Below are 144179 nucleotides of genomic sequence, written 5' to 3' on the forward strand. Positions count from 1 at the left end.
GAATGCGTAATTATCAAAAATCCAAAAGAAGCAGCGTGAATTTTAGAACTGACTTCACATTGCAAAATAGGCTATTTGTGACAGTACAACGTTAGTTTGTGATAATGACGTCTGCTAACAAAAAGTAGTGTTAATAACTGTATAAACTGAAGATCCTGCATCCAGTGACAGACGAAGCAAACACAAATTCACAGGAAGATTTAAGGGCATATGGATCAAGCTGAATTTTACATAAAATGATGCAGAAAATGCAGTCTCTGCCTAATTTTATGTATTGTTCTTATGTATCAATAGCACAATGCAGGAGATTTCACAGAAATCTCCTGTAAACTGCTAATATTATTAATGGGGACTACGATCTGACACTTATGTACTAAACTCCAAAAAGCAAAGCTTTTCAGAGTTTAGCCATGGTAGTTTACACTATCTTCAGATGGTGTAAACTGCTTTGAGCCTATGGGGGCTCCAGGTGCAGGAGAAAGATCTTTTGATCTATCTCCCCCATAGCCCCTGGAAGCTGACACTGTGCGTATGCGCAGTGTCAGCTTCCCATGAGAAAGTCTTTCACTTCTGTGAAAGGCTTCTCCTAAATGCCAGAGATATAACTCATGGGGACAGCGGTTACCGCAACCGCTGTCCCTGTGAGTTCCCCATAGTACATAGCTGGGATATTTTTATTAAAAATTTAAATATCTCTAGCGAGTTAGGTACATAATAATCACAGCAGTACTGCGATTATTACTGCATAGACCTCACAGATATAATCCATACTCCAAGGCATGTATTCAGTTGGCTCATAAGTTACTGTGTAATTGTTAATGAAATAGGAATCTTCCCATTATATAAAAGACAATTCATTGAAAGCAGTACTATGATATAAACAGGTAAAAAAAAAAAATATATATATTTTTATCTGTAGAAGTATTTGTAACAACCCCTCAAAGAAAAATAATAAAAAAAAATCAGGAAAGCAGCAGATTCAATTAAGAGCGGAAGTCTCCTTGACAGCACAATAACTTGAGAGGGCAGATTCTCGCAGTCTACGAGGTGTGCAACGGGAGCTGCGGTATGGGGTAGATTCAAATAGTTGCGAGTTTACTCGCCCCACAAGTAAGGATGCACACAAGCTGCACTTACAGCAATCCGGAGATTGTGGATTTTCGTTTGCTGCTCCTTGGGGCTGTGTAGAAAAATCTGTGATATCGGGGCAAATTTGTTGCATAATCAATGTAAGTTAATGTGCCCATTGCTGGAGTTTCCACGCAACATCATGGAACGTCCCATTAACAAAAAAACCCACATAGTTGAAGCGCCACGAAGCAGCGTGTGCTGGGTTGCTCAGATGACAGGGTGGAGGGGGAGTGCAGAGTCGGGCCCGGGCAATTAGTGCCTGCTCTCCCCTGCATATGATTGCATCGCAGCTTCATAGAATCCTATGGGGACTTTGCTGCAGATATGCAACAGATATCTCCGATATCTGCTGTAGACCTATTGAATACATATGGGGATCCATATATATTGCCGTAACCCCGATAATTGCAGTTTTCGGAGGTTTTACAACATTTTTATTAGAGAAGATGAGCTGTTCTATTTTGCTGAAAGCTAAAAACACCCCCAACTTTGGGATTCTGAGCCGATTGAAGTCCCAGCTCGTTTCACTTTGGGGTTCTGAGCTAAACCGAGTCCCAATTCAGGTCTTCTAACCAAGTTCAGAACTCGTATCTAAAAATCAGATCTTGCATATTTTGGATTGCATTTAAGTCCCTCCTTCATGATTTAGGTGCTGTGAGGTGGTCAAATTGACTGGAACTGACTGGAAATGAATGTTATTGATGTTAATAATACTATGGGAACAAAAACAGGTGCAGGTTACTGTAGCTGTTTTTTTATCAATTCTTAAAGAATTCTGAAACCGAACAAAAACACTTGAGGGTGGTTTTACAAAAACCAAAACACGATGATGATTTAGAACCAAAACTGCGCACATCTCTAATATGTATGCATACATCCCGCCCTCAAGCTCTTGTGCTTACCTTGTTTCCTATTCGGACTGATGTATAAAAAGTGCGAAAAGATCCCGTTTCTTATCACCAGACATTGTGTATTTATCGCTATCTTTTTCCTTTTTTTAATGTGATAAACCCCCTGAATTGTGATAATTTTCACACTTTAGTTTTTGAATCAGATAATGGGAAAAACAACTGCATAGTTGATTTTTTCATTTTCCGATCAAAAAAACAACAACTGCGCATACTCTGTTTCAGTTTTGGACATGCACAGTGAATTCTAGTGGTTCTTCAAAATAAGGGATCCTTTGTTACTAGACTTCCCCTCCCCTACAGTTTCTCCTGATTTTCCCTCCCAAAAAACACTTCTCCATTTCTTCTATGGGTCACATATATACACAGGGCCGGTTCTCCCGTTACGCATGGTACGCAGCTGCGTAAGGCGCCACATAGTGAAGGGCGCCTCGCTGCGTACCATGCGCGGTGCAGACTGTGTCTCTGTGACACAGCTGCACCGCATGTGTAGCGCTGACCGGATGGAGTTCGGTCAGTTCTACACAGCACAAACACACAGCCACTGGCTCCGGCAGCTGTGTGTTTGCTTTAGCAGCTGATGAGAGTCAAACAGACTCTCATCGGCTGGTGCTCCCCACTGCCAGAGCCGGACATCTTCCGGCTCCCGCAGTGGGTAATGGGAGTGACGCGTCACTCCCATAATGCAAAGCGGCGGATGGAGGAGCTGATCTCGGCGGCAGGAGCGGGTGTCAGGTAAGTGTTTTTATTTTTATTATGTCTCTACTGCGGGGGGGCGGATTACTACTGGGGGCACTACTGCGGGGGGAGGTTAATTACTACTGGGGGCACTACTGCGGAGGGAGGTTAATTACTACTGGGGCACTACTGCGGGGGGAGGTTGATTACTACTGGGGGCACTACAATGGGGGGGGACTACTGGGAGCACTACAAGGGGGGGAATACTGGGAGAACTACAAGAGGGGGGACTACTGGGAGCACTACAAGGGGGGACTACTGGGAGCACTACAAGGGGGGGGAATACTGGGAGCACTACAAGGGGAGGACTACTGGGGGCACTACAAGGGGGGAATACTACTGGGGGGGAATACTACTGGGGACACTACAAGGGGGGAATACTACTGGGGGCACTACAAGGGGGGGGAATACTACTGGGGGCATTACAAGGGGGGCTACTACTGGTGGCACTACAAGAGGGGGGACTATTACTAGGTGCACTATATAATGGGCACTGCATAGGGGGGTACCACTACTGGGGGCACTGCATGGGGGGGGAGTACTACTGGGGCACTATATAAGGGGCTTACTACTGGGGGCACAAGGGGCACTGCACTGGTGGGACCACTACCGGGGGCACTGTAAAAGGGGCACTGCATAGGGGGGGGCACCAAAAAAATACTCGCTTACCAAAAAATTTGGGCTAGGGCCGGCCCTGTATATACATATATGTGATAAGTGTACATTATATATATATATATATTATATATACATACATACATACACACGCACACATACATAAATACATACACACACATATACATACACAAGATGCCTAATTGGCTGTCATATGACCAGAGCCCAGGTAAGACTGCTGTTGGATATCCAGCAGCCAGCCCAGGTGGGGCTGCAGTCAATATAGCTGGTCAGGTGGTCAGGATCATACCTGCAAAGATGCAGGGAGATCCCTATACCTGTGACACTGTCATTGTGAGAAGTGGCAGCCACCAAGCTGTGAAAGCTGTACTAGGCCAGGAGGCCAGTATCCAATCCAGCACCACCACTCTCAAAGACTGAGAGACTTTCATGCAGATTAGATGCTTCTATAGAGAAGGCTCAAAAAGTGAGCTAGTGCCCTTATTTTCTGTTCATTTTGATTCCTGGTTTCCATGCTGGAAGTAAAGCACCATTTTCATTTATCATTACTGGAATGCCATGTGTGGTCTCTAATTCTGCACCTAATCACTGCACCACTGACACCAATCTACCGAGCTAATTACCCTGTGTCATCACAATATGGAGAAGAATGCTGGCAAATTCGATCTATGCAGAAAAGGTGGAACAGCAGTTAATGGATGTGTACTGCGACTGCATAGTGGAATCAACAGTGCAATGCTCATCAGACTGGTGAGTGAAGAGAAGTCATTATGAAGGTTTGTTTGAAGAGAGTTATCTGCAAATTGCCTGCATACAGTTTATGGAAAACCATTATGACACATGCAAATGTTTGGAAATTGCCAACTCTGAAATATATATTGTGTCTGTGAAGAGAAAAGTGCAGTAAAAGGCAAAGCATTTGGATTTTTTTTGCAGCATTGGAAGGGTTAAAAGAAATTGTGTGATTTATTCTTCTAAGATGCTAAAGCTCGTTAAGTCAGGTGTGGCTAATCAAGTGTGGTGTGGAGCAGAGATTCCAATTGAAAGGCTGTTGAAACTGTTTGATACATGCTGGTAATTGTAGTGCCACATGAAGGAAGATTTTTTTTTTTTGCTGTGTTGAAAATACTTTTGAAGGCTGTTACAAGGAAGTGATTTAAAGTTGTTTGAAATCCTTTGTGGTGGCTCTTTTCAAAATGCTGGGGAGTAATGTCCCAGAGAAAGAGACTTTAAGTTGCCAAGGCAGAGTAAAGTTGTCAATGTGTGTAATAAAGTGCAAGGTCCACTAGGAGAGGACTATGGGCCTGATTCAGACCCACTCGCGAGCGGCTGTCCGCTCGCAAGTGGGTCGATGTTATGCACTGAGCATGCGCACGACGGAGGGAGCTCTGTCGTGCGCATGCGCCAGACGCGACGAGCGAAGGAAAGTCCTTCGCTCGTTGTGTCCGATCAAAGGGGGCGTGCTGTCAATGTTGATTGACAGCACGCCCCCTTTGGTGGGCGTGCCGGGGGCGTGCCTCCCTGACGGGGGTGTTCCCACGGGAACGCCTCCCGTCAGAAGCCGGCCCACTGACGTCACTAGTGATGTCAGTGGGAGTGATTTTGGCTCTGATAGAGCCAAAATCACTCCGGAGCTTGCGGTTGAAAACCTCAACCGCAGGCTCCGTCTCGCAATTTCGATGGTCGCGATGGTCTCGACCATCGCAGCCATCACAAAGCACTCTCGTATAGCCTGTGGGTGGTGACCCACAGCTATACGAGCGTCCAGGAGGACGCTCCATGAAAATGGAGCCCGGCCCTCATTCAGAGCGTACGCTCTGCTCAGAGCGTACGGCTCTGAATGAGGGCCTATATCAGCATAGAAAAATTTGACTCTCTGGGGCCTATTCATCAACACTAAAATAACGTTTTTAAGGACATTTTCCTTAAATAACGTTATTTTGGTATTCATGTAGCCACTTAGCACAGGAGATATTACAGATATCTCCTTGCTAAGTTCCCCTGCGTTAATTTCCACACTCCCCATACATTAGTATGGGGATGTGGAAATTGTGGTATTCATCAAATTCCGAAAATTATACATTTTCGGAATTTGATGCAGTTACTATTCGCCACTGTGAGGTGGCGAATAGTAGAATCGACTTACCTGTATCCACGTGTGCAGGTCCCCCGACGAGTCCCTCCGGCGCTCGGCTCCGTTCTCAGGCTCCGGAGGCTGGTCTGTCATGTGTGCTCCCCAGCAGAGCACAAGAAAGTTAAGAAAAAAAAAAATGTTTTTTTTTTTCTAATCTGTCATGTGGTCTGCTGGGAAACCACATGACAGACCAGCAGGACGGAGTCGGAGGCTGCTGCGCGGACAGGTAAGTCGGGGGGGTACACAAACTTAACGCATCTGTAGGCAGTGCTGCGCATGCGCTGGTTTTACAGATGTAACAGCGCATGCGCAGCACTGTTTCCAGATGCGATAAGGTAGTGTAGGCAGGGAAAAGTATCTATTTCCCGAAAAGCTGTCATCGCAAAAATGACAGCTTTTCGGAATAGATACTTATGGAGAGGTGGAATGATGAATTCCACCTATAATTAGCTAGAACTCCATGAGCGTTCTAAAGCTAATTATCTCCAGAGAATTTTTAGGTTTAATGAATAGGCCCCCTCTGTGTGAAGTTTGGCATGAAACACTTTTACACTATTGTGACCAAATAAGTGACTGTTATGATTCCTGGAGGGAATCGATGGTATAATGTAGAGCCAACTGATGACAGCCTTGAGGGCTGGAATGTATAGTACTATTCGTGGCCAAGGGTTAAGGAATTGGTTGTAGCCACTGGGCTGTCAATGCTGGTTTGTTCTGACTAGTTGTGCTGAGGGCAAGAGGTGTGATGCAGCCTGTGGGCTGTAGGAGCAGCCTTGATGGTGGGTAGTGGCCTTTATAGTCATTGCCAAGGGACTAATGGAGTGAAGCAGCCTTTAGGCTGTTGCAGCAGCCTTGAGGGCTGATAGTGACCTGGGGCCCCAGGACCGTTGTAGCCTTTGGGCTGATGAGACTCCGGTGAGGTATGCAACAATAACGTGGGGCTGCTACCAGTGCCGCCGAGATGACACTGGCGATGGTGTGCTTAATAGCGCACCTGGAACGCACAGTGGCTACCAGTGTTGCCGGGATGATGCTGGCGTTGGTGTGCTGGATTGCGCACCTGGAACGCAGAGTTGCTACAAATGCCGCTGGGATGACACTGGCGACAGTGTGCTAAGTTGCGCACCTGGAACGCAGAGGTGCTATGATTGCCGCCGTGATGACACTGGCGACGGTGTACTAGATTGCACACCTGGAACGCAGAGTAGCTACAAGTGCCGCCGGGATGACACTGACGATGGTGCGCACCTGGAATGCTAAACTGTGACTGGTGCTGTCGTGTTGACACAAGCCACCGGATGGTGACAGATGCTTCTGGGGCAGCAAGTGCTCTGTGCTGCCCAGATGGTACAAGCAGCACGTGTGGATGAGATGCAGGTGAAGCTGCCTGGATGGAATAAGTAGCACACACGAAACATAGCTAGATAGACTCAGGAAGTCGACTGACCTGCAGGAGGTAGGAACCGGAAGTACGAAAAACTTATATCACCGGCATGGAGTGAAGGACTGGCTGCAACTTAACAGATACAGGGCCAAATCAAAGCAAGCCATGCAAATCTCCCTAATGACAGACCCCTGCACCTGGCCTGTGCACCAGAGCCGGATTTACACTTCATGGAGTCCTAGGCAAGTTACTGGTCTGGGGCCCCCCTCACCCATCCCTACAAGAAAAAAATAAATAAAAATTCAACATAAAAGATGTTAATCTGCTGAAAGAACAGGTACTGTGGTGATATAAGTACCGCCATAATACCGGTGCTGTTCATATAGGGAAGCTTCACTGGCCAAATCTGCCATATTTTACTGCCAACAGGGTTTTTCGCCCAAAGAGACAGCTAGGAAGGAAGCCCCCTTAGAGAGGCAGCAAGGAAGGGAGCCCTCTAGCGATAAACAGCTAGAGAGGGAGTCCCCCCAGAGAAAGCAGGTAGAAAGGGAGCCCCCCAGATACAGGCAGCTAGGGATATTGGGCCTGATTCAGCATGGGTCACAAGTCTGCACACGCATACTCCCGATCGCTGCAAAAATATGTTAATGAATGCAGACACACCGCTGCCGTAGCACGAGATGCAGACGCCCAGCACTATATAATGCAGCCACCTTTCCTGTACTCACAGCCTGAGAAGTTAGCAAGACAGCGAAAACATTGGTAACATCGGGAACCATCGGACCCAATAGTGGTTGACCTGACTTCATTCAGGATTTGGGCCACTTTCTGTGTACAAGTAGACCTCGGGCAGCGTATGCCGCCGCACGGGTTTAATTATGTATGGCCCTGTAATAGCATCCAAATGCACAGGCACGCCTGCGTTCGGCCGACCACCCCCCTGTCACCATCCACAAATGGTCACTTTCTGTCAATCACTGTGCGTTGGGTCTGCGTATAGCCTGTGATTACTTCTCGATTTCAGCGACCGGTCCTGTATGCGCAGAGCAAAAGCATCAACCAACTGTGTGCGAATTTGCGACTGCGTTCCTTGCTGAATCACGCCCATTGACCAGTGTTGTCAATGTTTGGCCATCAATGGCAGAGTTCCAATGTTAATGCACTTTACCCATCTCTTAGCCCCACCCTCCATCTCTGATTAGCCCTCCAAGTTTAAGTTTCCACACTTGTGCCCCCACCGATGATAAACCACTCTGTCCATCCATACCTTCGAAGGAGAGTTAAGCAGGGAGTTTTGTGGATTTAGACAGCAAGGAAGTGAGCCCCTAGAGCCTCACAGAGACAAACAGCTTGGAAGAGAGTCCCCATATTAAGACAGCTAGAAAGGGATCCCCCAGGGAGAGACAGCACGGAAGGGATCCCCCAGGGAGAGACAGCACGGAAGGGATCCCCCAGGGAGAGACAGCACGGAAGGGATGCCCCAGGGAGAGACAGCAAGGAAGGGATCCCCCAGGGAGAGACAGCAAGGAAGAGAACCCCCAGGGAGAGACAGCAAGGAAGGGATCCCCCAGGGAGAGACAGCTAGGTAGGGATCCCCCAGGGAGAGACAGCTAGGAAGGGATCCCCCAGGGAGAGACAGCTAGGAAGGGATCCCCCAGGGAGAGACAGCTAGGAAGGGATCCAGCAGGGAGAGACAGCTAGGAAGGGATCCCCCAGGGAGAGACAGCTAGGAAGGGATCCCCTAGGGAGAGACAGCTAGGAATGGAACCTTTAACAGAACTGGAACAGTTAGAAAGCGAGTCCCCAGAGAGAAACAGCTACTGTAGGAAGTCAGCTCCCCTCTCTCCCATCTGGCAGCAGTGCTATCACAGCAGCCTTACACACTGCGCCAGGGAGGATAACGAACATGAATAACAGGAGAGGGGGACTGGTTCTGGCAGGGGATGGGGAGTGCCGGGGACAGCAGAGGAACAGGTCACGTACCATGAGCTGCGCTGACTCCAGAGTGATGGCAGAGCAGCACGGCACCCGCTGCTGAGCACCGCATCAGTTACAGGCAATATTACTATTATCTCAGGCAGCAGTCACAACGCCGGGGCCCGGGTTAGGGCAGAGACGGGCTGATGAGAGATCCACAGCACAGGTATCCATGCTGGGGGTGGGCATCACTGCACCCGCCCCCAACTCCTCATCATCGCTGATAACTCTGCCCACACCACTCCCCCCCCCCCCCTCCCCTGAAGGCAGCAATGACAGCTTGCTTCAGCGGGGAATTCACTCCCACAGAGCAGCGTGAGTTAGAAAACCGGCACCCGGCAGCTGTCCAATCAGTGCACTGACAGCCTGCCGGGCCCGGAAGTATATAACAAGCCCAGGGCAAGAAAAAATGCTGTCTATTTTACAGCCCTGTCAGCGGGCCCCCTGGGACCCGACGGGCCCTAGGCAACCGCTTGTGTTGCCTAGCGGTAAATCCGCCACTGCTGTGCACACAGATAAGATAATCAATTAGTGTGCAGCTGACACCTAGACACAGGCAGTAATACTGAACACATGAGATCAGCACACAAACAGACAGGAATAAATGCAGTGTCTCAATAGCAACTGAAATGACCCTGTAACCGCAGATCCTAACAGTGACTTGGAGGACAAGTCTACAAAAGAGAAGCTTTTGTATGCGCAAACTGAAAAATACGTTAGAGTGAGTTGTCATCTTTGAAAATAGCATTTGAGCAGGAGGAAATAAAGAGATTTAAAGCTATTAAAGAGGCAGACATCAATACTGGTTATGTCTGAACGCTTTGAGGAGGCTGAAGCATTAAAGTCTATGATAAAGTATGAGAATGATGTACTGCTAGCAAAGACATTGTTGAATTGCATCAAAGTCCTTCAGCAGAAAGTGGAAGAATTGAAAGAGTGTGTCCAAAGACATCAGAGTAATGCAGAGCGCACACAAGTGAATATAACGGATCTGACTCTGGTGTTAAAAGGAAAAGACTACTTGTGTCCACACAAGTAAAGCTTAAATATTGTGAATTAGAGAAAAGTTCTGTGAAGTAAAAGAGAAATATCTCCACATGCTGCAGATTCGCGCTCAGTGGGAGACACACCATGACGAAAAAATGATGGAGATGGTCCATCTTGAAGTCAACTGTAAGGAGCAAGTATAAACCACTCAACCAAATTTAGCTGCAGCTAGAGCAGTTTCAGAGGGTCTGACGGAAAGAAATGTATTTCTGGAGGAAAGACTGCATGACACAGTAAAACACAATGAAGCTTTAGAGAGAGAGAGCTTAACCAGGCACATGGCGTGGCTTGGAAATTGCAAGAAAAGAGTGAGGACCTTGAGAAGTGTCTGCTAAGTAAACGGGACCAGTTGCAAAGTTTCCAAATGGAGAGGAATAACAAAGATGCTGGAGTTGCAATGTGAATTAAATGTGGCAGAGTCTGAAGTAGCCAGACAAAAGTTGAGACTTGCTGAATTTAAAGTTATGGAAGGCAATCTATGAAGGCACCATGGGAAAGTTTGCCCAGCTGGAAGAGCAGCTGTCTGCGGCTCAGAATAAGTTCCACATGGTAGTGAGAAAATCAGAAGAGGAAAAGAAGTTGCATAACATTCTGAAGTTGGATTCTGGACCCAAAATGGTGTCGGATGTATTCGCTGAACCCAGTGTGACAGAAGTACATAAACACAAGTTGTTGTTTTTTTTTTGGGGGGGGGACCACACGAACATCAGTGATAAATAGGTGCTAATAGCTTTAGTTTAATGCTGGCCACAGAAAGGGAATTATTGCTGCTCAATTACAGTGGTGAGTACCATGATCCACAATCTATTCGGCCACATGCAGGTGTATTGTTGAGGTTGCACTGGTTTAGCAGAGATTATATTAGAAACAGGAGCAAATAAAAAAATCATCATAGAGTGGGAGCGACCTGTTGGGTTAGTGTCTGGGACAAATACACAATATATCTAGGTTTCATCCAGTGTGTTGCTGTGATGTTCATTTGTATGTCTCTTGCCCTCTTTGAGGCACATTTCTGCTCTGTTTAATGACAGCTGAATGGAATGGAGCATAGGCAGAGGGCAGTGTATGATAAAGCTGAGAGGTAATCGTATGGCTAATAAGCATTACAATACATTGGCAGCTGCATAGGGTGTGTGCACTATTCTTTCTTCAGCCTTTGTTTAGATGGTTTTGGAAGATGAGAAATTCATTGCATGTACGTCTGTGGGGTTTTCCTTACAATGTAGTGTAAGGAAAACACTACATTGTAAGGAATGTATGGGTGAAGATCAGAATTTATTTTTAACTCTCCCATTATAGTCATTCCATTAACTTACAGATTGTCCAACAGGATCAGCACCGCAGTCCACCTTTATACCTAACCACACTCATAAACTGAACTGATAAGCTTCATTGTGTCCTGCTATTGTCTGTTGTACTGCAGCCTAGTTTCAAACATACTGGTATGCAAAAGGCAGGGACCCCAGGTGTGGCCCATGGCCCTGCCCCTCCCTGTAAAGCTTCTCTGGCTAATTATTATTTTTTTCCCATGAGAACTTTGAGCATTTGACCAAGGCTGATTTGTGGGAACTATCATGGATTTAGAAATACACTGCCAAGGAGAGAGAGAGACGGTAACATTCTTCGGATGGAAATGGACATGCTCCCCCACCTGAAAAAAAAAAGCATAACTCTATTGGCTAACTGAGACTTGGCTCAGTATTGTACTTTATCCACCAGGGAATTGGCTGTATATTGTACACTGCCATATGGGAATGGGCTCTGTATCATGTGCTGACCAACATGGAATGATCTTTGCATTACCGCCAAGGTCTGGACTCGGCCACCAGGAGAAATAGTCTCTGCATTGCGTAAAGAACACCATGGAATGGTCTCTGTGTATTGTACACTCCTTGTATTTTATTCACTGCACTAGTATATACTAGTATATAGTATAAGTTTTTTTTGGCAGAACCAATATTGTTGATAGGTGTTAGCAATGTGTAATGGAGGTCAGTCCACATGACACATCACTTTACTAGGCTTATTAGTTTATTATCTGGCAGATAACAGGATGCAGGGTAACTCTTGGTTAATGCAGTTATTCACATATAACAGGTGTAAACAGATCCAGCCAAGAGCATTTGGGGTTAATGCAGGTAGTGTGTTATTTAGAGTAGCACACACCTGCATTGTACATTTGGTGATGGCTGAGGCCCTTTAAGAGTAAGTGGTGGTGACACAGTGGCACTTATGGTGTCTCTGCTGTAGGATCCAGTCTCGGTGCAGTTAGACGCTCTGGGGCACGAGAGTGAAGATAAGTTGATAGGCTATACATGCACAGTAGCGCACTGGAGTCAGAGGTTGCGCTTGTGATGTCAGTGCACCTCTATTTAGTTATGGAGTCCCGGACCCTGCAGAGACAGCGCGGAGTGCACTCCCCTCCTTACAGTTTTCTCCAGTCCTACAATGCAGTGCCACACCCAATTTGTTTTCTGTTTTCAGGGTGTAGTTCTCAGCGAGTACCACAAGGCTCAGAAATTCTTTCCAATATATTCTGAGCATCTAGAAAAAGTCTGTCCGTGACAGCGAGAAGCTGTGCTTGACAGTGAGAGGCTGTGCGTGACAGGAAAAAGTAGAGGGCTGACAGGGGTACAAGCACACAGACCTGCACACCCATTTGACAGTATGGATTTAAGCTAATTTACAAACACCCACAGCAAGACCATACTCGCCACCTTAGATTTCATATAAGCAGACACATATATACACACATATGCAGGTCTGCTGGGAATACACTGAGACAGTGAGCATGAACAAGGAGCCTTTCATCAATTGACCATAGCTAATGAGAGGCAACATACTAAACAAACAACCTAAAACTAAAGAAAAAAAGGAACCAGTTTGTATTTGGGTGCACTCAGTCCACCACTAAAGTTAACACATCGTAAAACAAAATTCTTTATTGGGTATAAGTCAATTTAATACCCTAGTATTATAATAAAATAAAAACAGCTAATTATTGCTAATAATTTGAAAGGTTGTATACAAACACACATATATATTTACTCTTAAAAAAGGTTGTTCAAAGCTGTCTCAATACTGACATCCGAATAACGGCCACGGATTTAAGATAGACGTAAAAATACTAATACCTATCTTAATCCTCACGCTGGAGCGCCGAAGGACACCAGACCAAAAATGGTAAGTCCGGGGCGCCGTTAGCTGCGTGGGTGGGGGAGGGTTAGGTTTAGTGACCATAGGGTAAGCACCACTAAGGGTGGGTTAGGGGGGCAAGAGGGGGTAGGGATAGGGTACTTACCTGCCTTGTCGGAAACTTCTCCCTTCAGGGCTGCCGCCGCCAGGACTTCATACTCATTCCAGTATAAGAATTAAAAAATAGTATAAGAAAATGAAAGGATGGAAAAGAAGAAAAATAATTGTGAGACTAAAGTATTAAAAACAGGGCTGGGCACTGCTTTTATTCATACATCTGAAATAAAATGAATTATATGTATTAATTTTGAAGCCTGTTAGAGATCATAAATAATACAGATACCGGTAGTAGCAAGTTACCCAGTCACTAATCATTTGACAGTACTGAATGATATAGCTTGTAACAATTTAACTACATGCAGCTAAATGTTTCCATAATCTGCTATAAGGTAACATTTGCCGTATGGCTGTATGATTGCTAAACTCTGTGTTCAGCAACAGAGAAAGTGCAGATATTTATATCATAACTTCACCATAGGCTCTATTAATACTGTATCCCTTGTACTTTGCAGCTAGAGTCTGAATATTGCTGTATTTATCCAGTGTGATATCTGGGCATCATGAGACTGCTATTTAAAAATAAGTTATCCAAGTAGTGCTGAATTGCATTATAATTTGTTCAATATCTGACACTGTATTTTAATCTGTCTTTTAATTGGAGGTCATCTGACTGCTTACCAGTCTGTATCTAAATAGGCAGTGTCATACATGGGTCACTGAATACTATGAAAAAGACAGAATTCTACTGTATAAATTCAGGTCTAAGATGACAAGGTATTTACTGCTGTGCAATTCATGAGTATATATCGATAGAGCTGTGTGGGGCACACAATGATCTGAATGTTAAATAATCTGACTTCTAAAGAAAGAAAGAGATTGTGATAAAATGGAATTGTATATAGGGCCTGATTCAGCAAGGATCGCTATTCTGCTTATATGCACACAACGCAGTAGCTAATATCAGCGGTGATATGCAAATAATTGCATTTGCATTGCGATCGCAGCCTAACATAAGGACGCCCACTTTCCCTTACACACCTCTGTATACTTTGGCAACATAACAAAATTAATCGGTAACATCAGACCCATACACACAGTGAGTGAGACAGGTCAGACCTCACTCAGGAACTGCCTACGTCAGCGCACACTAGGAGGCCTCAGGCTGAGTATGGTATCGCAGTGGCTAATTTATGCACGGCCCTGCAATGCTCTGGCACGCCTGCGTTCGCCTGACCACTCCCCGTTACCACCCACAAATGGCACTTACTGTCAATCACTCTGCGATGGGTCTGCACGGGCTCTGCGATTGCAGTCCCGATTGCAGCGGAGTGTTCGCACACTGTGACGTATATACAAAATGCAACAATCGGCCGATTGCGTGCGTATTTGCAACTGTGATCCTTGCTGACTCAGGCCCATAGTACACAATTGTCAGACTGCTACAGTATGCAGTTATTCTGATAATGGGAAATTGTACATAGCTTATACCAGTTCAGCTGCTATGTGATAAATGGATGAGTCACAGAAGTGAATTAGCAGCTCCAGTGTTTGATGTATACATATTTTAATCAGTGGGGTGCACCTACACGATACATAGGTGTTAAAATATACCCTATATGCAGTGACGTGCAGTGAGGTCAATGGCTGGGGAGGCACACATGTATAAAAACACAGTTTTTATATCAAAACTCTGGAGTATGACATGAAGTATGATAGGGGAGGGAGTATGACAGGGGAGGCTCTGTCTCCCCTGACTGCACATCCCAGCTTATATGGTAACAATACTTGTTATATCCTTCTTATGTGATTGCCACTTAATTGTTATTCTTGGTGTGGGATTTTCCTCCATTAACTATAAATTACTGGTACAACATTGGCACCTAGGTTAACCTAGTGGTAGCAAATAAAGCTCTTTCTGTCAAATATGCAGCTTTTGCCATTAGACTTGCAGCTCTGTCTAGCCCTTGTCATAATGCCACAAGTTTATCTAGAGATGGAGGATAGAACATATGCCACCATGACATGCAGGGAGTTAGGGATGGACTGGGGCTGTATTTCATCCCTAGCATGAAAATGGGGAGTGGGTCTACCATGCCTCATCCAGGAATGTTGCGAGTCTCAGGGGTATGGCTTTGCATCTCTCTAAATGCCAGCCACCAGAGCACTGGGAGGTGGAGTTGCTTGGCCAGGCATTCGGATTGTACTGGCCCATCAGGCCATTTGAATTTATGTGGATTTTCTGTTTAAGGGAAAAGCACAAGTTTCACCAGAGGAAGGATGTAACATGCCACCATGGACTGGACCTCATTTATAAGGGAAAGGCACAGGTTCCACCAGAGGAAGGATGTAACATGCCACCATGGCCTGGACCTCATTTATAAGGAAAAGACACAAGTTCCACCAGAGGAAAGACCTTTATACCTACTCATGTACTAATTTTACACACCAGCTGAAGTCTCTACAAGTAAATAAGTTGCACAATTCTATGTGTTTAATAGTTACCTGAAAGCATGCAGAAACATGTAGTAAAGGCCTTTTCATAGTTTATGTTCTTATTATCAGTTGAGGTTATACTCAGAAGTAAATCCCATTTTAGGTCAACATGTATATGTGCTGGATGAGGTAGGGATAGCCATTGGTGGGTTATCCATCGATTTGTTGCCCACTACTGGTCATCCCTGCTCTATTACTCACCAGGCAGTCAGAAGTGGGGAGGAGGCTTCACAGTTTGCTTCAAGAGGTGGATCTGGGCTCCAGGGCCCAGTGGAACTCTGGGCTTGTTTCAGAGACAGATACTAATGCGATCAAAACTGCGTTTCCATATGCAACACAGCTGCGACAATATACTAATGTTTGCAAGGATCACCTGAGCATAAAGACGCCCACTGCTGCCTTCTTACTGTTCCTGTTTACGACAACTCATACATATGTAAACATCAGTAACATCAAAGCACATAGGCGGCCATCTTACCTTTGCGGTAGATCTGACCTGCTGCAGCCTTGGGTGCTCCTCTGACTCGCAGAGCTGCGAATGCAATCGCAGTGGCTAATTTATGCACGCCCATGTAACAGCATTTAAACGGACAGACATGGCTGCGTTTTTGTGACCACTCCCCATTACCACCCCCAAATGCTGCCAGTCTGTCACTCACTTAACGATGGATTCCTCTGTGTGTGCATAATTGCAATCCGATTGCAGTGCACGCACAGTGCGGTGCTTGTGCAATGGCAAACAATTGCTCGACGAAATTGCATTAGCGTCCATCTCTGAATCAGGCCCTCTGTGCCATCAATGTTGGAGAACCATTGGGTCTCTGCCATCGATGGCAAAACTATCAGCCATTGATGGTTGTTAAAAATCAATGGCCTATGGGCCTAACTCAGCAAGGAACGCAGTTGCTTATACGCACTCAATCAGCCGATTGATGCATTCTGGACATGCGTATGCATCACACTGCGCGTGCCAGTCATTGCGATCGTGATTGCGATTGCAGTGACTACGCAGACCCATCGCAGAGTGATTGACAGGAAGTGCCGTTTGTGGGTGGTGATGGGTTCGGCCGAACACAGGCGTGCCAGCACATTTGAACGCCGTTGCATGGGCGTGCATAAATTAGCCACTGCGATACCCTACACAGCCTGAGGCCTCATAGCGTGCGCTAAAGTAAGTAATTCCTGAGTGTCGTCTGAGCTGCCTTAACTGTGCGTATGGGTCTTATGGTACTCGATTGTATCGATGTTTTTGCAATCTTGCAAACCATTACGGATGTGTGTGTACAGTAAAGTGGGCGACCTTATGTAGTGCTGCAGCAGCATTGCGAATGCTATGGATTAGCACACTATCACACTGAACTGCGCTCATACGCTATATTGTGAACTGTAGTGAGTCAGGCCCTATGACCATCCCTAGGATGAGGGAGGCTGGAGAAAGTTTTCTAGGAGGCGTGCAAAAATGTCAAAATGTTTTTCTTAATGTCTGAATAAATTATAAACTTTTTTTTTTGCATATTTTATTGAAAAGTCTACAAAAACATCACATAACAATAGTTTCCCATGCTTGATTAAGAAAATGTTTATATTTTGTTTTCTAGACAGAATAATTAGGACATTTTTGACTATGGAGTTCTGATTCAGAATTCGAATGTAGCTATGGTCCTGCATTGAGTTCTAGAGTTGTACAGTATAATAATATTCCAATATGTGTGTTCTGCATTGGGAAATGAAGGAAATTCTCCTACACATTGCCTAAGAGGTATCACCCCTGAGTCTGACAAAGTCACAATGCAGAGAAACGGGAAAGGTGAGTTTTGTAAATTGATGCATTGGAGGCCTGATAATTCATTTGTGACCCCATCCATCTATTGTTGGCCACATATATCATATATCTATAGCAACCTGCGAAATGTATACTGTAATACCTCCCGTTCACATGCACACATTACCTTGGATAATGAACCAATGACAGTTATGCCATAATAGCTGTTTTTGTTCTGCATGTATAGCAATATTAGATATATGGTGTACAACAAGGGTATTCAACATGCAGCCCTCCAGCTGCTGTGGAACCATACATCCCAGCATGCCCAGCATGAGTTTGGCTATTAGGGCATGCTATAATAGTGGCAGGGCATGCTGGGATGCACAACAGCTGGAGCGCTGCATTTTGAATGTACAATGTCTAATTAACCCTCTTTGGCCCTGATTCAGAGCCGGACGCTCTGACCAGAGCGCTCGCTCTGAATCAGGGCCCACCTCCATAATTATGGAGCGTCCTCCTGGACGCTCGTATAGCTGTGGGTCACCACCCACAGCCTATACGAGCGTGCAGGATGATGGTCGCGATGGTCTTGACCATCGCGACCATCGCCACTGCGAGCAGAAGCCTGCGGTTGAGTTTCTCAATCGCAAGGCCCGGAGTGATTTTGGCTCTATCAAAGCCAAAATCACTCCTACTGACATCACTAGTGATGTCAGTGGGGCCCGCTTCTGACGGTAGGCATTCCCTTGGGAACGCCCCCGTCTGGGAGGCACGCCCCTGGCACACCCACCAAAGGGCGTGCTGTCAATCAACATCGACAGCATGCCCCCATTGATCAGACACAACGAGCGAAGGAAAGTCCTTCGCTCGTCGCGTCTCGCGCATGCGCACGACGGAGCTCCCTCCGTTGTGCGCATGCGCAGTGCACACCATCGACCCACTTGCGAGTGGACAGCTGCTCGCGAGTGGGTCTGAATCAGGCCCTTTGTGCCTTATATACACCACTGGCCAGTATTGGTGGTAGATATCTGTGAATTTAGGGCCAGTAAGTAGTAGATATCACACAGGGAGATGTGGTGAATAAGGTGCTTTGGGGGAGATAAGAAGTGATCATTTATGCAATTGAACTCCCTGGCCGGAATATATACTGTGTATTGTATCGCATTTCTATATTTGAATGAAGCAGAATAGCAAGCGACCTATCCACTGATAATATTACCGATCATCTTCTCTAAGATTTAAGATACTGCACAAGACATGTAGACACTGGTGTATGGTTGGGGAGATCGCTGGGGCCGAACAGAAAACAAAATGGGGAGATGTATCAAACATTCTAAAGAGGACATTTGAAGAAGTTGCTTATGGGCCTGATTCAGAGTAGTACGTAAACCCGATGTTTGTATACTACTCCGATGTTAGAAGAACGGCGCATGTGCTGGTCTTCTACTGCCAGATCTCTTGTGCATCTTGACAAAACTATGTTGCAGGGAATGTGGGGCAGATTTAATGTGTGCCGAAAAACTAATGCTGGGTACACACTGAACCATATATCCTTCATACAGCCAACGAACATTATATCATCCCCACCATTGGCTCGTGTGTACACCCAACATAACTGTGAACCACCTTGTTCACAGATACAGATATATCGTGTTGGCCATGCAGCACGGCAGATGCAATATATCTTGCAGGTATATTGGGCACATCTGCCTATGTGTATGGGCAACTGATCGACTGACCTACCCTATGCTCATCACAGGTACCAGCAACAACTGGTTCCCATGGCCAGACATATTGGGTGTCCAATTGGTAAATGTATATGCACAAAGGGCCTGATTCAGCAAGGAATGCATACTAGCAGACGCACGCACCCAGCCGCTACGAGAATAAGCTAATCAATGCATATGCACGGAGACCGCAGCGCAAGAAGCAGACACCCAGCAAAACATAAAGCCGCCCACCTATGCCATGATTGGCAGTGTAAACATCGGGAACATTGAGTGCCATCGAAGCTGCGTGTAAGCTTAGGGTAGACCTGACCCTGCCGCAGGACTTGAGAGATCCTGCACGCAGAGAGGCACGCGGCGCCGCTGAGATTAACGGTGTGTAATGCACAGGCACGACTGCATTTGGCCGACCACTTCCCTGTTACCACCCACAAATGGCACTTCCTGTCAATCAACATCGAAGGTCTCTGCAGGCTCACTGTGTACTCAGAGAGCCCTTACCGTACTCAGCAACCTGTTCGCGCAGTCGCAATGCGATGCATATGCATGCGCAGATCGCCATGCATTCTCTCACTTGCGTTGCTTGCTGAATCAGGCCCAATATCCTTTGTGCAGAATATTTATCAAATCAGTCGGCTCAACAATGATTCAGGTGTGTACACCACATTATGGACCTCATTCAGAGTCGGTCGTTGCGGCCGCACGGTCGTAAGGTAAAAAGGGCCGGATATGCAAATGAAGCACTCGCAAGTTGCGTCGTTAGCTGGACGAGCGAGGGGAGGATGCGTCCGTAAGACTAAAAATACGCCCCATTCTCGTTCGCATTATACGTAATCTCCGGGCATATGAGGATTAATCGAGACCATCGGAGCTGCTCGTAGAGCTTAAGGTTGACCATACCCTCTCTTAAGCACTACGATCAAGTCAGTGTAAAAACCTCCCATGTCACATGTGCCATGACACTACTTTGTTAATTATGCACTCCCATAAAATGCTGTTTGCATAGTCAGGCACGCCTGCGTTCGGATCTCCACTCCCCCGATCACAAGCACCTTCCCCTGTTACCACCCACAAACGCCTCATCCTGTCACTCAAACGAACGACCTGGCCAAGTTGAAGGAGAGAGAAATTTCTGATCGTAATAGCTAGTTTGCGCACGCGCATTGCGAATTTTAGGCATGCGCAGTTTAGCGAACATCGGTGGCGTACGACTGTGCGGCCGCAATGACCGACTCTGAATGAGGTCCTATATTTGGGAAGGGCTTGTCCAAACTCAAATCTAAAATTACAGTGTAAGAAAAAAAAAAAGTTGGCCAGCATATATGGGATACATGTAAAAGCAGCAATTATTTTTTGTGCATGCAAATACAATAACCTCTCAGATTACAACATGGTTTGCCCAGGTGTACAGGGCTGATCCAGAGATGGTTGGTAATGCAGCCGCAGTGGTTCCCGCAATAGCGGTTGCAGGAATATACAAATGCAAATCTTAGTCCTCCTTAGTCCTTTTGTGTGGGATGACACAATGGAGTATATGAGCGATGAGACGCCCACTTTCAGGATGCATGGTCTGTGCATTTGCGATGGAGATTGTAAACACTCCAACATCAACTCAATATCGGACGCACCGTCAACACTTACGGTAGCCTAGGGTCTACTCTAGCTACTCTTCTCTAAACCAACTAAACATGGCCTCTGAAGCATTGTATTTGCAATTGGGGAACACAGTAGTGTTCCCAGACATGCCTGTGACACTCCCATAACACGCCCATGAAACAGATCCTTTTTGCAATCTCTTTAGGTCACATCCTAGTCTCCACCCTGACATGCCCAGGGATAGCAAAAACCTTCGCAGGTGTTAACGATTCCATACGCAATTGCAAATGGCTTCACTCTCATTGGTTTGTTCATGAGCAGTAATGGTTCGAGGCTTTTCCTGCAGTAGCAAAACATCACTACGTAAATATCGGCACTGCATCTATCCAGTGGTGGAACAAGAGAGTGGTGAGCCCGGGTGCAAGAATATGCTTTGGGCCCCCTCCTCCTTCCTGGCACCCCAACATCTGCCACAAACCCACAGAAGAAGAACGGGAGATGTTAGTACCTGGTTGCATTGTTTACTTCCTTTTCAAGCATGTGTACAGTACAATATAATATGACCACATACAACTACTGTAGCAAAAATGTAGAAATAAGCTGAAAAATTAAACATAACATTAAAATCAATAAATAGTATATTTAATTTTAGCACAGAGTCTGTTTTCCTTGTTGGCATTTCTGTTACGCGTAAATAAACACATCTGCTTCGCTTCCTACCAAATGGCAATAAGTGATAGGTATATCACAATTTCAAGAGATTTCTGAGATATACTGTAGCTATCACCTACTGATACTGTGGACCTCATTCAGAGGCGGTCGCACGGAGCGATTGGACGTAGCAAGCGATGTTTTTTTCAACTGCGCATGCGTACACATGGCAGTGCGCGTGCACAAGCCTGTCTTTCCGACCGCAATCCTCTTGCTCGCTAGTCACTACGAGGTCATAGCTGTGATTGACATTTCGTGCCGTTTGTTGGTGGTTACAGGGGAAGGTGCTTGTGAATGGGGGTGTGGTGGTGCGAACGCAGACGTGGTTGACCTTAAAAAGGGCGTTTTAAAGGCGTGCACATATTACTGAGTGAGTCATCACACACGTCATCTCGTTGCAATAACGATGCTACTGCTCACAGTGCTAAAGGTAGCCCAGGGTCTACCTTAAGCATTGCGAGTGCAGGCGATGGTTTCTGCCTCAACAGATGTCTGTAGGCAATTAACAATGTAACAGGTGTTAGTCGTGCTGATGTAGGTTGCCGCCTGCGACCGACTCTGAATTAGCCCGTAGAGATTGGAGGTGTGCTTTCATTGTTGTGGTTGTTTTCCGCGCTTACGATGTGTGTTGCAATTGAGCGCTTATTTTGCATATTTTCGATCACTTTGGGTGCGACCGATCACTCCCGAGCGGCTGCCTCTGAATAAGGTCCTGTTTCTCTCGAACTCAGAGACTAGCAGTAACACTACTACAAAAAGATTAATGTCCAATGTACCTGTATGCAAGGAATGACTCTTACAGCTTAGAGATGCCAGTATAAGAACATACAACAATTTCAAGAGGGACTCAGGTTTCTGAGGTCTTTGGAATATACCCATCACAAGGGTCGGCACCACCATTAGGCAGCTGCCTTGGGGCACGGGCCACTGGAGGGCGCGGCTCTCTCGCATCCTCAGCCAGCCATAGCCACAACTCAGTTGAGACAGTGTGCACCGGCAGTGTTGCACACGGTCTGCTCATTCCCTGCACATGCAGTGTCTGCCTGGTGTGTCCAGGCTCAGACTGCCTCAGTGTCTGTCAGCGCTGACGTGCCACCCGCAGTCAGAGCCGGATTTAGACCTTATGGGGCCCTAGGAAACATACTGGTTTAGGGCCTGTTCCTTTCCATGGGGTATCTTTACTCCACTGTTTGGAACCTGTTTTACTATCAATATTAATTTAGTTACGGTATTCCATATAGCCAAACTCTTCGCAAGTAGGCACTAATTCAGTAAAGACACAGAATCCCAGCTTGTCGGTGTGAACATTTCAACCTGATGAAAATTCATTAACATGAATTGAAACATTGATGCTGACAAGCCGGGATTCACGTCTTTATTGAATTTGTGATATATATACAGTGACACACTCCTTTCATAAATAGATTCAGTGACAGCCCAGGCTCCCTTATGAGTCACCCTAACCTCTGTTCTGAACTTGAAGGAGGCTGACCCCTTCACTGTCCTCCTCACAGCTCCACATACTGCCCCCTCAAAGAACCACATACTGCTCCCTCACAGAACCACATACTGCTCCCTCACAGAACCACATACAGCCCCCTCACAGAACCACATACTGCTCCCTCACAGAACCACATACTGCTCCCTCACAGAACCACATACTGCTCCCTCACAGAACCACATACTGCTCCCTCACAGAACCACATACAGCCCCCTCACAGAACCACATACTGCTCCCTCACAGAACCACATACAGCCCCCTCACAGAACCACATACTGCCCCCTCACAGCTCCACATACAGCCCCCTCACAGCTCCACATACAGCCCCCTCACAGCTCCACATACAGCCCCCTCACAGCTCCACATACAGCCCCCTCACAGCTCCACATACAGCCCCCTCACAGAACCACATACTGCTCCCTCACAGCTCCACATACTGCCCCCTCACAGCTCCACATACTGCCCCCTCACAGAACCACATACTGCCCCCTAACACAACCACATACTGCTCCCTCACACAACCACATACTGCTCCCTCACACAACCACATACTGCTCCCTCACAGAACCACATACTGCTCCCTCACAGAACCACATACAGCCCCCTCACAGAACCACATACTGCCCCCTCACAGAACCACATACTGTTCCCTCACAGAACCACATACAGCCCCCTCAAACAACCACATACTGCTCCCTCACAGAACCACATACTGCTCCCTCACAGCTCCACATACAGCCCCCTCACAGAACCACATACAGCCCCCTCACACAACCACATACTGCCCCCTCACACAACCACATACTGCCCCCTCACACAACCACATACTGCTCCCTCACACAACCACATACTGCTCCCTAACACAACCACATACTGCTCCCTCACAGAACCACATACTGCTCCCTCACAGCTCCACATACAGCCCCCTCACAGCTCCACATACAGCCCCCTCACAGCTCCACATACAGCCCCCTCACAGCTCCACATACAGCCCCCTCACAGCTCCACATAGAGCCCACTCACACAACCACATACAGCCCCCTCACACAACCACATACAGCCCCCTCACACAACCACATACAGCCCCCTCACACAACCACATACTGCCCCCTAACACAACCACATACTGCCCCCTCACAGCACCCCTCTTCCCACCCCTCTCCCTTCACAGCACAGACCATTCTCACAGCACAGACCCTCCACCCCTCACAGCACAGTCCCCTCACAACACATTGCCCCCTCCCCTCACAGCACAGACCCCTCACAACACATTGCCCCCTCCCCTGACAGCACAGACCCCTCACAACACTTTGCCCCCTCCCCTCACAGCAGAGACCCCTTTTCCCCTCACAGCACAGTGCCCTCTCCCCTCACAGCACAGACCCATCTATCCCCTCTCAACATAGACTCCTCACAGCATAAACCCCCTCCTCACAGCACAAATACCCTTTCCAAAATCTGACAAAAAAAGAAAACACCAAATTAAAATTGTATAACATTTTCATTTCTTATATTAAACTGTCCTACTTCTCATTGGATCTGTTGCTGTTTATTCTTCCTCCCGCCGGCTGCATTACTCAGCAGCTTCTTGTCAGTCTGAAGCAGTATTCCAACATAGGGGTAGGCAGTTTTAGAGGGGTTCAAAAAGAGCATGTATATTGTCTCATGTATATCTATCTCATATCTATCTAGCTCATATCTAGATCATATATATTTCATCCTGCAGGTAAATCCATACCAGGCATTGCTGCAACTCTATTTTGATGTTTGCAATAACCTATTGATTATTAGGTAAATCCATACCAGGCATTGCTGCCACATATCTCAATCATATCTTTTTTTTTTTATTCTGTTTTGTTTCTTGAGTTTGTAGATGTATAGATCCAGTTGTTAGCTTTGTGGTATTTCATGACTGTTTGTTTGATTCAATTTATTGCTAGCCATCCAAGTGGGAGGGGACTGGGGGATGTTTGTGATCATTGCCTTCACATGCTAGGTCTCATTACTTAAGAGCCTCTATAGGCTGTTGAGCCTGGCTGTTGTGCTAAATTAAAAGTGCAATTTAAACATAATTTTGCCATTATACTGCCGTTAAACCGAAGCAAACAAAAGGATAACACGCAAACTCCACCAGAAATCTGAACAACATTTGGACAAAGTAACATCATGAAATGGGAGCTCAAAAACTACTTATTCCATACAAGCACCGGATGTCAGCATAACCAGGACATTAATCACTGGACTCTGGGCCTGATTCAGAGGCGCTTTCAAAAACCGAGTGCTCGCTCTGAATCAGGGCGGCCGCTTGTTTTTTTAGTTGCGGCCTCCTGGCCGCTCACATAGCTGTGGGTTACCACCCATAGCTTATATGAGCGGCCAGGTGATGGTCAAGACCATCGCGACCATCAGCCTTGGGATGAGACCCTTGCGGTAGGGTCTCATTGCCACAAGCCCCAGTGGACTACCTGCTCTAATAAACTTTTGTTATTGTGCAGACACTTTTTATCCACTGTATTTTCACTTGCTTTTCTGCAAATCTCCGGCACTGTCACTTACACTCATACCTTATTCCTGCTTCCAGTTTTCCTCCCCCTAACTACCTTTGCCACACCATGACCATGTTTTCTTCCACTCCCCCCCCCCCCCCCTCTCACTCACTCATACCACTTTTCCACCAAAAACCTGGGTTATTCCTGGGTTTTTAGATATGGTTCCAGCCCAGGTCAGACACTGGGTTGCACCGTTTACACAGCACCATTACTCAGGTCCATCCTGGGTCCGACCCTGGTAGCTACAGTACCTGGGTTGGATTGCTGGGTCACTTGACCCAGGTTATTTTTCACGGACCATTTTACACTGAGCTGCGACCCGGATAGACCCAGCAATAACCCGGGTTTTTGCTCTGGTGTAAAAGGGGTATCAGTGTCTACCTAATCCTCTGCTCTGCCCCCTTCTTCCACCTTTATCCTTTTTTCCCTTGCCTCCTTCACCTTCTCCTTCCCTTATCTCCCCTCCTCTGTCTGCCTTCCTCCCTCTCCTCTCCCACTACTACACTTGCATTTTCTTCTACCCCACCATGGTCCTACTACCCCACTGCTAATCCCTCCTCCAACCCTCCTCTCCATGCCACCTCATCCCACCTCCATCCACATCTCGTTAAACTCCCTCCCTACTCACCACCTAAAGGTTCCCTTTCCAGCATTGCGGCCCGCACAATCTCTCCACTCTATGCATCTCAGTCCCCAAAATTAATCTCACATACTCATTACAGTAATCATGAAAATCTCATTCACATCTCTCCCACAAACACTGTCCCTTTATCCTGTGCCCTCTGGAATGCCAGATTGGTCTGTAATAAACTGGTTCCCACCCATGACCTTTTCATCTCCAACAACTTGCATCTCCTAGCCATTACTGAAACCTGGATTTCACCTTCTGACACCACTTCTGCTGCAGCTCTATCCTCTGGGGGCCTCACCTTCTCTCACACCCCTCTGCCTGGGGGTCGCCATGGTGGTGGTGTTGGCATCCTTCTATTCCTTGGTTACACCTACTGTACCAACTTGTACCCCCTGAACCATCCCTTACATTCTCTACATTTGAGGTTCATGCTATACATCTTTTCCAACCAGTACACCTCTCAGTACACCTGCGAGTAGCTATCATTTACCATCCCCCTGGCCCTCCCTCCAAATTCCTTGACAACTTTGCTTCCTGGCTCCCTCACTTTCTCTCCTCAGACCTTCCCTCCATTATCCTAGGTAACTTCAATATTCCAATTGATATCCCCACTGAATCCTCTGCTTCCAAACTCCTTACCCTCACATCCTCATTTGGTCTCTCCCAATGCACCTCCTCACCCTCCCATGTGAGTGGCCATTCACTTAATCTGGTCTCCACTCACCATTGTGATATTTCTGATTATTCCAATTCCCCCTTCCACCTCTCTGACCATCACCTTCTCCCTCAATCCTTCCCCTCCTCTACCTCCTAAGGCCACTATCACTAGGCGTAACATTGAGGCTATTGACACACTCTCTTTTTCTTCCCTACTTGACTCGCTTCTCGCTCCTTTGCTCTTTCTCTCCTGCCCTGAACAAGCTGCTTCCCTATACAATGCCACCCAAACTTCTGCTCTTGACTCTGTTGCTCTGGCAATCACTACTCACCCTCGCAGATCCACACTTCAACCCTGGCATTCCAAATGCACCAGATATCTGCAAAAGTGTTCACGATACGCCGAGCGACAGTGGAGAAGGTCACGCTCTAAGGCAGATTTTTTCCATTTCAAATGTATGCTCTCATCCTACAGTGCTGCCCTTTCCCTCTGTAAATAGTCATATTTCAAGCACCTCATCTCCTCCCAGTCCTCAAATCCCCAGCGTCTCTTCACCACCTCTACCAACCCCCTTGTCGCCATCTCTCCTTGCTCTCTACCCTTGACTTTGCTACCTACTTCACATCTAAAACTTACTCCATACATCAGGATATAATATCCCACCAGTCCCCCAGCACTACACCTCCTCCTTTCCCAGATCATCCCTGTATATGGAGAGGAAGTCATGGCCCTTATCCAGTCCTCTCCCCCTTCCACCTCCCCCCTTGACCCTATCCCTTGACATCTCCTCTGCTACCTCTCTCCCTGTGCCTGTTCCCATCTTGCCTGCCTCCTCAATCTCTCCCTCTCATCTGGCTCTGTCCCTTCTGCATTCAAACATGCCCTTGTTTCCCCCATTCTTAAAAAACCTCCTCTTGATCCTAACACTCTCGCCAACTACTGACCCATCTCTCTCCTCCCTTTTGCATCCAAACTCCTTTACAACTGCCTCACCACCTTTCTTTCCTCCCACTCCCTCCTTGACCATTTCAGTCTGGCTTCCGTTCTCTCCACTCCACAGAAACTGCCCTCACTAAAGTCAGCAACAACCTCCTAGCTGCCAAATCCAAAGGCCACTACTCTCTGCTCATTCTCCTTGACCTTTCTGCTACTTCTGACACTGTGGACCACCCTCTCCTGCTGCAAATCCTTCACTCCCTTGGTCTACGTGACACTGCCCTCTCCTGGCTATCCTCCTACCTCTCTGATCGATCTTTCTCTGTCTCCTCGTATGGCTTATCTCCCCCCCCCACATCTTCTCACAGTAGGCGTTCCACAAGGTTCTGTTCTTTGACCACTCCTTTTCTCCCTCTATATGTCATCTAGGTGAACTCATCAGCTCTTTTGACCTCAATTATCATCTCTATTCTGATGACACTCAGATCTACCTTTCCTCCCCTGACATCTCTCCCTCTCTCCTCACTCGTATCTCCCAACTGTCTTTCTGCTATATCTTCCTGGATGTCCCAGCGATTTCTTAAACTTAATAAGTTTAAGACAGAGCTTATCGTCTTCCCACCATCCCACATAACCTCACTTCCCACTATTTCTTTATCAAATGATGGAATAACTATCTCATCTAGTCTCAAGGTATGCTGTCTTGGAGTTATCCTGGACTCATCCCTCTCCTTCAAACCACATATCCAGAACCTCTCACAATCCTGTTGTTTCCATCTTAAAAATATTTCCAGGATCAGACCCTTTCTCACCCAGGATTCTACTAATGGTGCGTACACACTGGGCGATTAAAGTGGGCGACTGAACGATAACGATATCGTTATCGTTCAGTCGTCCACTTTATCGTCCATTTTTAACACAAAAAAGATGACCGATGACGACGACGCGCGTTCCCGCGGGTCGTTCGTCATCCTCGTTCATCGGGCTGACATGCAGGCCAACCTGACGACCTCGTCAGGTTGCTGCATGTCAGGGAATGGGTGAGAGAGCCCGGCGCTGAACGATATCGCTAATGATATCGTTCAGCGGCTGTGCTCAATGTCATGAACGACATTGAGCACAGCCTGCCGGGGACACACTAGACGATATCGCTCAGGGAGCATATCGTCTAGTGTGTATGCACCTTAAGACCCTAATACACTCACTGGTCATCTCCATATTCGACTACTGTAACCTCCTCCTATCTGGCCTCCCCAACTCCTGTCTCTATCCTCTCCAGTCTGTCCTCAATACTGCCGCTCAACTCATCTTTCTCTCCAAAAGCTCTACATCTGCCTCCCCTCTCTTACAAGCCCTCCACTGGCTCCCCTTCCCCTTCAGAACCCAATTCAAGGTTCTCACACTCGCTTACAAAGCCCTCACCCAATCTTCTCCCATTTACATCTCTGATCTCATCTCCCTTCACTCTCCTGTCCGCCCTCTTCATTCAACAAATGCATGCCACCTATCATGCCAACTAATTACTTCCTCCCACTCCCGCCTCCAAGATTTTGGCTGTGCTGCTCCCCACCTTTGGAACTCTCTCCCTCTCCCCATCAGACTCTCCACCTCTCTGCAATCCTTCAAACGGGCTCTCAAGACCCACTACTTCATCAATGCTTTCCAGCTCTCATTCTAACTTGCTACTACATGTTCCCTCCTCCCTGTCTTCCCCATCTGTATCATGCCTGTCTGTCTGCCCCTCCTCTTGAGAATGTAAGCTCTTGCGAGCAAGGCCTTCTACCCTCTTGTACTTCTCCATACTTTATTTTCATCTACTTCTTACTCACCACTAGGACCTAACACTTGGTGCTTATGCTCTGTTGCTTAATTGGGTGTTATGGCCACCAATGTATCAATGTATATTTCCATGTCCTTCATTGTATTGTATTTTACTGTAAGTCACTTTTTTGGTTATGTACCTTGTAAGACGATCCGGAACACTTGTGGTGCCATATAAATAAACGATAGATATTATTATTATTATTATTCTTATTCTTATTCTTATTATTATTATTATTATTATTATTATTATTATCTCATATATCTATCTATCCACACAAATAGATGTACTGTACACAGATATAAATTATCATTTTGATGGTAATGTCAGTATAAAGGCTAGCTTTCGAAATATGTAAACCTCAAGATATCTATAAAGAGGGTCGATGGAGTCAAGTAATGACAAATGTTCTGTATTATGATACCCCCACCTATATGTTCTGTCTTGTGTTCCCACACCCCCTCATCTATATGTCCTGTATTGTGCTCCCCCTGTACGTCATGCATTATGTACCCCCTTATCTATATGTTCTGTATTGTGCTCCCCAACTGTATGTTTCCTTCCCCCTCTGAATGGCCTAATGCACTTTGCCATTAATGTACTCCCCCTATGCATTCCCAGTAGTGTGCCCCCTTTCCTTCTGTATTTACAGTAATATGCCTCCCCTGTATTCCCAGCAGTGTGCCCCCCTCTGTGTATCCAGCAATGTAACCTCTCCCTGTATTCCCAGCAGTATGCCCCCCTCTGTGTATCCAGCAATGTAACCTCCCTCTGTATTCCCTCTGTATTCCCAGCAGTGTGCCCCCTCTGTGTATCCAGCAATGTAACCTCCCTCTGTATTCCCAGCAGTGTGCCCCCTCTGTGTATCCAGCAATGTAACCTCCCTCTGGGTTTCCAGCAGTGTGCCCCCACTGTGTTCCCAGGAGTGTCCACCCCTGCTTCTGTATCTACAGTAATGTGCCTCCCCCCATGTATTTAACTTACCTTCTTTGATTCTCCCTCTGTCTGCTGCTCTCTGTCTCAGCAGACTGGCTTCTCCTCCTCCACTCTCACTTTAGTATCCAGCCATGTGGGTCTCTCTTCACTGACAGGACAGCATTAGTTAGCAATGTCACGACGTGATGACATCACATCCGCTACATTACTTACAGGACAGAGATCATTAGGGGAATCAAGGAAGCCAAGGACAGGGGATCCGGGTGCACCACTCGGAAGTTATCCTTCACAGCGGACACCCCGGGACCACATTACTTTGCGGTTGTGGCAGAGGATCATAGGCTGGGGTGGAACCAACTACACTGCACTCCCTACAGCCCCATGTCCGATGTCTGTTGTGCCAACTTATTTGTGGCACTGGTTAAATATATACCAGTAGCAGAGGGGTATACTGCAGGGCAGAACATTAAAAAAATATATATAATAATTAAAATCAATGTAACTTTTTTTTTTTTAAATATAGCTGGTACTGGCAGGTGTGTGTGTGTGTGTGTGTGTGTCTAGGGTGCTGAGATACCTTGCACCGGCCCTTCCTATCATCTACTGCCAGAGGCAGAAGTATGGGAGACAATGGAGGCGCCTGCTGTTGGGCACCAGCACTGAAGGGGCACCTCCTCCATCGCCCACAATATATTCACCTTACTTAGGGCTATAAATATGTACTCGGAGCGTACAATTACAGCCGAATACATGGCATCTCTTCCTGGCACCTGATAAGCTACCATAATCATACACTAGTGGTGGACTCTGTGTCAGACCATCAGCTGCCCGTTCTGTCCCTGCTAATTGGTGTCATTGCTCCTCAGTTCTTATCCCCGTCCCACTCCTCCCTGGCAGAAGGACCTGTTGGCCAGGCCTGAGCATAAACGTGGCTGCAGATCTTCCAGGAGATGGATGTCAACAAGGATGCCATGATGCACCAGATGGAGATAAGAGGTCATGAGAGGCGGGGGTCTGGGGCACCAGTGACTGGGTCTGGGGACAAATCTTTGGTGGAGCAACTTCCCAATATGTGACTGGGCATTTTGTGATTTGTAGTCCCACCACAGGAGTAGACTTACAGTATCTTGACTCAAATTCAGGCCCTGATTCAGAGGCGCTCGTTATTTGCGAGCGCTCGCTCTGAATCAGGGTGGGATGTTTTTTTTTTCCACCGGACACCAGGCCGCTCGCTAAGCTGTGGGTGACTACCCACAGCTTTTGCGGGTGGCCTGGCGATGGTCGCGATTATCGTGACCATCGGGCTTGCGACGAGACCTTTGTGGTAGGGTCTCATCCACCGCAAGCCCCAGTGAACTTCCTGTTCTAATAGAGCAAGAAGTTCACTACTGACATCACTGAACGCCTCCGTTTGTCCAGCCACCCCCCCCCTGCATCTTGTGAGCGCTATGTGCTCGCGAGCGGGTCTGAATTAGGCTCTCAGTCTTCAAAGCCCCCACATCAGAGGGCTTCCCATCCCACATCAGGTGGTTTTCACCTCCATCAGGAGGACTCTGAGCCTCAGAGTCGTAACTACACTTTTTGAACAAAGGTTCCCCCACATATATATATCCATAATATTACTTACCTCTCCGGAGTCCCATGTCAGCATGGTGGTCGGCGCTGGAAAATGACTGGAAAATGGCAGCGGCGGCCATTTTCCCGTCATTTGCGCATGTGCAGTGCAGGGAAAATGGTCCTAGCGGCCATTTTCCCGGTGACCTGTGCCTACACTATAGACTCTGGGCACACTCTAGTGCCCAGAGTCTATAACTCCGGCGCTGGCCGTGCACAGCTCAGTGTGCTGCCGGCCGCCGAGCAGAGAGGAGGGGGCCAGTGTTGGAGACTGCACATGAGCCCCCTCCTCTCTAGAAACGTCACTGTATCAACATATTACTAAGCTCATTTTAAGAAGCATACATATACAAAGAGCACGTAACAAGGAAGAGGAGGTTATTAATATGTTGGGAGAGAGTAGTTTGCAAGGGATGGATTAGATTAAATTGCTTAAGTAGCATTTCAGTGCATAGTTAAATACTTAAGCTGCATACACACACAACGATTTTGTTAATGAATGATTTTAGTAAACAATTTTTTCCCTTGAAAAAATTAACTAAAATCATTTACTAAACTTGTTCATTTACTAAATGTAATGAACGATTTTTTAGAACTACAAACGATTTTTGCATATTAACTTACTGAAAATCGTTCAGTTGACAAGTCTGACTGAACTACAAATTACAAACTACAAACGTGAACGCGCATGAACGATAATCGTTCATCGTTTGACTCAGAAAGTGAACGATTTTTTAAAACGATTATCGTTAAACGATATCGTTTAACAATAATCGTTCAAAAAATCGTTGTGTGTGTATGCACCTAAAGAGATTTGGGAAGGGCTTTTAGTTACCTATAGTAAAAATTTGTAATTGGTTATGTTTCCTACCTGTGACCTAACATCTGTCAGTTTGTGACCCGTGTCTTGTCTTTCCATTTGTGACTCAGGTCATAGGGCTTAAGATTTTGGAGCTACGTTGCCCTCTAACCACATAGTCTAAGTGCCCCCATACATCAGAGATTGATTGCAGCAATCGTGCAATTTGCAATCGATTGTGTATAAAAATCTTTCTCTTTTTCAATCGATTGCAAATTGCAGAATTGCCACAATCGATTGAAAAAGGGAAAGATTTTTATATACAATCGATTGCAAATTGCACGATTGCTGCAATCAATCTCTGATGTATGGGGGCCTTCATACAGAAAACCAATTATCTGAGTTGCAGGAAGAGTGTTTGAATATCACAGTTGCATTTGCTCACTAATGAACATGCAAGCAATACCACCTGCACCTGTAAGTCATGTGTGTATATATATATATATATCTATATATCTATATATATATATATATATATATATATATATATAATATATTTTTTTTAATATATAATTATTAGGGGCATATTTACTAAGCAATGGATTTTCAAAACCCACTATTTTTGCCAGCCATATTTAAAAGGGCAATAATAGTCACTGAGAAAGCAGGCTTGTTTTACATGAAATATTATTGCCCTTTTAAGTCTGGCTGGCAAAACTGGCAAAAATCGATAGATTAAAAAAAAATCACTGTTTAGTAAATATGCCCTTTATAGAGGATTTGGCTGGGTAACAAATGTCTTTTTGACCTTTATTTTTTATCATTAAAAAAAAAAAAAATCAACGGTTGTATTTTAATGGAGATGTTAGCTTGATGTACTTCTAAACCATAGTCTCAATATTCCAGATTAAAATGATTAATTCGGAAACATTTTTATCACATTCGTAAATGCGAGTAAAAAATCCTTCATTTTTGCCTATTGCGCCAGTTATGATTCTCACAGACTTTGTAAAATAATGACGAAATGTGCATTTTATTATACTGAAGGTGTAAGTGGAGAGAAAAATGAAGATATAGGGCTAAATGTAATAACCTAAGAGCAGGCGCCGCTGCTGAATACATGTGAGTATGCCCATATTTTTAAAGCAGCAAGCATGTTAAGAGGCTAAGCAAGCCTGGTTTATCCTTTAACATGCTTGCAGCTTTAAAAAAACAGACATACTTACATGCATTCCGCAGCTGCCCCGGTTCTCAGTCTATTACATTTAGGGCCATATTCAATTAGAGGCAAAAAGTCAGAGGTCTAACTTTTCGCCGTTATCGCAGCTTTTCCTGGGGATAAAGAATTGGGCACGTGCCCGCATATCCCAGTATTCAATTATGAATTGGCAAAAATGGAATGGGCAAAAAGTATCAAAAAGTCCTGTAACTTTTGGGGAAATCAGCCCGTCACCCCCCAAAAGATGGTCTGACATGGTGGATCACTATGGGTACCCCCAAAATGCCGTGCTGAAGGTATTTGGGGTTTTTAAACGGCCGCAACAGGTGATTTAATGCGTCTTTAAAGAAGTGGTGAAGAATAGCATTCAGCTTAATTTAAAAAAAAAAATAACTATCCCCATCAAATTTGGGGTACATGAAAACGGGTGCAAGCATATTTTTAAGTCCCTAAAGTGATGTTTTTAAAAATCATTAAAAATCCACCTGCCGCAACCAAATGCATTCTTCAAAACATACATACTTGAGGACCCCCCCTGAGTCTATTTCACTAGTTTTTTAGTTTGTCCATTAATTTATTTTTTTTCACACCAAAATGAAACCACTGTTTTTGGGGTGTCCTATTGAACTTTTTTTTTTACATTTGACACAGATTACTTTAAGGGGACAGTCTGCACCAAAAACCCTAATTCTGCACTTTTTTTCGCCACCTATTCAGTGGTGAAAACTTTATCCCTGTTTCGCTCCTGTGAAAAGTCTTTGAAATTGAATGTGGGGAAAAGTGAAAATGGCGAAAATGACGTCATCGGCGATAAATTGTCGCCGATAACGGACTTTTCGCCTCTAATTGAATACGGCCCTTAGCCCTAAACATTATAAAACACAAAGTACAAAAACATTATATCTAAAATCCTAAAGACCGGGCAACATCCTGGTATGACCTGGGTCTATCAACCCGTTAAATTTCCGGCTATCAGTCTGAGACCCCCCCATTCACATTACACCAAAAAAAATTCCCGTGTTGGATGCGTTCACACTGAAGCCGGGTCTGCCCTGGAATTTGGTGTGGATGCTTTGTTTTTTGTTCACAGTAAAATAATAATTTTAAATTTAGCATTTTTAGAGTAAAGGCCACAAAGTTTGGTTGTTTCCAATATTTATTTTTCATGAAAACCATTACATTCTTTACATTATAAGAAAAATCAATAGGAACAAGTCTTACTGCGCTAGGCACTGTGAATATGAAACTTTGCTGATAATCTATATAGGGTTTGCTATCTGTTATTGAACAGGAGGCTTGAAGGCATAAATAAAAAGTAAAATATTTATTAAATAAAACACATCAATAAACATATAACACGAAAGTAGAAAAAAATATTTTACTAGATAAAAACATGTACCACATGCAAATAATGAATGGATTGATTGTCACAAACAACCTGTATCAGGTGTGATATAATGACTGAGGAAATCTTGAGTAAAAAAGTTAAGGCCCCCATACATCAGAGATTGATTGCAGCAATCGTGCAAATTGCAATCGATTGTGTATAAAAATCTTTCCCTTTTTCAATCGATTGTGGCAATTCTGCAATCGATTGAAAAAGGGAAAGATTTTTATACACAATCGATTGCAAATTGCATGATTGCTGCAATCAATCTCTGATGTATGAGGGCCTTGTTCCTATTGATTTTTCTATAGAGACTGCGGTCTCTGGGGTTCTAACCAAACCCACATTACTTGCAGCAAGCACTGAGGTTTATTCTGATTTTCAATTGAAGTCTAATTAAGCGGCGGGACTTGCAGTTTTTTTACTACTGATTTTTCCTCTTTCTTTGTGATTACAATATAAGAAAATTATAAAGCCTCGAAAAAGTTTCTGCCTATTACATTGATACGACTGCACTAAAATGTTGAACTATTTATGACACTACACAACTGCTGCTGCAGTCGCTTGGGGTGCAGTCGCTACTACAGTATCTCTGTTTGCTCCCCAGCCATGTGGTATGGCGCCTGCAGTTGATGTCCTCTGCAGGCGCACAAAACGGCCAATGAGAAAGTTTTCTTAAAACCCGGGTCTAAAAAACCTAGTTGGATGTGTTTACACTAGAGGCAACCCATGTCGCACCCGGGAAACACCCTGGTACAGAGCAGGGTCATAGACCCAGGACTTCAACCCGGGTAGTTTCTGTTCACACCTAGCAAAACCCGGGTCGATGCATGTTCACGGCCAAAAACCCAGGTTTAGCTGTATGTCTGAAAGTGGTATCACACTACAGGCGACTCGGGAAAACCCCGGCTACCAAGCAGGCTCGGGACCTCGACCCAGGTTTGGCCCATTCACACATAGTCTAGACCCTGGTCGTACCCATGCACCAGCAAAATCCCGGGTATTTAGGCTATGTGTGAAAGGGGTATTAGTGAGAGGGATCGTTTATTTATTCTATTACACATACAAAGCACCGGAATGCATCGTCCTGGTGGGTAATTCCATCTTCAGGTGGCGTTACCCAGTAAAAAGCCTATGGGCTTCTATTCGGGATTCTCCTCCTGAGAGGGATCAAATCGGATACTTCCCATTTCCCCCCGCGGCCCGCATCCTTCTTTGCATGTACAGAAGGCTGCCAGAAGTACTTCTGGGTGTTAAACATCTATCCGAGGGCATCACAAAGGACAGCTCTTATCAGGAGAGCTGTCCTTTGCAATATTCTAAGTACATACCACAGTAATCAAACATGGTATGAACCAGGAGAGTGGCGGGATGTACGGTATTGCTGATGCGATGCTTAGTATGGGACATTTTGATACAGTCAGTGAAACATGAAAAAAAGGGTAAACTAATTATCATCTTGTCAGCACAGACATGAGAATGACTATAAATATATTTATTACATGCTTAACAAGACTCTTTAAAAGAAAACCGTGTAAAATGTTATAACTTCCTTTAAAAGACATTTAAATTAAAAAAAAACTATTTCAGGAACATGGCAATGATTTATTACATTTATACGACTGCGCTAAAATGTTGAACTATTTATGACACTACAAGTATCTATTGTCATAACAGAAAGAGGACTTACAAGAATGTGGATACAATGCTTGAGATCTAAAGAGATTTTGCAATTATATAAATTGTTACAATAGTGTAATGGAATGAGTGTGTACGTGCTGGGATTTTGTAACATATAAAATTACACATTAGCAATAGATGTCTCTTCCTACACAAAAACTGCAATAACAAGATCATTTACAAGTACAGTACATTTTTACTTTATTTATACACACACACCTGCTAGCAGCAGATCCTTTAAGTCCTGTAAGTTGCAAGGTGGGGCTTCCATGGCTCAGACTTGTTTTTCCAGCACATCCCACAGATGCTTGATCGGATTTAGATCTGGGGAATTTGTAGGCCAAGTCATCACCTGAAACTCTTAGTCATGTTCGTCAAACCATTCCTGAACAATGTTTGCAGTGTGACAAGGGTGCATTATCCTAATGAAGGAGGTCACCGCCATTAGAGAATACTGTTGCCATGATAGAGGTATACTTGGTCTGCAACAATGTTTATGTACAGTAGGTGGTACATGTCAAAGTAGCATCCATATGAACGGCAGGAGCCAATTTTCCCAGCAGAACAGTGCCCAGAGCATCACACTGCCTCGGCTTGCCTTTTTCCCATGGTGCATCCTGGTGCCATCTCCATGTAAATGATGCACATGCACCCAGTCACCCACATGATGTAAAAGCAAACTTGATTCATCAGACCTAGCCACCTTCTTCCATTGCCTCATAGTCCAGTTCAGATGCTCATGTACCCATTTTAGGCACTTTCAGTGGTGGACAGGGATCAGCATGGGCACTCTGACCGTTCTGCGGCTATGCAGCTCCATATGATGCAGCAAGCTGTGGTGCATTGTGTGTTCTGACTCCTTTCTATCATAGCCAGCATTAACTTTTCAGCAATATGTACTACAGTAGCTATTCTATGGGATAGGACCAAACGGTCTAGCCTTCATTCCCCACAAGCATCAATGAGCCTTGAGCACTCTACTGTTGGTTCACTGGTTGTCCATCCTTGGACCACTTTTGGTAGGTACTAACCATTACATACCAGGAATCAGGGACAGAAATAGCTATGGGCGACTGGTGGCACTCTGTGGGTGGCACTGCCAACTATCCTCGATACCTGTATCTGGCTAGCAGGGTGCATGGAATGGCACCCTACAGCCAAAATCGCAGAAGATGCTTCGGGTAGCGCTATTGTTCCAGTTGTCTGTGGCCCCGTCCCCCGTGGCATGCTGCTGGGAAAACCCCACAAGACTTGCAGGTTTGGAGATGATCAGACCCAGTCTTTTAGACATCACACTTGTCCATTTTTCCTGCTTCCAACATATCAACTTCAAGAACTGATGAGTGTTCACTTGCTGGCTAATATATCCTACCCCTTGACAGGTGTCATAGTAATCAATGTTATTCACTTCATATGTCAGTGGTTTTAATGTTATGGCTAAGCTGAATATATTTCAATTTCTGACCCATCTACTTGTGAGTTGGAGAATTATTGGCCTAAGCATGCATCCTTCGGTATTCTAGAAGCTACAGTTAAAATAATTTCATTATACAACAACTTTCCTGTAGCTTCCTCTGACAATGACATGCCACAGCTGGCCCTATGCAGGAATGCCCCCAATGCATTTCAGACTACTTCAAAGATTTTTAGTTTCTAATTATTATTTAGTAAACTGGATTAAACTTTAGGTTGGCGATTCTGTGGTTACACTACGTTAAAAGAGGAGACAAAAAGGAATCATAGCTCTAAACATGATTCCATACTACTAATTTGGAGCCGTTTATCTCCATCCAAGGCCTAGAAAATAGCCCCCTTTATCTCTGTCCACTTTATCTCCATCCAAGGCTTAGTAGATACACCACTACTCTATGTGACCTCTGAACTTGTCCCTTCCATCACAGCAGTGGGAGCTGTTGGGGGCGCCACTGTGCATGACACAGATGGGACAGACCATACAGGATTATAGCATAGATGGCAAACTCTCCTCTGCTTTCACAGTAAATAATTATCACACCACGATCAAACACATTTCTAACTTGAAGGCAACATCCAGTTAGATTAATCTTCTCTTTATTAAAACACAATAGGCATTTTCTCTCAATGACATCTCATGAAAAATTGCCCAATTGCCAATAAGTGTTACTAGAGTCTAGAAAAACAAAAGAAAACAACATCGTTATCATTCAATCGCTTGTTAATCTGGCACAAATCAGGCAGCAAAATGTCAGCAACGACCAGCAATGCACATTCAGGTTAACCATGTTTGGGGATGAGGGAGGGTGCCTACACTGAACGATATATCGTTCAGTGTGGGCACTGTGCAGTCTAGTGAGCGATAACGATATCATTATCGATCAGACTTTTCACTGTCGGATAGTGGATACCCGCCTTTAGTTAGAATAAAACAATGTATAAATTATTATATAAAAAATATACATTAACAATGTGCTCCTGCAGCATGCAAGCTGTGGGGATTTGCAGCCCCACCAAGAATCAAACTAATTGTCAGGAGAATGTGTCCAAAAGTGAACCACCCTCCAGTGGTGCGTACATATGGTACGATATTTATGAACGATAACGATATCAATGATAAATCGTTCATATCGTTCATTTTTATGCAGTGAATGACCAATGAATGACCAACAATGTGCATTCCCGCATGGACGATAATGATATCTATGGTCGACCGTACATGCAGGCCAACTTGGACGATTTCATCACGATTTGCATGCTCGGAGATGTGACAGGATGACTTCACTGAAAGATATATATTATAGATATCTATTAGTGTGTACACCCAATATTGTTTGTCCGTCAATACAGAAAAGTTCAAGGGAAATCGTTCAGCGATATCGTTGGTTGTGCAGATCGTACAGTGTGTATGCAGCTTAATCCTTGCTGCGCTGATAGCACAATTTTAGAGATAACAATGCATATTAGATTCAAAAGTTTGTATTCAATTTAATAAACATATAATAAAGCAATTCTCAGAAATATTTTCATCAAGAAGTGAACATAAGCAAAGCATTGAGTAAAAATACACAGTATACATAACTATCTAAAATGGCACATCATGTGGGTCTTTATAAATAAACCTGATAGAAAAGTCCTGTGTTTTTTCGTTCAAGGGAGTAATTATTTTGTATCTCCTGCTTTGCGACAAGACTTTCTCCTTACTGTACACACAGGGCCTGATTCAGAGTCGGGAATAGAGAGAGAGATAGCACTTAACTGTGTACCTGGACAAACCATGTTGCAATGCAAGGGGTGTAAATACATAAAAAAAAATTGCATGTAGGGTAAATACTGGCTGCTTTTACATGTAGCCCACAAATACTGCACAGCTTTATTATTACTTTACAATTTAGATGTCAGTTTGGACACCTCCCTCCCAAATCTAATTCTCTCTGCACATTTTAAATGTGCCCCACCTGCAGTGCAGCATGGTTTCACCAAGATGATCAGTTGAGAGAGATATCTTTCTCTGGACCTCATTCAGAGGCGGTCGCAAGAAGCGATCGCTCTCTCTGAATGAGGGCGGGCGCTTCTTTTTTTTGGTACGGCCTCCTGGTCGCAAGCTAAGCTGTGGGTTACCACCCACAGCTTAGCTAGCGACCAGGGTGATGGTCGCGATGGTGATCACCATCGTGACCATTGGGGCTTGCGACCAGACCCTAAGGTTGGGTCTGGGCACTCACAAGTCCCAGGGAGCTTTCTGCTTTGATGGAACAGGAAGTTCCCCATTGACATCACTGATGATGTTAGTGCGGCCGCCCACTAAACGGTAAGCATTCCTTAAGGAACGCCTCCATTTTGGAAACCACCCCCCCGGCCCGCATACAAAAAGGGGCAAGCTGTCAATCAACATCGACAGCCGCCCCTTTTGCAGTGAGCTCCGGAGCGAGAGAGTTTCTCTCTCACTCCGGGGCTTGCGCATGTGCAGTGCGGCCGCTGCGCGTGCGCAGGGCTACCCATCAACTCTGAATCAGGCCCAAAGTCTTCGATAAATATAGACATAAGACACACCCTTAGACCATAAAAAACTAATCACTGCACGCTGCTCGTCTTTCGTGGAAATCACAAGCGGGGCAGCCATTTTTCTTCTGCTGCAGTCAAAGATTGCAGGACCCATTCTGACTCTAACCATCATAGATGTACGCTAACCATTGAGTTAGCATGAATCTCTGAAACAGGCCAATACTGTAGTTGTGACAAGAAACTGTAAAGATGGTGCTATTTACTTTATTTTATCAAAATTACGTCTGAATTTCATATTATAATTTAAAAAAAGAAATTGGGACAAATAGGACCTTTGTTTTCTAAAACTGACATTAATAATAGAGCCTAACGCTGGGTACACACCTGAATGATATATCATTCATTCGAGCAACGAACGTCTCTCCCTTAGTGCACTGTGGGAGCCGGAGCTCAGTAGTGAGCTCCAGCCTCTGGCTGCCGCTGGCACTGTGTGGAGGGAGCCGGGCGCCCGCTGGTAACAAAATCTCAGCTGGCGCCTGGCATACGGAGACTCCCTGAGGGATAAAGTGGGTTGGAGAAGGTGGAACTGGTTCCGTCTCCAAATAGAAGTGATGGAATGCAGTTTCGGCCCACTTTAACCCCTGGTCTGGAGTAAGGATGGCTATCGATATGGTTACCATCGATGGCAAAATAGAAAGTGGCCATCGATGGTAACCAACTATGCAATGGATGACCATCAATGGCTTCACCAACCAATGGTCATCCCTGTTCCATGACTGACTGGCTCGTGGGCCAATCAGAACCGGGGTGTGTGGCTTCACGGGTTTGGGGGGCGGAGCTGTGCTCCGTGTCCTGGCACCTTGAAAAAAAGGAGAGATACATATCATTATATATTAACACCAGCCCTGTCGGTAAAGAACTAATTGCACCCTTTAAGTGGAAATACAATGCAGAGTGTTGGTGGAGTTTTAAAGCCAAGTCTTTCATGACTAGGCTGTACGTAGTCTAAGAATACCTGGCAAGTCAGTACATACCTAAGCCCAAAGACTGTAGTATACAGTAGTAAAGGCTGCCTAGTGGAATGTAGTATTCATCTGGGTTGTGCTAGTCAACTAGTTTTATTATCTCATTATCTCATGTACATTGAGAGTAAAGAGCATATTCACAATAAGTGACTCAACGGGATATTATTCTATGTGAGTCAAGGACCTTTTATGTCATATCTCAACCAAAGTTAACTAAGTCGGGGAGTTTTTTGGACCAATAACCAGCATGATAAGGATCTACCCTTGAACTTGCTAAACTGAGGATTATCCATAGAACAGTTCTCAATATCACAGACTATTCTGGATACATAATAATATTCCTTATATATTGCTTCATTGTTCAGTTAAAATTTGTATTGTTAAAATATAAAAATGTTCATTCTTGCTTTTAAAATTTGTAATGTGATACATTGTGTTCTTGTGGCCGGACCCCGACCACATGTGATTAAAATGACTGCCACGGCACTGAAGGGATTAACTCTCATGCCACGGCACCATTTTTAAAAGGACCTTTTTGCGCAGTGTGAATATAACATGTTCAATACGCTGTGCGTAGTTGTGAAAATGTACTTTTAAATGTATAGCCTATTCACTTATAAGGAATGTATAAGTTATTTTGTTTTAGAAGGCTGTAACATTTAGAATCAAATGGCTTTTGAGACATCCTCACCTAGGGATTGATATGGTAATTGCCCTAGCCTGGCAATGGAGGGTTGGTATTGACTGAACAAGCCTTTCCTTTGAATTGCGGGCTAGGAAGGCTCCAGTGTTTCTCTGGGTAAAATAACCAGCAACAGTATATGCTAACTCAGTTTGTGCTTTAGGCAAAGCAACTGTTTTTGGGTGGTAACGAGGAAATTAAGTTAATTCCTTTAGAATGTAAGATGTGTTTATTATTTATATTTTGTGAGAAAGCATGATTGGCTAAAAGGGACAGAGGGTGGAATTACTCGTTGTGGCATTGTGTGTAGGAATGAAATAAAAAGGGCATGTGAGCCCTGTGTATGTGTACATCTTTGTGTATCTTTGGAAGATCATGACTGCTGTATCATCTATGTATGCTAAAGGGAAGAGTCTATTTCAAGACTGTGAACAATAAACATCTTGCCTTTACTACGACTGTATCTCAATCCTGCGACCAACAGAATTCCATTCTCTGGCTGTTCTGGGTGGAGCTCAAAGTCTCCAAGTTCAAGCCCTCTGATCAGGAGGAAACAGCCGACACCACTTAGGGGGTGTGGCCGCAGCTAGTCGAAGCATACGCAGCAGAAGTGGTTCCAAGTGCCGACGGAAGGAGCTTGGTGGTGGCAGCATCATTACGTTCAGTGGGCGGAGTCAGTGACAGGCGGTCACTGATGGTAAGCCAGAAAACCTGATACCCCAAGACCCAGTGGGGATCAACCCCAATCTGTGAACGGGAGTGGCTAGGTCGTGGTCGTCCGATCACAGTTCTCACTACCCAAAAAGCAATTTATAGAAAGTAAACTGTTTAAAATATAATTCGGGATTGTATCCTGTAATTGAGTGAGTAGAGGAGGTGTCCAGGGTCACCGCATCAGGAGAAGAGCAAAGAACAGGTGGTCAATTGTTATATATGTACATAGTGTGTGGTGTTTATGCTATTTGACTTATTACAATACATTATACTGTATGTGACAATCATTTTATTACAAGTTTATTAGGATTACCCAAGCAATCCTTCATTCCTTAATAGGGTTTTCCCAAGTACAGGCCCATAACTAATATGGATACTTGGGTGGAGGCACTGATAATATAAGGGCAACCCACTTAGGCCCGTATTCAATTAGCAGCGAAAAAGTATCACCGATTGCGACTTTTCACCAGGCGGAAACTTATCTCTGTATTCAATTGCAAACAATTTACTCGTACGCGAAATCGCAATGTAATAGGCAAAAAAGATCCGCCAATGAATAGGTGGACAAAAAAAGTGGCAAATCGCTATTTAGGGGTGCAAAGATGGGGAAACCACTCTGCACCCTTGGGACAGTTCCCCAAAGGATAACTGCGTTAAAAAAAGCTAAAAAAAAAAAAAATTTGGGGGGGTCTGCAAGTAGGGGTGCTCCGTTTTCTGGATTGCAGGTGCTTGTTACAGGTGCGTTTTTACGTTTTTTAAACTTTACTTTAGCGACTTTGAACCATGCTTGCACCCATTTTCAAGTACCCCCAAATTGGACAGCAATACTTATTTTCACCCCAAAAAACTGCTTAATACTATTCTTCACCACTTGTGTAAAGATGCTAATTAGAAACAATTGACACACCTTAAGTACCCCAAATAGCTTCATTAGGGCTATTCAGGGGTATGTACATTGATCCCCAATGTTAGTGCATCTTTTAGGGGGTATCAGGCTGATTTCCCCAATTCCGACAGCACTTTTCGCCTGGTTTGCATTCGCTGAGTTGCGTTTTTGCGTCCTTTGGAATTGAATAGGGCGAATCGCAGGGATGAGCGCAAAAAGTTTCCGTGTCTAAAACACGCAATGTGGGAGAAAATTCTGGCAGGCAAAAAACTATTGCGGGTGCGAAACTAATTGAATACGGGCCTTAAAGTGCAGTGAAGGGTGGGTACATAGTAGACGTCAGGGGAGTTAGTGTCCAAGTGTCCCTTTAAAGAGAGTAAAGGGGGGTTACAATCAGATTCTACTTAACATTTATCTAACACCTTCTAGAATAGGGGTGGCCAACCCGCGGCTCTTGAGCTGCATGCGCCTCTTTTGAGTTTCTGATGCGGCTCCCGGTTCACAGCTCGGCAGACTCCCACTATTACTGAGACCACTGGTTTCTGAAGCAATCAGAGACTAAAGAAGCCTCTGATTGTTTCAGAGGCCAGCGTTCCCAGTAATGCAGTGTGTGGGTGACGTCACCCATGATGTGAGGAGCCTGCGCGCCTGCTGGATTAAGTTAGATCCAGCAGGCGGCGGAAGCAGCAGCGACGCTGGGACTCGGGATCCCTGATGGCGTGAAGCGGTGCCAGCATGAAGACAGGTATGTTTCATCATAGGGGTGTGGGTGGAGAGGTGGAGCTAGTACTGGGGGCACTATCTTAGGGGGCACGACTACAGGGAGCATTGCAGAAGGGGCACAACTACTGTGGGACATTGCATTATGGTCACCGCTACAGGGGGTATTACATAAGGGCCACAACTACAGGAGGCATTGCATAATGGGCACAGCTACAGGGGAGATTGCATAAGGGCCACAACTACTTGGGGCATTGCTTAATGAGCACAACTAGGGGACATTGTAGAAAGGGAAAAACTACTGGGGGCATTGCATAATGGGCACAGCTACAGGGAGGTATTCCATAAGGGCCACAACTACTGGGGACATTTCATAATGGGCACAACTACAGGGGGTATTGCTTAAGGGCCACAACTACTGGGAGCATTGCTGAATGGGCACAATTACGGGGGGCATTCCGGAAGGGGCACAACTACTGAGGCCATTGCATAATGGGCACAGCTACAGGGGGTATTGCATAAGGGCCACAACTTTGGGAGCATTGCTGAATGGGCACAACTACTGAGGGCATAGCAAAATGGGCACAGCTACAGGGGGTATTGCAAAATGGGCACAACTACTGGGGGAATTGCTTAATAGGCACAACTACAGGGGGGCGCTGCATATGGGGCACAACTACAGGGAGCACAACATAATCGGCACTGGCTTTCTCTATGTATTTTATGCATGCTTGCCGACATTCAGCTCCCACCTTCTGGGAGGGAGCTGAATGTCTGCTTACAGCAGGGGGCGTGGGCGGACAATAATTACATATTGGGGGTGGGGGCGTGACTGGCTGATCATGTCATCGTAGCCCCACCCCCTTATCACAATGCCAGAATAAACGGTGTTGTGAAGCAGGGGGCGGGGATGCAATTCAGTGCAAAGCGCTTCACCGCCCCCTCTCCCACTACAGGAGTTTCTATATTTACTCTGTGGGGGGCAGGGAGGGTTGGCGGCCGCCGGGAGGCTTGTCTGCCTTTCCGGGGGGCAGGGAGCGGCACACGATATTCGGGAGCTCCTGGCCAAATTGGGAGGGCAGGCAAGCCTGATTTTATGTATTTCTGGATTTCAATACGTATTTTATTTGTATGTGTCTTTTTAAATGTATTATGTTGATCTGGCTTGTTTCTGTGTATTTTATGTGAACGTGGCTATATTAATGTTTTCTATACTGCTCTGGCTTTTTCTTTCACTTCAACAGTGAAAAACTTATATTGGGAAATTTATGTAAACTGTGTATTTTCAATGTGCTGGGCTCGCAGTCAGCGTGGCTAAAAACGGGGGTGTGACACAGGGTCATGCTCCTGCAAATGTCATACCAAGGGCGTGCGCACAAAAATGGGGAGAGGCCTTGTGACAGCTAGACCACGCCCCATTTCAGCTCTTCAACTTGACCACAAATATTTTTGGCTCTTTGCATCTGACTGGTTGGCACCCCTGTTCTAGAAGATAATAGCTAGAATCTGATTGGTTGCTATGGGCAACATCTCCACTTCTAAAAATCTGCACTTTAATAAATATACCCCTTTGTTTCTGTGTCTGGTACTTTGGGCAATAGCACCATACCCAATAGTACTGTCATTGCTGTTTCTTTATTACTTAAATGACCTGTTGGTGTGAGCAGAAGTTCCACACCCATGGGATCATTCCACGTCAATGTAATGAGAGTTGGCAGTCTGATGTGCAGGATGTTTCTCAGGGGCGAAGTGAGTAGGGTATGTAAAGTTGCAGGGAAGAGTTAGTTTGAAATTAGCTAAAGTAGGGGGTATTTATGGTTTATTGCTTATTTTAGTCTATACCTAACAGTTAAATCTAAACCTAACACTGAAGCTAATCCTAAAAATCAACAAAAACCATATGTCAACATTCTGGTGTCAACATGGCAAATATCGACATTCTGAACGTGTCGACCAAATAAACCATATTGGTTGTCGACCTAATAACCATGTTGACTTTCTGACTGTTGACATTCAGAACCCATGAACATTCTGGTGTCGACATTCTGAAAGTAGACCTTCTGAATATCGACAAGCTGACCAGATACGGTTGGGTATTACTAGTCGACGATCTGAATGTCGACAGTCAGAATGTCTACATACTCATTAGGTTGACAACCTATATGTCGACATAGCTAAAATGGCATTCTGAATGTTAATATTTAACATGTCAACATGTTTTTTTGCTTATTTTAGCTTAACACTAAAAATCAACAAAAAAGCCATTTGTCTACATTCTGGTGTCAACATGGTAAAGGTCAACATTCTGAATGTGTCGACAATTTAATCATGTCAACCTAATTGTATGTTGAATTATTGATTGTTGATAGACTAGCTGTGTGGATACCTATTGTAGCTCTTGTTCCTATGTTAGTGGGTTCTGGCTATAAGGTGGGAATCTGCACCTTTGCCCACCTTGGTACCTTATATCTCTTGTTCCCATACCCCCTCCTCTCTCTGACACAAAGAGAAAGGTATAAACACCTTCCACAAAAAGTCTTTGCCACAGGTAAGGTTGACCAGTGGGCCCTTGGTGTAGTTTAGAGTTACTGTGAGCTCTGTACTTCCAGTTTGCAGTGGATTTAGCTACCGCTAAAGCACACAGTACCAACATCTCCAATGGTAATGGTCACTGTCTGCAGAGGAATATAGTACATGTATTTATTTATTTATTACCAGTTATTTATATAGCTGTTGAATTTGTTAATAAACCTTTTAATACATTCCTGCCTATAAACCTCTAAGATTCACCTGCCTAGAACCTCTAAGACAAAACCTGCCTATACCTTCTGAAACCACAAGATGTCGCTAATTAGCGCTGTGTTTGATTATACCATTAATGGAATACTGAGACAGTTGAATAGCGGTCCAAAGCGCTAAAAATTATTATTCAGGTAAAAGTACAGATGTTACAACGCTATGATCTAATAATGAGCGCAAATAAATTGTACAAACATTAGGTCATAAGGTACAGTTAAAATACATGAAACGGTTATTAAAGATCAAAATACAATGAGCAATATGAGACCGAGAGACAGAGAGAGAGAGAAAGAGACACATCAAAATACAATGAGAGAGATATCAATGTCTGCTGGGAGCACATGTTCAAGATGGCTGGTGATGGTGTGTGTGTGTGTGTGTTTGTGTTTGTGTGTGAGGGGGGGGGGTTTAGGAATGCTTCCTGCCCTATTGTCCCAACCACATGGTCTACAAACAAACTCCATTATGAAGCTACCTCATTGAAATCTCCCATAATGCCATAGTTAATTAAATATGCAAGCTGGATATCATATGCCAACACATCAGGCAAACACTGCACCATATAATATTCCAACATGTACAACACAAGCTGATTCCAATATACAACAATACCATCCTACAACAGACCTCATCCAGTACCCACTAGACCGTGGGGAGGGGGAAGGGCTGAAACACATGCTCTTTCTTTGGAGTTTGCCTAGGGATCATGAGGCTTGCAAACAATTTGAAAACTCACATTAAGTTGTAACTCTGTAAATCATCCATCCATCAATGATCACAATTATAATAAAGACAATATACCTATCTGACCCATACAACACCACAACTGGGTAGAATTATAATTTCCTTTGTTCACCCCACATGGAAGTAGCCATCTCTAATAAACTGCAGACAATATACCTATCTGACCCACACGGCAATTACTTATGACCATTCAAAGCTGTTATTAATTCAACTTCCATAATATATAACTGATACCACCCTATGATTACATTCATGAGTACACAACACATACCAAGCCTATCTCTCCCAAGCAGAGATATTGTTCAAGCACATGGCAAGGCCCTAACACAGAACACATGGGAAGGCCCTAACACAGAACACATGGGATCTCAATCAACCAGCATCAATCATTTACAAATATTACAAAAACTCCATAATCAATCCCTTTCCTGCATGCTGATAACAGACTATTGTACCCTACAGTATAGATGAAAAGTACAGATTAGATAACATATCATCCACTGTATGCTAACACAGACTCATGAATATCCTTAGAAAACTACAAACCACACACCATGCTAAGCTAATAACAGATTAACACCAAACATAGCTACAGACACCCAAATAGGCTAAATATTGCACATTTTATACTTAGCTATAACCCAGAGGAACTGAGACCCATTTTTCCGTTGTCTTGTGAGGGAGCGAACCTCTCTCTTCCTTCCAAAATCTGCAAGTGTGTCTGCTGGCTGTGTGTTCTCAGGATGTGCATGCTATGTTCCCGCCCCCTTTTACCTGTGAGGTCATCAGAAAGGGAGTATCCTTTTGGTTACCTGAACTACTGTTCCCAGTTAGCTAGCTCTATTGATTAGACTGGAATAACCAGTCCTTTGGACAAAAATGTAAACAAACCTACACCATGTTATTGTCTTTTGGTAAAGGTTAGAAATCTGTTACAGGGCATTTATTGAACAATTCCAAATGGATACAAAAGGTCTGCAACCTCCTTTTGTATCCCCCACATGCAAATCTAAGCTGCTATGGCAAACAACATTTCAAATAGTTATTCTCTCTAAAATTCATATTTCATAGCCGCATGTTCTGACCTTCATATTGATGTCACTGGAATGCTGTGGAAACAGAGTAGATCAGTACGGCTCCACACACAGTCCAATTGTCATTTACTAAGCCATAGTTACAGAAAACATTCATTTCTTTATATACTGACATTGCGTTTAAACCAAATAATAATTATCCTTTTTGCGTTACGGGACCATTGCTTTTAAATGTATGTATGCGGGGAAAACAGCACTGAATTGCGTTGTGCGTCTGAGGGTCGGTGAGGCACTCAGCGAGCAGCACTAAGCTGGAAGGGCATCTATGTGTGTGTGTGGCCATGCCAGTATGATTTTGGGAAGGATCACTAAAAACTGACTGTTCTGTTTAACATTGTGTGTATGAGTTGCAGGGAATTTTGATACTTTTCAAATATAAGTCTGTGTGTGATATTATACACATAAGTCCATGCATGATGGGCCACATGTACACACACACATATATATATATATATATATATATATATATACACACAAGCACACATGTATTTTTCTGATGTTTTTAAACTGCAATTGCAAAATGTGTTTATACTAGGGATGTGCAGGCTCGGATAGGTTCGAGTTTGCACGTGGAGTTCGGATTTTTCCCTCCAAAAAAACGGAACTCAGAACGAGGCAAAACGTCATCTTACATGGACGAACATCATCATTCCTGGTCTTTTGTCCAGGAATGATGATGTTCGTCCATGTAAGATGACGTTTTGCCTCGTTCTGAGTTCCGTTTTTTTGGAGGGAAAAATCCGAACTCCACGTGCAAACTCGAACCTATCCGAGCCTGCACATCCCTAGTTTATACAGTGAATTTAATCCTCATACAGGAAGGAGACTTCCAGCTGTGCTGTCAGAGCCTCCCTGTTTATTCTGCCTGTTTTGGGTTGAAGATGGGCTTTGTATAGGGTTCCAAATGCTAATAAGTTAGTGTTTGTGTTAAACACTGTCTGCCTGTGTTTGAGGAAGGCTGACTATGTACCTTTTTTTTTACAAAATAGTGCTGTGAGATTTTATTTCTAAGATGGAGTCTTGACGCCCTTTACAAGATAGCATTGCGCAGATTCCAATTGCAAACAGATTCTGTCTTCGCCAATTATCCAGTTTTGACAGTCCACCCTTTGATAGCCAATCAAGCGCTATCACAACCTGTTCTGAATCTGTTTAGCCATGCATGAGAATATACCATTCAATGTTATTATGGTATGACACAGTATGGTAATTTGAACCATTCAGATAATGCGTCTCCGGGAGGGACATAAAACTGTCCTTATACGCACACCGCGGATCCTTAAGGGATCATGGGAAAGATGTTGGGATGCACCTATCCTATAAGGAGAGCCTTGGAAGGGGTTGGGACTGCATTACCTAAGATGACTTAAAACAACATAAATGTTATATCCATGCATGACCACTGAACCTCAGGCTACATTATTATACACTACATATTGGACCGGCACTCCCCTGGTTTGGTATAGCACTCCTCCTTTCGACTCCTCTGCATCAATGCCGACATCAGCTCCCATTGTCTATCAGTCCCCCATCACCGAAACCAGGAATCCCCAAGCAACCCAGGATGGTGAAAACTCTGAAAAAGAATACAAAAATGAACACAGCGGACTGGTCCATTGCTGCAACACTGATCTGCAATTTCTTTAGCTCAGATAGCTCACAGTCACCTTTTAATCTTCCCGGCACAAGCTCACGATCGACAGGTCCATGCTATCGGCCTTGTCTCCGCCTTGTATCTCCTCCGGTAGATTAATCCTCCCCGTATTTGGTGGAATGGACTCTGGTATCTTAGTCGGTAACCCTTTGAGGATGTAGAATTTTGGTAACACGTCGGATATGGTTCTATTCCCCGATCAATCAGGCAATCTGAACACAAGAAATTATTAGATCAAATGAATTTTTCTCCAGGTTTAACATCATTACAGTTTGCTTCAGGCATGTTAGTAAATAACACTTCAATTCCTGTTGTTCTTACACATTGTCATGAGAACCTGCACAGTAACCTCATAATATTTTCACATGAGGCTACCTGGCAAACAGTATCTCAACGGGAGACAGACAGGTGGTCTGGGATGATCTTGATACTAGTACCTATCACCTTACACATGTTGTAAAAGATATTACTTGTGAAATGAGTATTCCTTCCATCACTAATTCTAAGGATACTGTATTGATACAAAAATTCCTGCAATAAAAAAAATTCTGTTATAAATGTCTACGGTTCTATTGTTTCCTTGTCCTCTGGGTAGGGCAATACTCCAAATATTTAACCTTAGCCGGGTATGGCTGTCGTATGTCTTTGGCAGCCTTGCGTCCTGTATGTGAAAGATAAAGCACAACAGTTTAATATCATTTAAACATACGGACTGAAAAGATTTTAAACAGTTCTATAAAGCTTTGACAAACAATACTGGGTTAGTCCCTGGGACCCTGATGCTTTCGTGTCTATGTGCAGTGTACCTCTCCCTTATATGGAAGCAAGAGGGCACTGGTAGTTGGGGTATGGGAGGGAGAAAATAAACAATAGTTAAGCTACCTCACTCTGGATCTCTCTTTTTTTTTTTTTTAGCTGAAGAGAGGGTATAAGTGGTTAGTTAAATTTTTATGGGTTTTCACATTGACTGTACCTACACCCCCATCCGCATATGACGGTGGTGGTGTGCGTGAACCATCTGTACTACCTTCCACAACGCTACCGTGCCGCACGTGCGCGCTATTTCGCAGCTCGCACGCATTGCAATTCAATGCTGCGGGTTTATTCTCTGGTAATGTGCTCACAACGCTAGTTTGCGTCGTTTGCACATTGTTAAGCCACGCCTTCCCTTCATGCTGCCACAGTTTTAAACAAAAGACTTAGGGCCTGATTCAGACCCACTCGCGAGCGGCTGTACGCTCGTAAGTGGGTCGATGGTCTGCACTGAGCATGCGCACGACGGAGGGAGCTCCGTCGTGCGCATGCGCCAGACACGACGAGCGAAGGACTTTCCTTCGCTCGTTGTGTCCGATCAAAGGGGGTGTGCTGTCAATGTTGATTGACAGCACGCCCCCTTTGGTGGGCGTGCCGGGGGCGTGCCTCCCTGACGGGGGCGTTCCCACGGGAACGCCTCCCGTCAGAAGCCGGCCCACTGACATCACTAGTGATGTCAGTGGGAGTGATTTTGGCTCTGATAGAGCCAAAATCACTCCGGAGCTTGCGGTTGAAAACCTCAACCGCAGGCTCCGGCTCGCAATTTTGATGGTCGCGATGGTCACGACCATCGCGGCCATCAAAATGCACGCTCGTATAGCCTGTGGGTGGTGACCCACAGCTATACGAGCGTCCAGGAGGACGCTCCATGAAAAAGGAGCCCGGCCCTCATGCAGAGCGTGCGCTCTGCTCAGAGCGTACGGCTCTGAATGAGGGCCTTAATCTTTTTCTCTCGGGATCGCACCATACTGATGTGATCCTGGACATTGTCTTACACATTTTTATCAAAACCACCAATTCTGGGAAACTGTCTAACACTCATTCTCGTCATATTAAACCATAAATCACAATATCTGGTTGCATTGGCACCGTACTTAGTATGCATAATATGTTGTGCCGACCAGAGCGGCGCTTTCAACAGCAGCAAACCTATGGAAGAAATTTCTAGATGCGTCCATTCACCTATGAAAGTTATTTCTAGATGCTTTCACTCACCTATGAAAGTTATTTCTAGATGCTTTCACTCACCTGTTCTCTCTCAGCTCACAATCACACCTAGTGCGGCTCAACTATAATGCTCAAATATTATTGAACATTGCAGTCACACTGAGAGCCGGTCCCTAACAAAAATAAACCATACACCTGCTCTGTGTACTGAACGGTAAGCTGCTTACCGAGCGGCTAGGCTAACCCTTGCACCTAGCCCTTAAGGATCATACGATACCCTTAACTGTCCAACACATACTCACTGTTACACACTTTTTCTCTGCACAGAAAATAAACGTTTACCCAGATATTGGTAGATAGAAAAAAAATGTAAACCTCAATGGCTATGTTCAAACATGTGGCAGCAGAACCGGAAGTGCGTATACGCTATCGTGCCCAGTCGCATAGACATGAATGCGACTACCACACAACCGTATAATGATTTTTTTTAACTGCGTACGCAAAAAGGCGTCTCAGCCGCATACTCAATACTGCGGCACCCCTCTAAACGTAAGGTTCTATCAACAGCGAAAAAATAACTTTTTTTTTTTCTCTCTTGTCCCTGGATTCTGATCAGCGCTTCCTCTACACAATAACCGGCAGTACGCTCTCAGCAACACTGTGGTAATGAAAGACTAATGCGTCTCTCAAAAGGCGCCTCCACCCTTTTGCTGAGAGAGGACTGACCGAGTGTTATCGTGTATCAGATAGTGTGATAAACCGATGAGCCCTCACTGTTGAATTTGTTAATAAACCTTTTAATACATTCCTGCCTATAAACCTCTAAGATTCACCTGCCTAGAACCTCTAAGACAAAACCTGCCTATACCTTCTGAAACCACAAAATGTCGCTAATTAGCACTGTGTTTGATTATACCATTAATGGAATACTGAGACAGTTGAATAGCGATCCAAAGCGCTAAAGATTATTATTCAGGTAAAAGTACAGATGTTACAACGCTATGATCTAATAATGAGCGCAAATAAATTGTACAACCATTAGGTCATAAGGTAGATAAAATACATGAAACGGTTATTAAAGATGAAAATACAATGAGCAATATGAGACAGAGAGACAGAGAGAGAGAGAGAGAGAGAGAGAGAAAGAGACACATCAAAATACAATGAGAGAGATATCAATGTATGCTGGGAGCACATGTTCAAGATGGCTGGTGATGGTGTGTGTGTGTTTGTGTGTTTGTGTGTGAGGGGGGGGCTAGGAATGCTTCCTGCCCTATTGTCCAAACCGCATGGTCTACAAACAAACTCCATTATGAAGCTACCTCATTGAAATCTCCCATAATGCCATAGTTAATTAAATATGCAAGCTGGATATCATATGCCAACACATCAGGCAAACACTGCACCATATAATATTCCAACATGTACAACACAAGCTGATTCCAATATACAACAATACCATCCTACAACAGACCTCATCCAGTACCCACTAGACCGTGGGGAGGGGGAAGGGCTGAAACACATGCTCTTCCTTTGTTTGCAAGCCTCATGATCCCTAGGCAAACTCCAATTTGAAAACTCACATTAAGTTGTAACTCTGTAAATCATCCATCCATCAATGATCACAATTATAATAAAGACAATATACCTATCTGACCCATACAACACCATAACTGGGTAGAATTATAATTTCCTTTGTTCACCCCACATGGAAGTAGCCATCTCTAATAAACTGCAGACAATATACCTATCTGACCCACACGGCAATTACTTATGACCATTCAAAGCTGTTATTAATTCAACTTCCATAATATATAACTGATACCACCCTATGATTACATTCATGAGTACACAACACATACCAAGCCTATCTCTCCCAAGCAGAGATATTGTTCAAGCACATGGCAAGGCCCTAACACAGAACACATGGGAAGGCCCTAACACAGAACACATGGGATCTCAATCAACCAGCATCAATCATTTACAAATATTACAAAAACTCAATAATCAATCCCTTTCCTGCATGCTGATAACAGACTATTGTACCCTACAGTATAGATGAAAAGTACAGATTAGATAACATATCATCCACTGTATGCTAACACAGACTCATGAATATCCTTAGAAAACTACAAACCACACACCATGCTAAGCTAATAACAGATTAACACCAAACATAGCTACAGACACCCAAATAGGCTAAATATTGCACATTTTATACTTAGCTATAACCCAGAGGAACTGAGACCCATTTTTCCGTTGTCTTGTGAGGGAGCGAACCTCTCTCTTCCTTCCAAAATCTGCAAGTGTGTCTGCTGGCTGTGTGTTCTCAGGATGTGCATGCTATGTTCCCGCCCCCTTTTACCTGTGAGGTCATCAGAAAGGGAGTATCCTTTTGGTTACCTGAACTACTGTTCCCAGTTAGCTAGCTCTATTGTTTAGACTGGAATAACCAGTCCTTTGGACAAAAATGTAAACAAGCCTACACCATGTTATTGTCTTTTGGTAAAGGTTAGAAATCTGTTACAGGGCATTTATTGAACAATTCCAAATGGATACAAAAGGTCTCCAACCTCCTTTTGTATCCCCTCACATGCAAATCTAAGCTGCTATGGCAAACAACATATCAAATAGTTATTCTCTCTAAAATTCATATTTCATAGCCGCATGTTCTGATCTTCATATTGATGTCACCGGAACGCTGTGGAAACAGAGTAGATCAGTACGGCTCCACACACAGTCCAATTGTCATTTACTAAGCCATAGTTACAGAAAACATTCATTTCTTTATATACTGACATTGCGTTTAAACCAAATAATAATTATCCTTTTTGCGTTACGGGACCATTGCTTTTAAATGTATGTATGCGGGGAAAACAGCACTGAATTGCGTTGTGCGTCTGAGGGTCGGTGGGGCATTCAGCGAGCAGCACTAAGCTGGAAGGGCATCTATGTGTGTGTGTGGCCATGCCAGTATGATTTTGGGAAGGATCACTAAAAACTGACTGTGTTCTATTTAACATTGTGTGTATGAGTTGCAGGGAATTTTGCTACTTTTCAAATATAAGTCTGTGTGTGATATTATACACATAAGTCCATGCATGATGGGCCACATGTACACACATATATATATATATATATATATATATATATATACACACATATACACACACACAAGCACACATGTATTTTTCTGATGTTTTTAAACTGCAATTGCAAAATGTGTTTATACAGTGAATTTAATCCTCATACAGGAAGGAGGCTTCCAGCTGTGCTGTCAGAGCCTCCCTGTTTATTCTGCCTGTTTTGGGTTGAAGATGGGCTTTGTATAGGGTTCCAAATGCTAATAAGTTAGTGTTTGTGTTAAACACTGCCTGTGTTTGAGGAAGGCTGACTATGTACCTTTTTTTTTACAAAATAGTGCTGTGAGATTTTATTTCTAAGATGGAGTCTTGACGCCCTTTACAAGATAGCATTGCGCAGATTCCAATTGCAAACAGATTCTGTCTTCGCCAATTATCCGGTTTTGACATAGTGTACACATATTCCACAGTGCTTTACAGAGAGAATATTTGTCCATTCACATCAGTCCCTGCTCCAGTGGAGCTTACAATCTATATTCCCTACAACATGCTCACACACATACACACTAGGGTTAATTTTTATTGGGAACCAATTAACCTATCAGTATATTTTTGGAGTGTGAGAGGAAACCGGAGTACCCAGAGGAAACCCACGCAAGCACAGGGAGAATATACAAACTCCACACAGGGCCGTAGTGGGACCCGAATCCATGACCTTTGCTGTGAGGCAGTAATGCTAACCATTACACCATCTGTGCTGCATACAAAATTGTGGAAAGAAATCACAGTAATTAAATTTCTTCTTCAGGGTCCATAGGCTCCACAGGGAGACCTTGGGGTGTAGGTGGTGGATCTGGAATCCGGGCACCACGCAGTTTCAGTTCCCAGGATGCACCGGTCCACTCTCCTTATACTCCGCCCCCAAGTCAGAGGCAACTCAGTTTCGTTGGTGCCTGACCGGAGTCAGTCAAAGCTTTTTATTTATTTTTTTAATAACTTAGAGCGTGCAGCAGCAGACTGTCCGTGGGACGTCTGCGCTGCCGCTCCAACACCCCTCTGGTGCTGCGACACCAGTATAGATCTGGGGATCTTGGCGGGCATCCTGGAGTCCCTGCTAGCCGGCCCTGTGGATGGACCCAGACTGCAAGCCGGACACCAGGGAACAGGTAAGAGTGGGTCATTGCTTGCGGTGACCAGCGCTGCAGCAGTTATGCATCCAGTCTCGAGGGACAGACCGGAGGTGCTGGTGGCTCCAGCCACCATGATCCACTAGACCACCAGGGTACACATGGTGCGTGAGCCAGCATCCCGGTGGGTAAAAAATTGGCAAGGGGATGTCAGCTTCCCCGTTAAAGTGGCCCCGTCCCTCAGCTCAGGGGACTAATCCACAGAGGTCTCGCTTCCCTGAGCTGCTCTTCTCTTCTGACCGTGCCCCCTCTGATGGCTCCAGTGGCCATTTTCTCTAAGCCACAGCCACAGCTCTCTCAGGGCTATGCAGTGTCCAGTCCCCCTACATACCTCTCCCTGGAGTCTGCATATGTAGCGCTATAGCACTGACACTTAGGGCCTAATTCAGAGCTGCTCGCTAGATGCGACCACTGGCACGATGTGTAGGTAGTGCTCTCGCACAGCAATGCATTAGCACGCCCAGTATTTCTTAGAGAGCAATCACATAGTGTATGCAGACACCCACCAGCCTGTTTTAAGACGCCCACTTGTGCACGTCATGTCCATGAAGTGTATGCAACCATCGTACATTGGGTAACATCAGATGTTATCGCAGCGCTTGAGGTTGACCATACCCTACCGCATGCACTGCGAGCACTTCAGTGTAAAAACAAGCCAGGTGACATGTACTTTGATGCTGTCTTTTAGTTATGCACACCCCTAAAACGCCGTTGAGATGCTCAGGCACACCTGCGTTTGCACCTCCACTCCCCCGTTTTTAATGGCCAGCCCCTGTTACCACCTACAAACGGCTTCGCCTGTCACTCACTCTACTGGGCTGTCTATGTGCAGCGAGCGAATGCATTGTGAACTTTCGCTATGGTATGCACATGCGCACTGCAATGCATACACACAATGCATACACATTGCATACCATCGGCAGCAGCGAGAGTATACATCTTAGTGAGCGGGTCTAAATCAGGTCCTGAGTCTGTGTAGTTGATTGTAGTGCCAGTTTGCAGTTATATGTTATTTCAGCATTGTATGTGACTGATGCTAGAGCTACCTGTCTGTTTTTTATTCTACTGTCAGCATATATCTTTTCCTTTTTGTTCTGGGGTTTTCCTGTACCTCACATATATAGAACTAAGTATTTGTGAGGTTTGTCACATACAGTTGTTCGTTGCACTGTGCCATATTGGGCTGCGTACTCCTGCAGCTTACCCAAGCATAAGACAGGACCAGTATATTGCATTAATACTATTATCCTACATACACGGTGGTTGCATTATATCCAGTGTCATATTGTGTGCCATATTACTCTGCAGCTATGACTAGCAAAGGCAAGAGTAACAAACGGGCATCTGCACCCATACGGCTATCATGCAAATTATGTGCTGCAGGCTTAAGTGAGGAGGATTTGATACAAGATGGGTTATGTAGTTAGTGTTATACTCCACAGGCCCATCAGACAACCCAGCACCTGTTCTAGAGCCCTCCCGGGCTTCATTTTCAGGTTCTGGCCACTATTGCTGACCGCCTGGCGGTTCCGGCTGTCTTCCCCCTATGGGGTTATCACAGTAGGCCGTAATTCTCCCTTTGGGGTTGCCACAATAGGTTTAGTTGATACAGGTACCTCCCGTGCCCCCACCATGGGTAAACGTACTCTCTACCTCTGTGCTGAGTCTAATGGCTACATCTAATGCCTTTCAAACCATGTTGCAAGGTGAGAAGCCCTTACCCAGTAAGCCCTCTAAGCGTCCTCTGTTATCGTCACAGTCCACGCAACTTGCAACTCTGAGGAGGCAGTAGATGCTGATCTCCCTAACCCTGACTCCCCTCTGTAGGAAGATAAGAGTCTGTCAAACATGACTATTCCTGCCTTGGTACGAGCTGTCAGATCCATCTTATTAATAGAAGATGAGGACCAGCACCTAAATCCAAGCACCCTCTGTTTAAACAACAGAAAGTGGCTTCAGCAAAATTCCTTCTATCGTATCAACTAGCTGAACACATGGCTGCAGCCTGGCAATCGCCTGGTAAGAGATTTCAACCACAAAAACATCTGTCCTCATGTTACCCTTTTCCTGTGGCTCATTGTGCAAAATGGGAAAGACCCCCTGTGGTGGATTCACATGTTACGCGTTTAATTAAAAGTGCTACATTGCCTATTCCTACAGTTACTTCCTTGAAGGATCCTACGGATAGGTAAGTGGACGTTTGCCTGAAATCTATATACTCTCTATCAGGGGCTCTTGCCCGTCCAACCATGGCTATTGCATGGGTGGTTAAAGCTATAGAGAGATGGGCTGACACACTTGAAGACTCTTTTTCCCTCAGATGCTTCTAGGGATCAGATGTCTTTTGTTGCTCACATTCGAGATGCAGCTTCCTAGATTGGAGAAGTGAAATTGGATGCCAGCCTCCTAACCTCCAGAGTCTCGGCTGTGGCTGTGTCTGCCCATCGTACCCTGTGGCTATGCTCATGGAAGACAGATGTGGATTCAAAGATAGGCCTAGAAGGGTTACCCTACAATGGGGAGATCTTGTTTGGACCAGACCTTGACAAGATTGTAACCATGTTGCCACATAAAAAAAACTGCATTTTTACCTTCAGCAACTACTTTTACTAGGCCTCAAACTACATCACTTAAGTCCTTTCATCCTCAGGGAAAGCCTAAAGGTCAGTCCTATCTTCAGCAGTCAGCTTCCACTAGGGCTGCCAAACCCAGGACCAAGCAGAACTGGAACACCAGATGCCCTGCTTCAAAATCCGAGGATAAACCCTCAAGCTGATGAGTCAGGCCTCCCTCTGGGATATCCCAGAGTAGGAGGACAACTTCTTCAGTTCACCCAGTGCTGGTGTCAAACCACCATGAATGCTTGGGTAAGAGAAGTGGTCTCTCACGGGTACGCCATCTCATTTCTCAGATGGCCTCCCCACCAGTCTTTCTACACAGACCCTCCTTCAGACCTGAACAAGGCATTACAAATCCAGAAAGACATACAGTCCTTGCTGCAAGCAGGGGTAATTGTGCCAGTCCCACTATCTCAACAAGAGACTGGTTATAATTCTACTCTCTTTCTGGTTCAGAAGCCGAATGGGTCTCATCGGCCTATACTCAACCTCAAATCCTTGAACAAATTCCTCAGGGTACCTAGGTTCAGGATAGAAATCCTACACTCCATCATCCTAACTATGGAGCCTGGGGACTTCATGGTATCTCTGGATATTCAGGATGCGTACCTACATGTACCCATAGTGCCCTCACATCAGCGATATCTCCGGTTTGCTATACTACAACAACACTTCCAATTTCAGGCACTGCCGTTTGGACTATCCACAGCTCCATGGGTGTTTACCAAAATTATGGTTATCATGGTGGCCCACCTAGGTGGTCAGGGTGTCCGACTGTTACCATATCTGGATGACCCCAGAAGTGCTTCACCACCATCTGCAGTTAACCATTGCTTTCCTGCACAAGCACGGATGGTTAATCAACTGGAAAAAGTCCTCCCTGAATCCCTCACAGAAGTCTGCTGGATTCTCAGGATCAGAGAATCTTTCTGACATCAGACAAGATCTCCACACTTCAACTACGAGTGCGCAGATGTCTCCACAGTCGCCAAGTGTAGATCCACTCAGCAATGCAGGTTCTGGGATCCATGGTGTGCATCTTCGACATGGTGGAATATGCTCAGTTCCATTCCCGGCCTTTGCAAGGGCTGATCCTCTCCAAGTGGAATGGGTTACCACCATCGGATCAAAGCTCAGATGATGGTGCTCTCTCCCGAGGTGTGTCTGTCTCTATCTTGGTGGCTACAGACATCTCATCTAACCAAGGGTTGTCCCTTTCGGATCCCGGACTGGGTAATCCTAACAAGGGACGCCAGTCTCCCGGGCAGGAGTGCAGTGACTGGTCTGCATGCCTTTCAGGACCGTTGGACATCAGTCAAATCAACTCTGCCAATCAACATATTGGAACTTTGAGGTGTCTACAGGGCCCTCAACCTGGCCCAACCACACACTTCACGGAAAACCTGTTCAGGTGCAGTCAGCCAATGCCACAAAAGTGGCATCAAGGAGGCACTCAAAGTCGGGCAGCAATGACAGAAGTGTCACGCATTCTGACATGGGCCGAGGGTCACCTTCCGGCCATCTCTGAAGTGTTCATTCCGGGAGTTCTCGATTGGGAAGAAGACTTCCTCAGCCATCACGACGTGCATACCAGGGAATGGTCGCTTCACCAAGAGGTGTTTCTGGTCACTGGTTTCCAGTCTCCTTCTCTGTGAGAATGTGATTCTTGTGTGTACCAGTACACCTTCTCTCTTATCCTCCTCCGGCCTTTGGTTATTACGAACTGAGGTGCCTCTGGCTTGGGGGCAGGGTATATGGAGAGTGGACCAGTGCATCCTGGGAGCTACAAGCTTTTAACTGCATAATGCATGGATTCCAGATCCACCACCTACACCCCAAGGTCTCCCTGTGGACCCTATGGACTTTGAAGAAAGAGCGTTAACAATGGTAAATTCTTACCATAACTCTCATTTTAGATATGCACAAAAATACCGATGTATGGTATTCATCTACTGTAAGGTATGCAGTCTTTGTTGTATGTTAATGTCAAAATTGGCATTAGCTAGCTTTTTTCTTCCTCCTAACCCTATTTAGTTGTTTCAGTGTGATAGCACTGTCCAAGTATCTGTGTGAAGGTAGCATATGTGTTGTAGCTATGTGTTTGGGCTGAATACTTTGCAGATGATTCCATCAATCTGTAGAGACTTCATGGAATCTGAGGGAGACTAGATAGATGTGTGGGAAAATATATCACTGGTAATTATTATTCTTGTTTTAAGGTGGACATTTTAATGTATATATAATTTTCTGTTTTTTTTTTCTTTTTTTGCAGGAATTTTGGTGAGAATTGTAGAAGACAATATGGTGGGCCGGAGCTCTTTGTGGAGATATATCTTACTTGCACTGATTTTTATGTTTGCTTCTGGATACTTATCCTATAAACATTTTAGTGACGGCCTCTTAAAATTCCAGGCAAAAAAGAGACCTGTAAATAACTTGACCTATCCAGCCTTCAAACACCCTCTGGCCCCACCATACCCATACCCCTACCAGTTCCTCATTAACCAACCGGAGAAGTGCAAGAACAGAAACCCATTCCTAATTATGCTGGTGATTGGTGGGAGCTGGGATATGTCATCTAGGCACGCTATCCGGGACACATGGGGCAATGAAAGTAATTATGATGTTGACGTGGTAAGGATTTTTCTGGTTGGTCTATCTGCACTTGCAACTGAAAAGGTCCAATCAATGCTTGAGGAGGAAAGTGTAGCCTTTGGTGACATTGTACAACAAGACTTCTTGGACACCTATTATAACTTGACCCTAAAATCCATAATGGGCATGGAATGGGTGGCCAAATTCTGCCCCTCTGCCAGCTACGTTGTGAAAATAGACAATGACATGTTCCTCAATGTGGATTATCTGGTCCACCAGCTCCTTCGCCCAGAGTTGCCAATCCGTACAAATTATTTTACAGGGTACATAGTAGCCAACACTGGACCCTTAAGGAGCAACAGATACAAGTGGTATGTACCTAAGGAAATCTATCCCAACAACACCTACCCACCCTACTGCTCGGGTCCCGGATATGTATTTTCAGTGGATATGGCCCAGAAAATTTATGATGTGTCACAGGAAATTAGGATGATCCCAATGGAAGACTCGTTTATGGGAATTTGCCTGTATGAGCTTAAAATCCCACCCACTCATCCACCTCCGAACATATTTAATGGCCACAGGATTAATTATGACCGGTGTAAATTTAAACAGCTCATTACAGTTCACCATTATGACAAAGAAGAGCTGCGGACTGTGTGGGACGACTTTTGGGCTAAGAGATTGTTGGCATGTTGATTTTCAAGAATGCCACGTACACGTATGATTCTAGGTGAATAGAAAAGTATTTTTTGGTAGACATTACAATGGAGCGCAGCTAGGAATTCTGGGAAAAAAATGGAGAAACAGGAAATATATCACCTAGCTTGATGAAGAGACTTTATACAGTTGATGGGGATGTGGCACAGCAAATGTTGAATAAATTATTTATTTATATGGTATGTTCTATGTAGTAATTTCTAATATGAAAACAATTTATATGGAGATAATAATTTAATGAATCCGTCAGATATTATATTGCTATTATAGTAAAATCTAAATGGTACAGGAACTATTCTTTAATGGAGAAACCAAAACAGGCACAGATGTGTGAAGGGTGTTTACAGTAAGAGAAGCCGCCATATTTTGTGTCAGTGATTTCTCTCAGTTATTGGCATTAGATAAACTTTATCATAGATGATCACTTCTAGCAAAATGACTTTCATCCTAAAAAGCTTTATAAATTGTGGCTTGTCATTTTAGAAAAGGCTAATGTGACACAGTACATAATATCATTTAGTTATTTTTTTGTTGTCATAAAACAACATTAATAAGTTTAACTAAACTACATTTTTTTTAAATAATGGTTACTCAATTTCTTCATCAGTCACATCTATTGAATAACCCCCTCCACCGGCTGCAGTGTAGCAGGACATGGCTTTAACACGTTGGGACTGCATACCAGGGCCGGATTTTCCATTAGGCAACCTTGGCGTCCCCCTAGGGCCCATCTGATTCCAAGGGGCCTGTGCCCCCCCCCCCAAAAAAAAAATAAAATCTGTCACTGAGAGAACCTGCTCAGCTGTGTTTAAACTGCTGCTGCTGGTAACTGCAGGAGAGAGAACACACAAACCAGCAGCAGCATGGTCTGGGGCCCTGCCTCTACTATGCGGGGGAATGAGGAGGCAGAGTTGTAAAGTGTGCTGTCAGTATAAGCTGCTGCATTCACACCACAGTGAGTGCAGCCAATCTCCTCCGCCACAGTTTAGTGTAGCCAGCCCTCCTACAAAGTGCTTAAAGTGGACCTAGAGAGGTGGTGGAACTCACCCCCCATTCACCCTAAACCCCCCCCCCGCGGGAGCAAAAATCCTAGCCACGCCTTTGTGCCCATCTAGCAGATGCCACACCCCAGCCATGCCCCTTTCTGTCTATCTAGCAGTTGTCGCACCCCTCCCAGTAAGTTCATTCTGCAAGTATGTTCTTAAGAGATTTCTGTTAATTTCAAAGAAATCCCTTGCATTTTCTCTGCACTGGTATAAAGTACACCCCACATACATGCTACTTTGAAAATAACAAAACACCAGTATATATATATATATATATATATATAAGATTAGTAAAAAGGACCCAGCATATGCAGGGTCAGTGGGAGCAGGGTGAACACACATAGTGGGGGGGGCAGTCGGAGCAGGGTGAACACACACAGTGGGGGGGCAGTGGGAGTAGGGTGCACACACAGTGGGGACTCAGGAGGGAGGGGCAGTGGGAGCAGGGTGAACACAGTGGAGAGGAGGGGCAGTGGGAAATTAGAGAACACACCAGGTAGGGGGGGCAGGGTGAACACACAGTGCCTCATTCAAACCCGCTCACAAGCGCTGAGCGCCTGCAACTGGGTCAATGTTGAGGCCCTGCACACATGCAGCAGCCGCACTGCGCGTGCGCAAGACCCGGTGCAAGAGAGAAATTCTCTTGCTCCGGGGCTCACTACAAAGGGACTACTGTCGATTTGTAGGCGCTGGCCAAATGGAGGCATTCCTGAAGGAACGCCTGCCATTTGGGGGCGTCCCCACTGCATCACTCGTGATGTCAGTGGTGAGCTTCCAGCTCTATTAGAGCTGAGAGCTCACTGGGGCTTGCGGAAGATGAGACCCTACCACAACGGTCTCGTCGCAAGCCCCGATGGTCGCGATGGTCTTGACCATTGCGACCATCAACCTGGCCGCGTGCTAAAGCTGTGGGTTAAGATGAGCACTGGAAAGCTTTGAGGAATAAATAGGTCTTGAGAGCCCATTTGAAGATCAAGAGCCAGGAAGCATAGTTATTGAGAAATTTTGGCTAAGGCCAGGGGTATGAAAAAAGGCAGCTATTTGAAGAAGTTGGAAGAGGAGACTATTATGAGTGTTGATTGGAAAGAATGAAATGGAGGGTTCATAAGGTAAGAGTTGGTAGGAGTGACCCAAGGATAGAGGGACCCCAAGACCACCACCATGGAAATCTCCAGGCCAGGGTGTGTGAGAGAATGTGGCCTGGTCACAAGCCTTCGTCCAGTGTACCAGTTGGGGAAGCTTCTTTTTGTGAGACCTGTCAGGGGCTTCGCAATTATGCTGTACTGGTGTACAAACTTGCGGTAGTACCCTGCAGTTCCCAAAATAGACATGACCTGTTTCTCGGTTGTCAGGGTAGGTCATGTAACAATTGCTTCCACCATCCTTGGCTCTGTGCAGAGGTTACCACCCCCCACTCTGTGCCCTAGGTACTGCACCTCTCGCATGCCCAGCTGGCACTTCTCTGGTTTTATGGTCAGGCCGGCCCCAGTGATCTGTTTTAATACGTCATCCACATGGATCAAATGCTCCTCCCAGGTCTGACACCACAATGTCATCCAGGTACGCGACCGCGTGGCCCTCCCATCCCTCCAGCAGTTCATTAACCAGGCGTTGGAATGAGGCTGGGGCATTTTTCATCCCAAAGGGCATGACTAAAAATTCATACAGCCAAAATGGGGTGATAAAGGCAGACCACTCACAGGCCTCGGGTGACAAGGGGATCTGCCATTACCCTGGGCTGAGATCCATAATGGTGACATATCATGCCGAGGCCAGCTGACTTAACAGGTCATCCATCCTGGGCATGGGATATGCGTCTAATACTGTGGCCTCATTTAACCTTCTGTAGTCCATGCAGTACCGAGTGCCCCTACACTTCTTCAGGACTAGCACTATGGGCACAGCCCATGAACTACAGGATTTCTGTATTATCCCTAATCTCAGTATCTCATCCACCACCCGCCTCGTTGCTTGTAAAGGGGCCTATCCATTAGCAGATGTTTTTCTGAATGATGAAAGACAAAAGATATCTATTAAAAATTCCGGTGGCTGTGCTGAAAGATATCTGTCATGTACATGACAGATTTTTGCAAAAGACGAACGATGAATGATATTGCATGACATCATTCAGGGAGTGGTTTTTTTTCTCCAGTGCTTTGTAGCTGTTGTTAATATCGTTCATCATTCATCGTTTACCGCATATAAACAGGCAGATATTCTAATATCTGGCAGCGATATGCGATAATTGACCAACATGTTGGAGAGACGAAAGATAAAATTTATCAGCAGCGGGAGTGAGCATCTGTCATCGTTCAGGGCCTATCCATTAGCAGATAAATAGAACTACTGAACAGTATATCATTTAGTCGTTCAATTTATCTGCTAATGGATAGGCCCCTTAACACTTCCAAGGTACTTCTGTATGCTGTCTAAGGGGGGTTTGGTTGCTTGTGTCTATGTGTTGTGTGACTAGGGGCATTCTCCCTGGTTTTCTTGTGAAGTAGGCCTGGTAGGGGTGCATGGTGTCAGATAGCTGACTCAGCTGCACCTCTGTTAACTCTTCCCCATACTGGGCATCTGCCAGGGTGCCACCTGATGCAGCTGCTGCAGTGAGGTCCAGCAGTGGGTTCCTGTTCCTCTTCCGGAAGGCTGCAAACTGCTAACATGCATGTGTCCCTGTTCTAGTAGGCCTTGAGCATATTTACATGATAGACTCTGTGGCCCTCATTCAGAGGTGGTCGCAAGAAGTGAGCGCTCGCTCTGAATGAGGGAGGCCGCTTCTCTTTTCAAGTGCAGCCTCCTGGTCACTAGCTAAGCTGTGGGTTACCACCCACAGCTTTAGTGACCGACCAGGTTGATGGTCGCTAAGGTCAAGACCAGCATAACCATCGGGGCTTGCGACGAGACCCTAAGGTTGGGTCTTGGCAACCGCAAGCCCCAGGGAGCTTTCTGCTCTGATCGAGCAGGAAGCTCCCCACTGACATCACTGATGATATCAGTGCGGCCGCCCACAAAATGGCAGGTGTTCCTTAAGGAATGCCTCCGTTTGTGAAACCACTCCCCTGCCACCCCTACAAAATTGGTTGAGCTATCGATCAACATCGACAGCTGCCCCTTTTGTAGTGAGCTCCGGAGCGAGAGAATTTCTCTCTCGCTCCGGGGCTTGCGCATGCGCAGTGCGGCCACTGCGCAGGGCCTAAACATCAACCCGGTTGCGAGCGCTCAGCAATTGCAACCGGGTCTGAATGAGGTCCAATGTCTCTTTCTGCCCTCCTCTCTGGCAACGACATAGTTCACGTCTTTTATGAACTGGACTACAGTGTGCGGGCCTTCTCAAGTGGCCTGCAGTTTGTTCTGCCTCATTGGAATCAGTACCAGGACTTTTTGCCCCACTTAAAAATGCACTCCCTGGCATTGCGGTCATACCAGAGCTTCTGTCTGGTTTGTGCAGCCTTCAGGTTACTCTGAGCCAACCCCATCAAAGTCTACATCTATTCCCTAAACTGCATGACATAAGCGTGGCAGATGTCTCAGTGGGGGGGCAGTTTCCCTTCCCAGCTCGCTCCGATCAAATCCAAGGGACTGCGCACCTTGCGTCCATACAAGAGTTCGTAGGGTGAGAAGCCAGTGGATTCCTGTGGTACCTTGTGGTATGCAAAGAGGAGGTGCAGCAGGAATTGCTCCCAGTCTCTTCCCTGGGACTCCACAAATGTATGAGCATTTGCTTCAGGGTGCTGTTAAATCTTTCCACAAGTCCATTTTCATCCGGGTGGTAAGGAGAGGTGATCAGGAGATCCACCTGCATCCTTTTGCAGAGGCTCTGCATGAGGCTGGACATGAAATGCGGGCCCTGCTCAGTCAGCATCTTCTTCAGGAACCCTACCCGGGAGAAGATGGTGATAGTGGCATCCACTACTTTGTCTGCTCTAATTGAGGAGAGAGCCACAGCTTCTGGGTACTAGGTGGCGTAATCTACCACAGTCAGGATGTATTCCTTCCCTGAGCTACTGGGGATCGCAAAGGAGCCCTACAATGTCTACGGCCACTCGCTCAAATGGCTCTGAAATAACGGGGAGGGGAATAAGGGGAGCCTTCCCTACATCCCCGGATTTCATTACTAACTGGCAGGTATGACATGACTGACAGTACCTTGGTATGTGAGTCTGCATGCCGGGCCAATAGAACTTCAATGTCAGACGTGCCTTGGTCCATTTAATGCCAAGAGGTCCTGCCAGGGGTATTTCATGTGCTACCCTAAGCAGACTCTACTGATAAGTTCGGGGAACTACAAGCTGCTGCTTAGTGACTTGCCCTTCTGTTGTATCAAGGTCAGGGGATTCACAAATGATGGAGGATCTAGGTAGACTACAGGAATGGTCAAGAACATGGAAACTACATTTTAATGCTAAAATATGCAAAATTATGCAGTTGGGACTCAAGAATCCAAAAGCTAAATACAGAATTGAGGAGGAAAGGGATTTAGGAGTCACAATTTCAGGCGAGTTAAAGGCAGGTAAGCATTGTAACAAAGCAATGAAAAAGGCAAGTCAGATGCTTGGTTGCATAGGAAGAGGAATCAGTAGCAGGAAGAAAGAAGTAATAATGCCCCTGTATAGGCCATTGGTATGGCCTCATCTACAATTTCCGTTCTGGAGGCCATATATCCAGAAGGATATAAATACATTAGAGACTGTACAAAGAAGGGCAACTAAAATGGTGCATGGCCTACATCACAAAACTTATCAGGAAAGACAAAGAGATCTCAATATGGGATGTAGTCGGCATCCAAGCATGCGGGATGCTGACGGTCTGAATACTGACGCTGAAATCCTGACAGGTCGGTATCGCAGCTGCAGTATCCTGACCATCAGCATACTGAAGGTAAGTATCAGGGTGTTAGTGGGAGGTTAGGGTTAGGTAATGGGGTTAGGGACAGGCACTAGGAGAAGGGTTAGGGTTAGGCAACGGGGAGGGAGGGGTAGGATTAGGGTGCAGGGAGGGGGAGGTTAGGCTTAGGCACTAGGGGGTAGGTTAGGGTTAGGCACCGGCGGGTGTCAGGATTCAGGCTGTCAGGATGGCGCTGTCGGTATTCTGATCAGCGACATCCCGACAGCTGGGATTTCATACCCAACCCCTCAATATGTCTGGAGCACAGAAGGGAAAGGGGGGATATGATAGAAACTTTCAAATATATCATGAGTTTTAACAAGGTGCAGGAGGGAGATATTCTTCAACAGAAGAGAAGTACTAGAACATGGGGACATGAAACTGGAGGGTGGTAGATTCTAAAAATTACTTCACAGAAAGGGTAGTGGATAAGTGGAATAGCCTCCCATCAGAGGTGGCAGAGGCTAAGACAGTAGAACAATTTAAACATGCTTGAGATAGGCATCAGTATATCCTTACAAAGAACTGAGGATCACATTGGGTTGAGGTTACCAAAAGGTAAAAAAGGGGCAGACTAGATAGCCCAAGTGGTTCTTATCTGCCGTCAAATTCTATGTTTCAGTGTAAGGCACTCTCCGGGCTTTAAGAAGAAATTACAACACAAGTCTCCTGCCATGCATCAATGTTTCAGATCTTGAATCTGTCATCAGGATGTGTTACAGCATACAATTAACACTTAACAAATCTTACCATAAATACATCTAGATGAGACATGTGTGGTGGAAGTCTGCAGCAGCCTGCTCATTGCACTGTTCCCAAATTCTGGGGTTCCTTCCACTGGAAGAACCCCAAACTCACCAAAGTGGAAGTAGCAGGAGTACTGGAGACTTGGTACTCCTGCTACTTTCACTTTGCTGTAATATATACACAATACTTTGCAAAAGTTTTAGGCAGGTGTGCAAAAAATGCTGCAAAGTAAGAATGCTTTCAAAAATAAAGAGGTGTTAATAGTTTATTTTTATCAATTAACAAAATGCAAAGTGAATGAACAGAAGAGAAATCTAAATCTAATCAATATTTGGTGTGACCACCCTTTGCCTTCAAAACAGCATAAATTCTTCTAGGTACACTTGCACACAGTTTTTGAAGAAATTCGGCAGAGAGGTTGTTCCAGACATCTTTGAGAACTAACTACAGATCTTCTGTGGATGTAGGCTTGCTCATATCCTTCTATCACTTCATGTAATCCCAGACAGACTCGATGATGTTGAGATCAGGGCTCTATGGGGACCAGGGGTGTATTAAGAGAGGATGGGGCTCATGTTATTTCCCCGTCTGGGGCCCCATCTTCTCTCACTGATGTCTTGTAGCAGACTGACATGTCTGACTGTCGACCACAGCATCATTAGACTCTGGGCACAAGAGTATGCTGAGAGTCTACTGCATAGGTCGCAGGGGAAATGGTGCAGCCACCATTTTATTAGCGATTTTCTTACTGCGTATGTGCAAAATGCTGGAAAATAGCCTCGGTGGTAATTTTCCGCCTTTTGTGCAGGGCTGAGACACCTGATGTGGGACCTCGGAGAGGTAAGTATTAGATAATATGGGTGCAGGGTGTGCGGTGTGGGCCCCCCCTGGCCCAGGGGCCCATGTGCACAGCACACCCTGCATCCATTATAGATACACCCCTGGTGGGGGTCATATTATCACTTCCAAGACTGCTTGTTCTTCTTTACACTGAAGATAGTTCCTCTGCATTATAAATTTGGAGCCAGTCTGATGTCTCCCTGATGGTATTGCATGATGAATAAGTACCTGCCTGTATTTCTTAGCATTGCCCAACTCCATTTGCTGAAATGCAGCCCCAAACTTGCTATGAAACTACACCATACTTCGCTGTTGCCTGCAGATACTCATTATTGTACCACTCTCCAGCCCTTTGGTGAGCAAACTGCCTTCTGTTATAGCCAAATATTAAAATTTTGAGTCATCAGTCCAGAGCACCTACTGCCATTTTTCTGCACTCCAATTCCTATGTTTTCATGCATAGTTGAGTTTGTTTCCACATTGAAGGTATGGCTTTTTGGCCGCAATTATTCCATGAAGACCCCTTCTGGCCAGACTTCTCCGAACAGTAGATGGGTATACCTGGGTCCCACTGGTTTCTGCCAGTTTTGAGCTGATGGCACTGTTGAACATCTTCCGATTTTGAAGCATGATGGATTTTTCAACTGATGCACTAAGTTTCCTTGGCTGACCACTGCGTCTACAGTCCTCAACGTTGCCTGTTTGTCATGTACCACTTGAGCTGCCAACTTGCTCATAGGAGCTCTTTGCATCTCTTAAGATCTGACTCAGTTGGAAAGAAAGACACAACGTATGACTTATATCTAGGATCAAGCACGGTTGCCAAAATGTAGTGATCCAATATCAAGATATTAGCAACCCTTGGACCCTGGCAGAGTGAATAAAGTTCTTGATCTACAAGTCCAACATACTTAAAAGAATTGCTTTGTTTCATCTCCTCCTTTGATTTCTTTAGTTGATTTTCCAAAAGCCTAATAAGGGGAAATACCTGACTCAAGCTAGCAGTGTCTGAACTCACTTCACAGGTTGCTACTTCGAAGGGTTTGAGTACCTTGCACAAGACAGAAAGCATTCTCTACTGTGCTGGACTAAGCAACACTGCCCCTCCTCTCCCAATGTCATGGCTTGTTGTATAGCTGTGGATGGCTGAACCATATAAAGGGTAGAATTCCACCTGGTTACCAACTCTTGCTTCAGCTGGTTGCAGGGCAAATTCAACTGTTCTTGCACCTGCTACAATCTCCTGCATGCTGTGGCTGAATGGTGAAAATGTCCTGAAATTTTTTGGGCCACAGACAGCATCTCCTGCATGCCCCTGTAATTTTTAAAAAACCCTGTACCACCAAGTTGATTGTATGAGCAAAACATGGGACATGTTGGAATTCACCCAGCTGTAATGCTCATACAATATTGGTGGGGTAATCAGAAGTCACAAATCCTGAGTACAAGTGGGGTTAGCCATTTTGCTATGACATACCTTAGTTTTTCTAAAAGGTTGTCAGCGGTATGTCTCTTAGTGAAGCCGGTCATACACAGAGTAGCCTTTCTCTGAATGAGCTTGCATTGTATGCTAGATACTGCTTCTTCTGAAGGTGAATCACCCACCCAATAGGCTGTCACAGTCATGTAATCCCTTAGTTTGCCCACTACCACTTGTCCCCATATCTGTGGTGTAGTGGACAGTGGGTGTATTGGCATTTTGTAGGCCAATAACTAGTTTTTATTAAGTCCTGATATAGCAGAGGAATGGCTTTTTGGGTAAAATGTAACCGAGATGGAATTTGGTACTGGGGACAATGAACTCAATTAACTGTGTAAAACCCACTGTGTTATTGGCTGATACTGGGTGCAGATCTAATACTAGCATAGTCACCATGGCATCAGTGATGCACTCTGCAACTGGGTGAGAGTTGTCATACTTGCTTCCCCTTACAAAGGATTGATTCACACAGTGATTTTTTTTTTTTAAATAGTAGTCTTCTTGGTCCCCTTCTGGATTGAAGATCCATCCCAATTAGCAGCAAGCCTAGCGCTGAAGGATTCTTCTGAGGAATACTGGATAGGTGAGGAGTCACCTAGCCTTAACAAATTGGATGCATGACTACCTCCAATCATTACTGAGGATATTGAGGATGAAAGTGTTGGCAGTAGAGATTGCAGCTCCTGGGATCTAGTTAAGAGAAGGGAGCTAGCTGATGCTCAACTGATTGTTGTTATTTTTTAGCACCAGTTTCTGATGTTGTCAAAACCTTTTCATGAGCTTTCTGCAAATGACGTAACAGGGAGGAGGTTCCTAGATGGTTAATGTCCCTACCTCTACTTACTGTGGTTTTAAAATGCTACAGATGGCTTAAAAATTGTTGTCATGATTTAGGTAAAAATAATTCCACACATAAGAGGTGGATATGTTGGTCCTATGCCCAGGCATTGCAATGGCCTTCTTCTTATCATGGCCAAGAGCTGCTTCCTCATTTGCCTGACTTACACAAACAAAATCCTCATCCTCAACATCCTTATTAGCACCAGTGTTCGCTACATAAATATCAACCTCATCCTCTTACACTTTCTCGGTGGCATCCTAAATTTTTATGTCATCAGTTATACTTCTGCTGCTCATCTCCACATTTGCAGAGGGATCAGAAATGGTGGAACACGGCATCCCTTAAAGTCCAGTGTCACAAAGCTCAGTCTTACACATAGTACTCAAGGGCACACTTAGGGGTATAATTTCTAAAGGGTGGGTTTTTTGAAGTGTAGATGTTGCCCATAGCAACCAATCAGATTCTACTTAACATTTATCTAGCACCTTATAAAAGATAATAGCTAGAATCTGATTGGTTGCTATGGGCAACATCTCCACTTCTAAAAACCCGCACTTTGATAAATATTCCCCTTAGACTCTCCTAGTGATTTGTGATTGTGACATTCCTATTTATGAACACAGTTTGTCTTACTGCCTTAAACACTCTATGGTCAGATCACCCAACACACTCATCACACACACCAGGTCATATCCTATAGCTAAATATAAAGAGACAGACACAGTGCATTGCCAGGAATGGAACAGCTTTTTATTGTTACTAACAATAAGAAGCTAATTAAATTAAACTAACTTTTTATTTAACTAATGAAAATACTTATCCTTCTAAAGATAAAATGGTGGCAGGGATCTGAACGTCCTAGCACATGGCAATTCTTGGAAAACAAATACATTATCCGAAAATTAACAAAAACGGGCCTAATTCAGCCCGCCATAACTTAAACTCACATGACCCACTGATCCCTTCCAATGCAACTCGCAAACGTCTTCGGCCTCCTGCCCAACCTTGCGGGGACTACAACTTGGGGAGCCACCTCTGTAGCAAAGAATGACAGGGCCCACCTGGACCGGTGGTTATCCCAAATCCTCCTCAAGTCATCATTGCAACAACCCAGCTGCACAGGTAACTCCCCAGGGCATGAAAGCACAAATAACAACACTACCTAACCCAAAGGTATTCAGAACCAGGCCAACCCAGGACTTAAGTCCGCAGCCACCACCATTAACTCTCTAAACATGAAAGAACTCACTTCTAAACCTCTCAAAACCTCCACCCCTTCGGAAAAAGTGCCTATCATAAAACAAAATCCTGTAATGTCTTGTTACAGCACCGCACCTCTCAATCAACTGCTCTGCCAATGACAGAAATAATCCTGCTTCAAGACTGCTCAATTGTGACAGGGGTCACTGCCCCTCTTCAAACCAATCTCTGCACTATTTCAGAGCATGCATCCTCTCTCTATCAACCACCAATCCACAAGCATAGTCATGTGGAGGTCAAAGCAAGACCTAATAGTAAGCTCATTTACTCCCAAATGCACAACAAGGAACTTGGTATAACTGAATTGAGCCACCGAGTCAGCAAGTACTGACTCTAAATCATCTGTCTATCAATGACCTGAAATGAGCCAAACCCAAATGAACGAGTTATCCAATCGACAACCTTGTAAAACTTGAAGAAAGATATAAATATATTTTGAAAATTCAAATTATAGGCAAGAACGGTAGCCAAGCTAAATTATTGTAATGGGGTAATACCTCCCTGACCTCATACTAGGCTTGTTTAAAGAACCCTAGCACCTGACAAGGAATGGATGATTGGGCAGGGGAAAAATCCCAACTTGACCTGAGGCAAAAACACAAAACCTCCACCCACTGACAGAAGCCTCGGTTAACACCAGTGGTCAAACAAAAATTCCTCAAGACCCCCACAGGAGTGTCGAGTAGCTAGTCCCCAAGTTAGGATGGAAAGCATACCAAACTCTGATGTAACTGGAGTGAACACCAGCCTTCGATTTACCTAATTGCCTGAATTCCCGCCATGCCAACGAAACACACCAGTCAATCTACCTAGTACAAAATGATGCGGGACAAAATCGGCAGGCACCAACCCAGCAACCAAGTGCAACGTTGCAAACCCCTGCCCCAAGACAAAGCTGGCCAAAAGCCGACCTCAACTCGAGGACAGGAATACAGAACAGCCACTACAATGGCCACCAAAACTTGCCTGCGACCCCTCCAGCGCTGCAATACCTCCCACGCCCTCTACCAAATATAGGCAGGCCCTGCAATGTTGCACATTCTGCTTGCCGAGTCCCCGAAGCCTGAACTAAGTATTAAGTAGGGAGAGGGAACAATTCAGAAAACTGTCATCCACTCCACCACCTCTCCCGTAAACAGATACAAATTATCTCGAAATAAAGAAGCACAATGGCAGCAGCAAACAAGGCAATCAATGAATATCAGTCTGACCTCCCGTACCCTGCCGTACTAAAAAAATAACTCCACAGCTCCTGCGATGCCAGAAAAGATCTAAAGGTACCCGACAAAAAAAATAGCCCGCAAGCAAAATTAAAAAGACTGGGCTTGTCGCATCATGACCTTCCCTAAAGCCAGCGGGGGGAGGGGCTGCAAAAACTACCAAAAAGCAAAAACATGTGTGTGTGTGTGGGGGGGGGGCTTTGATGGTTGCCCCTGTTGTGAACGATGCAGCCTAACCCCAAAATAAATATTTTCCTTACCACGCTGCATACAGCGAAACTCCTTCACATGCCACCCAACACAGCATTATGGGCTCGCGAATCAAAAATGCATATCCAATGTGCCCATACAGGTGCTTCCTCAAAAAGAACAAAGCAAAATATACTAGCCTACAACCAGTTATAGATAGACATGCACGACTCCAGCCCCAGTCCACCATTCTTTTCCCCCCACGACCCACAACTTACAGGTGAGAGTGAACATATTAGCATATTAACATAACAGACCACCTGGTCCACTCCTTCTCCCAGGGGAGCGCACCTTAACAAAAATGCTGCAAGCAGCATGACACTCGTAGAAGATGTTAGATGCAAATGCAAGACTACTACCAGAATACCAAAGCCTGTCCTAGCTTTTTTGTCCACATTGACCTACATGTCCCCGAATATGAAGAGAAATCCGAAGAAGTGGAAGAAAAAGTATAACTGATGCAAGAACCGCCATTGGGCTAACACCGCTTACTACCCCGCAGTAAAAACCTTGCACTGCCCAAGGAACTGCCCTGCCAAAACGGGGTCTGCAGATGACTCATCAAAAAAAGTCCCCGTGGGCAGATCCAAAATGGAAGATGCGCATTCTCGACGGCCGACTTGAGTTTGCATTCTGGCACCGGAATGTATGACTTCTGTTGGGATACAACAGAATCATTCAACACGATCCTATTCATACCCCGCCCTGCAAGGACAGGCCCAATCCATCAGTCGAATTGTCCAGCATTGCAGCCGCAGTGGCCAAAAGCACAGAGGCCGCCAGACGCAACGATGCACAGTGACCTGTCCCTGGGTAAGGGAGGGCGACGGTACCATCACCGGTACCAAGAAGCACGCAACACAGGGACATACACATGACCAACATAACACTTCAACCCCCCCTCATCCGCAACCCAGGCGAGGGGGCCGAGAACTATCTCTGCATAGATACTACGCGACCCGGCACCGTAAGCAATCCCAGCACCCCTTAACACAGCGGACCAATGTGTATATGAATATAAAGTACTAGTGCAGCACTGAGTGTGGGAGTTAAAGTGTAAGAATATCATGCACCAGGTGCAGACACTGAGTGTAAGAGCCACAGCATAATATTGTAGCCATATTGTTACATGTCTAAAAAATATATGTGATATATACTTAGAGTGCTGCCTGGCACCTCAAAGTATTTGTACCTTAGATTATGTTGTATAACAAATGTAGAAAATGTGATATATGTGTGGACCCCATTTATTCTGAAGATATACTATGAGTGAATATACATCTACTCTGTTGGTGTGGGGGTCGGACAACAGCCCTCTATATATGTATTTGGTGCATAACATTGGTGACAGTGAAAAGCACTGAGATAGCAGCTGCAGTAGCCAGCGTGTGGAAGAATGTGCGGTGTCTCGCCCTGGCGGGAAGGAGAGTGGCTCTCGCTGGAGGAACTGATAAAAGGAGGTGCTCTTACTGTTAGTGTGTGGTCGGAGGGAACAGCCTGTGAGGAGGAAGACATCTCTATTTGACTGGCCAGTCAGAAAGCGGAGGTGCCGCTAGTGAGCTGACAGGCAGTGACAGCATCAGAAGGAGCTACACAGACAGGGAACTCATTGTGCACATCTGTCTACCTTTTACCCTGCGGCAGTTCACCGGGGGTGGCGCTGAAGGGACTGTTGGTGCTGCTGACATCGGCTGTGTGTGATGCGGCATCATGGAGTTGGAACTGCAGTCCTAGTTCAGTCAGTTGCTAAGGAAGGACCTGAATACCCAGATACTAATGCTTCAGTCCAGGGCTGTAACTAGGGTAGAGCGGCCTGTGCCATGGCACAGGGCACCGCAGGACAAGGGGCGCTGTTCAGCCCTGTCAATTTTCTGTTTATTATAATTCCCACTAGTAGCTTCATCTTATTTCATCACCGGCATCTACTGGCCTCCCATATCTCTTCCCTTGCCCTTACCCATGAGGTCTTTCCCCTTTTTGGGGTGCATTATGTCCGTATTTGAAAAAAGGGGGGCGCAAATGCTCTTTCTGGCACAGGGCACCAAAAAGTCTAGTTACGGCTCTGCTTCAGTCTGCAGGGAGCCGAGAGCTGGGAGAGCTGTGTGACGGTGAGCCCTTATCAGCAGGGGGCGGGGCTTCAGTGCCTGTCAATGTCTGCTCAACACAAGTAGATGCTTCAGCCGTGCCTGCACAGGAGTGGTGAGCCTAACAACTGATGTTACTGATACCTGCTTCATAGAAACACAATCCTGTCATACATCACACACATCTCCACCCAACAGATAAAGCTGACAGAACAGTTCAGGAGGTGAGAAGGAACATTATTAACACAAACAGAGCAAAGGAGAACTTGTGTACTAGGGGAGTTAACCAAACTCTCAGATCACCTTCAGTATTCATCTAGCTTCATCATATTAACTCTGGAAGAGGAAAGTATTGAGACTTGTTTAATTTGATCCAAATCTAGGTGATGTGGAGCTTAGGATAAATAAAGAATTCTGCAAAAGGAAAATTGCTAGCTGACAACCAGACTCATTACTAAGAGAGAGAAGAGATTAAGTAAATAGCATACAGTAACTATTATTTGGCTCTCTGCACAGACCTGATAACTTGCAGTCACAATGTAACCATTGCTTTGCAACAAACTGTAGCCTGTTAGGAACAGTTACAGCTAGCCCATATGAAAATGCTTCTTTCTCCTATTGGGAGAAGCCATAGCAGTACCTTAGTGTGTTCACAAAACTCTCATTAATGGGACAAAGCTCAAATTAACTAATAACACTAACTTCAGTCAAAAATCATTCTGGAAACATTTATGCAGATAACCAGAGTCCTTGTGCACCACCGAGCTCATATTTAGAGTCTAGGCTCCAGAGACACTAGACTGTTTGAGTAATTTATACTGCAGTATAAAAATATTTATTGTTTAGTTCCCAGTAAAATACAGAATATTGTTCAGTATAGCATTTTCTTTTAAGTATACTGTAATGCATGCTATGTTATATGCTATTATATGATTGGTTTAGGCTAAATATATATTGTATGAATTTACTATTCCTTGCCAGGAGGTGTTGTTACAAGAAGACGTCTTTAGTCCTGTTCCGGCGAAATAAAGCAAAACTGTTTGTAATGCTTGTAATCACTATCCATGTCTAAGTATTTCTAGGGTCAAGGAACGGTAGGAAACTTGCCTCTCTGAAAGGCTTGTGTAAATAAGTAAGATAGTTGGAGGAAATCTTTGTACCTCTTCATTATAACGAACCTGTTAAGCCACCAGGTATATTGGGTATCTGGTTATCACATTTGGCATCCACAAACAGGATCCAGTCAAACTCCAAAGCAAGCGTTACCCCTATCTAATACGAGATGTCACACAGGGAGCAACAGATAGGTCAGGGGGAGGGACCTAATAGAATGAGTACCATAACACATACTGTTGCCTCCATTACTATGCCCTATTATTTTTGGGCACCATGGCTTCCCAGTTGCTCAGGAGAATCGCATACAGCACTAGCGGCTGAATTCAAAGAATTCAAAACAAAACTTTGGGCCATGTTCAGATTATACTCAGTAAGTGAGCCACAGAAAGTGGAAATATTAATTGGACAACTGAAAGGTCCCGCCCTGCGTTAGGCAAATTCTTGGCTGCAGAGTCAAAAGAGAACTGCTGAGGATATATTGGAAAGACGGGCGAACATCTTTGATTCCCAATCCTTGTTGCAGCTAAAAATGCATTTTTATGCAAGAAAGCAGCAAGCCAGTGAGTCTCTAAGGGAGTTCGTTCTTGGCTTACAGGAAGCCCTGCAGGCCATTAAGACTTGTGAGCCAGGTGAAATAATTAAGGAAGATGAAGCACTTGTCAGTCAGTTTGTGGAGGGAGTCTATGGGGACCAGATGAGAAGTCAGTCTCCAAAATCCAACTAGCAGTTTCCTAGAGTTCAAAGAGACAGCAATTAAGATTCTGGGAGCTAATTCCAGTAAAATGCAAACCACTGCTCCTTCAGAAGTGGCAACACAACACCTCCAATCGTTGGCCTCAGCAGATCCCTTAGTTGCCTTGAAGAAACAAATTGCTGATCTTACCCATTGGATGTCAGACCTGGGTAGAGAGATAAAGTGTTTGAAAGAAATACCTAGAAGGGAAGAGAAGGACTGGCAAATAGAAAGTATTATTATTATTATTATTATTATTATTATCATTTAGTTATATGGTGCCACAAGTGTTCCGCAGCACCTTACAAAGTACATAGACAAATAAGTAACCAGTGACTAACAATACAATACAATACAGGACATGGATAATAAACATTGCTATATTAACGACCTTTACGCCCACATAAGCAGCCAAGTGTTAGTTGCCCTAGTGGGGAGTAAGAGATAAATTAAATGACAGTAGGGAGAAGCACAAGAGGGTAGTGGGCCCTGCTCGAAAGAGCTTACATTGTTTAAGGGAGGGGAAGACAAACAGCAGTGACACAGAATGGGGTAGGCGGGGAGAAAGGAAGATGTAGCAGCAAGTTAGGATGAGAGCTGGAAGGCTTTAATGAAGTAGTGGGTCTTAAGAGCTCGTTTGAATGATTGTAGAGAAGTGCAGAGTCTGATGGGGAGAGGGAGGGAGTTCCAAAGGTGGGGAGCAGCACAGGCAAAATCATGGAGGCGTGAGTTGGAGGAAGTAATCAATTGGCATGAAAGGCGGCGTGTATTAAGTGAACGAAGAGGGCGGACAGAAGAGTGAAGGGAGATGAAATCAGAGATGTAAATGGGAGAGGAATAAGTGAGGGCTTTGTAAGTGAGTGTGAGAACCTTGAATTGGGTTCTGAATGGGAATGGGAGCCAGTGGAGGGCTTGCAAAAGAGGTGTCGAAGCTGGATAATTAGCTGAGACAAGATCAGCTTAAAATTAGAATCTGCACGACGCCATTTTGCAAATGGCCGCCCAGCGCCATTTTAAGTTACAATTTACAAGCTCAGTACATATGGCAATGTTTTACATATCCTTTCAGAAACCATACCCTGATGTATCTTAGGACAACCTTGCATAAAAAATACCATAACAAACACAGTATTCATGCAGAGTCTAGAAAAACAGCTTCCTGAGAAAAGTAATTAGAAAAGACAATACACCAGGAGCTGTGGGTGTTTTTGCATGTAAATGGAGAGACCCCACATGTGGACAGATGTAGCTGTGGCAATTGTAATATGGCCCAGACATTTGAATTTGACTGAATGAACAATGGTAAGAAATCTCCTTGAAAAGAACTGACACAGGTATCCTAATAAAGCTTTTAAACTCACTCTCAGACAGGATGGCACCAGCAATTGGCGGTGGGGTCTCCACCCAGTTTGAGAGTGAAGCTCACTGCCCATAACACATTGCATTGCAGTTTAAAAATGTTAGTAAGGAGTGTATATATATATATATATATATATATATTATATATATATTAAATCCATCATAAATAGAATCACACTTACACACTGCACATTCACGTAAAAGGTTCCATAGTTTAAAGGTATACATTTCAAGTTTTATCCATTTAGTATTAACGCTGTGAAACTGTGAAATAGAGGTTATTTGGTATCTTAGGTTTAATACATGATAAGTAAACCGTGTTTGGTGTTATACTGATCTGCACTTTCTCAACAGCTTCCCAGTATCATTGGTGTGAAGATCGCAACATGCATTCTCAACTTATGGACCGTAGAAAGTTAAAGCACCAAAATGTACTTTGTAAAATTAACAGCTTAGGTTTGCATGTGGCGGGAAAATGGAGACAAAGGCTGTCAGAGGCTGGTTTGTGTCCATTTGAATCAACCTGTTAAATGTCCTGTAACAGAAGCACTGTGATGTAGAACCAATGGGATCGCAACAAACCTCTCTATTGTATAGTCTATTTCTGTAAGGGTATAAATATGTGGGTTCTGACCTCAGTCTTCATGCTGATGCTGTTGATGGAGGTTTCTTGTTGATGCCAGAATCTGGTCCCAGAAGCGCGTGCGTATGTATAACTGTACTTTGGGTCTGTATAATTTCTTTGTGCTAAATTGTACTTAGATCACAGCGTGTAACTGTCTGTACTTTGCTTGAATAATACTTTGTGCTTTGGAAACACATGTTCAAGGTCTAAAGTCTTTATTTTACTATATGACTGCATACGCAAATAGCGTCAATTTTAGAAGGTGATAGGCAGGTTTTTAGAAGGCATAGGCAGGAGCTTATAGAGGTTTAAATTCAGTATCCTTAGAGCAGAGGCAGATTTAGAGCGTTTGGAGATGAAGATGAGCCGAGCACCAGCATTGAGCACAGACTGGAGAGGAGAGAGATGGGATTTGGGGAGGCCAGCTAGGAGAAGGTTACAGTAGTCAAATCTGGACATGACCAGTGAATGGATGAGGGTTTTGGTTGCATTCTGGGTGAGAAAGGATCTGATCTTGGAAATATTCTTGAGATGGAAGCGACAGGACTGCGAGATGTTCTGAATGTGTGGTTTGAAGGAGAGGGAAGAGTCCAGGATGACTCCAAGGCAATGCAGTTTGGGACTAGATGAGATAGTTATGCCATCTATTAATAAAGAAATAGTGGGACATGATGTTATGTGGGAGGGTGGGAAGACTATCAGCTCAGTATTAGACATATTAAGTTTGAGAAATCGCTGGGACATCCAGGAAGAGATAGCAGAGAGACAGTTAGAGATACGAGTCAGTAGAGAGGGGGAAAGATCAGGTGAGGAAAGGTAGATCTGAGTATCATCAGTATAGAGATGATAATGGAGGTCAAAAGAGCTGATGAGTTTACCTAGAGAGGACGTATATAGAGAGAATAGGAGAGGTCCAAGAACAGAACCTTGGGGAACACCTACTGTAAAAGGCTGTGGGGGGAGGAGTCGTCATGAGAGGAAACAGAAGGAATGGTCAGAGAGGTAGGAGGACAGCCAGGAGAGAGCAGTGTCACGTAGACCAAGGGAGTGAAGGATATGCAGCAGTAGAAGGTGGTCCACAGTGTCAAAAGCAGCAGAGAGGTCAAGGAGAATGAGCAGGGAGTAGTGGCCCTTGGATTTGGCAGCAAGGAGGTCGTTGCTGACTTTTGTGAGGGCAGTTTCAGTAGAGTGGAGAGAATGGAAGCCAGACTGAAAAGAGTCGAGGATGGAGTGGGAGGAAAGAAATGTGGTGAGGCAGTTGTTAACAATACACTCAAAGATTTTGGAGTCAAAAGGGAGGAGAGAGATTGGTCGGTTGTTAGAGAGAATGTTAGGATCAAGGTTAGGTTTTTTTAAGAATGGGGGAGACAAGGGCATGCTTGAATGCAGAAGGAACAGTGCCAGAAGAAAGGGAAAGATTAAGGAGGTGGGAAAGATGGGAGTAGGCAGGAGAGAGGTAGGACCCACTATGACAGCTGATGGGAAACAGCTTGGAATTCTGGAAAATGAGCTGCGGATAAGTTTCATGAACTGGGTCAGCCAATCTGTAGGTGCTGCCAGAAAACTGGAAACTTCAAAAACAGCTGTCAACAGTTGAAGAATTTAAACTCCGAAGTCGAGGACCAACCCTCAAGTAGAATGGAAAGAATAGGTCCACTCTTGGAAGAAGGTGTGAGCATCCATCTGAAGTTGGAGAACCAAACAAAAGCTGTCTGTATGCCACCTGGAGTTGATGTTACACCAGTCTGTGTGAGAAAAATGTAAGGCCAAGTTGTATGGTTTAGTGTACAACGTGGATATGGCTTCATAAATCGAGATGACACCAAGAAAGATGTCTTTGTACACTACAGGGCCATAAAAAAAAAAAATCCTACAAAATACTTACGATGCCTGACAGGAGGAGAAACTGTTAAGTTTAATGTGGTAAATGAAGGGAAGGGTGTCAAGGCCATTAATGTGACTGGTCCTGGTGGTGTTCCAGTTCAAGGCAGCAAACATGCAGCAGATCACAATCATTACTGGAGTACTCCACGTGACTACCAACAAAACTACAGACACCGTGAAAGTGGAGAAAGGCCAAAAGAAGTTGGAAGTGTTGCAGTGGGAGATGGTGTTAGTCAACCATAGCCCTACTGGAAACATTTCTATCCACCATATCTTCCAAGGAGAACATATGGATACAAACAGCAGTGTCACAATGCCCTTGTACAGGGTGTAGTGTCAAGGAAAATAGAGGATCAACATGTGCAGGAACTGAGGGAATGGTTGCAACAGAACCTGCTAGAAGTTGTTAGACCACAACTTCCTCAGGAGTTTCCATGTCAGAGTAAACCTAGCAGGGAAGACACCCATTCCAGTATGGCCCACCATAACCAATCAGATTGGTATGTCACTGACTGTAGAGAAGACATTGAAAGGGTTGCTAACTTGTCCACAACCGAGGTTGGGATCTCCAGAGCTGAATCATCTAAATACTGTTGTGCAGGAGTGGAAATATGTTGTTCCTGATGTACCTTGTGTTGCAGCCAAGAAGTCCATAATGTCTGCTCTAGCGGAATATGGGGTCCCAGAAGATGAATATACTGTTATAAATTCAAGTAAAGCATCCTTAAGTCTGCAAAAAGCATTGAGACCCACAGGAAACAGGTATAAAGGGGATACTTCCCATTAGATATAGAAAATAGAGTATTTAAAAGGAATACGCTTAATACATTCTATATTAAATATGTGAAAAATGTAGCAATTCAGATTGCTTTGTGTAAATAGTTCATAAGAATATTAAGTGATTATTTGAATATGGAATTCTTAAAAGTACCTAATGCGTGGGGACATGCATAACTGTAGCGTGGAAGTATGTGGTACCCAATTTATTCTTAAGATATACTATGAGTGTATATACATCTACTACGTCGTGTGGGAGTCTGACAACAGCCCTCTATATATGTATTTGGTGCATAACATTGGTGACAGTGAAAAGCACTGGAATAGCAGCTGCAGTAGCCAGCGTGTGGGAGAAGGTTCTGGACGGCCACGTGCCGGCTGTGCGGTGTCTCGTTGCCCTGGGGGGAAGGAGAGTGGCTCTCGCTGCAGGAACTGATAAAAGGAGCTGCTCTGACTGTTATGGAGCGTACACACGGTCAGATTTGTCAGACTTGTCAGATTTGTCAGATGAACGACTGAACGATTAAACGATTTGAACGATTTGGACGATTTGACCAAAGTTTTGAACGATTTGAACGATTGAACGATTTTTGACTGCATTAAAATGAATGGAATCGTCCAAGTCTGACTGCAAACCCATCAGATGTCAGATATCGTTATCTGACAAACGGGAACGCGCATCGTTGATCGTCCATCGTTCAGGCATGTCAGATATGAACGATTTTCCTTCAGATATGAACGACTGAACGATTTTTAAATCGTTATCGTCCATATCTGAAGAAAAAATCTGATCGTGTGTATGCACCATTAGTGTGTGGTCGGAGGGAACAGCCTGTGAGGAGGAAGCCATCTCTATTTGACTGGCCAGTCAGAGAGCGGAGGTGCCGCTAGTGAGCTGACAGGCAGTGACAGCATCGGAGGGACTGGAGCTACACAGACAGGGAACTCATTGTACACATCTGTCTACCTTCTACACTGCGGCAGTTCACCGGGGGCGGCGCTGAAGGGACTGTTGGTGCTGCTGACATCGGCTGTGTGTGATGCGGCATCATGGAGTTGGAACTGCAGCGCTAGTTCAGTGAGTTGCCAAGGAAGGACCTGAACAGCCCAGATACTAATGCTTCAGTCTGCAGGGAGCCGAGAGCTGGGAGAGCTGTGTGACGGTGAGCCCTTATCAGCAGGGGGCGGGGCTTCAGTTCCTGTCAATGTCTACTCAACACAAGTAGATGCTTCAGCCGTGCCTGCACAGGAGTGGTGAGCCTAATAACTGATGTTACTGATACCTGCTTCATAGAAACACAATCCTGTCATACATCACCCACATCTCCAGTTCTCCACCCAACAGATAAAGCTGACAGAACAGTTCAGGAGGTGAGAAGGAACGTTATTAACACAAACAGAGCAAAGGAGAACTTGTGTACTAGGGGAGTTAAACAAACTCTCAGATCACCTTCAGTATTCATCCAGCTTCATCATATTAACTTTGGAAGAGGAAAGTATTGAGACTTGTTTAATTTGATCCAAATCTAGGTGATGTGGAGCTTAGGATAAATAAAGAATTCTGCAAAAGGAAAATTGCTAGCTGACAACCAGACGCATTACTTATGTTGGGCATACACGGCAAGATAAAATGTCTGTCAGACCGACAGACATTTTATCTGGCCGGCTGCCAGCCGCAGATGTCCGCGGCATAAACTGTGAGAGAAATCTCACAGTGTATAGCCCGACATCTGCGCTCCGCCCCTGGGGGAGGAGACATTTCCCTGTTCCTTCCGTAGGAAGGAACACAGGAAATGTCTGTCTGTCGGCCGCGCTGGGCATACACTGCCCGATGCTGCCGACAGTTACCGGGTAAATATCGCATCGGACAGGCATGCTGGATAATCCAGCATGCCCGACCGAGCAATATTTAACCCTCGGTCGCCCCCCCCACGCTACAATTATTGCGGCGATCCGCCGATATCGGGCGGATCGTCCCGATAATTGCAGCGTGTATGGCCAGCATAAGAGAGAGAAGAGATTAAGTAAATAGCATTCAGTAACTATTATTTGGCTCTCTGCACAGACCTGATAACTTGCAGCCACAATGCAACCATTGATTTGCAACAAACTTTAGCCTGTTAGCAACAGTTACAGCTAGCCCACAAGAAAATGCTTCTTTCTCCTATTGGGAGAAGCCATAGCAGTACCTTAGTGTGTTCACAAAACTCTCATTACTGGGACAAAGCTAAAATTAACTATTAACACTAACTGCAGTCAAAAATAATTCTGGAAACATTTATGTAGAGTCCTTGTGCACCACCAAGCTCATATTTAGGACCTGATTAAGAGCCGCTCACTATTTGCGAGCGCACGCTGTGAATCAAGGCGGGATGTAATTTTTTTTTCCTGTCCGCTCGCTAAGCTGTGGGTGCCAACCCACAGCTAGTGCGAGCGGGCAGGAGATGGTCGTGATTATCGCAACCATCTGCATTGCAAGGAGACCCTAAGGTAGGGTCTCAGCGCTCACAATGCTGACTGGACTTCCTGCTCTAATAGAGACGGATGTCCACTACTGACATCACGAGTGATGTCAGTAGGGATGCCCACAAATGGCAGGCGTTCCTTTGGGAACACCTCCGTTTGTTCAGCCACCCCCCCTACCCGCCTACAAAACGGGGCGAGCTGTCGATCAACATCGACAGCCTCCCCGTTTTGCTGTGAGTCCCAAGGTCTCACTTGCTCTGGGTCTCGCGCACGCGCATTGCGCACGCTGCGCGGGCACACTGGGCCGCAATCGACCCACTTGTGAGTGCAATGCGCTTGCGAGCGGGTCTGAAGCAGGCCCTTAAGCTGCCCATCCACTAGGTGATGCGGGAACCGTTGGCACGATTATGACGCCATCGTCTCCCGCGGGGTGAACTGCATACACTGAACGTTCAGACATTCAGTGTATGCAGATCAATCATCCCCGAACACGACGGTCGTCAGGTTGACCGCCATGTTTGGGCGATGATTGATGTTAAAAACGACCAGCGGGCGCGTGCATTGCTGGTCATTTTTAACATTTTACTGCCCAATTTGCGGGCGATTACCAAGCGATCCAGCGATAACGACCGTCGTTATCGCTACATCGCTAGGTTTAATCACCTAGTGGATGGGCAGCATTAGAGTCTAGGCTCCAGAGACACTAGACTGTTTGAGTAATTTATACTGCAGTATAAAAATATTTATTGTTCAGTTCCCAGTAAAATACAGAATATTGTTCAGTATAGCATTTTCTTTAAGGATACTGTAATGCATGCTGCTATATGCTATTATAGGATTGGTTTAGGCTAAATATATAGTGTATGAATTTACTATTCCTTGCCAGGAGGTGTTACAAGAAGACGTCTTTAGTCCTGTTCCGGTGAAATAAAGCAAAACTGTTTGTAATGCTTGTAATCATTATCCATGTTTAAGTGTTTCTAGGGTCAAAGAACGGTAGGGAACTTGCCTCTCTGAAAGGCTTGTGTAAATAAGAAAGATAGTTGGAGGAAATCTTTGTACCTCTTTGTACCTCTTCATAATAATGAACCTGTTAAGCCACCAGGTATATTGGGTATCTGGTTATCACATATGTATATAGGGATGTATGAATAAAGTAATATTTATGTATGTATTGTATATATATTCATAGTAGGCAAAGGAAGCCCCCAGTGATATTGACATATGACTAGAGATGTGAGCCGACCCCCATGTTTTGGTTTTGGATCTGGATCTCCCCTGGTTTTGGATCCGGATTGATTTTGCCAAAACCTCACCTCCTTGTTTTGGTTTCGTGTTTTGGTTTTGGATCTGGATATTTTCTTTAAAAATAAAAAAAACAGCTAAGATCACATAAAATGGGCCTTTATTTGTTCCTACAGTATTAATAACCTCAATAACATTTATTTTCACTAATTTCCAGTCAATTTATTACCACCTCACTGCTCATTATATTGATTTTTTCATCTAGTTAAAGGGCTAAAACGTTGCATCCAGCTTGCTAGCTCAAAACTGATTGATATAATTATTAATAGAGTTGAGGACTGTGCAAAGATGATGGTTGGGATACCCTTGAAGATTGAAGAATTGATAGTTGATAGTTGGTGCAGCCCCCAGCTTTAAAATTTATAATAAATTAATTAAAAAACAATTTGTTGGTGCAGCCCCTGGCTGTAAAATTGATAATAAATTAATTAAAAAACAATTCATTGTTTGCAGACCCTCGTTGAATAATTAATAAAAAGAAATTCATTGGTGCAGCCCCTGGCTGTAAAATTGATAATAAATTAATTAAAAAACAATTCAGTGGTTCCTAAGCCAACCATAACATTAATTTAAAATTTCAGGCAGCAATGCCCCAACCAGCACATAATCCCACCTACCCTTATGTTCTATACAAAATAGGACATTCACAGTTTAACAAACCAATCATTTCGGCAACAATGACTGCCAATTGTGGCTTAAATGATTGGTTTGTTTGGAACCCCATAAAACAAGCTGCCAATGTACATTGGACTTCTAAATGAAAATGATCCCATAAACAAACTGGCTTTACATTACAAGTTGTCATCGTCCTCGTCATCCCCATCAGTGTGTACATCCTCTTCTTCACACAATATTAATTTATCCCCACTGGAATCCACCATAGGCGCCTCTGGAATTTTTTCATGTAATTGTTGGTAGAGGTCTTCCTCATGGAATTTGTAATTCATTTTAATGAACATCATCTTTTCCACATTTTGAGGAAGTAACCTCCTATGCTGATCACTGACAAGGTTGCCAGCTGCACTGAAAACTCTTTCAGAGTACACACTGGAGGGTGGGCAACTTAAGTAATGCAAAGCCAGTTTGTGTATGAGACTCCAAATTGCCTCTTTTTCCTGCCAGTACTGAAAGGGACTGTCTGACATGCCTATTAGGATGTTATCTCTGAAATAGTCCTCCACCATTCTATGAATGGAGACCGTATCACATATAGTCACGGTAGAAGACATGTCACTAGTAGGCAGTTCTCTCAGGCCCGACCAGATGTTATTTTTTGGTGTTCTATAAGGAAAATTTAGTTTTTTCCTGGCAGCTGCAGAAACTGAAGGAGAAGAAGATTGTGTTTCACGTGTGGCTGCAGCTGACAGTTTTTTACCAACAGCTCCTTGCACAGTTTTAGATTTCGATCTGTTGGAAAAAAACTTACAAGGGAGGACTTAAACCTAAGATCCAGAATAGTCGCCAAAATATATTTTTCAGATTTCAACAGATTGACGACTCTTGGATCCTGGTGAAGTGAATCAAGGGCTTGATCCACCAGTCCGACATAATTTGCGCAATTGCGCCATTTCACCTCCTCTTTCAGTTTCTCCAGCTTTTTTTGCAAAAGTCTGATGAGGGGAATTACCTGACTCAAGCTGGCAGTGTCTGAACTAACTTCACGTGTGGCTTGAGTAAGGTGCATTCCCCCTCCACGGCCTATGTCATAGGCCATTGTATAGCTCTGGATGGCCTTTTGCTTTTCCTCCATCCGCTGAAGCATATAGAGGTTAGAATTTCACTGAGTTACTACCTCTTGCTTCAGCTGATTACAGGGCAAATTTAACAGTACCTGCTGGTCATGCAATCTTCGACAAGCAGTCGCCGAATGTCTGAAATGTCCGGATATTTTGCGGGCTACTGAGAGCATCTCCTGCACGACCCTGTCATTTTTAAAAATTGTTGCACTACCAAATTAATTGTGTGAGCAAAACATGGGATGTGTTGGAATTCACCCATATGTAATGCTCTCACAATATTGGTGGCATTGTCCAAAATCACAAATCATGAGGAGGGTCCATGTGGGGTAAGCCATTTAGCAATGATTTCCCTGAGTTTTTCTAAGAGGTTCTCAGCGATATGCCTCTTAGTGAAACCAGTTATACAAAGAGTAGCCTGCCTCTGTATCAGCTGTCTTTTGGTAGATGTTGCTGTTGTAGGCAATACACCTACCCAGTGGGCTGTCACAGTCATGTAATCCTTAGTTTGCCATGTCCCACTTGTCCACATATCAGTGGTCAAGTGGACAGTGGGTACGACGGCATTTCTGAAGACATTAATAAGGTTTTTTTAATGTCCTTGTACAGACTTGGAATTGCTGTTCTAGCGTATTGGAATCTAGAAGGGATCTGGTAGGGAGGACACAGGACCTCAATTAACTGTTGAAAACCCACTGCAGTAATGGCGGATACTGGATGCACATCTAATACCAGTATAGCTGTTATGGTGTCAGTAATCCACTGTGCAAATGGGTGATTGCTGTCATACTTGTTTGTGCTTGCAAATGATTGTTTGACAGTTAATTGTTTTTTGGAGGATACGCTACAAGTAGTCTTCCTCCTGGTCCCCTTCTGGTATGAAGATCCACTAACAGCAGCAGCAACAGGCGTAGTCATCAAGGATCTTTCTAAGGAATTACAGATAGGAGAGGAGTCAATCATGCTTCGAATAACTACATTGGATGCAGCAGGACTACTCCCAATGATGAATGAGGATGTTGATGATGCAGGTGTTGGTGTTGGAGATCGAAGGCGCTTGGATCCCACAGAGAGGGAACAGGTAGGTGACACTGGACTTGTTATGTTTTCAGTTTTGGAACTTGGTGACATACACTTTGATATTTGATGAATGCGCTCCAAGTCATGTAACAAGGAGGAGGTTCCTAGGTGGTTTAGGTCCCTCCCTCTACTCACTCTTGCTTGGCAATGGTTACATATGGCTTGACAACTGTTGTCTCCACATGTGAGAAGTGGATTTTTTTGTCTTTTGCCCCGGCATGACAACAATGGGCTTTGGCTTTTTCAATCCATGGGCAACAGCTGTTGCCTTACTTACACAAATGACATCCTCGGCATCAACATCCTCATCACCAACATCCTCATCATCAACATCCTCATCATCCTTAGCGCCTTCAACTACCAAAATTTCCTCCTCCTCCATGTGCAATTCCACAGAAGCTTCCTCACTGACTATGGGCCTGATTCAGAGCCGCTCGTAAGCGGCCGCTCGTTCGTTCTGACCGATGTTCGCACATCTGCGCATGCGTACGGATTGTAATACGCATGCACGAACCACTCAGTGCGGCCGAAAATAGTTTGTTCGCTATATAGCGAATGCCTGCTACTTTGAGTGGCAGAAGGAGGTGTATGTGGGTGGTAACAGGGGAAGGTGCTTGAAAACGGGGAGTGGAGAACAGAACGCAGGAGTGCTTAAAGGTCAAAACGGGCGTTTTAAGGGAGTGCATAATTAATCCAGCAGCGTCATTGACCACGTCACTTGTTTTTTTTTAACTCAGAACTGCTCGCAAAATAGCGGTTGAAAAAACCAACCACAAGAATAGCGAGCAGTTCATACGCTGTACGATGTACTCGATTAATCTAATAAATAGCGGACATGACGTATGGTGCGAGCGGCAAGGGGGCGTTTTTTTCAAAATTACAACCGCAAGTTTTGCTCGCTCGTTCAGACTTAGAGGCGTGAACAGACCGCAAAGTGCGAACGGTTCATTTGAATAGCCACCCCTTTTTATAAAATGAACGGCCGCAAATAGCGAGCGGCTCTGAATCAGGCCCTATGTCTGCAAGATGTTGACTGCCCTTCCCCACATTTACAGAGGGCACACAAATGTTGGAACTTGAAGGATCCTCCAGTACACTAGTATTTAGGTCTGGCTCACACATGGCAACCTCGGACACACTTGCACTCCCCTCGGGGATTTGTGATTTTGATTTCTCAGGGCACACAGTTGGTTTTTCCGGAGCTGTCTTACTCATCTTAACAAGTTTCAATTTTTTAATGGTACCACCACCACTACTACTACTACAAGCAGAAGGGCTATCAGAATCAGCAGTCTTCATAAAGAAAGGCCAAGGCCTTATCCTTTCCTTGCCACTTCATGTAGTGAATGGCATATTGACAATTTTTTGTTTATCTAAAGGCAAATTTCCTTTCAATTTGTTTTTCTTAACTTCAGTAAAAGTAGCTTTACCATATCGATGGCGTGACTTAAGACCTGGGGCATGGTCCTTCATAGAGGATGAGGAAGTTGACGGCTTTGCACTGCTGGCAGTAGCTACAACATGTGGTTCTTAGCCTTGCTGTCCTGTCATGTGACAGCCCTCCATATTTTCTGTGGTCTTGAAGCAGTGTCCCAAGCACCAATAGTGTAGCCAAGGTGCGGTTACAAAATTCACACACATGCAGTCGCGCGCACACACAAAAATATTAGACAAAAAAAGACTATTTTTATTTTTTTCAGGTCCAGAACTTGGACCAAGAGCACAGACTGATGACGACTGGAGTCGGGCAGCACTAGATTGCATTGCCAACTTGCTGTATCTTGTGCGGTTAAGCCTTGAACGCACACACACACAGACAAATATTAGACAAGAAAAGATAATTTTTTAAAAAAAAATTTTTTTAGGTCCAGAACTTGGGCTCAGAGCACAGATTGATGACGACTGGAGTCGGGCAGCACTAGGTTGCAGCTTGCTGTATCTTGTGCAGTTGTCTAACACGCACGCACACACACACAGAAAATAAATTGACAATATAATTTTTCTTTTGGGGGGTTCAGAACTTGGGCCCAGATGGACGCAGCAGACAACACAGCACCACCTGTGTGGGGTCCTGAGGACCGAGTTTGAGAACCACTGTTGTAAAGTATTTGAATTTGTTCACACAAGTTTTGTAGACAAGAGATAAAAGTATCATCCACTCCCTGTGTTTCAAGGAAGTGATATACAATGTTGGCCTATTTATTACTAGAGATGAGCGATTCGGCTTTGATGAAAACCCAACACACCCAAACATTGGGGTTCTGAGTTGCACTGAGTCCCAGCTCAGATCACTTTGGGGTTCCGAGTAGAACAGAGTCCTGGCTCAGATCACTTTGGGGTTTTGAGTAGAACAGAATCCTGGCTCATATCACCTTGGGGTTCCGAGTAGAACAGAGTCCTGGCTTGGATCACTTTGGGGTTCCGAGTGGAACAGAGTCCTGGCTTAGACCACCTTGGTGTTCCGAGTAGAACAGAGTCCTGGTTCAGATCACTTTGGGGTTCTGAGTAGAACAGAGTCCTGGCTCAAATTACTTTGGGGTTCCAAGTGGAACAGAGTCCTGGCTTGGATCACTTTGGGGTTCCGAGTAGAAAAGAGTCCTGGTTCAGTTCACTTTGGTGTTTTGAGTAGATTCGGGTATTTTTTATCAAGTGTAGAACTTGAATCTGAAAACTGGATCTCGCACTATTTTTGTATTGTTTTTAAGTCCCTCCCTCGTGATTTCAGGTGCTGTGAGGTTGTAAAAAATTACTGAAAATTAATATTATTGAAGTCAATAATGCTATAGGAACAAAAGCAGGTTCAAGTTACATGATTTGGGCTATTTTTTAAATTTTTTCATTTCTAAATAAATCAAAACACTTGAGGGTGGTTTTGCCAAAACCAAAACACGTCAATGATTTAGAACCAAAACCAAAACACGGGAGTTGTTGCACATCTCTATTTTTTACGTAAAGTAGTACCACGTTGATGCTGTGCATTTTCTGTATGACCACTTCAGAAAGTTACAACATGGAAAGAAATCAGTATGATTGTTTAAATATTCCTTCTAATATAGAGAGGTGCCCAGCAGAGACCCAGGAAGCCCAGCAGGGATCCCAGAAAGTACTCACCCAGGCTTTGAACTCGGTGGGGACAAGGGCCGGATTAAGGCTTGTGGGGGCCCCAGGGCAACAAAATTGTGGGGGCCCCTTCCAAGCCACACGGTGCCTACAAAGCCACCCCCACCCCATCCCACTAGCCACATGGAGCCTACGTAGCCACACACACCCCTTAGTCACACGGAGGAATGAAACAGGAAAAGTTACAAACTATATTTAAGATGAAACAAGTTAACTCCAGGAATAAGAATCATTTGGTGCGGACCCCACCTATTAGAAACTTGTCCGTGGTCACAGATTCTACAGTAAGATAACCAGAATCAATCTACAAACTAAGTGGGCAATGCTGGGCAATGAAAGTAGTGTTGCTGAGACTCAGTAGTAAAGTGTGGACATGACGCACACAGAGCAGCACTGGGACTCCACCATCAGTCATGTAGTGGACTGGCCACGGGTCCTCTTCTTGGCTTCTCTCAGTACGGGGCAAGACACCATAATGTCAAGTCCCGCATGCCCCAAGGGGAGCCGGGAACACATCATCCATACTCTGTATTCTGGGTAGGTGAACACCAGGTTAGAGCTTGTGGCAGAGGCACTTCCCCAGACACACTGTGAAACATTTGTATATATGTGTGCGAATGCGTATGAATCTGTATACAAAGTGTTACTATGCCGCGGCTGCGGCTTTTCACATGCCAAGTTTCATTGTGCTTCATCTGCAACTTTGCACATATTTAAAACTAATTCCTGTGCAGTTAAAGTTACAGCCCATCATCTCTAGTACAGTGTTGCTTTATGTCAGCTTGCAGTAGGCCTCTCTGCTCCCACCTGTGGACCGCCTCCTGTCTGCTGTGCTCCCACCCATGCCCCACTTATTGTCGGCTATGCTATCACCCATGGCCTGCCTCAAGTCTGCTGTGCTCCCACCCATGCCGCACCTCCTGTCTGCTGTGTATCTAGTACACTGTGAGTGGTGTTTTTGTATGTATGTGATGTGAATAAGATAACACATTTAAAAAAAAAGACTGTTTACTACTCCTCTTGGAGAGGCTCAGTCACGCCGGGCATCTCTCACTGTATGGCGAATGGATGCTGGGTGTAGGAGGCCACATCTGTAGCAACCCTGATATATTTGTAAGAATTTGTATCTAATATACACTGCAGAGTATTCAAGATTACTACAAATGCGCATCTACGTAGGTGTCCTGATCAGAGACCTCTCCTGTATCCTATTCCCACTTTAACTCCTATCTTTAGGAGGAATATTGTGAGTTAGTAGGAGATAGTAAATATTGGACAACAAACCCAGAGATGTGGTATGAAGTCAACATTAAAAATTTGTTGTTTAAAGATCCCATGGTTACCACCCATTGGGAATTACTCTGGGCAGTCTGTAATTCTGGTCCTCTATCCAGAGGGCTTGTTATCTTGGAAAAGTAAATCCACACTGAATTGCAGTGAACCTCTCTGCTCCTGCCCGTGGATCGCCTCTCCTCCTTCCAGCTGTGCTCTCATCCAAGCCAACCCCCTGTTTGCTGAGTTCTGACCCTTGGCCTGCCTTCTGACTGCAGTGCTCCAACCTTGGCCTAAACATTTGTCGGCTGTGCTCCCACCCATTGCTCGCCTCATAGCTGCAGTGCTCCCATCTGTGCCCACATCCTGTCTCTTGTGCTTCAACCCATGGCCTGCCTCATGTCTGCTGTACTCCCACCCATGCCCCACCTCATGTGCCCCCATGCACCCCTGGGGCTCTGATGGCAAATAGATGAGCATGTGGATGGAACCTGATGCCATAAAAACATTTTTATTATTAGAGGAGTAAGAAAATAGTCTAAAATCTGAGAAATAAAATGGTTGTAACCCTACTATGTTTTTTTGGCCACACCCATTACCATGACTATACTATAGTTACACCTCTGCTACTGGGGTTTTCTAATATATGGACAGCAACAGTGGGTGGCTAAGATACCATGTAACCTACGTACAATGATTATTCGCTTGCGGGGTCACTAGAAGATGAAATGCAGAAGTCTCAAGCATAAGGTAAGGAGACAGGAAAAACAAAACCAGTATATACAGTATAAAGGCAGACACAGCAGAAGATGAAAGCCAGTCTACAGGAGCCATATCTGAGGAAGGTGGAGTGGTAGTTGTAAGGCACAGGGGGCAGATGAATGCTTCCAAATGTGTACGGTTATGGCAGGTGCTGGGGTACTGAAGTGATGTTTTCCCATCATTTAAAATTCTAATGTCAGTTTGATAAAGATGTGAAATTTTTCACCACGCTCAAGTCACTCTCTGTTTTTATTTCTGAGTACAGGGTTAATGCCATGGGCAACAGGGAAGGCATCAACTGTATTAAAGACTTACATCTATATATGCTGCCACTGAAGTGGGCCGGTACATGGTGGTCAGACCGTTGCTTTTCCTTCTGCTTTCATTGTAAAACTATCAAATTCCAATCAATCACTTACATTGTGCATACTTCTCAATTTTCACTTCGGCAACTGTGTATATGTAGTGTGGCCAGTTTCCTCTTCCTTGTGTAAACAGAAACGTGTGTGTGTGATTTACAGTCTCCGCTACTCATATGCCCAGCCTTGCAGAACACTCCCAGGTGCTCACTCCAGCTCAGTACAAGGCTTAAGGGTCTATTTATCAAGCTACGAAAAGTGTGGAGAAGTGGACCAGTGGAGAAGTTGCCCATAGCAACCTATCAGCTTTGAAGTAGCATTTATCAAGTATAGTCTATAAAATAATAGTTAGGAGCTGATTGGTTGCTACGGGCAACTTCTCCACTGGTTCACTTCTCCACACTTTTCACTGCTTGATAAATAGACTCCTTATTCTCTCCGTTCTCCTCACAGACAGGAGACATCTGCTCAGCAGGTAAGAGTATGCTTAACTCTGTGAAACATGTTCCATTTGATGTGATTTCCCTTGTGTGTAGTATTAACTAGTTATCACTCCCAATACACTGTTGCCAGGGGCGTTTCTAGGGATCTATGCGCCCCTGGCAAACTAATGGACTGGCACCCCCCTCCCCCTATAATATCTGAATAATTACACTATACATTAAATAAGTACTTAAAATGATTCCCCAGCTATCCCACTATGAAGTGCCCCCAGTAGTAGTCCCCCTATGCAGTGCCCTCAGTAGTGGCCACCCCCCATACAGTGCTCCCAGTAGTAGTCCCCCCTATGCAGCGCCCCAGTAGTAATACCACCTATGCTGCATTGCCCCCAGTAGAAGTCCCCCCTATACAGTGCCCCCAGTACTAGTCACCCCTATACAGTGCCCCTAGTAGCGGACCCCTCTATACAGTGCCCCCAGTAGTGGCCACCACCCCTCATAAAGTGCCCCCAGTAGCAGCCACCAGCTTCACAGTTCCCCTTAGTAGCCCAACTGTGCTTACACACACAGAAAAAAAAAAAACTTACCTGAATCCCTGATCCTGATGCGACCGCCGCTGTACGCACCTCCCGGCCCACTCTGCACTATGGGAGAGACCTCATGGCATTTTTCCCATCACCCGCTGTGGGGGTAGCCAGAAGGAGGAGCTCATGAGTGAGGTCCAGCCAGCTCCCTCCGTGGACGCAGCAGCCAATGAGCATCTGTCTTACTTTCATTGGCTGGCTGCTATAACAAACACACAGCCGGCAGCTGTGTGTTTGTTACTGTGTAGGGCAGACCGCTCTCACCTCAGCCTGCCCTACACTTGTGGGGCCCGGGGGCTAGCTGTGGGTGCAGCGGTGGCTTTGGGCCCATGCACCACAGCGAACCACAGCTAGTTCTGCCCCTAGGGTAGTCCACCTCTTGGCTGCTGGTGGCACTGCCATACGGCACCCCCCTTTGGCCGGTGCCCCTGGCGAGTGCCATCCTGGCCAATGGGTAGTTAACCCCTCCTCTCTGTCTGGCGGCCAGCAGCACACTGAGCTGTGCACTGCCAGTGCCGGAGTTATAGACTCTGGGCACTAGAGTGTGCCCAGAGTCTATAGAGAATGCGCCAGTCACTTGTACTGCGCATGCGCAAACAATGGGAAAATGTCTGCGTCAGCCATTTTCCAGTCGTTTTTACAGCGCCGGACCCCCGCACTGTGGGACTCCGGAGAGGTAAATAATACTATGGGTGCATGGTGTGCAGTGCGGGGCCCCCCTCTATCCAGGGGCCCATGTACCCCGCACACCCTACACCGATTATAGATATGCCCCTGACTTTTGCTGTAATCAGTCTCCCCCTCTCTCACCTGTCTCATTATTTCTCTCTCTTTCTGTGTCTCTCACTCTCTCCTAATACTCTTATCATCTTCCTCTTTCCGTCTGCCTAAACTTTCTTACTTATTCTCCCTCTCTTCTGTACCTCTCTATCTCTGCCCATGTCACTATGTTACTTTCTCTTGATCAACTGTCTCTTTACTACTCTCCTTCCTTCTGTCTCACACCTTCCTTTCTTTCATCCTTCTCTCCATCTGTCAGTCTCATGTTTTCTCTCTCCCTCTGTTGTCTATTTACTAAGCAGTGTTAGGAGACAGAGTGAAAAGTAAGAACGTGATAAGGTGCCAGCCAATCAGCTCCCAACTGTAATTTTTCAAACACAGCCTGTGAGATGACAGTTGGGAGCTGATTGACTGGCACTTTATTACTTTCTTTTCTTTTCACTCTGTCTCCTAACACTGCTTAGTAAATATGTTTCACTTCTTTTTTCTCTACATTTTAGAATAATTCCTTCAACTTTTATAGCTTCAGTCTTTTTTATCTGAATTGAATGTATTTATCAAAAATCCGAAAGCAGCAGCGTGAATTTTAAAACTGACTTCACCTTGCAAAATAGGCTATTTGTGACAGTACGTTAGTTTGAGATAATGACGTCTGCGAACAAAAAGTAGTGTTAATAACTGTATAAACTGAAGACTGCATCCAGTGACAGACGAAGCAAACACAAATTCACAGGAACATTTAGGGGCATATGGATCAAGCTGATATTTACATAAAATTATGCAGAAACTGCAGTCTCTGCCTAATTTTATGCATTGTTCTTATGTATCAATAGCATAATGCAGGAGATTTCACAGAAATCTCTGGCAAACTGCTAATTAGCACTGAAGATCTCAGTCCCCATTATTATAAATGGGGACTACGATCTGACCCCTATGTACTAAACTCCAAAAAGCAAAACTTTTCAGAGTTTAGCCCCGGTAGTTTATACCATCTTCAGATGGTGTAAACTACTTTGAGCCTATGGGCGCTCCAGGTGCAGGAGAGAGATCTTTCAATGGGTTTTGGTTCTGGATTGGTTTGGCCAAAACTGTCCCTCTGTGTTTTGATTTTTGGTTTGGGATCTCAAGTTTTTCTTAAAAAAAATCATAAAACAGCTAAAAACATAAAATGGGCCTGTTTTTGTTCATCCAGTATTAACCTCAATAACATTTATTTCCACTCGTTTCCTGTCAATGTTGACAACCTCACAGCTCACTATATTGTTTTCATCCAGTTTAGGCCCAAAATTTGCACCAAGCTAGCTGGCTGACTAAACTAAGCGTCAGCAGTGGGCGGCACAAACACGTGGCAGTTCAACTTCCAACATGGAAATTCAGGAAACAAATGTTTTTATTATTCAAGAGAGGCCTGAGGGAGTTGGAGTATGTATGTAGTTGAAGGCAGGGACAGGAAGGGTTTGGCAGTAAATTTAATAAAAAATTTTTATTCCAAAGTAAAATTGATGAGGGAGAAGGGGAGGGGAGGAGGCATTGCAAAAAAATATTTTACTCATACACATCAGTCCTTGCCCCAGAAGAATCCTTGAGCACCATGCCTGCTGCTGCTGGGAGTGGATTTTCTCATCCCAGAAGGGGACCAGGTAGACTTCTAGTAGTGCTTTCCAGATGAAAAAGCATTTCCCAACCTGTACAGGGACATTTTAAAAAAAACAGTTAGTGGCCTCCAAACTGCCAGTTATTCAGCACAAAGATATTAAGGGGTAAATTTAATTTACTAAAGTGAGAGTTTTTACAAGTGCATTTTAGAAGTGATGTTGCCCATAGCAACCAATCAGATTCGACTTAACATCATTTACCTAGCAATTTCTAGAAGATAATAGCTATAATCTGATTATTTGCTATGTGCAAGCAACATCACTTCTAAAACTCACTTCTAAAAACTCTCACTTTAGTAAATTAAATTTACCCCTTAAGGCCTAACGTTGGGTCTTTCTTGAGAATCTTGTGCCTTCTTCTGTGGCTAGGAGTGGATTTTCATCCCTGAAGGGGACCAGGTAAAGTGCTTTAAAAAAACAATTGACTGTTAAATAATCCTTTGCAAAACTTTGTACCCACTGTCCACTTAACTAGAGCAGATATTGTGGACAAGCGGAATAGAGCAGCAAATGCAACATTTAAGATTCAAGGTTTAAGTCTTATGTTATGTCTTTCTTGAGAATTATTGAGCACCATACCTACTGCTGGGAGTGGATGAAAACATTGTTTTTTCTTCCCAACGGACACAGGGCCTGATTCAGAGCCGGACGCTATTTGCGCTCGCTCGTTCAGAAAAAGGGGCCGGATATTTTAATAGAGCGCTCGCTCTTTGCAGTCTGTTGACACCTCTATGTCTGAGCGAGCGAACGAAATATGCGCTCGCTATTTTGTAAAGACGCCCCCTGGCCGTTCGCATCATACGTCATCTCCGCTATTTATTAGATTAATCGAGTACATCGAAAGGCGTCTGAACTGCTCGCAGTGCTTGTGGTTGGATTTTCCTACCGCAATCATGTGAACAGTTCAGGCTAAGAGACAACCAAGTGACGTGGTCGTTGACGCTGCTTTGTTAATTATGCACACCCTTAAAACGCCCATTTTGACCATTTGGCATGCCTGCGTTCGGATCTCCACTCCCCATTTTCAAGCACCTTCCCCTGTTACCACCCACAAACGCCTCATCCTGTCACTCAAATTAGCAGGCACTCGGTATTTTGCGAACACACGATTTCCGACCGCACTGACTGGTTGGCGCATGCGCATTACGACCCATACGCATGCGCAGATGTGCGAACATTGCTCGGAGCTTACGAGCGGCTATGAATCAGGCCCACAGATCTGAAGAGAAAGAGATACATGTTAATAACTACTGGCAGGAAAAAGAGGCAATTTGGAGGCCCTTACACAAAACTGCCTTTGCTTTACTTGAGCTGCCCACCTTCTAGTGTGTAAAGAGTTTTCAGCACAGCCAGGAACCTTGCAGGTTATTGGCCTGAGACTACTTCCCCAAAATGTGGAAAAGATGATGTCCATCGATTTTCACACTGGGGGTGAAGATGAAGAGCACCCCTGATGGACAGAGCAGTGAGCACCCCCTGGACAACACAGCAGCACAGCCAGCCAGCCTCTATGGACAACAGACAGCCAGCCCCTATGGACATTAAGCAGCCAGCCCCTGACACAAGTGACAACAGTAGCCAGGCCCGGTCATCTCTACAAAATAAAAAGATCTTGCATATTTTTGATTGCATTTAAGGGCCGTATTCAATTTGAGGCGTTAAGTCCGGATTTGCGGTAATTTACCGCCGATGACATCATTATCTCCTGTTTTAGTTTTCCTCCATATTCATTTTGAAAGACTTTCCGCCTAGGCATTAAGTCAATTCAATGTAATAGGCGGTAAAGTATCGCCTATGAATGGCAGGCGTTAAAAAGTGCAGAATTGGGGTTTTGGGATGCAACATTCCGGAAACCAGCGTGCAGCCTTCAGACAGTCCCCGAAAGGTAATCTGTGTCAAAAAAAATGTTAAAAAAAATTAAGGGCACACCAAAAATAGACTTTGAAAAAGGGGATGAAAAAAAAAAGGTGGGGGTACAAACTTAAATAATAGCGAACTTGACTCTGGGGGGGTCCCCAAGTATGCCCCAAGTGTTTTTTTGGTTGCAGGTGTTTACGGCAGGTGGGTTTTTCACAATATTTTGAAGTCACTTTAGCAACTTTAAAATATGCTGAACCCCATTTTCAAGTACCCCAAATTTGATGGCCATAGTTGTTTTGCCCTAAAAAACTTCTAAATGCTCTTCTGCATCACCTTATTCAAAGCCGCATTTATGCACCTGCCACGGCTATTAGAAACCCCGACTTCCTTCAGTAGTTAAAAATGGGGGTAACCATAGTGACACCCCATGTCTACACATCTTTAGGGGGGTCCCTAGAATATTTCCCGAAAATTCCCGTTTTTTTTAACCTGTAAAAAATTACTAGTAAAAATTTACAAAAAAAATTACATAAAGTCTCCCCCCAAAAGCCAAACCAGCCCCAGGCTTGCCAGCCAGCGGTGGTTTCTAAAAATACGGGGAACAAAATGTGTAGGGTTCCACCGTATTTTAGAAACCAACACCAGGCTGCAGGGACTAGTGCTGGTTTTAAATATAGGGGGCAAAAAAGACGTGGGGTACCCCCTATATTTAAGACCAGCACCAGACCCAACTGACTGGGGTGTAAAGCCACAGCCCGGAGACCCAATCACTGGGGCTCCAGGTCCAAAGCATTGCACCCCAAGTCGGTCAGCGCAAGCCGGTGATCTCGGGGGAATTGGGGACCCTCCCGAGCACCACAGGCTTATGCTGAAGCCTGGGGCTCATCCCTATACCCCTGGAGCGGTGGGTATGGGGGTAATAGGGGGGTCAAATAATGTAACACTATTGTACTTTACAGCGGAACTACAAGTGCCAGCATGCCTGCCATTTTGCATTTGTGGAACTACAAGTGCCAGCAGACAACAATCTGAGATTGTAATATCTGCTTTTTTATATAATGTATGTCTTATATGTATGAGTGTTAGTTGGATGGTATGTGAAATCCAACTAATTTTAGAGTATACTGCATTAAAAGTTTTTTTTTCAGATTAATTTTTTTAAGGAGTGCTCGCAAAACAGTTTCATTTGTCTGTCTTTTCTAATTATTCTATTTCAACTCTAGCGAGCCCCGCCACTACCGTATATATCTTGGTTACTATCCCCATATTCTGCAAATTTGCTATAGAAATAGTGGTTTGTTAATACTTCATATTTATTATACTTAAAACAATTATTTGCCTGTGCATCGTCATTCCCACCTTCCCCTTTCCTAATTTGTATATAATACTAAGCTAATAATATAATATAATATAACAAAAAAGCTATACTCAGTCTCAATGCTCCGCATACACAAAAAGAATACAATTACATCAGACATTGCAGGCCATGGGTGCAAGGGTTTCCAACTGGTGTATCCACCTGGCCTCATTCTGGATAAGCTTTAAGGCACGATTACCTCACCTTAGTGATACCGGGATGTGATCAATCATCCGGTATCGTAATGCTGCCAAGGGATGTGGTATAGTAGCAAAATGTCTGGCGACTGGTTGTTCGCTACTACTCTTTTCAAGGGCAGTGCGAATAGAGGAACGATGTGCTGCCATCCTTTCTTTGAATGGTCTCTCAGTCTTCCCGACGGAATACAGACCACATGGGCAAATGATCTGATAAACTACATAGGGAGTATTGCAAGTAAGTGTATGTCTGATGATATATTTCTTACCCTGGAGCGGATGGCAGAAGACATCCCCCGGTATTAAGTAGCGGCAGGTCATACAGGTGCATCTCACACAGTCCCTTCTAACTCTACATCTTTCTAGTCTCCCTTTCTCAATGGGGGTAATGTATGTCTTAACCGGAATGTCCCTCAAATTTCTTCCGCGTGTTTAGCATGGCATTAATTTTGTATTGGACAATTCCAGCTCACTATTGGATTGAATGAGTTGCCACAATTTTTTAAATACTGTACTAATTTTAGTACTGGCTTGATTATAATGCTTCACCCGAGTTAAAGTAGCAACGGGCTCTTTAGTATTTTTACTCTTAAGCAGATCATCTCTACTAATACTCATTACTTTGGATTTGGAACATGCAAGATCATAAGGGGAATAACTTCTTTCTATAAACTTAGTTATCATCAAATCCATCTCAGCAGTTTTGTCATCTGATGTAATCCGTCTGATACATAGTAACTGCGAGTACGGCAGGCCTGGTATCAAACTACGTGGATGACAGCTATTGGCGTGTAACAGATTAATTATGTCTGTTTCTTTAGAAAAAAGGGTAGTACTTATCACCCCATTCTTAATAGAGATGGCAACATCCAAGTAGTTAATTGTGGCATTACTCATATTATATGGACAATCATCCAGTATCGTAATGCTGCCAAGGAATGCGGTACAGTAGCTGCGGTACACTATATACTGCATTTACATAGGAATTTGTTCATTGGTGGTGATGTTGTAATGATATTGTATTTTATCTCAGGGTTTGCACATTGGTGTTATTATGTTACCATTGTGATGCGGACTGACGTCACCTCTGTCGGACCTGGTTGATAGTCGGATGACACTAGTAGTGTGTGCCGGCGGCCGGGTGTGCAGTCCCGCCCCGTGTCAGTACGCGTCTTCACTTGGGGATAAAGGTAAGCTGTGCTTTGTTTTATTTCATGTCCTGATGAAAAATGTAATTAAAACATTCAAACATTGACCTTATTAACGCGACCTTTGAACTGTATTCTGACTGTAGTGCTGATTACATATATTTATATTTATTTATACACACGCATACACACATATATACACAAGATGCCTATTGGCTGCCATGAGACCAGAGCCCAGGTGAGGCTGCTGGTGGATATCCAGCAGCCAGTCCAGGCGGGGCTGCAGTCAGTATAGCAGGCCAGGTGGTCAGGATCATACCTGCAAGGAGGCAGGGAGATCCCTATACCTCTGACACTGTCCTTGTGAGAGGTCGCAGCCAACAAGCTGTGAAAGCTGTACTAGGCCAGGAGGACAGTACCCAGTCCTATGTTTGGCAGGAAGGAACACCAATCTCAAAGATTGTGAGAGACTTTCATGCAGATTATCTGCTTCTATAGAGAAGGCTCAAGAAGTGAGCTAGTGCACTAAGAGAGGGCTAGGTTGTTTATTATTTTCTGTTCATTTTGATTCCTGGTTTCCATGCTGGAAGTAAAGCACCATTTTCATTTATCATTACTGGAATGCCATGTGTGGTCTCTAATTCTGCACCTAATCACTGCACCACTGACACCAATCTACCGAGCTAATTACCCTGTGTCATCACAATATGGAGGAGAATGCTGGCAAATTCGATCTATGCAGAAAAGATGGAATACAGCAGTTAATGGATGTGTACTGCGACTGCATAGTGAACTCAACAGTGCAATGCTCATAAGACCATGCTTGCCGACTATCTGGCTGCCCCTTCCGGGAGGGAGCAGCCAGATCGGCTTGACTGGGGGGGCGTGGCCAGCAAACGGGGGCGGGGCCGGCCAGACTACAAGAGTTTGTGGGTGGAGCGGGGGCGGAGCCACGTGATTGCGTCATTTGGGCCCCGCTACAGATATTACAGGCAGCGTAAAGCAGGGAGCGGGACCAAAATGACGCGATTCGACGTGAATCACATCACAGGCACCCCCGCTGCCGAGGATTTTCCTGTCATTGCGGTGGGGGGCAGGAGGGGTCGGCAGCTGCCGGGAGACTTGCCTGCCTTCCCGGGAGGTTGGGAGCGGCACCCGATTTTCGGGAGGCTCCCTACCAAATCGGGAGGGTAGGCAAGTATGCATAAGACTGGTGAGTGAAGATAAGTCATTATGAAGTTTTGTTTGAAGAGAGTTATCTGCAAATTGCCTGCATACAGTTTATGGAAAACCATTATGACACATGCAAATGCTTGGAAATTGCCAGCTCTGAAATATATATTGTGTCTGTGAAGAGAAAAGAGCAAATTCCTGCAGTAAAAGGCAAAGCATTTGGATTTTTTTGCAGCATTGGAAGGGTTAAAATAAATTGTATAGTTTATTCTGCTGAAATGCTCAAACTCGTTAAGTCAGGTCTGGCTAATTTAGTGTGGTGTGGAGCAGAGATTCCTATTGAATGGCTGTTGAGACTGCTTGATACATTCTGGTAATTGTAGTGCCACATGAAGAAAGATGTTTTTCTGTGTTGAAAATACTTTTGAAGGCAAAGTGTGATATAATGAAAACAAAAGCAAGTTGTTCCTGTGTATATTGTGCCAAGAATTATGGGAAATAAAAAGAAATGTGTTAAAGGCTGAAGGCCTGCTACAACGGTCCAGTCTAAAGCTGGAGATTTGCAAATCCAGGACTAGAGCATCCAGTTTGATAGTGAAGGTCTGTGAAGGAAGTGATTTAAAGTGGTTTGAAATCCTTTGTGGTGACTCTTTTGAAAATGTTGCTCCGAGTAATATCGGCACGCAATTGCTGAATGGTGAAAGTGGACAGAAATTTTTCGGGCCACCCAAAGCGTCTCCTGCACGCCCCTGTCATTTTTCAGAAAAGTCTGCACCACCAAATTTATTGTGAGAGCAAAACATGGGACATGCTGGAATTTGCCCAGATGTAATGCCCGCACAATATTGGTGGCGTTGTCAGATATCACAAATCCCCAGGAGGGTCTAAGTGGGATAAGCCATTGGGCGATGATTTCCCTCAGTTTCTCTAAGAAGTTGTCGGCTGTGTGCTTCTACCCAGTGGGCTGTCACAGTCATACAGTCCTTAGTCTGCCTTGTTCCACTTGTCCACATGTCAGTGGTTAAGTGGACATTGGGTAAAACCGCATTTTTTAGGACACTGAGGACACTTTTTCTGACATCTCTGTACATTCTCGGTATCGCCTGCCTAGTGAAGTGGAATCTAGATGGGATTTGGTACCAGGGACACACTACCTCCATCAATTGTCTAAATCCCACTGCACTAATGGCGGATAGCAGACACACATTTAACCACAACATAGCTGTCAAGGCCTCAGTTATGCGCTTTGCTTCAGGATGACTGCTGTCGTACCTCATCCTCCTCGCTAAGGACTGTTGGACAGTCAATTGCTTAGTAAAAGAAGCTGTGGTGTTCCTACTTCCTCTGTGGGATGATGAACGACTCCCAGCAGCAGCAGTAGGCGTAGCTATGCAGGATCCTCCTGAGGAATCCCGGATAGGAGAGTCAGTCATGCCAGTGACATGGCCTGCAGGACTACTTCCGATCCTGACTCAGGAGGAAATTGACGAGGAGGCAGTTGACGGTGTGGTTTGCAGGTGCTTGGATACAACAGGAAAAAAGGATTTAGGTGTCTCTGGACTGCTTACGGTCTTAGCCACAGTTTCTGAACTTGACAGTAACTTTTTTGAACGTGCTGCAGGTGTCGTATAAGGGAGGATGTTCCTAGGTGGTTAACGTCCCTACCCCTACATATTGCAACTTTACATATGGTACATATGGCAAGACAGTTGTTGTCCGGATTTGGATAGAAATATTTCCAAAGAGGTGGAATGTTTGGTCTTCTGCCCAGGCATGACCGTGATGGGCTTTTTTTATCCCACGGACAACAACTGTCTCCCCCGGTGCCCAATTAGAACAAACCACCTCACCATCAGAATCCTCGTCAACTTCCTCCTCAGCGCCAGTTACACCAATATACTCATCCTGTTGTACTTCAACAGTGACATTTTCAATTTGAATATCAGCAAGTGGACTGTGGGTGCTCCTTCCAGCACTTGCAGGGGGCGTGCAAATGGTGTAAGGAGCCACCTCTTCCCGTCCAGTGTTGGTAAGGGCAGGCATCGCAACCACCACCACACTTGGACTCTCTTTGGGGATTTGTGATATCTTCTTAGAATTAGAATGCACAGTTCTTTGCTGTGCTTTTGCCAACTTAACTCGTTTGATTTTTGTAGCGGGCGGAGGGCTTCCATCATCATGTGAAGCTGAACCACTAGTCATGAACATAGGGGAGGACCTTAGCCGTTCCTTGCCACTCCGTGTCGTAAATGGCATTTTGGCAAGTTTACATTTCTCCTCAGAAGATTTAAATTTATATTTTAAGGTCATTTTCCTGAACTTTGCCATTTGGGATTTTATATGCCCTCTACTATGACATTGGGCATCGGCCTTGGCAGACAACGTTGATGGCATTTCATCGTCTATGTCATGACTAGTGGCAGCAGCTTCAGCACTAGGAGGAAGTGGTTCTTGACCTTTCCCTATTTTATTTTTATCGGACAAATTTTTGCCCTCCCATTTATGTGATATTGATATACTTGCGGCTAAAGGCGCACACAAACACAGAAAAACTTCGTTTTTTTTTCTCTGGCACTTTGGGGGTTACACCACCCTTCAACAGATGAGCCAGCTGGCCCTTTACTTATGGCACAGGTGCACGCTTGGCGCTACTTTGTTGATGCACGTGCGGCTACAGCGCACACAAGCAAAAAAATATTTTTTTTGCTCCCCCCGAGCACCCCTGATGGACAGAGCACCCCCTGAACAACGCTACAGCACCCCTTTAGGACTACAGCCTTTATGGGACACTGCACAACACATTCCAGCCAGCCCCTATGGACTATGGAGTGGACACAGCTCCTATGGACAATACACTGCACAACACAGCCCAGCCAGCCCCTATGGACTATGGAGTGGACACAGCCCCTATGGATGACAACAGCGGATACGACCAAACCAGACTCGGCTTTCCCTGACATGGTCGTATCTGATACGACCAGTCAGAAATGGCCACTAGGCGGCTATGGGAAGTTAATCTTCCCACTGCCGCCTATATCAGAGGGACCTTTTGGTCCCTCTACACCCGAGTCTCCCCCTCCTTTGTGTCCCGATCACTGCTGGCCACAGTGATCGTGCACCGCCAGCACCCCCCTCCCGGCGAGCTTCCATAGGCTATCAACTTCCAGCAGCCAGGGCTTATGTAGCCGTGGCTGCTGCGGTGACCCGATCACTGTGGCCAGCAGTGATCGGGCAGCCAGACCCACCCCTTCAGGAAGCAGCAGCGGCGGCTCTGGTAGCCGCCGCTCTGCTCTATATCCGGCCCGCCAGCGGGACATCCTCCTGCTGCGGCTCCGGCTCTACTGCAGGAGCAGCGGCGGCGGCTCTGGCAGCCGCCGCTCTGCTCAATATCCGGGCCGCCAGCGGGACACCCTCCCGCTGCGGCTCCGGCTCTACTGTAGGAGCAGTGGTGGCGGCTCTGGTAGCCGCCGCTCTGCTCTATATCTGGGCCGCCAGCGGGACATCCTCCCGCTGCGGCTCCGGCTCTACTGTAGGAGCAGCGGCGGCGGCTCTGGTAGCCGCCGCTCTGCTCAATATCCAGGCCGCCAGCGGGACACCCTCCCTCTGCGGCTCCGGCTCTACTGTAGATCACCGGTGGCGGCTCTGGTAGCCGCCGCTCTGCTCTATATCCTCCCGCTGCGGCTCCGGCTCTACTGTAGGAGCAGCGGCGGCGGCTCTGGTAGCCGCCGCTCTGCTCTATATCCGGGCCGCCAGCGGGAGATCCTCCCGCTGCGGCTCCGGCTCTGTTGTGTAGGAGCAGCAGCGGCGGCTCCGGCAGCCGCCGCTCTGCTCTGTATCCGGGCCGCCAGCGGGAGATCCTCCCGCTGCGGCTCCGGCTCTACAGTGATCACTATGTGATCACTTCTGTGTAGAAGCAGCAGCGGCAGCTCTGGTAGCCACCGCTCTGCTATGTTCAGGGCCACTCCCTCCGGCCTCAGCAGCTCCTCCTCCTCCTCCCTAATTATGCCCTTTTGTATAAGGGCCAGGCCACACATTATATATATATATATATATATATATATATATATATATACACACACACACACACATGTATATATACACACACACATATATATATATATATATAATGTGTATATATATATATATATATATATATATATATATACACACACACACACACACGTGTGTGTGCGTATAAATTATATATATATATATATAAATAATCAATAGATATAGCAGAGCCTCTGATTTGGAATGGCAACCGACCATCGATGGTTTGTAAACCATCGATGGTCTGACTGAAAACAAGTGGTTTGCCATTGTTGGTGGCCATCAATGTTACACAATCAATGGCAACCCTCAATCGATGTTTCTGAAACTTCGGCAGTTGTGGTGTACACAGATTTCCTCGACCAATCGCTAAACAATTGATGGCTTCTAACGATGGTTGAACCATTGATGATACAGCTGTCAATGGCCATCACTGCAGTATAACATACAAATTGCTATTTTTATTTTATACTGTCTATTAAAAAAATATTTTTTTTAATATAAAATAGTGATGGATAAGTTTAAAATTATGTTCTTGACCTAATTCAATCATAAAAGAAACCGACAATTTTGGAGCGGTTTTTGGAAAAAGAATTAGTCAGTTAAGTGGTTAAAATCATACATTTTAAATACATTCACATTTCATGCCTGTGTACAGCATCAGCATTTGCACCCTGCAGCACTGTAACCCAGGACCTGCCGTCCTGGCTCAGATCTGGACATACCACCATTTTAAATATGTTTTTCTTTTTAAACACTCAGCGCCTACTACAGAGTACACATTTACAATGGGTGCCTGGCGCCTTTTGTCCTTTTAAAATGGCGCCGCAGCACGGGGGTTAACTCCTTCAGTGCCGCACCCGCCATTATACACGTGGGGCCGGCCTCTGGCCACATAAGTTCACGGGACCAGTTGCAAAGATTCCAAATGGAGAGGAATAACAAAGAGCTGGAGTTGCAATGTGAATTAAATGTGGCAGAGTCTGAAGTAGCCAGACAAAAGTTGAGACTTGCTGAATTTAAAGTTATGGAAAGCAATCTTTGAAGGCACCATGGGAAAGTTTGCCCAGCTGGAAGAGCAGCTGTCTGCGGCTCAGAATAAGTTCCACATGGTAGTGGAAAAATCAGAAGAGGAAAAGAAGTTGAATAACATTCTGAAGTTGGATTCTGGACCCAAAATGGTGTCGGATGTATTCGCAGTGTGACAGAAGTACATAAACACAAGTTTGTTTTTTTTTTTGGGGGGGGCACACTAACACCAGTGATAAATAGGTGCTAATAGCTTAAGTTTAATGCTGGTCACAGTTAGGGAATTCCTGCGGCTCAATTACAGTGGTGAGTACCATGATCCACAATCTATTCGGCCAGATGCAGGTGTATGTTGAGGTTGCACTGGTTTAGCAGAGATTACATTAGCAACAGGAGTAAATAAAAACATCATCATAGAGTGGGAGCGACCTGTTGGGTTAGTGTCTGGGACAAATACACAATATATCTAGGTTTCATCCAGTGTGTTGCTGTGATGTTCATTTGTATGTCTCTTGCCCTCTGTGAGGCACATTTCTGCTCTGTTTAATGACAGCTGAATGGAATGGAGCATAAGCAGAGGGCAGTGTATGATAAAGCTGAGAGGTAATCGTATGGCTAATAAGCATTACAATACATTGGCAGCTGCATAGGGTGTGTGCACTATTCTTTCCTCAGCCTTTGTTTAGATGGTTTTGGAAGATGAGAAATTCATTGCATGTACGTCTGTGGGGTTTTCCTTACAATGTAGTGTAAAGTTGCATTTTTTATTTCTAGTATATACTCTTAGGGGCTCTATTTCTCATTAACTATTTCAACGGACAGTATATCCTGCTACTTGCAGTACTAGTTTCCAGGACACCACTGGTATTTATCAATATTTACCTGTCCAATGGTGTAACTTCCCCACCATCCTCAGGGTAATCCTCTTTTCTGTTGCTAGCAAGCTAACACTGCAGGTGAAGGGTTAATGTGAAATGTGTGTGTGCGGATAGCTGTCATGCATTTGTATTCCATATTAACCCTTTGCCATACCTGTTTAATCTGGTGGGAATACAGCAAAGGCTTTGGTGGGTCCCCATTGCAGGCAATGGATACTTTATCAGTAACACCATCTATAAATGGCATTATGATTTTAAATAAAACTGCAGTTTTATTAAAAAGTAACCACAATGCATTCCCCATACCAGAGTATGAGAAGTGAGAACAATCGGTAAGTACGGGACCATCTTAGATATTGTTGATTGAACCCCCTACATAAATTGCACTTACCTGTGTTGATAACCCCTTTTCCCCTGGAAAGCGGGGCAGATAGGGGTTATCACTAGGTGATAATTGTTTTTCCAGTGACCTCATGGGTGGAGATCATAATTTATTTTTAACTCTCCCATTATAGTTATTCCATAAACTCCCCATCACCTGATGGGTACCTTCCCCGATACAGCAAAGGGTAAACCACAATATAAAACCTGAAATAACGACACTGAGACTTGCATAGGGGAAAGAAAGGCCAGCTTTATTTATATTTTATATAAAATTTATTTTAATGTATTTAAAGTTGTATTCAAAATTTCTTAAGCTAATAAGTAACCTAACTGTAACTGAACTATAATAATTGTAAATGAACTAGCTAATGAGAGAAAGCAAAGAGACAGACACAGTATGGTGGCTCAGAAAGAACGGCCCCAAAATGCAATATCGCCATCTACACCATGACAATCTTCCAAATGGGGGGGCACTTATCCGCCAGCCCATAATCCTGCCTAAGGTATCCAACTCCCGCCCAATGACACCATGTGATACCCACCGAGATCGGTGATGCCGCTGACCCCATTAGGGTGTAATCAGCCTAAATCATGTATTGGACGGGAGAGCACCTAGGCTGCTAAGGCAGATGGCGACATGAAAGAAAGGGGGTGGGGGGCGGGGGGGAAAAATCCCAACTTGGCCTGAGGCAAAAAACACAAAACATCCACCAGTCGGCTGTAGCCTGGGCTAAAACTAGTGGTAAAACAAAATTCCTCAGGATCCCCCTAATGGCAAGTAGCTACTCCCCAAGTTGAGACTTTTGAAAACCAACTTACTGAAGCCTGATGTACTTTTTGTAAGCACCAGACTTCCAATGGCCCAAGGCCTCAATCTGCTCCATGGAGGAACCAGATACAGTAACAACAATCTGGAATTAATGAGTTCCAAAGTCGCGTGGGGGCAACCCGACCGCTTCTAGACAACGCTTTAAAACCCAACCAAATTGAAAATGAGTCATAGGGGATCCATTTGCATGTATCAGCCATGCCCCCTCCACGAGGGGACGAAGTTTTTGGAACTGCTTAGCCCGCACAACCGTGCACACCTCAGGATCATCACATGCCTGCATGGAAACCCAACGACCCCTTCCCAATTGGTCCGTTTTAAACCGACGTATCCGACAAAGAACCGCCGTGTTTTCAATGGAAACATAGGACACGAGCAAGGATGGGGAGCCTCGCTTAGAGGGAGCTTCTAATTCTGACACCCAAAAAGCTCAGTGATAAGCTATCACGAAAGCCGCTCCGAACAATTGGGCCTCATAATCGGAAGAGCAAACCGACGGTAATGCCGTGAGCAAGCGTGCCAGCAGTCACAAATCAATGGGTCTGCGTGAGTTGGGAGGAACTGGAGCCAATCTGGCCAACCCTTTCACAGCCTTCTGAACCAAAGAGCTCTTTGAAAGGACCTCCAAATCCTTGACCTGAAAAAAAATGGGACAAGCCTGCCAACATTTTTATGACCACACCTCTTGACCTGCCCAACTCGAATAGACTCCAAACAAACTTGAGGATAAGTGACCGTCCAGCCTTACCTCGATTCTCACTGCGGGATGCAAACCTGCGCCATTCAGCCCAGACCGCCTTATAGCTTCTCAGGGTACGTGGCACCAGGGATCGATGGGCTAGCCCCTCCATGCCGGCTCTATAACCTGCCAGACATAAGAAGGGCACAACTCACCGACCTGACATGCCGACGGAGCCAAAGTGCGGAACCGTGGCCAATCAAAGCACGATAGGGAGTCTGCATTATCATTATCCACCCCAGGCACATGCTGCGCCCCGAAAGTGATATTGTACTGCAGATAACACAACACAAATTGGGACAAAAGATGAAGAGCGGGCAAGGATGCTGCACGCTGCCGGTTGATCGTGTACACCACACCTAGATTGTCGCACCAAAACAGGACGCTGCGATTACACAAGGGAGGACCGCAGAGTTCAATGGAGACCATAATTGGAAAGATATGAAGATTGGCGGTAGAACTGCGCTCTCGTTGACCAGGGGGTGGTCAACAGGGGGTGTTGTGGTTTCGGGGTGCTGCACCTTTGTGTAGGAGTACCTTTCCCGCACTGAAAACGTATGGGGGTAGGGGGGGTAAGGTGCGCTCTTCCTGCTAGTAGTGGTGATGGTGATGACTTGTGTGTGTTTGTGAGTGGTGTTAATTAGAATGTTTCTTCTGGTGGTGGTGGTGTTTTGGGAGTGAGAAGAAGGGTGTGATTGGGTATGGAGTGTAGTTTCGAGTAATGTGAAAAGGGGAATGAAATAGGATTAAAATGAGGCCAGCGAGACAGTAATTTGGGGCAAAATCTTTTATTGAGTAGTCACAATGCTGCTCTGTTAAGATCCCGGGCAGGTGGGTGGGGTTTAGTGATGAGTGGTGATGAGACTGGGGAGGTAGGTGGACCCATTTAGGGGGCTCCTTCCCATGCGGTTCAGTGACCATGCACGTCACCCCTGCTGGACCTATGGTCGACAGTCTAGGAAGTCTCGGGGGGTGGGGGGATTTGCAGAGTGGGTTGGAACACCTGTGCGGTGTCCTGCGTGTTGGTGTGAGTCTTGGCCGTACTTACCTACCGGTAGGTTTTTTGTTATGGTGATGTAGGTCAACGTTGCGGCCGTTACAGATAGGTTGGAAGCTGCAGGTTTGTTGGTGAGCTGGATCAGCGTGTTGCTGGTGTGCTGCAGGTGCACGGTTGTTCTGATCGGTCTGCGGAGGTCACCGACCAGAGTATGCAGCTAAAGTTGGCTCTTGGTCATGCCGCTGGTGGTGCGGAGCCAGAGGTGTGGATGGGTGAGCCGCTGGGAGGCTGGGTTACAGCGTGTGTGCTGGGACCACCCCTGGGGGGTGGTCTGCCCAGGATACTGATTAAAAAAAAGCCAGGGAGGAGGGGGATGTGGAAAGTGTGACCAGGATGGAGCTGGTCACTGGCGATGTTGGCTGGGCGGACTTGCGGCCGGATGTGCAGGATGCTCTTATCACTGACGGTCCCTCGTGGAAATGGGGATCAATGGTGGAGACACCCCTGGCCAGGAGAGTTGCTGAGCACGCCTGGGAGCAGGGGGGGAGAGAGGCTGGTCCGGGGTGGAGCCGGTCACTGGAGGTGTGAGCGGTGCGCACCAGTAGGCGGGTGGGCTGAGAGCTTTCTGCACTAGTGGTCCTTGGTGGGGATGGGGATCTTTAGTGGAGGTCAGCCTGGATCGGTGTCGGGTTTGATGTGAGGGTCTCCAACACGTTTCGGCACAGGTGCCTTCTTCAAGGAGGTGTGAGAGGATCAATGCTTCTGAGGTTCTTATTATGTAGGGCACTTCCGGGGGTGGGGGTGTGATCAGGTGACTCATGGAGCCAATGGTGTGTTTGAAAGGTAATGTGGTGCAGGTGTGTGCAGGGACTTGCTGAATAGTGATGTGGTGCAGGTGTGAGCAGGAACTAGCTGGAGTGATAAATTTAATCAGATTAGGCCAATGGTGTGTTTGATAGGTAATAAGGTGCAGGTGTGTGCAGGGACTTGCTGATTGGTGATGCGGTGCAGGTGTGTGCAAGGACTAGCTGGAGTGATAAGTGTATTCATATTAGGCCAATGGTGTGTTTGAGAGGTAATGTGATGCAGGTGTGTGTAGGGGCTTGCTGAACGATGATGCAGTGCAGGTGTGTGCAGGAACTAGCTGGAGTGATAAGTGTGATCAGATTAGGCCAATAGTGTGTTTGAAAGGTAATGCGGTGCAGGTGTGTGCAGGGACTTGCTGGAGTGATAAGTGTAATCATATTGGGCCAATGATGTGTTTGAAAGGTAATGTGGTGCAGGTGTGTGTAGGGACTTGTTGAATGGTGATGCGGTGCAGGTGTGTGCAGGGACTAGCTGGAGTGATACGTGTAATCATATTAGGTCAATGGTGCATTTGAAAGGTAATGTGGTACAGGTGTGTGCAGAGACTTGCTGAATGATGCGGTGCAGGTGTGTGCAGGAACTAGCTGGAGTGATAAGTGTGATCAGATTAGGCCAATGGTGTGTTTGAAAGGTAATGCGGTGCAGGTGTGTGCAGGGACTTGCTGGAGTGATGAGTGTAATCATATTGGGCCAATGGTGTGTTTGAAAGGTAATGCGGTGCAGGTGTGTGTTTAGGGACTTGCTGAATGGTGATACGGTGCAGTTGTGTGCATGGACTAGCTGGAGTGATACGTGTAATCATATTGGGCCAATGGTGTGTTTGAAAGGTAATGCGGTGTAGGTGTGTGCAAAGACTTGCTGAATGGTGATGCAGTGCAGGGACTAACAGGAGTGATAAAAGGTGAGGTGATAGGGGTTGGGGCTGGAAGAGAGCATGGGTAGGCTGGTTGGAGATTACTTCGTTATAATGGATTTGACTTCGTTGTCAATGTTGAGTCCCCTGGGGGTTAGTGTTTTCAGCGTGAATATCCATCTAAGTTCCTCCTTGTTGAGGATTTTGTTATGGTCTCCGCCTGTCCAGTTTTTTTGCATGTGTTTGATTCCTATGAAAGTGGTGCCTTGTGTGCTGCTATGGTGGTATTCTTTGTAGTGTACGGGTATGTTATGGTTCTCTGTTTGTTTGGTGATGTTTCTCAGATGTTTGGCAACTCTGGTTTTTAGTGGTCTGGTGGTCCTGCCTATGTATTGTTGATTGCATGGGCATTGTATGAGGTAGATTACGTTGTTAGTGTTGCATGAAATGTGTTCTTTAATTTTATACATGGTGTTTATCTGTGTGGATGAGAATGTTGTAGTGGGTGTGGTGCTTCTATATTTTAGTGTGACGCAGTTGGTACATGAGCCGCAGTGGAAGAAACCCCCTGTGAGTTTGGAGTTGTCTAGAGTGCTTTGTGTTCGGATGGTGGGAGGAATGTGGTTGGATACGAGTTTGTTATGGATGTTGGGGGCCTTGCGGTAGATGACTTTGGGTCTGTTGGGTAGGATACTTGTCAGTTGTGCATCTTCCTTAAGTAAGTGCCAGTGTTTGTTGATGATTCTTTTTATTTGTGTTGCCTGGGTGTTGAATTGTGTGATGAAGGGAGCGTGGTTGTCTGTGTTTTGTGGTTGTTGTTTGTATTCCAGAAGTGGTTTCCTATTCAGGTGAGTGTGGCTCCTAATGTGTCCGGTTTGTATGCTTTGTCCGTGAATTGTTGTTTAAGTGTTGTGGCTTGTTTGTGATAGTCTGTGAGTTTTGTGCAGTTGCGTCTCATCCACCTGTGGGGATATTGCTGAGCCAGGAGGGGTGATGACCACTACTGGAGAGGATGTAACTGTTGACGTCTACGGGTTTTTGAAAAGTCTTGATCTGTATCTGGTGATTATCAATGTATATTTCTAGGTCTAAGAAGTTGACGGAGGTTTGGCTGTAGTTGGTCGTGAATTTGAGGTTCCTGTCATTGTTGTTGATGTATTGAATTAAGTCAAGGAGTGTGTGTAGGGGACCCTTCCATATGCAGAGGACGTCGTCAATGTATCTGGTCCATAGGACCAAATTCGCATCCCAGTCATGACCCGTCCATATGTGGGAGTCCTCCCAACTGCTCATGAACAGGTTAGCATAACTGGGTGCAAACTTGGTCCCCATAGCGGTGCCAGTCCTCTGCAGGTGGAAGTCCCCATCGAACCAAAAGTAATTGTGTGTGAGAATGTATTCAATGCCCTGGAGGATGAATGTGATCTGTTCTGGTTCCAGTGTGTCGTCGTGATTGAGATGGTGTTTGATGCTGTCAAGACCCTGTTGGTGATTGATGATCGTGTATAGGGATGTGACGTCGCTGGTGACTAACCAGTGGTCATCCCCCCAGGTGGTGTCCTTGAGTATTTTCAGTATGTGTGTTGTGTCCTGTAAGTGTGAGCGTTGGCGTTTGACGTATGGTTGAAGATAGTGGTCGATGTATTGTGATAGATTAGAGGAGATGGAATTGATGCTGGAAATGATGGGTCAACCTGGAGGGTGTGTCGTGCCTTTGTGTATCTTGGGGAGATAATAGAATACGGGTATGACCGGGTTTGGGTTATGGATGAAGTTATATTCCTGCTTTTTGAGGATGCCTGTGTCTAAACCGGTCAGTAGTATGCATTTCAGTGTTTGGTTGAACTTGAGTGTCGGGTCAGAATTGAGTTTCTCATATGTGTCTCTGTCTTGAAGGATGCGGTGTGATTCTGCGATGTAGTCAAGTTTGTCCAGGAGCACTATGCCCCCCTTTATCGGCTGGTTTAATTATCAGGTTTCTGTCCGATTTGAGATTGTTCAGTGCACTTTTTTCATTAGTGGTGAGGTTTGGGTTGTGCCGTTTGTTAGAGGTATTGAGTTTGTTGATGTCCTCTGTTACCAGATGTTCAAAAGTGTGTATGAGGTGGCCTTTTAGGTGACTGGGGAAGAAGCTGGATGGGGGTTTGAGTGTAGTGTGTTTGTATTGGTTATGTATGGGTTCTTTTATGATGGGACATGAAGTATTTTTTGAGGGTGAGTTTCCAGATGAATCTGTTTAAATCAAGTTAAGCTTCGAATTTGTTAAGAGGGTTATGTGGGGCGAATTTAAGTCCTTTGTTTAGTACGGAGATGTCATTCAGTGTGAGGGTGCGCCTGCTTAGATTGAAGATACCTGTACTGTTGGGTGGTGTGGGATTGGTCAGTGTTTGGGTTTTGTTGGTTTGTCCACCTTTGCATCCTCGTCTCGTTGGTCTAGCTTGCATTTTGGCCTTGTTGGGGTGTGTGTTAGGGTAGGTGGTAGGCAGGCGCGGCCTCATTTTGATCCTATTTCATTCCCCTTTTCACATTACTCCAAACTACACTCCATACCCAATCACACCCTCCTTCTCACTCCCAAAACACCACCACCACCAGAAGAGACATTCTAATTAACACCACTCACAAGTCAACACCATCACCACTACTAGCAGGAAGAGCGCACCTTACCCCCCCCTACCCCCATAATTGGAAAGAGCTTAAGGAGGAGAAGATCCCTCATTAAGCCTCTGGTCACCCACTCAACTGGCCAAGGGGCAGCACACCAACAACCATTAAAGTATGCCCCAAAACCCGAAGAGCCTGCTGCATCCGTAAATAACTGAAGGATGCAACTGGGCTCCACTCGGGAAACCCAAATGGGTGTTCCATTGAATGCAGAAATGAACTCCACCCAAACCCTAAGGTCCATCCGGAGCTCAGCTGACAATCTGATGAAATGATTTGGGCACCGCACCCCTGATGTAGCACGCTCAAGCTTGCGACTAAAAATACGGCCCATGGGGATAACCCGGCATGCAAAATTTAGTAGTTCTAGCAATGATTGACCCTGAAGGAGGCTAATCTTACCCGCAGCCAACGCCAGAGCGAGCTCATTGTGTAACCGGGCCACCTTGTCCCGGGGGAGATGACAAACCCCTTCCTGGGTATCAATTTCTATCCCCAAACAGACAAAACCGCGGAGGGCCCTTCCATTTTCTCGCATGCGACGGGAATGCCGAATTCCGCGAACAACGAAAGAACCCCCTTTAGCAACATGAGGAGCCTGGGGGACCCACCAAAAGGAAATCATCCAAGTAGTGAGCCACCCCAAACTCGCCCGACCGCCTGCAAATACACCAGTGCAAAAAGGTGCTAAACTTCTCAAAAAAAGAACAAGAAATCGAGCACCCCATGGGAAGGCATCTGTCCAGACAGAACCCATCCTCCAGCCTAAAACCCATGAATCTGAAATACTCAGGATGCAGGGGCAACAACCAGAAAGCAGACTCCACATCTATCTTGACCATGAGAGCCCCAGCCCTGAAAGATTGGACCATGTCCAAAGCCTCCCCAAAGGACTGACAAGAGACCCTACACAGGTCCTCCGGGATTGCATTGTTAACTGAGGAACCCTCAGGCCAAGACAGATGCTGTATTAACCTAAATTTACCTTGGACCCTCTTTGGAACAACCCTGACCGGAGACAAAATCAAGTAGGGGAGATGGGGCTCCGAAAAGGGGCCAATCATCCGGCCCAAATGTACTTCCTTCATGACCTTCCTCCTTACTACCAACGGGAAATCAGTCACAGAACGTACTTACTAGGCCGACAATGGGAGGATGAACACCATGAAGGAAACCATCCCGCAACATTTGTGCATCTGCGCTACATGGGTAAGCATCGAGCCAAGGGGACATGGCCTGAAAGTCCACAGGTGTGGGTGCCCTACTTCGCACCAGGACCTCCAGCCTGTCACCCAGATGAGGGGCCACCACCCCCTGCCCCTCGCATGCATTCTTTCCCAGAGTGCGCTCCACCACAATGAAGGGATTGGTGTCGAAAACGACATTTCGACCCAAAGGAACATCCCCCATTATTAAATGCGAAGCACTTGCCCTTTGACCCTCCGGTTGATTGAGGTGTCACAGCTTTAGGCACAGGAAGCCCGTGTCTGCTAAATGAAGGATCAGCTGCAGGATGCTGAGGGTTAGTCGCATCCAACCAAACCTCAAATCGCATGACCTCCAGCCCGTGCTGCTTCAGATGGAACTCCTCATTGTAGGTACGCCAAACATCACCTTTTGCGGACCGATAAAGGCTGTGTATCAGGTGCAGATACCGCACCATATTCATGTGTTCATCAGGGCGAGTGCGCAAGTAGCACGCCATGAACACACAAAACCCGCTTAGCCAGTTCGTATAAGATTTATATTATCCGACCGACTTATCTTTTAGCGCCGCCACCAAAACCTTACGGGACTTGTACGTTATTGCGAACATGTCCACATAACGCCCAACACAGATGCGCTCCCGAACTTGTGGCTATATACCTCGCAAGACCGCCGTGTTATCACAGTGAACGGCTGCCTCTGGGTCTTCTAGACCGGAGGAGCTGCGGCTAGAGGACCATCATCTGCGTCACCGCTTAGAACCATTGTGTCCATTGCTAGATACCTTGGACGATGGAGAATCTGTGGATGACGTGGAATAACCATCCCGGGGGCTCGCCCTGACCCTTCTACCCCTGCGCCTACGCTTATGCACCCACTCCTGCCGAAGCCGGGAACCCTGCAAACTATCGCTAGAGCCAGAGGTACCCCTTGAGGATGCCATCTCCAACCTCCATTTTCCATCGGAAGTAACACCTGACTCACCAGAATCGTCCCTGTGTCCCATGTTATCAGTGTCAGCAGGCAAATCTCCTTCCCTGGCGGGAATGCCAGTCTCCGGAACCACAGCTGACCCACCTGAAAGAGACACGGAAACAGGAGCAGGATCAGGGGTATCAATACTATCAGACACCGCACACTGCGCCGTCGTGGCCACTGAAACCAGACCCGGCGACCCTGCCACCGGGCCCCAGTGGCAGGAAATGAACCCTGGATACCCAAACCCGGCACTAATATTTGCATAAACTGAACAGCCAGGGGGGGCAAGCTGCCTCCCTAGCTGCTGAAAATTGACTCCTGACCCTCCAGACGCAGGCGCACTAACTGGCGGTGCTAAACCAGAAGCCCCAGTCTGCCCTCCAGTAAGCAACGGGGCCACAGCCGAAACCATGGCCGCTAAAAAGGGGGGGAGAGCAGAAGGGTCAGCAAGTGAGGCCGCAGAAGCTAACTCCCCAGCCGAGCATGCACCGGGGACCGCCCACGGATGTCCCGCCTGACCGCACTGCCATGTCCTGTGCACTGATAAGCATGACTCATACACCCTGCAGGAGACCCCTGCTCCTCTAACGAGTCCCCTCAGCTCAGCGAGGACTCGGAGCCGGAGCCGCCTGCCTGACTGCAGGGAGTAGAAGAAGCACTTCGCGGACGGCGATTAGAACTGCCGCCCGCCGTGCGACCCCCTGCCCGGAGCGTGCAGAACTCCCGAAGGGCGCTGTGCTGCCGCCCGCTGCACCACAGGAAGCATGGCTCCCGACGGGAGCCACGATGCCGCCCACTGCGATCCTAATAGACCACAGTGCTGCACCGCATGACCCCCTGCACCGGGCCCCGGAGCTAGAACAGCTCCCGACAGGCGACGATAATGGCGGGGGGCCAGATGACAGCCAGCGCCCAACACCCGCGCGTGAAATGCTGGGAGAGCGGGAAATGCTGGCGGCCGGAGGGATACTGCTAGGAGACACCATGGAGGGCCCTGCCGCATCGACGCGGTACCAAGCGGGGACAGCAGCCCGGCGCTGGGGATGAGGCATGGCTGCTAAAGGTAAGGGGGAATAGAAGGGAAGAAGGAGGGAGAAGTGGGCCTAGAGGAAAGAAAGGTGGAGGGAAGAGGTATACGCAGGACGGAAAGGAAAGGGGAGGAAAACACTCTAAAGCAATATTAGAAGGAAGACAAAGGAGAAAGTAGTGAAACAAAGGAAAAGATAATTAAAGGAATAAGGAGAAACCAGTAAAAAAGATTACAGAGATGGAGAGAAAAAAAACAGTACTTCCCTGCACCAACAACTCCAGGAAAGCTGTCTAAAATGCCTTCCAAACACACAACTAAAATGGCTCCTAAACTCCTCCCCCTATATTAAAGCTGCCCCTTGACCCCACCCACAATCTCAGCTCACCACAATAAACCCTTTTCCATCAGGAATTGAGGTCACCCCCAGGTTCGGGTGTTTAATTTACCTCCGTGCATATTATATGCACTACGTCTCCCTTAACTTACAGATTGTCCGACAGGATCAATGCAACGCAGTCCACCTTTACATCTAACCAGAGCCGTAATTAGAGATAGCATTGGCGCTCTCCCCTCCTCCATTTTTAATATAGGGACATAAGATAGTGCACCTGAAAAAGGACCATGGCCTCGTGGGGAAGGGCCAGGGAAGAGATAGTGGTGCTCCTGGGGCTGCCAGGAGATGTTGGGGATAAAAGAAGAGGAAGCTTCAAGTAAGAATGATAATAAACAGGAACATTTACAGGCCCAAACAGCACCGCCTGCCCTGTGGTGCTCTGTGCCATGGCACAGGTCACACTACCCTAGTTACAGCCCTGCACCTAACCATCCTCATAAACTGAACTGATAAGCTTCGTCCTTCTATTGTCTGTTGTACTGCAGCCTAGTTTCAAACATACTGTTATGCAAAAGGCAGGGACCCCAGGAGTGGCCCATGGCCCTGCCCATCCCTCTAAAGCTTCTCTGGCCAATTTTTATTTTCCCCATGAGAACTTTGAGCATTTGACCAAGGGTAAGGTGTGGGAGCTAGCATGGATTTAGAAATACACTGCCAGGGAGAAAGAGAGCCGGTAACATTCTTCGGATGGAAATGGACATGCTCCCCCACCTGAAGAAAAAAAAAAAAAAAGCATAATTCTACTGACTAACTGAGACTTGGCTCAGTATTGTACTTTATCCACCAGGGAATTGGCTGTATATTGTACACTGCCATGTGGGAAGGGGCTCAGTATCATGTGCTGACCAACATGGAATGATCTTTGCATTACTGCCAAGGTCTGGACTCTGTAGGACACGGCCACCAGGAGAGTCTCTGCATTTCATAAAGAACACCATGGAATGGTCTCTGTATTGTACACTCCTTGAATTTTATTCACTGCACTAGTATATAGTATAAGTTTTTTTTGGCAGATAGGGGTCAGCAATGTGTAATGGAGGTCAGTCCACATGACAGATAACTTTACTAGGCTTATTAGTTTATTATACATTCGGTGATGGCTGAGGCCCTTTAAGAGTAAGTGGTGGTGACCCAGTGGCACTCATGGTGTCTCTGCTGTAGGATCCGATCTCGGAGCAGTGAGACACTCTGGGGCACGAGAGATAAGATACGTGGACAGGCCATGCATGCACAGTAGCGTACTCGAGTCAGAGGTTGCGCTGTGATGTCAGTACACCTCTATCTATAGCTATGGAGTCCCGGACCCGGCAGTGAGGCAGAGACAGCGCGGAGTGCACTCCCCTCCTTACAGTTTTCTCCAGTCCTACAATGCAGTGTCACAACCGAATTGTGTTCTCTTTTCAGGGTGTAGTTCTCAGCGAGTACCACAAGGCTCTGGAACTCTTTGCAATATATTTTAAGCATCTAGAAAAAGTCTGTGCGTGACAGCGAGAGGCTGTGCGTGACAGGAAAAAGTAGAGGGCTGACAGGGGTACAAGCACACAGACCTGCACACCCATTTGACAGTATGAATTTAAACTAATTTACCAACACCCACAGCAAGACCATACTCACCACCTTAGATTCCATACAAGCAGACACATATATACACACATATGCAGGTCTGCTGGGAATACATAGAGACAGGGAAGCTGAAGGTTGCAGGAAATAAACCTGTTACACAGAGAACATGAACAAAGAGCCTTTCATCTACTGACCATAGCTAATGAGAGGCAACATACTAAACAAACAACCTAAAAATTACAGGTACTGTAACTAAAGAAGAAAAAGGCACCAGTTTGTATTTGGGTGCACTCAATCCCCCACTAAAGTTAACTCACTTCTTAAAACAAAATTCTTTATTGGGTATACTTTAAAATAGGTATCTATACCTTAGTATTATAATAAAATAAAAACAGCTAATTATTGCTAATAACTTCAAGGGTTGTATACAAACACATATATAAGCCCTTAGGATTGTTCAAAGCAAAGTATAAGGGGATGTAGCTGCCGCCGGTCTCAATACTGACATCCGACTCCCAGAAAGGAATTTAAGATAAACGCCGAAATGCCGACACCTATCTTAATCCCGACGCCGGAACGCTGAAGGACACCAGACAGAACGAGGTAAGTCTGAGGCGCCCTTAGCATTAGCCGTGGGGGTGGGGGGGGTAGGTTTAGGGAGTGTAGCAGGGTTAGGTTTTTTAGGTTTTTGTGGGGAGGTTAGCATTAGGCACCCCTAGGGGGGAGCGTAAGGCACCCCCAGGAGGTTAGGGTTAGGCACCCCCACAGAGGGTTAGGTTTAGGGTGTGGTAAGGGGGAGTTAGTGTTAAGCACCCACGGTGGGAGGTTAGGGTTAGGCACTAGAGGAGGAGGTTAGGGTTAGGTACCACTAAGGGTTGGTTAAGGGGACGAGAGGGGTAGGGATAGGGTACTTACCTGCCCTGTCGGGATCTGCTCCCTTCGGGCTGCTGGCGTCGGGATACAAGCCGTCGGGACTTCATACTCATTCCAGTATAAGAATTAAAAAATAGTATAAGAAAATGAAGTGGAGGAAAATACTTAAATTTCGTGTGATTAAAGTATTAAAAACAAGGCTGTGCACTACTTTTATTCGTAAATATGAAATAAAATTAATTATATGTGTTAATTTTGAAGCCTGTTAGAGATTGTATATAATACATATAGTAGCAAGTTTCCCTTAAGACCTCCATACATGGGGCAATATAGCAGGCAATCCGACTGATTGGTGCGATTTACCTGCTATATCGCATCGTGTATGGCCCTGGTATCGGGCCGGGCGCGCTCCCGCGGGGTCGTGCATCGCACCCCCTGATCTCTCTGCAGGACCATAAGATCAGGGGATGCGATGTGTTATCCCATTTATTGCTATGCAGGCGAGACAGGGGGGAGCCGGCATATCGGGCAGTCGGCCACCCGATCACACTGCGTTTGCGGACCTCCTGATATGTTGGACGACGGATCCCCTGTCGCATCGCACCATGTATAGAGGCCTTTACACCCAGTCACTAATCATTTGACAGTACTGAATGATATAGCTTGTAACAATTTAGCTACATGTAGCTAAATGTTTCCATAATCTGCTATAAGGTAACATTTGCCGTATGGCTGTATGACTGCTAAACTCTGTGTTCAGCAACAGAGAAAGTGCAGATATTTATATCATAACTTCACCATAGGCTCTATTAATACTGTATCCCTTGTACTTTGCAGCTAGAGTCTGAATATTGCTGTATTTATCCAGTGTGATATCTGGGCATCATGAGACTGCTATTTAAAAATAAGTTATCCAAGTAGTGCTGAATTGCATTATAATTTGTTCAATATCTGACACTGTATTTTAATCTGTCTTTTAATTGGAGGTCATCTGACTGCTTACCAGTCTGTATCTAAATAGGCAGTGTCATACATGGGTCACTGAATACTATGAAAAAGACAGAATTCTACTGTATAAATTCAGGTCTAAGATGACAAGGTATTTACTGCTGTGCAATTCATGAGTATACTGATAGAGCTACGTGGGGCACACAATGATCTGACTGCTAAATTATCTGCAAAATAAACAATAAATGAAAGTGTGTCATAAAATGGAATTGTATATAGGGCCTGATTAAGCAGGAGTCATTTGTGACAGTATGCTAATCCATTGCGATCACTATGCCATCGCAGCACTACAAAAGGACACCCACTTTACCTTACACACATCCGTAATGTTTAGTAAGACTGTAAAACCATCGGTGCAATCGAGTACCATCGCAGCCTCAAGCACACTTGTACAAGGTCAGACCTTACTCAGAAATTGCTAACTTCATCACACGCTGAGTCCTCAGACTGCGTGCGGCATCACAGTAGCTAATTTATGCACACCCCTGCAACGGCATTGAAACGCACTGGCACGCCTCAGTTTTGCTGACCACCCTGTCACTACCCACAAATTACACTCTGCAATAGGGTCTGTGTAGTCACTACGCATGCGCAGTACGCAACAATCGGCCGATTGCATGCGTATTAGCAACTGCGATCCTTGCTGAATCAGGCCCCTAGTACACAATAGACTGCTATGCAGTTATTCTGATAAATCTAAATTGTACATAGCTTCTACCAGAACAGATGCTAAATTATGTGATAAATGGATGTCACAGAAGTTAATTAGCAGCTCAAGTGTTTGATGTATACATATTTGAATCAGTGGGGTGCACCTACACAATACATATAGGTGTTAAAATATACATTATATGCAGTGACGTATGGTGAGGTCAGTGGCTCGGAAGGCATATATATATATATATATATATATATATATATCAGAAAAACTTTTGCTATCGGCACTAACAATAATATACTACAAATCTATACGTGTGTGCAGCAAATAAAACAAAGGGGATTTTGTCATGATTTGATCAAAGCATTTAAGCCTGTAGCCCAGCATCAAGGGACCCCATTTTTCTGCAAGTCCCTAACACTAGCATATATGCCTAGCACATCATTACATTGTAGTTAAATGTACTCACCTCCTAGATACAGAGGGACACATCTATACAGGGGCTGGCTGTTAGCCACACCCAACTAGGACTTTTATAGCCTTAATTGAAAGCTGCCATGATAGCACAAGGCAATATTTTGAAACAAAACAGAAAAGAAATATGCCCGCGCTCGGTTTTACCCATATCATACATGGTACCAGCAGCATGGCAATATTAATGCCATAAATGTATACAAAACAGAAAAACTTTTGCTATCAGCACTAACAATAATATACTACAAATCTATATGTGTGTGCACAAATAAAACAAAACCGAGCGCGGGCATATTTCTTTTCTGTTTTGTTTCAAAATTTTGCCTTGTGCTATCATGGCAGCTTTCAATTAAGGCTATAAAAGGCTTAGTTGGGTGTGGCTAACAGCCAGCCCCTGTATAGATGTGTCCCTCTGTATCTAGGAGGTGAGTACATTTAACTACAATGTAATGATGTGCTAGGCATATATGCTAGTGTTAGGGACCTGCAGAAAAATGGGGTCCCTTGATGCTGGGCTGTAGGCTTAAATGCTTTGATCAAATCATGACAAAATCCCCTTTGTATTATTTGCTGCACACATATATAGATTTGTAGTATATTATTGTTAGCGCCGATAGCAAAAGTTTTTCTGTTTTCTATACATTTATGGCATTAATATTGCCATGCTGCTGGTACCATGTATGATATGGGTAAAACCGAGCGCGGGCATATTTCTTTTCTGTTTTGTTTCAAAATTTTGCCTTGTGCTATCATGGCAGCTTTCAATTAAGGCTATAAAAGGCTTAGTTGGGTGTGGCTAACAGACAGCCCCTGTATAGATGTGTCCCTCTGTATCTAGGAGGTGAGTACATTTAACTACAATGTAATGATGTGCTAGGCATATATGCTAGTGTTAGGGACCTGCAGAAAAATGGGGTCCCTTGATGCTGGGCTGCAGGCTTAAATGCTTTGATCAAATCATAACAAAATCCCCTTTGTTTTATTTGCTGCACACACATATAGATTTGTAGTATATTATTGTTAGCGGCGATAGCAAAAGTTCTTCTGTTTTGTATACATTTATGGCATTAATATTGCCATGCTGCTGGTACCATGTATGATATGGGTAAAACCGAGCGCGGGCATATTTCTTTATATATATATATGAGACTTTTTATATCAACACTCTGGATTTGACAGCGTATGATAGGGGAGGGAGTATGACAGGGAGTATGACAGGGGAGTATCTCCCTCCCCTGACTGCACATCCCTACCTATATGGTAACAACACTGGTTATATCCCTCATATGTGATTGTCACTTAATTGTTATTCTTGGTGCCGGATTCTCCTCCATTAACTATAAATTACAGGTACCACATTGCACCTAGGTTAACCTAGTGGTTGCAAATCAAGCTCTCTCTGTCAAATATGCAGCTTTTGCCGTTAGACTTGCAGCTCTGTCTAGCCCTTCTCATGATGCCACAAGTTTATCTAGAGATGAAGGATAGAACATATGCCACCATGACATGTAAGGAGTTAGGGATGGACTGGGGCTGTATTTCATGCCTAGCATGAAAATGGGGAGTGGGTCTACCATGACTCATGGGGGAGTGTTGCGAGTCACAGGGGCATGGCTTTGCGGCATGTCCCTGTCTAGCTACATGCCAGCCACCAGAACACCAGGAGGTGGAGTTGCTCGGCCAGGCATTCGGAATGGACCAGCCCATCAGGCCATTTGCCAGAATTGACGTGGATAATTATGTTTATGGGAAAGGCACAAGTTTCACCAGAGGTAGGTAGTAACAGCCAACATGGCACGGACCTCAATTTTAAGGGAAAGGCACAAGTTCCCCAAAGAGGAGGGATGGAACATATGCCACCATGGTGTGGACCTCAAATTTATGGGCAAAACACAAGAGGAAGAATATGCCACCTTTACATACCAGCTGAAGTCTCTACAAGTAAATAGGTTATACACTTCTATGCGCTTAGTTGTCACCTGAATGCAGCAGAAAAATGTAGGAAAGGCTTTTTCATAGTTTATATTCTTATTATCAGTTGAGGATATACTCAAAAGTAAATCCCATTTTAGGCCAACATGTATATGTGGGGTATGAGGTAGAGATGGCCATCGTGTGTTAACCATCAATGGTGTTGCCCACTGCTGGTCATCTCTGCTCTATTACCCACCAGGCAATCAGAAGTGGAGGTGAGGCTTCACAGTTTGCATCAAGAAGTGGAGCTACTGTAGGCTCCATGTCCCAGTTCCAGGGAGAATGAAAAACAAAACAAAAGCACTGCGGAACTCTGTGCCGACGATGGCGGAGAGCCATTGGATCTCTGCCATTGATGGCAAAACTATCAGGCATTGCTAACTATCAATGGCCAATGGCCATCCCTAGGATGAGGGCGGCTGGAGAAAGTTTTCTAGGATGCATGCGAAAAAAATTTTGAAATTTTTTTTTTAAAATGTCTGAATAAATTATACACTCTTTTTGAATATTTTATTGAAAAGTCTAAAAAACATCACCTAAAAATAGTTTTCCATGCCTGGTTAAGAAAATATAATTATATATTTTCTCAGTATTTTTTTAGACAGGATAATAAGGAACTTTTTGACTATGGAGTTCTGATTTAGAATAAAAATAATGCAGAGATTGTCCTGCACTGAATTCTAGAATTGTAAATAACACCGTATAATAATATTCCAATATGTGTGTTCTGCATTGGGAAATGATGGAGATTCTCCTACACATTGTCAGGCTCAGGGGTGATACCTCTTAGGCAAAGTCACTATGCAGAGAAACGGGAAAGGTGAGTTTTGTAAATTGATGCACTGGAGACCCCATCCATCAATTGTTGGCCACATAGATCATATATCTATAGCAGTCTGTGAAATGTATACTGTAATACCTCCCTTTCACGTGCACACAGTACCTTGGATAACGAACCAATGGCAGCTATGCCTTAACAGCTGTTTTTTGTTCTGCATATACTATCCCCAGTATTGGATATATGGTGTACAACAAGGGTAGTCAAAATGCAGCCCTCCAGCTGCTGTGTAACTATACATTCCAGGATGACTGGCACGACTTTGGCTCATGCTAGAATAGTTGAAGGGCATGCTGGGATGCACAACAGCTGGAGCGCCGCATATAGAATACCCCTGAAGTACAATGTCTAATTAACTCTATACACCACTGGGCAGTATTGCTGGTAGATATCTGTGAATTTAGGGCCAGAGGGTAGTAGATATCACACAGGGAAATGTGGTGAATATGGTGCTTTGGGGGAGAAAAGCAGTGATAAGTAATTTATGCAATTGAACTACCTGGCCGGAATATATACTGTGTATCACATTTCGATATTTGAATGAAGCAGAATAGCAAGCGACCTATCCACTGATGATATTACCAATCTAAGATTTAAGATATTGCTAAAGACATGGACACACTGGTGTATAATTGGGGAGATCCCTGAGCCGAATAGAAAACAAAATGGGGGGGGGGTCTCGAACATTCTGAAGAGGACATTTGGAGAAGTTTCTTATGGGCCTGATTCAGAGTAGTACGCAAACCCGATAGTGTGTATACTACTCCAATGTTAGAAGACTAGTGATAGCCTTCCAGCTATTATTCTAACTCCCTGCTACTGTACATGCTCCTTCCTCCCCATCTACCCCATCTATGTCAAACCTGTTTGTTTTCCCCTCCCATTTAGAATGTAAGCTCTTATGAGCAGGGCCCTCCTCCCTCTTGTGCTTCTCCCTACTTTAGTTTCGTCTGCATCTTACTCACCACTAGGGCACCTAACACTTGGTTGCTTATGCTCTGTTGCTTATCTGGGTGTTATGGTGGTCACTAATGTAGCAATATATATTATCCATGTCCTGGTCCTGTATTATATTGTTCTGTAAGTCGCTTGTCAACAATTTGTTTATGTACTTTGTAAGGCGCTGCGGAACACTTGTGGCGCCATATAAATAATGATAATAGTACTAATAATAATAATAATAAGTGCATGCACAGGATCTGTACTGCGCATGTGCCGGGCTTCTACTGAGAGATCTCTCGCAGTTCCACAAAGCTGCATCCGTATTCACCGGCTGTGGCTTTCTGGGTGTGGGGAGTGTCAAGTCCAATGGCTGGTTCTTTCCACGCAGATTTCCTGGCCTTGGCTACAGTTCTGAGGCGGCCATCTGAGTAACCTGATGGTCTCACAAGTGATCCGATGGCTTCGTCCTTGGACGCAACAGCAGATCATAGAAACTGGCTGGAGGCCAGACGCATCCTGCGGCATTAGCCAGTGATCACGGTGAGCAAAAAAATTTTGGGTCCCAGGGATCCCTCACTTTAAAAAGTTGGGGTCCTACAGTTTCTGGGTTCCATCACATATATTATGGGGGTTGAGGGTAGGCAACAAGCAACAGTTTGGACAGTGCTGCAATCAGGTTGCAGTTGGTGTAGAGGGGGTTAAGGGCAAAAAGAAGTTGGGGTAGAGCTGGAGGTATAGTCAGGGAAAAGAAGGGGTACAGCTGGGTTAGAGGTGATTAAGGGCAGGCAGTGCCATGGTTAGGGAAGGGAAGGGTAAGAGCAGACAGCAGTTGTGACAGTGCTAAGGGGCAAGGAAGGGGCTAGGGGCAGGCAGCAGTTTGCGCAGTACTGATAGGCAAGGAGGGGATAAGGGTAGATAGCAGTTATCAGGGTCGTAACTAGGGTGGTGCGACCTGTGCCATGGCCCAGGGCAGGGGGCGCTGTTTGGGCTTTTCAATTTTCCTGTTTATTATCAATCTCACTTGTAGCTTCCTATTCCTTTATCCCCAGCATCTTCTGTCCTCCCTTATCTCTTCCCTAGTCCTTCCCCATGAGGTCGTGGTCCTGTTTGCACGTGCATTATCTTGTGTCCCTATTTAAAAAATGGGGGGGGCGCGCCAATGCTCTCTCTGGCACAGGGCACCAAAAAGTCTAGTTACAGCTCTGGCAGTTAGGGCAGTATTGGGGCAGTATAGGGCATGTTTTGCAATCACTGATTAATCTATGTAGTTGCTTTTTGTTTTCACAGTTCTGCCAAATTATATAAGTTTACTTATATGGCGCATGATGAGGTATTAGGATTTTAAACCATACTTGGCTACTTTTGATAAAGCATTTCAGGGAGATTGTGAAAGCAGCACCTATGAGTGCAGCGGTAAAGTGGGCGTGTACTGCTACATCTGAGAGCCCAATAGTAAGCAGATAGTAAGATTTGTTGATGAAAATACTTTTAGAAAATACATGTAGCCATAGGGATCCTTGTGCCTTATAAACAATGCAGGGAATTATACTAATCATCCCATTTGAATTACAGGTGTGCGCCGGCCACTTTTCGTGTTTTGGTTTTGGATCTGGATCTTTCTTCGTGTTTTGGATCTGGATTGGTTTTGCCAAAACCACCCTTCCGTGTTTTGTGTTCTGGGTTTTGTGTTTTGGATCTGTATTTTTTTGAAAAAAAGCATAAAAACAGCTAAAATCACAGAATTTGTGGGTTTTTCTGCTCCTATGCTATTATTAACCTCAATAACGTTAATTTCCAGTCTATTCTGAACACCTCACAATAGTGTTTTTATGTCCAAAAAGGTTGCACCGAGGTAGCTGGACGACTATGCTAAGAGATACGAGTGGGTGGCACAAACACGTGCCCCATCTAGCAGTGACACTGCAGTTGCAGACAGGATGGCAGTTTGAAAAACTAGGCCCCAAACAGTACATAATGCAAAGATAAAAAAGAGGTGCAAGATGGAATTGTCCTTGGGCCCTCCCACCCTTATGTTGTACAAACAGGACATGCACACTTGAACAAACCAATAATTTCAGCCCCAGGGTCTGCCACACGACTGTGGCTGAAATGATTGGTTCGTTTGGGCCCCCACAAAACAAGCTGGCAATTAATCTGTCCCTGCACAAACTGGCTCTACGGAGGCAAGATGTCGTCCTCATCCACCGATTCCTCACCCTCTTCAGTGTTGTGTACATCCTCATCCTCACAGAGTATTAATTCCTCCCCGCTGGAATCCACCACCACAGGTCCCTCTGTACGTTCTGGAGGCTGGTCTCCCTGGAAGAGTTGATAATTCATTTTTATGAACATCATCTCCACATGTTGTGGAAGCAACCTCCTACGCCTTTCGCTGACAAGGTTCCCGGCTGCACTAAACACTCTTTTGGAGTACACACTGGAGGGGGGGCAACTCATGTAAAATAGAGCCAGTTTGTACAGGGGCCTCCAAATTGCCTCTTTTTCCTGCCAGTACATTTACGGACTGTCTGACATGCTTACTTGGATGCTGTCACCGATGTAATCCTCCACCATTCTGTCAATGGTGACAGTATCATATGCAGTGACAGTAGACATGTCAGAAATTGTTGCCAGGTCCTTCAGTCCGGACCAGATGTCCAAACTTGGTCCTGCCTGCCCTGCATCACCGCCAGCGGGTTGCTTAGGTTTTTTTGTTGCAGCCCCAGTTGCGGGAGAAAATGAAGAAGATGCTGTTGAAGTGTCACATTCCGCTTCAGCTGACAGTGTTTTCACCAGCAGGTCTTTGGACCTCTGCAGGCTTGTGTAGGCCGGAAAGAGAGACACCACATAGGCTTTAAACCTAGGATCGAGCACGGTGGCCAAAATGTAGTGGTCTGATTTCAACAGATTGACAACCCTGGAATCCTGGCAAAGTGAATGAAGGGCTTCATCCACAAGTCCCACATGCCGAGCGGAATCGCTCAGTCTTAGCTCCTCCTTCACTTTCTCCAGCTGCTTAAGGGGAATGACCTGACTCAAGTTGGCAGTGTATGAACTGACTTCACGTGTGGCAAGTTCGTAGGGCTGGAGAACCTTGCACAACACGGAAATCATTCTCCACTGCACTTGAGTCAGGTGCATACCTTCTCCTTTGCCTATGTCATAGGTGGATGTATAGGCTTGAATGGCCTTTTGCTGCTCCTCCATCCTCTGAAGCATATAGAGGGTTGAGTTCCACCGCATCACAACCTCTTGCTTCAGGTGATGGCGGGGCAGGTTCAAGAGTGTTTGCTGGCACTCCAGTCTTCGGCACACAGTCACTTAATGGCGAAAGTGGCCAGAAATTTTTCGGGCCACCCAAAGCGTCTCCTGCACGCCCCTGTCGCTTTTCAGAAAATTCTGCACCACCAACTTTATTGTGTGAGCAAAACATGGGATGTGCTGGAATTTGCCCAGATGTAATGCCCGCACAATATTGGTGGCGTTGTCAGATATCACAAATCCCCAGGAGAGTCTAAGTGGGGTAAGCCACTGGGCGATGATTTCCCTCAGTTTCTCTAAGAGGTTGTCGGCAGTGTGCCTCTTACTGAAACCGGTGATACACAGCGTAGCCTGCCTTGGAACGAGCTGGTGTTTCTGAGATGCTGCTACTGGTGACGCTGCTGTTGTTGCTGCGTAAGGTGATACATCTACCCAGCTGGCTGTCACAGTCATATAGTCCTTAGTCTGCCCTGTTCCACATGTCCGTGGTTAAGTGGACATTGGGTAAAACCGCATTTTTCAGGACAATGAGGACACTTTCTGACGTTTCTGTACAGTCTCGGTATCGCATGCATAGTGAAGTGGAATCTAGACGGGATTTGGAACCGGGGACACACTACCTCCATCAATTGTCTAAATCCCACTGCACTAATGGTGGATACCGGATGCATGTCTAACACCAACATAGCAGTCAAGGCCTCAGTTATATGTTTTGCTTCAGGATGACTGCTGTCGTACTTCATCCTCCTCGCTAAGGACTGTTGGAGGGTCAATTGCTTAGTAAAAGTAGTGGTGTTCCTACTTCCTCTCTGGGATGATGAACGACTCCCAGCAGCAACAGCAGCAGCAGCGGCAGCAGTAGGCGTAGCAATGCAGGATCCTCCGGAGGAATACTGGATAGGAGAGTCAGTCATGCCGGTGACATGGCTTGCAGGACTACTTCCGATCCTGACTAAGGATGAAATTGACAAGGAAGTAGTTGACAGTGTGGTTTGCAGGCGCTTGGATACAACAGGACAAAGAGATTTAGGTGTCCCTGGACTGCTTACAGTCTTAGCCACAGTATCTGAACTTGACAGTAACTTTTTATGAACGCGCTGCAGGTGCCGTATAAGGGAGGATGTTCCTAGGTGGTTAACATCCCTACCCCTACTTATTTCACCTTTACATATAGTACATATGGCAAGACAGTTGTTGTCTGGATTTGGATAGAAATATTGCCAGACCAAAGAGGTGGAATGTTTGGTCTTCTGCCCAGGCATGACAGTGATGGGCTTTTTCATCCCACGGACAACAGCTGTCTCCCCTGGAGCCTGATTTAAACAAACCACCTCACCATCAGAATCCTCCTCGTCAACTTCCTCCTCAGCGCCAGCTACACCAGTAGCCTCATCCTGTTGTACTTCAACAGTGACATCTTTAATTTGCATATCAGCAAGTGGACTTTGGGTGCTCCTTTCAGCACTTGCAGGGGGCGTGCAAATGGTGGAAAGAGCCACCTCTTCCCATCTAGTGCTTGGAAGGTCAGGCATCGCAACCGCCACCACACTTGGACTCTCCTTGGGGATTTGTGATATCTTCTTAGAACGCACAGTTCTTCACTGTGCTTTTGCCAGCTTAACTCGTTTGATTTTTTTAGTGGGAGGAGGGCTTCCATCGTCATGTGAAGCTGAACCACTAGTCATGAACATAGGGAAAGACCTTAGCCGTTCCTTGCCACTCCGTATCGTAAATGGCATATTGGCAAGTTTACGTTTCTCCTCAGATGATTTAAATGTTTTTTTTAAGGTCATTTTCCTGAACTTTGTCATTTGGTATTGTATGTGCCCTCTACTATGACATTGGGCATCGGCCTTGGCAGACGACGTTGATGGCATGTTATCGTCTATGTCATGACTAGTAGCAGCAGATTCAGCACTAGGAGGAAGTGGTTCTTGATCTTTCCCTATTTTATTTTTATCAGAGAAAGTTTGGTCCTCCATTTATGTTATATTGATATATTCGTGCGGCTAGGGCGCACACAAACACAGAAAATTATTTTTTATTTTTGTTGGAGACTAGTGCACTTTGTGGGTTACACCACCCTTTAAGAAATGAGCAAGCCGACTCTTTACTTATGGGACACAGGCGCACGCTTGGCGCTGCTCCTTAGTTGATGCACGTGCAGCTACAGTGCAAACAATTCACAAAGACAGAAAAAAAAGAATGTTTTATTTTTTGTGGAGCACACTTTGAGGGTTGCACCACCCTTTAACACACAGATGCACGCTTGGCGCTGCTGCTTTAAGGATGCACATACAGTGCACACAATTCACAAACACAGAAGAAAATGTTTTATTTTTGTTGGAGTGCACTTTGGGGGTTACACCACCCTTTAACAGACAGAAGAACGCTTTCTGCTGCTGCTTTGAGGATGCACGTACAGTGCACACAATTCACAAACACAGAATAAAATATTTTATTTTTGTTGGAGTGCACTTTGGGGGTTACACCACCCTTTAACAGACAAGCCAGCCGGCCCTTTACATATGACATAAGTGCACGCTTGGCGCTACTTTGTTGATGCACGTGCGGCTACTGCACACACAATTCACAAACACAAAAAATTATTATTATTTTTTTTGGAGTGCACTTTGGGGGCTACAGCACACTTTATCGGACAAGCCAGCCGGCCCTTTACTTATGGGACACAGGCGCACACTTGGCACTTCTTTGTTGATGCATGTACGGCTACTGCACACACAATTCACAAACACAGAAAAAATATTTTTTTTGCACTTGGGGGGAGCACCCCTGATGGACAGAGCACCCCCTGGACAACACTACAGAACCCCTTTAGGACTGGGACACTGCACAGGACTTTGGAGTGGACACAGCCCCAATGGACAACTGACTGTACAACACAGTCCAGCCAGCCCCTATGGACTTTGGAGAGTGGACAGAGCCCCTATGGACAACAGCAGCACAGCACAACACTACACTACACTACACAGCCCAGCCAGCCCCAACTCCCACCCTCCCTCTTCACTGTCTACAGCCGAGTGATAAAATGGCACCGACGCGGGTACTTTATATAGAATCCAAAACCCGCGAGACCCGGAAGGCAGTATGATGACGTTTTGCCTCGATTTCAGATCTGAGTCAGGCGGGAAAAGTCGAGCCTGACACGGATCGGCCTCGGATCAGGGGGGCTCGGGGGGTTCGGATTTCAGAAATCCGAACCCGCTCACCCCTAATTTGAATGTATATATATCTGTTTTTATATAACAGGGAGTTTGTGAATTGTGTGCACTGTGGCTGCACGTGCATCAACAAAGGAGCAGCGCCAAGCGTGCGCCTGTGTCCCATAAGTAAAGGGCCGGCTGGCTTGTCCGTTAAAGGGTGCTGTAACCCCCAAAGTGCGCTCCACAAAAAATAAAAAATTCTTCTTTTTTTCTGTGTTTTTGAATTGTCTGCACTGTACGTGCATCCTTAAAGCAGCAGCGCCAAGCGTGCGTCTGTGTGTTAAAGGGTGGTGTAACCCTCAAAGTGCGCTCCACAAAAAATAAAAAATTCTTATTTTTTTCTGTCTTTGTGAATTATGTGCACTGTAGCTGCACGTGCATCAACAAAGGAGCATCGCCAAGTGTGCGTCTGTGTCCCATAAGTAAAGAGCCGGCTGGCTCATTTCTTAAAGGGTGGTGTAACCCACAAGGTGGACTAGTCTCCAACAAAAATAAAAAATTATTTTCTGTGTTTGTGTGCGCCTTAGCCGCATGTATATATCAATATAACATAAATGGAGGACCAAACTTTCTCCGATAAAAATAAAATCGGGAAAGATCAAGAACCACTTCCTCCTAGTGCTGAAGCTGTTGCCACTAGTCATGACATAGACGATAACATGCCATCAACGTAGTCTGCCAGGGCCGATGCCCAATGTCATAGTAGAGGGCACATACAATACCAAATGACAAAGTTCAGGAAAATGACCTTAAAAAAAACATTTAAATCATCTGAGGAGAAACGTAAACTTGCCAATATGCCATTTACGATACGGAGTGGCAAGGAACGGCTAAGGTCTTTCCCTATGTTCATGACTAGTGGTTCAGCTTCACATGACGATGGAAGCCCTCCTCCCACTAAAAAAATCAAACGAGTTAAGCTGGCAAAAGCACAGTGAAGAACTGTGCGTTCTAAGAAGATATCACAAATCCCCAAGGAGAGTCCAAGTGTGGTGGCGGTTGCGATGCCTGACCTTCCAAGCACTAGATGGGAAGAGGTGGCTCTTTCCACCATTTGCACGCCCCCTGCAAGTGCTGAAAGGAGCACCCACAGTCCACTTGCTGATATGCAAATTAAAGATGTCACTGTTGAAGTACAACAGGATGAGGCTACTGGTGTAGCTGGCGCTGAGGAGGAAGTTGGCGAGGAGGATTCTGATGGTGATGTGGTTTGTTTAAATCAGGCTCTGGGGGAGACAGCTGTTGTCCGTGGGATGAAAAAGCCCATCACGGTCCTGCCTGGGCAGAAGACCAAACATTCCACCTCTTTGGTCTGGCAATATTTCTATCCAAATCCGGACAACAACTGTCTTGCCATATATACCATATGTAAAGGTGAAATGAGTAGGGGTAGGGACGTTAACCACCTAGGAACATCCTCCCTTATACGGCACCTGCAGCACGTTCATAAAAAGTTACTGTCAAGTTCAGAAACTTTGGCTAAGACCGTAAGCAGTCCAGGGACACCTAAATCCAGTTGTCCTGTTGTATCCAAGCGCCTGCAAACCACACCATCAACTCCCTCCTCGTCAATTTCCTCCTTAGTCAGGATCGGAAGTAGTCCTTCAGGCCATGTCACTGGCATGACTGACTCTCCTATCCGGGATTCCTCCGGAGGATCCTGCATTGCTACGCCTACTGCTGCCGTTGCTGCTGTTGGGAGTCGTTCATCATCCCAGAGAGGAAGTAGGAACACCACTACTTTTACTAAACAATTGACCCTCCAACAGTCATTAGCGAAGAGGATGAAGTACGACAGCAGTCATCCTGAAGCAAAACGTATAACTGAGGCCTTGACTGCTATGTTGGTGTTAGACGTGCGTCCGGTATCCGCCATTAGTGCAGTGGGATTTAGACAATTGATGGAGGTAGTGTGTCCACGGTTCCAAATCCCATCTAGATTCCACTTCACTAGGCAGGCGATACCGAGACTGTACAGAAACGTCAGAAAAAGTGTCCTCAGTGTCCTGAAAAATGCGGTTTTACCCAATGTCCACTTAACCACGGACATGTGGACAAGTGGAACAGGGCAAACTAAGGACTATATAACTGTGACAGCCCACTGGGTAGATGTATCACCTTACGCAGCAACAACAGCAGCGTCACCAGTAGCAGCATCTCAGAAACGCCAGCTCGTTCCAAGGCAGGCTACGCTGTGTATCACCGGTTTCAGTAAGAGGCACACTGCCGACAACCTCTTAGTGAAACTGAGGGAAATCATCGCCCAATGGCTTACCCCACTTAGACTCTCCTGGGGATTTGTGATATCTGACAACGCCACCAATATTGTGCGGGCATTACATCTGGGCAAATTCCAGCACGTCCCATGTTTTGCTCACACAATAAAGTTGGTGGTGCAGAATTTTCAGAAAAGCGACAGGGGCGTGTAGGAGACGCTTTGGGTGGCCCAAAATATTTCTGGCCACTTTCTCCATTCAGCGACTGCGCGCCGAAGACTGGAGCGCCAGCAAACACTCTTGAACCTTCCCCGCCATCACCTGAAGCAAGAGGTTGTGATGCGGTGGAACTCAACCCTCTATATGCTTCAGAGGATGGAGGAGCAGCAAAAGGCCATTCAAGCCTATACATCCACCTATGACATAGGCAAAGGAGGGGGTATGCACCTGACTCAAGCACAGTGGAGAATGATTTCCGTGTTGTGCAAGGTTCTCCAGCCCTTCGAACTTGCCACACGTGAAGTCAGTTCAGACACTGCCAGCTTGAGTCAGGTCATTCCCCTCATCAGGCTTTTGCAGAAGCAGCTGGAGAAAGTGAAGGAGGAGCTAAGACGGAGCGATTCCGCTCGGCATGTGGGACTTGTGGATGAAGCCCTTCATTCACTTTGCCAGGATTCCAGGGTTGTCCATCTGTTGAAATCAGACCACTACATTTTGGCCACCATGCTCAATCCTATGTTTAAAGCCTATGTGGTGTCTCTCTTTCCGGCCGACACAAGCCTGCAGAGGTGCAAAGACCTGCTGGTGAAAACACTGTCAGCTGAAGCGGAACATGACACTTCAACAGCTTCTTCTTCATTTTCTCCCGCAACTGGGGCTGCCAGGAAAAAACTTAGGTATCCTACGCAACCCGCTGGCGGTGATGCAGGGCAGGCAGGACCAAGTTTGGACATCTGGTCCGGACTGAAGGACTTGGCAACAATTTCTGACATGTCTACTGTCACTGCATATGATACTGTCACCATTTACAGAATGGTGGAGGATTACATCAGTGACAGCATCCAAGTAGGCATGTCAGACAGTCCGTACCTATACTGGCAGGAAAAAGAGGCAATTTGGAGGCCCCTGTACAAACTGGCTCTATTTTACCTGAGTTGCCCCCCCTCCAGTGTGTACTCCGAAAGAGTGTTTAGTGCAGCCGGGAACCTTGTCAGCGAAAGGCGTAGGAGGTTGGAGAAGATGATGTTCATAAAAATGAATTATCAACTCTTCCAGGGAGACCAGCCTCCAGAATGTACAGAGGGGCCTGTGGTGGTGGATTCCAGTGGGGACGAATTAATACTCTGTGAGGATGAGGATGTACACAACACTGAAGAGGGTGAGGAATCGGTGGATGAGGACGACATCTTGCCTCCGTAGAGCCAGTTTGTGCAGGGACAGATTAATTGCCAGCTTGTTTTGTGGGGGCCCAAATGAACCAATCATTTCAGCCACAGTCGTGTGGCAGACCCTGGCGCTGAAATGATTGGTTTGCGCAAGTGTGCATGTCCTGTTTGTACAACATAAGGGTGGGTGGGAGGGTCCAAGGACAATTCCATCTTGCACCTCTTCTTTTTTCTTTGCATTATGTACTGTTTGGGGCCTAGTTTTTCAAACTGCCATCCTGTCTGCCACTGCAGTGTCACTCCTAGATGGGCCACGTGTTTGTGCCGCCCACTCGTGTCGCTTAGCATAGTCATCCAGCTACCTCTGTGCAACCTTTTGGACATAAAAACACTATTGTGAGGTGTGAGGTGTTCAGAATAGACTGGAAATGAGTGGAAATTAAGGTTATTGAGGTTAATAATAGCATAGGAGCAGAAAAACCCACAAATTCTGTGATTTTAGCTGTTTTTATGCTTTTTTTCAAAAAAATACAGATCCAAAACACAAAACCCAGAATCCAAAACACGGAAGGGTGGTTTTGGCAAAAACAATCCAGATCCAAAACACGAAGAAAGATCCAGATCCAAAACCAAAACACGAAAAGTGGCCGGTGCACACCCCTACTCTATACATAAACAATACACAGGCTACAAGCTGCTAGAACTGCAACTGAGGATATAAGTCATTCTTCCTGCAGATTCCTCCACACCAGGCTGATGTGTTGCAGGACACATACCTGCTGAGCCATCACTCTGTAATGCTGCTATAGGGGTGTATGAGCTGGGCTTCCTGTAGTCACCGCACTGCGCTCCCTGCTCTCCAACCGTGTACAGGCATCACTCTGAGTCCAACCTGGGACGGGGAATGCAGGGAGGAGATGCTGCCTCACTGCTGCTGCTGCTCCCGGGCAGTTTACAAGGCTCGACAGTCCCAGGTTGGAGTCTGGTGGGTTAGCCGGTGACTGACCTACAGGTCAGACTTAACTGCTGTATCCATAGATTGGGAGAGTAGACGCCACGTGGTGGGGACTATTTGATGAGACGCTGGTGGCTATTGGTTGAGAAAACGTTGCCAGCGATGATTGGCTGCTGCACACAAGGCTGCCCCACACAGCCCATCCTGCAGAACCCAGTTTTTAAAAATTCTACCTGTAACTGCCTATAGCACGTAAAGGCGCTATAGTGCGTATTTTGCAATCACTGATTAGCATATGTTAGCATTGCAGCCACATCTAAAGATGCAGCAGCAATGCTAACAGCGTACACCTCTGAATCAGGCCCTATAGCAACCAATCAGCATTCTATAAAATGATAGATAGAAGTTGATTGGTTGCTACGGGCACCTTCTCCACCTGTCCTATTTGGAAGGTTTGAAACATTTCCCCTATACTCCTCCCGGACAAATACAGAATCCTAACCCAACTACTACATAATATCCTGTGATACTATTTCTGGTCAATTACATAGGGCAGTTGTGTGTAGGAAGAATATAAATTAATATTAGAGATATGCACTGACCTTCGCGTTTTGGTTCTAATTCATCATCATGTTTTGATTTTGGCAAAACCACCCTCAAGTGTTTTGGTCCGGGTTCAGTTTTGGATCATTCCTTTAAAATCTATAAAATCGTTAAAAAATAAATAAATAATAAAATCAGGTAATCTGAGAAGTTAATATTATTATTGCACACATAGCTCAGGATATACATGCTGGAATAAGTGACTCTCATACTTTCCTAGTAAGATCTAATTATTTTCTGCTAAACTACAATTGACATATTTAAAACACATCTATGGAACACTGTGGGAAAATATAACAGTCTGTGGACACCCTGGAGAGCTAGCCTGAGGCAATAGGATGTGTATCACTCCAAATGCACCTATGTACCACACCACACACTGAAGGGGGGTTAAATGTATAACTGTGAACCACCTTAGTCACAGATATATATTGTGTTGGCCATAGAGATGTGCGCCAACCACCGTGTTTTGGTTTTGGATCTGTATCTCCTCTGGTTTTGTATCTGGATTGGTTTTGCCAAAATCGCCCTTGCATGTTTTTTTTTGTTTTGGATCTGTATTTTTTCTAAAAAAAAAATGATAAACAGCTAAAAATCACATAATTTGGGCCTGTTTTTGTTCCTACAGTATTATTAACCTCAATAACATTTACTTCCAGTCATTTCCAATCAATTTTGACCAACTCACAATATTGATTTTTTTCATCTAGTTTAGGGTCAAAAGGTTGCATCCAGCTAGCTGGCTGACTAAGCTAAGCAACAAAACAAATACTGGTATTCCAGTCGCACAGGAGATATATGTCTCCAAAATATGGAGACAATAATTAACCCCTTTTAATAAGTAATGTTGTCAAGGGGGTGCTACCATAGACACATAATTGAAATTACAAAAAGAAAAAGAGCAAATGAAAATGTCATAGGATGGTGCACGAAGTGAATAAATTAAAATATAACTTTTATTAGATAAATAGTAAAATATTGTTATCCTCAGGTCATAACACACAAAAAGCGAAAATAAGTTAAAATACAGATAGATGGTGACAAAAAGAATAGAAAGTATGTGATTTAAGATGTAGTTCTGAATAGAACTTAAAAAGCAGTGCTCCTACATATTCATACAATAATTGGTCTAGTTAATAATATTTGTGGTGT

At 45.3% G+C, this 144179-nt stretch overlaps 1 protein-coding gene across 2 annotated transcripts; it reads left to right on the plus strand.

Annotated features, from left to right (window-relative positions):
• The first annotated feature begins 3978 nt into the window (after positions 1 to 3978).
• On the plus strand, positions 3979 to 63861 carry LOC148517163 (beta-1,3-galactosyltransferase 2-like). 2 transcript variants are annotated; one of them, XM_088479128.1, is made up of 2 exons: positions 3979 to 4189; positions 62671 to 63861. In XM_088479128.1, exon 2 carries the CDS (start codon positions 62700 to 62702, stop codon positions 63690 to 63692), a length of 993 nt encoding a protein of 330 aa, XP_088335254.1. In that variant the 5' UTR covers positions 3979 to 4189; positions 62671 to 62699; the 3' UTR covers positions 63693 to 63861. The 2 variants fall into 2 exon arrangements, with proteins under 2 accessions (XP_088335254.1, XP_088335253.1); XM_088479127.1 differs by having other exon boundaries at positions 3980 to 4163.
• The last annotated feature ends 80318 nt before the right edge of the window (positions 63862 to 144179 follow it).

Source organism: Taudactylus pleione, unplaced genomic scaffold (assembly GCF_031769625.1).
Source record: "Taudactylus pleione unplaced genomic scaffold, aTauple2 ptg000226l, whole genome shotgun sequence".
In the NCBI taxonomy this organism is placed as follows: Eukaryota; Metazoa; Chordata; class Amphibia; order Anura; family Myobatrachidae; genus Taudactylus; species Taudactylus pleione.

Coding starts and splice junctions, on each gene's coding strand:
- LOC148517163 (XM_088479128.1), top strand. CDS start 62,700: ATGGTGGGCCGGAGCTCTTTGTGGAGATATATCTTACTTGCACTGATT.